Genomic DNA, 106,481 nt, shown 5'->3' with positions numbered 1-106,481 from the left:
GTTTTGGAGATGAAAATGGAGGCGCCTAACCCAGCGGTGAGATTTTTCACTTAAAATATAAACACTTCACTTAAAATACTTCACTTAAAATATACACAATTATATTTTACATTTTATTAAGTAGTACATAGTGTAGTTGCAATGCAATACTTATTCTGACAGCATACACTTTTCTGTGTATAGTAAACATAGGTATTCTTTATATGTATTGGGAAAGTTAATCATTTTCATTGTGAGCCAAATATACTAACGTATAGGCCAGTCATTCCTAATAAGATAAGTTACTTTATATTTTATTTAGTATCTTTATATTTAATCTTTAAAAATACACTTGTGACAAATTGACTGTGGCATTGGTTTAAATCACTCCTTGAGACAGTTATAACTGCGATGATGTGAATATTTATTTGTCGATAAACAGCAACAGACGTCTCACAATAAAATTCTGGAGCAACGATGGAAGAAAGTGCAACAACAGCGACTCCATTTACCAATGTATGTTTTCACCTCAACAGTCGGTATTGAGTCATATCAATAACAATCCCAAGCATATACTCAGACTTTTGATCATTGTGCAGGCCAATTGGTTTCCTGCAAAGTGGCAGCGCCATGGCTGTCTCCCAAGCAGTCGAGGCTTACAGGCAGAACAAAGAGAAGGGCAGAGTTGTGCGCAGCCCGTCACCGGAGCCTCAGTTCCCTTCTACTGTAGGGCATGTCTCCCATTTAATAACTATGAGAGCTCATTCATGCAAATGTGTTTCAGCAACATAATGTAATACGTGCCAATACGTGCCTTACAGATGCAAAGTGAGGATAGGAAACAAAGGGTGAGTTTACTGTTTTAAGTGAATTTGTTTAGTTCAAAAATAGAACTACCCTATTTTATTAGGACCACTTTTGCAGATGAACTACACATTCCTGAAGCAGTGTGTAGAAAGCCGGCCAGTCATTCCAATCCCTCAGCAGTGGTTGAAGTCCATTGATTCCAAAATCCCTCCCGAACTTAAAGACAGCACTCAGAAAAACAAAATCCTGCAGGAGCTCCTCAACGAAGTCACTGACAACTTTCATGACGTAATCGTCAAGCACACAGGTATTGACAATGATCTGAGTGTGTACTGTACATCATCTACAAGTATATATATGTATGATTACATTTTATGTATTTGTTTAAGTGGAGACATTCCTAAAGGATCCAGAGTGTGAAGAAACTACCTCAGAAACACATACACCTCTTCCACGAGAGTGAGTTTAATCACACATATGATTCACCCTCTGTACATTGACCCAAATATAAAATTATATTTTGTAGCATTCTTGAATTTTCCCAAACACGAAATGAGAGCTTTATCACAAACCGGAACCTGATGAAGGAAAATTTGCACGTTCTACATCCCATTATGCAAACTATTTGGGATATTGGCTACACAACCTTTTCATCAATGGTTTTGGTGGATCTTTCAGGATATAGGTATGTAGAAAAAACTCTCAATGCAAAAAAACATAAATGATCAAGTACCTGTGGCCATGTCTCTTGTCAAGATTGAACAAAGTTGTGTATCATCATGGTTCAGGGCTTTGGGACCTGTTGATTCCAAGGTGTTGCAGAAAGACCTGGCAATAGAATGTGAGACAACAGAACAGAGCATCATGAATACTTGGTTCCCTAAAGTCATCAATTTATTAACAAGTCCGAAAACATTGGGGTCAGTTAAAGAAGAATCCCTGGATTCCTTCTTTGACTGCGCATGCACCCTCATCTCCAATCAGGTGGAGTTGTCTTACATATATAATCCAGTACTCTTTAGTGTTGGTTTGGTTTGTTATTTTCCTCACTTACATGGTCTCTTTGCTGTTTGGTTTTTCTAAATTCCTAGTTGAAATCCCTCCTCCAGAGGAGTGTAGAGGAGTTTGTCTACCCATTTGAGCCAAGCAACCACCACTTCTTGCCCATTTTTCGAATGGCACTGACGTTAAATGAAGAAAAGATGGAAATAAGCCCCACCTTACAGCAACTAGAAGCAGATGTTTTTGAAATCCTTAATGCCATCACAAATACACTGCAGGTAAGATCACGTAACATCTTACATCTTATGCCCATTCTTTTCAAGCAAGTTCTTTTCATAATCTTAAAGTGCATTTAGAGATGAATTAGAAATATGTGGATTTGATCCACAGAAAGTGCAGACAGTCCATTCCTGGCTGGCAGAATCCACATCTGCATTTGTGGATGCTAAGACCCCTGATCACACGCTTGCTTGGGCTCATTTCACTGTGAAAGCAACTGTGCGTGACAATCTAAAAGGACCAGATAAATATTTCCAGAATTATGGTAATGTAAGAATGTTATCATCCAACCGATTATTTTAGAGCATGTTTTTGTAATACACTATTATACTGTAGTTGACAGCTATGACTGGTTAGTCAATGGAACTGCTCAGACTCGAGTTGAGACGTTTGTAGAAGAAACCCATTCATTTGCTGAATATATTCAGGTCAGTAATGACATTTTTACTGTGTGATTTAAAACGTTTCTCATCCACTTTTTTGTGATGACTGTCAGTGTGTGATCTGATTGTTGTTTACAGCAAGTGGATGAGTTCCGTGACTTGTCAAGGAAGATTGGCAACCTCCCAACAAAAGCTCACTTTGCAATGGTCCAATTAGATTGTGAGGAGCTAAATCAGGGACTGGCTCATAAATCTAACGCCTGGGCTAAAATACTTATCAACAAAATGAAAATCAAACACACTGAGCAAAATCTACAGTGAGTGTCGTTTTTATATTTTAAAACAATGTTGGAAAAGACCCTGTTATTGCATTTTGAATGTTTTGTGTCTATTGAAAGGATCTGCTGTGATTTTGAAACCATCCGAGAAAATGCCTTGAAAGTACCAGAGACTACAGACGACATGGCCAACATGATTGAATACATTGAATTAACTAAGACAAAGGGTATCGCACTTCTTAAGGACAGAATAATGGTAGTGTTTTTGCTTAAACTGTACATATTACTGTCACACATACTGTGTAATTGTTTTTGCACTCACAAAAGCACCATCAACATCAGTTGCTCTCGTGCTGTGACAGAAAGCCTACAGCCGACTTAGTTACCTCCTAGATGTCCACATATTTGAACCTGAAGATCTAGAACTCAATTCAACTGTCTTTCTGTGGCCATTGAAAATTGGAGAGGTTTTTGAACTCAGCGATGAGGTAACGCGCGCATCTGAACCTACATGTTTATCATGGTTGTGTTGTTTTCAAGTATGATCAAGACTTGGATATTTTTGTTAGGTTTTTCAAGATGCCAAGAAGAAAGGGGAAAAGGAGATGCTTGCTAAAAGAGAAAGAGTATCGGTACATCTCGTCAAGCTGCAACGTAGGGTTGATGAGTTCCCCCACTGCTCTGAGCTTAATATGATGCAGCAGGTATATTGCATCATTTGTGCTCACAGGAAAACATTACTCTTGTTATTATGTTAATTAACCCCTAAAAGAACAATGTAGGAAATGTTCATTAATACAACAAAGAAGGATGCAAACAAAAGCTTTTTCTGCTGTTAAAGAAATGGAAAACAGCTAACTCATGAATTATGAACTGGTAGCCAGATTGGACCTCAGTTGAGATGTTGGCTGCACCAGTGTCTCACAGCATGAAGACCTGGCCTGGGATTTGGGGTCTTTTTGTGTATGAGTTTTGTCCAACTTCCTCCTGCAGTCCTAAAACAATTGCAAGTTGCTTTTGCAACTGCTTAGTGAATTTCTCGTAACACTTTACAATAAGGTACACAAAATTGCAGTAGTTAATGAAGAACGAACCTACCTAACCTTAACCCTAACCACTACTCATTAGTTACTCATTAGTTCTTCATTAGTTCATCAGTAATTACTCTAAATGTATGTGCCTTAGTTCCTCAGTAACTACTCTACTCATTAGTTCCTCATTAGTTCTACTAATTACTCTTAAATTTATGTGCCTTAGTCCTTTCATTTGTCCTTCATTAGTTCCTCAGTAACTACTGTATTTTTGTGTACTCTTTTGTAAAGTGTGACCGAATTTCTAAATTTCCGTAGTTGTTAGCGTGTGTGTGTTTGGCGCAATGTTGTAGTAGTGCAATGATAAAGCATTTTAGCTCTTTAAGATATAATAGCTCTTGAATACTTATAGCATTACATGTGAGGAGAAGGACTTTAAATTCAGCATTTTACCAGGAGCCAAGGTGTTGAAGCTAGTACACGAGAAGAACAATCTAATCTTAGTTCTAGATTATATTTAGACATTGCTGCTGTAGCATTACAGCAGAGTTAATAACTTGCACTAAAATAATGAATTTTAATTTCTGCACTGACTGTTATTTTGGGCTGTACTATACTAGTGTAATATTTAATGTTGTTTTTTTGTTGGACAGTATATGGGCGACGTCAAAACAGTTCAGACCCTTCTCCAAGAGGCCGAGGAGTCAATTGAAGACATTCACAAAGATGAAGTTTTTCATGAATGGGATCAGTCATATTACCCAGAAGTTGAGCTCATCAGACAGAATATTGAGCCATACCAGAAGTTGTTTGGGTTCATACTGAAGTGGCAACGCACAGAGAGCAGGTCTGATATTAGATGTATTAATTTTGTGATGTATTTATATCAGTTGCACTTAAGACTTACATTATCTTCTCTGTGAACAGCTGGATGGATGGTTCTTTTCTGGGACTGGATGGTGAGGGAATGGAGGTAAAAGTGGATGAGTTCTACAGGGAGATCTTCAAGATGCTGAAGTATTTCCTACAGAAAAAGAGCAAGGCTGAACAGGAAAAAAAGAAGCCAACCGGGTCAGCTAGACGACGACGTGGTGAAGAAGAAGTCAAAGAAGAGAGTCCTACAGTTGTCTTGTGTTCCACTGTACTAGAGCAGGTCAAAGAGTTTAAGGTATCAAATGTTGGCTAGCCTTAAAAAAATGTGCCCATGAGTATGATTCCATGTTTTTGTTTGCTCACTCTAAATCATTGTGCTTTTGTTGATAGGAGTATATTCCTTTATTAATAGTCCTGTGTAATCCGGGAATCAGAGATCGCCACTGGAAGCAAATGTCAGACATAGTTGGATATGACATCACTCCTGATGCGGGTACAACACTACGCAAAATTCTCAAACAAAACTTGAACCCTTATGTGGAACAGTTTGAGTCAATCAGTGCCGCTGCTAGTAAGGTAATAATTTACATTCCTGGGGTTTTGGTTTCTATCACTGGTGATGAAAATAAATACCTTAAATGATAAATATAATTTAATAAAACAAATCCTTTTATGCATCTTATAGGAATTTTCCATGGAGAAGGCCATGCAAACCATGGTCACTGTTTGGGATGGTGTTTCTCTCCAGCATCAGCTATACAGAGACACTGGTGTGTCCATCCTGACTTCTTTGGATGAAATTCAGGCAATGCTTGATGATCAGATTGTGAAAACCCAGACAATGAGGAATTCACCATTCATCAAGCCTCTTGAAAATGAGATCAGGGTTAGTTTGAAGTTGGTATTGGTATCAAGACTAGATGTGCAATGATGTAAAATTATTGTGAATGGCTTTCACCAAAAATGTTACACTGCTTTGTGATTTAGGTTTGGGAGGAGCGTCTTCTTCGCATTCAGGAAACCATTGATGAGTGGCTAAAGGTGCAGGCTCAGTGGCTCTACCTTGAGCCCATCTTTTCTTCTCAGGACATTATGCAGCAAATTCCAGAAGAAGGAAGACTCTTCCAAATGGTTGACAAAACTTGGAAGGATGTCATGCGGCACTGTGTTAAGGACTCAAAGGTGGCTTTCAACATCATTTGTGATAAGCCTGTGATCTGTCTCTTCTGTGTGGTCTATTGATGACAACAAGTTTGAAATTCTCTGCCTTGTAATCCTACTACCAGATTCTTCAGGCGACGTCAATGCCTAACCTACTAGAGAAACTAATAGAGTCCAACTGCCACTTGGAGACCATCATGAAGGGACTAAATGACTATCTGGAGAAAAAGCGTCTCTTTTTTCCAAGGTGAACAAGAGAATTTCATTTCTATTTGTCGTTCTACATATGTTTTATCCCAGATGTTAATAATTGTTGCTTTGCTTCCAGGTTCTTCTTTCTGTCCAATGATGAAATGCTGGAAATTCTTTCTGAGACCAAGGATCCACTGCGTGTACAACCCCATCTGAGGAAGTGCTTTGAGGGTATTGCCAAACTAGACTTCCTACCAAATCTTGATATCCAGGTAGGCATTCACGCAGTGCAGTTGTCACATAGCAGCAGCATACAGCCGGTTGATAAATACTGACTGTTTTTATCCAGGCCATGTACAGCAGTGAAGGAGAGCGTGTTGCGCTAATTCAACTCATCTCCACAGCTGAGGCCAAAGGATCAGTGGAGAAGTGGCTGGTGCAAGTGGAAGAATGGATGATTCGCAGTGTCAGGGATGTAGTGGACCGCTCCAGGACGGTGAGATCACTTCTCTGGTCAGAGATTTGTTTAAAAACTACACAAGGAAGTTCCTTGTATGCATGGATGTACATTGGCCAAGTTTATAATAAATTGGATACTTTTCATAAACGGAACTGAACACACAATTAAGATTTCTAATATAACAATTATTTAATAACATTGTTAAGAGGGAATTATTGTACGGGTGTGCTGTGGACTGGTCAAAATTAAAGCCTCTGCTAAAATGTATGCAATCCCACTGATGCCAGAAGTGTTAATCTGGTCATTTTATCAACTTTAACTTTCTAAAATGCATTTAGTATAGGGCAGTGGTGTCCAAACTACTTCATTTTAACTGGCCATATCAAAGTTTAAAAACATAATTGACTATGGCCCACGCACAATATGTGCTTAAATGTTTTATACTTCTTAGTTGAAACACTAGGTGGAGGTACTACATATGGAGGAACCAAAGAGACCCTGTGTGTCCTCAAGGCTGAATATGTAGATGACATTACTCCCCTTCCTCTGGCCGATGGCTCAAGTCGGGGGAAGGTGTGCCGAGTTTGGACGAAGGCTGATACGTACCGCGATATTCTTAGTCTCAAGAGAGGGGCTTGGTTTGGAGCTAGTTAGCCGAGCTAATGCTTTGCACCCCAGGCTACGTTCACGCGGCAGGCCAAGTCCGATTTTTTTGTTGTTGTTTGTGTGAACAGTACAATTCCGACTTTTTCAAATGCCTTCGTATTCGTTTGTCGAGGCATGGAGAAAGGTACTCACAGATGGAGACAAAAGTTCTTCTTGTCATGTTTTTTTATTGGGTGCAGCACCTAGTAGAAATATAATTAAACAAAAAAAACTCCCTCAGAGCTAAAGGCACTAGCTTTAATATTGACACTGTTAACAAATAAAGCTTTGCCTGTAATACTGTACCTTTTACTGTACCTTTTCTAAATCAAAAAAATATACACACGATTATCAAAGTGAACCCCGCAACCTTTGACTTTTCAGTATGCGGCCCTCGGTGGAAAATGTTTGGACATCCCTTGTGTAGGGTGTGTTTATTGTGGGCACTCCAAGGACCACATATGCCACATTAATCTGAATATTGATACAGTAATCTGGAATATTGATATGTCTCTTATGGATTTGCAAGTCACACTTTTTGTTTGCCTACTACATAGGGTATTCTTACACAGTTTACTTCTATTCATGAAAAGTTGGAGCAAAAAAGTGCTGCTTTTGTGTTTATATTGAGTATAGGTAGGAAATAATGGAAATTAGCTGTTTTGACAGGCCTATGCTGAAACGCCACGCAACCAGTGGGTCAAAGAGTGGCCCGGTCAGGTGGTGATTTGTACCTCACAAATGTTCTGGACCTTGGAAGTGCATGAAGCTATCAGGGGAGGAGCTCAGGTAAGGTTTTAAAGGAAAACTGCACTTAAAAAAAAGCCTATCCACAATCCTTATGTGAAACTTGAACATGTCTTTTTTCTTTGCATTCTAAAGCTATAAAACGGTTTATAAGACACGGTTAAGAATGCACTTAATGGGATGCAACTATTCCACCTATAAAGCCTTCTGAAAAAAAATTTGACCTGCATATTAACCAAGCTACAGCGACATTGTTATTATTAACATTGTTACACTGAAGAACTACATCACTGGTGTAGTGCCACACCACGCGTGCTAGTTACTAGGCGGCTAGCAACAAGCTTCACCACACACTTGCCCACAGCGTGTCGGATCCGCGCTCACAACGCATCAGGTCACCACCGAAAGATAACGCTACATATTGGAGATTCTGCCACTACTGCTATGTTTTTCTTTTTGAGTTTGGAAAAGTTAACACTCGTTGTAGGGTTTGTTTCTTTGTTGCAATGTGAAATCAATGAGCCCAGGAAGGAAGTTCCGGGAATGCTTAAAACGACCAATGTACGGCAAACTGTAAGTATTACATGTTATCATTTATCATTTATGAACATTTATCATTGTTATCATTACATGTTATTACATGTTATCATGAATGTGCCTGTTGCTCACTCACCTCACTTTCACCAGAGTGATCACCTTGAAATACCATAATTTCCGATGTGTAAGACACACGGTTGTTTAAGCCGCACCAACAAAATTTAGAGAGAAAAACAGATTTGTACATACAGTAAATAAGCTGCACTAGACTATAAGCCGCACACGTCCACGTCATGTCATGAAATGGCATATAGTGATATAGTGGCGTGCACAAGTCTGTGAGGACCAGGCAGGAGCCAATCATGAGCAATGAGAAAACTAACAACGAGCTTATCAATACCAGTACAAGTTAGAAAAAAAATTGTATTGGTACTGTATATTTCTTTCTTTTTGAGTGTTAAATTGCTGTGTGATGATTTTAGCCTTCTATCTAAGACGACACCGGGAGTCAGACTGTTATATTGAGTAATGACCTCCTGTGATTTCCAATCGGTTGCTCATTATGAGTTCCCTTATAGCTTGTGATTGGCTCTTGCCAAAGACGATTTCCTCACTGGCTCGTGAGCGGCACAGTATTTAAATGATTCTGTATGATGATTGTAGTTCTGAAGTAAAGGAGCTGTCACGAGATTAGAACATGTTCACTGCTGTATAAGCCGCAGGGTTCAAAGTTTTAAGAAAAACGTATCGGCTTATATACCGGATATTACAGTAGTGCTACAGTAGCAGCAAGTGTGACTTTGATGCCCTCTACAGGGTGTGAAAAACTACTACCAGCAACTCCAGAAACAGCTGAATGACATTGTGGGGCTGGTGAGAGGAAAACTGCCCAAACAAACACGTATTACTTTGGGAGCATTGGTGACAATTGATGTCCATGCCAGGGATGTAGTCATGGAGCTCATTGAACACGGTACCTCATGGCACAAAGTACAAAGTTTACTGTAAAATAGTTTATTTATCAACTACTCAATAAAATAGTATTTACATGCTTTCTTGACAGGTGTGATAAATGAAAGCGATTTCCGATGGCTTGCCCAGCTTCGTTACTACTGGAACAACGACAATGTTCGAGTTCGTATTATAAACTGTGATGTTAAGTATGCATACGAGTACCTGGGGAACTCTTTTCGTCTGGTCATCACTCCGCTGACTGACAGATGCTACAGAACTCTGGTAAAATAACAAAGTGACTTGATTGGCAAGAGTGCTTTGATATTCTGATAAATGTTTCTGTTCATGTCTTCCCAGATCGGTGCTTTTTTCCTCCACTTGGGTGGTGCACCCGAGGGTCCAGCTGGAACTGGAAAGACTGAAACCACCAAGGATCTAGCCAAAGCCTTAGCTGTGCAATGTGTGGTCTTCAACTGTTCCGATGGACTAGATTATCTTGCTATGGGCAAAGTAACATCACAGGGAAAATGTAACTTTATCCAATTACAATTTGTACATTTAACAAACCTCCTTGTGTTGTGGTGCTATTTATCAGTTTTTCAAAGGTTTGGCTTCATCTGGAGCATGGGCATGCTTTGATGAATTCAACCGCATTGAGCTTGAGGTCCTGTCTGTAGTGGCCCAGCAAGTACTCTGCATCCAGAGGGCCATCGAGATGAAGTTGGAGTACTTTGACTTTGAAGGAACCATGCTCAAACTCAATCCCAACTGTTTTGTGTCCATCACCATGAACCCTGGTTATGCAGGACGCTCTGAACTCCCTGACAACCTCAAGGTCTTTACACAATTAAAATACAGTGGAAACTCGGTTAGTGTATATACTGTATTTTGATCACAAGACATCCTTGTTAGCACCTTCTGAGCTTGCCACTACATGGGAACCGGAACCGAAAGTCAACTTTAAGTCACCGTATATGATGTCATCAGAGGTTGACTGTAGTTCTTCGCTAACAAACACAGTTACGCCACAAGTCTCAAAAATGTCAACATAAATTTTTATAATTGATCAATTATAGTTTTACATGCAATAAACAGTTGTAAATGCATATAAATGATGAATGAAAGGGATAAATGAATACTAAGGTTACTTTTGCCTTCACTGAAGATGTCATTGTTGACAAGGACACAATGTGGCAGCGTGTGTTTCTCACCTTTATCAAATGCTGGCACTTTTGGCTCCATTTTGGGCTATTGAGGTGTGATACACTATTGAATTTATTAAATAACTCATGGCAAAACACAAAGGTGGTGTCCGTGTTGATCTCACTGTCACATTGTGTCTTTTTTCACGACACATCTTCAGTGAAGGAAAAACATTGTCTTTTTTCACGACACATCTTCAGCGAAGGAAAAAGTAACCTTGAATGTTAATTTATCCCTTACATTCAGCACTTATATGTATTTATATGCATTTTGAATTGTTTTCTGCATGTAAAACTGTAAAATTGTGTTTTGTGTTCCAATTTTGGCATTCTGGAACAGTTTAATTATATTTACGCTATTTCTTTGGTGAAACATGAATTTGGCTAGCGTACATTTTGGTTAGCGTTGTAACTTATGTAACAGATTAATGATGCTAACCAAGGTTCCATTGTACACAAGAGCTATTTGATCACGTTTTATAATTTTTATTTTAATCCAAATTACGGACTTAAAAATTTGTTTTTGGCTTTAGAAGGTTATAAGATTATTTGATCGGTATTCCAGTTGTCTTAACTTAAATGTCTTCATTGTTTTGTGATCCTTAGGTGTTGTTTCGAACAGTGACCATGATGGTCCCCAATTATGCACTGATAGCAGAGATCTCTCTGTATTCATATGGATTCCTCAATGCCAAGCCTCTGTCAGTCAAGATTGCAATGACTTACAGGCTCTGTTCAGAGCAGCTCTCCTCACAGTTCCATTATGATTATGGCATGAGAGCTGTCAAAGCTGTACTTGTGGCTGCAGGAAACCTCAAGCTCAAGTATCCAGATGAGAATGAGGACATATTGGTATTTGTGCTAAGCTATGCAAGAAATTCTTCTGAAATGTGGTTTCAAATCCTTTGGTCTGTTTCTTGATGGTTTTTCTTCTGTTGATAACATCTAGCTTCTGAGGTCGATAAAGGATGTTAACGAGCCCAAGTTTCTCTCTCATGATATTCCACTATTCAATGGAATCACCAGCGATTTGTTCCCTGGCATCTCCCTCCCTGAGGCTGACTATGAGGTAAAATATGCCGCACCAAATAAGACACACTGTTCATATTTGTGGGGTTTGTATCCACTGCCGTAGATATTTTTTGTGTGGAGTTGTTGAATATTCAATTGCAAAGCTTTTGAATTTTTGACCTGACCTGGAACTCGTTTGCACAAGTAATTGGTGTTTCGTAGTGATGGAAATTTCGGCGCCTTTTAGACAGACATTTTTCTTTTGGCTCCCAAGTGGCTCCTCACATTTTTTTTGTTGTCTTAAATTATTACCAAATTATGTGTATTGTGTAAAATGAATTACTAATGTAAAAAATACATGGTATTAAATGTTTATTATTTAAAAGGATTTATTAAACTTCAATGAACAGCTACAAAAATACTGTATATTATAATATAATTTTATATTATAATGTTATATTATACAAAAACATAGGCCCAAGTCAATAGGCAAATTAGGTCAAAATAGGACAAATCTCTTCATGCAGATTTCTCACAAATAAATCGGTTCTAAGAGCACCACAGCGTGTTTAACCCCGCCCTTCCACCTGCTCAGTGTGGACACAGAGATGCTGCCACACATCTTGACCAATGATATTCGCCTTTAATAGAAAAAAAGATCAGGAAAAAAATTTGTTGGCTCCCAATTGGCTCCCAAAACGCAAACCGGCTCTTGTAATTTATTTCAAAGTGCCGGCTGTTAGAGCCGATTCGTTCGCGACTGACATATCACTAGTGTTTCATATTTGCAATTTTGTAATGTGCATCTCCAGTAGATGATGAAAGCTAGGCATATTGATTGTGCTATACAACGAGGGAAAGGCTTCTTGAGACGTCATCTGTACTTCTGTGAAGAAGGTGTCGGACGTTTCGCTCCTCATCCGAAGAGCTTCGTCAGCGAACTAACAAGTGCTGGTAGCCTAGGCCTTAAATACAGTAAGAGTGGGCGGAATTGGTGTGCCAATGCCCTCCTCCTATAACAGCAGCAGTAGAATAGTATTCCAATGGTCACCAGGAAATACACTGTCAATGCTAGCGTGCGTCTAATCTTATTCATGTTTGAGATTACTCATTTTCTGTTATTATGTCTGCTACATTGGGTAATACAAGGGTAAATGTGACTATAAGGGTGTTATTTCATGTCTACAGGGCTCTAATAATGGTAAAAAAAATGTTTTCTATGCTCTAACTACAAAAATATTCCATTTATTAATATTGAATCCTATTTCATCGAAATTATGTCTTTGCTTATTATGTCTTTGCCAGTTGTTTTTGGAGGCTGCAACAGAGTGCTGTACAAAACACAATGTACAGTCAACACAGATCTTCATAGAAAAGATGATCCAGACATATGAGATGATGATAGTCCGGCATGGGTATGTTCATTTGCTTGTACTGTAATGTTTAATGTTTTGGACTACAAAGTATTTTGCACAAGTACTTCTCAACACGACCCTGCATCAAGGTACACCTTTTCTGGTTCAGTTTCATGCTGGTGGGAGAGTCATTTTCAGGTAAGACCAAAGTACTTCATGTTCTAGCTGACACACTTATTCTGATGAACGAAAGAGGATACGGAGAGGAAGAAAAGGTCATCTTCAGGACTTTGAACCCAAAGTCCATCACCATGGGTCAGCTCTTTGGACAGTTTGATCTTGTTTCTCACGAGGTGAGCCTGTACCTCCCAACCTAATGTTCTCAAATTGTACCAAAGATCCTCTTTCAGAGGTCTTCTTGTCTGCTTCCCAGTGTTTTCTCATTTTTTGTTCATTGCTAGTGGACAGATGGGATTGTGGCCAACACATTTCGGGAGTATGCATCATCTGAAACGCCAGATCGTAAATGGGTGGTGTTTGATGGTCCCATTGATACACTATGGATTGAGAGTATGAACACTGTACTGGATGACAACAAAAAGGTACATCATACGGCATAAATTATATTTCGTTCTGTTTTGTGGTATTTGTTTTTTTATTGTTACCATCTATGTTATTTATCATCACACTACAGTTATGTCTAATGAGTGGAGAAATTATCCAGATGTCCAATCAGATGAGTCTGATTTTTGAAGCAATGGATCTGTCACAGGCCTCTGTAAGATTTGAGTAAAAATGTTTTTTTGTGGTTTACATTTTTGCTGTTTGTCAGTTTTAGCATTTACAGCAAAACTGAATAACTTACCTTCTTACTCTTTTGATATTGCAGCCGGCCACAGTCAGTCGATGTGGTATGATCTACATGGAACCATCTCAGTTGGGCTGGGAGCCTTTAGTGATCTCCTGGATGAACACACTTCCTGAGGTTCTGCAGAGTCCTAACAATAACAGCCTGCTGCAAGAACTCTTCTACTGGCTGATGCCACCTACCTTCAGGATTCTGCGTAAAAACTGCAGAGTAAGTAACAGTAGATCATGGACTCATTTAGACACAACAACCCAAAGACCAATGGAGTTTGCACCAATGTAAAAGCAAAACATAATTGAATGTTCATGAACATGCTTTTTTAACAGGAAGTTGTCCCAACAACTAACTGGAACACAACAGTATCATTATGTAGACTGTTTGAGATGCTGCTAACTGAACCCCTAGAGACGGAGACGGGAGATAAAATTATTCGCACTTGGATCATGGTACGATTAGGATAAAAATGATTAGTAAATGTTCTTTATACTTTCCCTGAGCATCATATTTGCTTCACACCAATGCCATTTGTCTTTTTTCTGACTGCAGGCAGCCTTTACCTTTTCGTTGGTGTGGTCAGTGGGTGGCAGCTGTGATTCAAACAGCCGGGAGAAGTTTAGCGAGTTCTTCAGGGATATTGTGTCTGGAAAAATAGGGGAACATCCAGTTCCTGATGTTGTGGGGAAATGGGAATGCCCAGTAGATGAGAAAGGCTTGGTGTATGACTATTTCTATGAGGTAGCACTGGCTTACATCAGTCAGAGGTTTTTGTCCTGGGTACAAATATCTCAATGCTAATCCAATATCCTGTTCAGTTTAAAGGAAAAGGAAAATGGGTTCACTGGAATGATGCCATCAAAAATGTCAGCCTGGGAGACAAAAACACCAAAGTGCAGGATATCATTGTTCCCACCATAGACTCAGTTCGCTACACCTACCTAATGGACATTTGCATCACCAATGGCGTGTTAGTATCCTAATGGAGTGACATAAATCGTGGTCTAGCTGAATGAGGTCAGATGTATGAATTTGGAGGAATTCTGTTCTTCTGCCCAGGCCTTTGCTGTTGGCTGGCCCTACTGGCACTGGAAAGTCTGTGTATGTGATGGAGATGTTGATGAACAGTCTGGACAATGACCTATTTTTACCCCTTATAGTCAATTTTTCGGCCCGCACCACTGCCAACCAAACACAGGTCAACATGTGGCATATATATTTTAGGATGTGGAAATCCAAGCATACCAAAATGATCTGTTTTTGTTATTGTACTGTACATTTATCATGCGACCTTGGCATTTTTCAGAACATCATCATGGCCAAATTAGATAAGAGACGGAAGGGTGTGTTTGGCCCCCCCGTGGGAAAAAAATATGTCATATTTATAGATGATGTGAATATGCCAGCACTGGAACAGTTTGGAGCTCAGCCTCCCGTGGAGCTTCTTCGACAGTTTATGGATCACAAAAAGTGGTATGAGCTACACTGTTAGCTGTTGGATATACTGTATATAGAACATTAAATAGAAGATGATAGAATGTAATGCCTGACTAATCCTTTGTCTTCTGGCAGGTATGACCTGAAAGATACTTCTGGCATCAAATTAGTTGACATCCAGCTTATCTCAGCCATGGGTCCTCCTGGTGGAGGAAGGAATGCTGTGACATCCCGTTTCCTGCGTCACTTCAACATTTTTAGCATCAATTCTTTTAGTGATGAGACTATGGTTCGCATCTTTTCCATCATGGTGGCGTTCTATCTCAAAAACAATGACTTTCCGCCGGAATATTTCACTATCGGCAGCCAAATAGTGACAGCCACCATGGAAGTGAGTCCTCCAGATTTGACAAATACTCTCATATTCCCATGTCAATAAAATATTGACTTTGTATAACATGACAAATCCCTTCACAAAGGTTTACAAGAAAGCCATGGAGAACTTGCTTCCGACGCCAGCCAAGTCTCACTACACTTTTAACCTGCGGGACTTCTCTCGTGTTATCCAAGGCTGCCTGCTTTTGAAAAGCAAATCTCTGGAGAACAAACGCACTATGATTCGCTTGTTTGTCCATGAGGTCTTCCGCGTCTTCTATGACCGTCTGGTGGATGATAAGGATCGAGCATGGTTCTATCAGCTGATGAACACCATCCTCAAAGATCACTTCAAGGAAGCCTTTAACCAAGTGTTTGATCACCTGAAACAAGGCAGTAAAGTATGTTGACTCATCTTTTTCCTGTGCTGATTGTAGATATTCTTATGGCCAAGACGCGTGTCTTGTGTCTTGCTGCTTGACGTCAGAATTTGTGATTTTGTTTCACATTATTTCTAAGATACTCTTTACTCTTGAGTTGAAATGAAATATTAATTTGGCATCAACTTATTATCTCAGTTGGTGGAGCAAGACCTGCAGATTCTACTGTTTGGAGACTATATGAACCCTGACATGGAGCCTGAAGAGCGCCTGTATGCTGAAGTGCCTTCCGTAGAGAGCTTTGCTGAGGTGGTGGAGGCATGTCTTGTTGAATATAACCAGATGAACAAGAGCCGCATGAATCTTGTCATTTTCCGGTAAATCACTACTGGAATATAGAGTCAATTACTGTAAACAAAAAATATATGCATTACAGTAAAGTCAAATTGCTGGGTTAATATTGTTCTGAAGAAGTAAAGGATGTTAGAATTAATGCACAACTTGTATTTATGTAGCAATCTGCTAAAAATGAAATAAATTGTGTTCGACGTAGCTATGTCTTGGAGCACCTGTCCCGCATAAGCCGTGTGTTGAAGCAGCCAGGAGGGAACGCTCTGCTCGTAGGAGTGGGAGGCAGTGGACGCCAGTCCATCACTCGATTGGCCACATTCATTGCCCAGATGACGCTCTTCCAGCCTGAGATCTCAAAGTGCTACGGCATGGTTGAGTGGAGAGATGACCTCAAGGTCAGCTTTATGGTTTAGGACACACGTCTGTGTCTCAATACAGTGTTATGTCATTTTGTTATAAGGTGCCTGAGTGTGATGTAATACATTTTCCCCATGTTTTCCTGATAATGCAGAAACTGCTCAAGAATGCTGGGGTGAAAGGTCAAAGAATAGTTTTTTTGCTCACTGATACCCAGATCAAAGACGAAGCTTTTCTAGAAGATATAAACAGTGTCCTGAACACAGGAGAAGTGCCCAATATGTTTGCCATGGATGAGAAACAGGAAATCATTGAGGTATGACACTAATATAATAATGTCTAAATGTATACAACTCAGTTGTTAGACAATCTTGAATCTCCCAGCATGAAACAAATAATCTTGTCCCCATTAAAAATGATATCCTTTTACTCCATCCATCCTAATAGTCCATCACATATATGAAGTCACAGTGTATCCACATGTCATTTCTATTTTTACAATTATATGCTGTAATTAAGTTCTCTCTTCCTCTTTGCAGACAGTACGCCCCATTGCCCAAGCAAAGAATAGGAGTGTAGAATTGAGCTCTTTGACTCTGTTCTCCTTCTTCGTGGCACGCTGCAAGCAGAACCTTCACATCGTAGTGGCCTTCAGTCCGATTGGTGAAGCCTTTCGTAATCGTCTGCGGCAATTTCCTTCTCTTATTAACTGTTGCACCATTAATTGGTTCCAGGTACAAAATATCCACAATCAATTCTACACTCTGCTTAATGTAAAATAACAATATCAAATAAGTCAAAAGACTTTTCCTTGTCAGCAGTATGAAGCTGCATGCTCCTGTTGTAATTTTATCTGTGTCCTTACAGCCATGGCCAGAGGAGGCTCTAGAGCGGGTAGCCAACTCTTTCCTGCAGCCGCTAGGGATGAAAGAGAATGAGCAGAAGGAAGTCGTACCAATCTGCAAAACCTTTCACACCTCTGCCAGCCAGCTTTCACAGAGGTATGGTTGATACAAAGTGAAATTTTTTTCCAAAGAAAATCATGGTTTGGTTGGGTTTAGTTTATTTGAACGTGAAGGTTACAATGGAATACATCTCATGAATCATTCTTTCACAGTTCCACATGTCCAAAAGGAGTAGGCAGGGTCGGACTGGGACCAAAAAAAGGCCCTCGACTTTTTCCCCAAATAGGCCCACCCACCAACCGGGGCGCACCGAGGCTTGCCGGGGGGGGGGGGGAATAATTGAAAACCCACACATACTATTTTTTTCAGTATTCCTACATTTTGTAGCTTCATTCTCCAATAACTTTTTTTTCTCTTTTAATTTCTGCCATCCACCTTCTTCTTTGCGTTTTGTGCTCACCATTTCCAAAACACTTGTGTCCTCTTTGTTGGCTTTTTGACAGAATGTAGGCCTATGTTTGATTGACAAATGATCGTTACAGCGCCATCTGCTGGTAGGCCTAGGTGCTCGACTGTTAGACAGTGCCGGTCGACGGAAAAAAAAAAAAAAAAGACCAATTATCGGCCATAGACTGGACGGCCGTTGTGGACTTTTCCAGAACTCACAGATTACCAGTCCGTCGCTGGTAGTAGGAAGAAGCAAAGCTTATTTAATCCTACCCCCCATCTATTCCATATCTTGTACAACACCTGTTGTTCACTTCCTGCATTCCATGTCATGTTTTCTGTGATAATCAGAATAATAATACATAATAACTAACAGTAAGAAGACAAAATAAACTGTATATATATATATATATATATATATATATATATATATATATATATATATATATATATATATATATATATAGTTATTTTATATATATATATATATATATAATAAATATAAATAAAAAAAACTAAACTTAAAAAAAACCCGAACCTGACAGAACATCATTGTGATGATCAAGACTCTTCTGCCTTGTATTTAGTAAACACCAACTGCTTGTATTGTTTTTTGATTTTGCTCATCTCTGTACATTGTTTGAATTCCTTACTCTATCCCAGGGGTCGGGAACCTTTTTGGCTAAGAGAGCCATGAAAGCCACATATTTTAAAATGTATTTCCGTGAGAGCCATATCATATTTTTTAACACCGAATACGACCAAATGTGTGTATACAGTATTTAAGGAATACTAGCAATTTTAGAATATCAGTCTCTGAATGTATTCTTTGTAATAATGTTGTTATATTGAAGCTAACCAATAATAAATAACTTTTTACCATTAATGCAACTTCTGGTGCTGCATGGTTTTGTGACCTACTCCGTATCTTTCTTTCTTTTCCTTTTTCATCAAAAGGGTTGTCTCTTCACAATTAGCTAGCTGACTATTTGATTAAAGAAGGTTTGATTAAAGGAGGGACAACCCCAATAATAATCAAGTTTTGGTGTCTGACACGGAAAACATGGGAAGGACAGCTGGCATTGCGCTAGAAAAAAAAATGGATGGGTTAAAATGCATTACAATGCATATTTTGAATTTTGTAATGTTTCTGTTTCTGTAATGTTTTACTTTAAAATGTCAGGAAAACAAATTAAAATAAACACATTTTATGGTGTTAAGAAATGTCTGAGAGCCAGATGCAGTCATCAAAAGAGCCACAACTGGCTCCCGAGCCATAGGTTCCCTACCCCTGCTCTATCCGTTCCATAATGTAATTCCACACACGGAAATTCTGTGGGTTTTCAGCGTAGTTCTCGCGTATAAATGTTTTAAGTTTAATTTTCCTCTAAGATCATATTTCTCCTCTCTGATTGAAAAATACTGTATCAGGTTTTTGGGTAACGAGTTATTATTAACTTTTGGCATTATTCTGGCGGTTTGAAAGAATACTAAATCTGCAAGTTTTAATATCTGTGATTTTAAAAATAAAGGGTTTGTATGTTGTCTATACTTGGCATTATGAATGATCCTCACCGATCTTTTTTGCAGTACAGTGAGTGTGTGAAGATTGCTTTTGTAATTATTACCCCATATCTCCACACAATACATTAAATATGGTAATACTAAGGAACAGTACAAAGTGTGGAGTGATTTTTGGTCAAGAACATATTTTTCTTTATTCAATATTGAGATATTTCTCGCCACCTTTTTTTGTATATATTTAATATGAGATTTCTAACTAATTTTTTCGTCTAATATGACCCCCAGGAATTTATATTCTTCCACTTTTTCAATGTCCACTCCTTTAATTTGTATTTGGTCGTACATCTCCCTTCTGCTATTTCCAAATAGCATTATTTTAGTTTAACTTAAGTTCAAGGATAATCTGTTCCTGCCAAACCATGATTTTAATATAACCATGTGAATTTAAGTGAGTTAATTTGGTATATCTTAACAACATCAACAATTCTGTAATTTTATTCCACTCTTTGCTCTCCGTTACATGGTGTTTACTTTAGTATTGTATTGGGAAAAATTATTTGTGTATGCAGCTTGTACTTAGTTCATTGTAACTTAGTTTATTGTATTAGTTTATTGTATTGCTCACATTGTACCGAGTAACCTGAACCTGGGTTCTGTGGTCATCATGACACTTTTTTTCTTTGTCATCTATAGTACCATTGTAAAGTGTCCAAAATCCATGAAATTCACCCACATCTCATGTGTCCTTACAAATTATTTGTTTGAACATCGATGGCATACTGTAGATCGTGTGGGACTTGTTCACTGTTTCAGAGGAAGACATTTAATGTGCCAGTTGCACCAAATATTCTGCAAACATACCACAATGAAGAAAAAAAACATTGAGCTTAAACACATGAATCCTTGTCAGTTCCCTGGAATGCCAGCGTTGGCTACGACGCCTGGGGCTTGTTCCTATCGCCGCTGCATTTGAAAAGTGCAAAAGGTTTGCCAGAGACAACCCGAGGGTTACAGCGAAAGCTGTGATTTCATCATGGAAATGATGGCGCTGGATGACCAGCCCTTTATCATCATTGAAGATAGTGTTTTGTCGGCTAGTAAACCACTTGGATCCACGGTTTGTACTTCCGAGCTGCCGCTGATTTAAAAAAAATATTTCCTATACTAGTGATGTCATGATATTTGGTTAGGAAAAAAATCTACAGGTACAGTTTCTCAAATCCCTCTTTGTTTGAGTTGTTCTTACCCCCAGGTGTGTACAAACTATAGTTAAATCAAAATTAAAAAATAATAGATATAAATACTATAGGTTATCCGCATCTGTCTTGAGAGGCAGGATGCAATCAGCATCGGTATCGGCCTCAAAAAAATATTTATCATGCATCTCTAACACACTGTTTATTTTTCTGCAGATTTCTCACTGAGCTTGGTCGGCATAATTATGTTACTCCGACATCCTATCTGGAGCTGATGGCAGCTTTCAGTCAGCTCCTCACGATGAAAAGAGACGCAGTCATGAAGGCAAAAAGGAGATACACAAACGGTCTAGAAAAACTAGCTTTTGCTGAATCTCAGGTATATACAGCACTTTGACGTGATTCTTTTTTGCATCAGAAAATTCCGATGTTCTCAGTTAACAAAACACATTTTCGCATTGTGTCGCTGAAGGTTGGCGAGATGAAAGTGGAGCTGGTGGAATTGCAGCCCAAACTAGAAGAGGCACAGATTGAAAATGACAGAATGATGAAGGTAAATACGGCAAGCGGCCTGACACGTATAACCTTCATTACATTGTAATGAAAAAGTCATCATAAATATACCACGTCCTATGTAATGATCAACAGGTGATAGCAGTGGAGTCTGTTGAGGTGGAAGCTACAAGTAAACTTGTGCGTGTGGAAGAGGAGGCCACAGCTATTCAAGCCGCTGAAGCTCAAGCACTGAAGGATGAGTGTGATAGTGAATTGGCTGAGGCCATCCCTGCCCTGGAGGAGGCAACTGCAGCCTTGAACACCTTAAAGGTGAGAACCATTGAAACATTTGCCTTGCGTGTCTTTGCTTTATAGTCATTTGAGTGAGTTACCTTATTCATTGCAGCCTGCTGACATCACCGTTGTGAAGTCCATGAAAAACCCTCCCTCAGGAGTGAAACTGGTGATGTCAGCTGTGTGCGTCATGATGGGAAAAACACCAGATAAGATTGCAGATCCTGCTGGGTCGGGAAAAAAGGTTTGTCTTGCTAAAAATTTATAATCAGAGAATGTTATTAAAAAAATAAATTTGAAAACAAATAATACAATGGAAAACACAGCAATGTTTTTCTTTCTTGTCTAGATATTTGACTACTGGGGTCCAAGCAAGAAGCTTTTGGGTGATATGAACTTTTTACGGGATCTTAAAGAATATGACAAAGACAATATTGCTGTGAGTGTAGGAAATCATCGTTCTCCCAGCATGAAACATCACAAAAACAAAATTAACATAACTAAAACGTTCCACACCTGTGCCAGTCAACAAAGTGATAGAATGATTAGAGAATTACACATTACAATATATTATGTATTAGAAATATAGCTGGATGACCGTCCTCTCTTCTTTTTACAGGAGGAAGCGATAGCAAAAATTCGTTCTACCTACATGACCGATCCTCAATTCAGCCCTGCTGCGGTGGCAAAAGCCTCCTCAGCAGCAGAGGGCCTATGCAAGTGGATCAAAGCAATGGAGTCATACGACAGGGTGGTGAAGGTATGGTATTGATATCATTTTGCTTTGTTCAAAAATGTACTTTATGTATAGCTCCACATTTATTAAAATCCTGGTAAACCTTCAAACAGCTAAAATTATGTATGAAGCAAAAAATAGCCTGCTACCCAAAAACGTAATACAATTCTTCTCATCAGAGAGGAAAAATATGACCTTAGAAAAAATTTTACATTTACACACTCGCACAACGCAAAAAAATTTTGCATATCGGTATGTGAAATCTTTGGTGGCCGAGAAGTGCAAAACATGTTAACAAAAAGCAAACCAAATTACAATTGCACCAGCTGGAAAGGGAATGTACCAAATGCCAAAGTAATAGGAAGTGATAACGTTTGGACCAATCAGCTCCGGTGAGTTGGTACATTCCTTTTCCGGTTTATCTTTGTAGCCGAAAAGTGCATAACACAAACCCAAAAAGAAAAACAAATTACAATTACACCACCCGTAAGGGGATTGTACCCCTGTTATGACCTCATTAAAATATTTAATGGACTCCTGTATTATTTATCCCATCTACTCTTCAATGGTATGGTCACGGCTCCCGAGTCTCATTTGTTGTGCAGTAATAGTGTGCCACTTGCTGACCATAGGCTGAACAGGTGAACCTAACTTGCACATACAGTATTATGAACCACAGTGGTCACAGTGATTTGTTATACAAAAACAAAGAAATATGAGTACAAATATTTGTCAGTGTCCCACAAATACTGTACATTGTGAATTTCTAACCTGCTCCTCTCACTGTATTTCTGGATAGGTATGCCTGAACCAAATTCTTTAACATAACAAATTTTAAAACAAAGAAGTCCAAGCTTTCAATACTGTACACTTTGGGTGTTTTATAGTTACTGATAAAGTCAAATATTTTAATGAGAGTATAACAGGGGTACAATCCTCTTCCGGCTGTTATAATTTGTTTGGCTTTTTGTTTTGTGTTTTGCACTTCTCGGCTACAAAGATAAACTGGAAAAGGAACGTATCAACTCCCTCCGTTATCACTTCCTATAACTCTGGGATTTGGTACATTCCCTTTCCGGCTGGTTTAATTTTAACTTGGTTTGCTTTCTGTTAACGTGTTTTGCACTTCTCGGCCACCGTAAGAATCAAATTGTGGAACGGTTTGAGTAAATAACTCAAACAATGCTCTAATATGACCCATTTCAAGAAACAGTACAAACAGTTGATGTTTACAAAGTATAAGGAAGAAGAATCCTGAACCACAGGGAAATACTATGCTATGCCATATGACAACTGCATTTTATGCATTTTACAGCAATTTGTTCATACAGATTTACAAACCTCAACTTCATTTACAGATTTACAAACCACAACTTCATTGTAAAACATTGTTGTATTGCTTTATCATTTTCTCGTGTTATTCAGAACTGGCAAAGGAACATTTTGAGTAGGAAATGATGTGATAGCAATTGATGTGAAACGAAAAGGGATAGGATTAAAAAGCTTTGCTTCTTCCTACTCCTTTTGGACATGTGGAATTGTGAATTGTGTATACCAAAGTAAAACCCTTAATGAATGATGAAATAAATAAAACCATTACCATTACCATAGCTCCACTTATACTCACCTGCGTGCTTTTAGATCGTGGCTCCCAAAAAGGCCAAACAGGCTGAGGCCCAGGAGACCCTGGCTTCTGCCATGGCTGAGCTAGCAGAGAAGAGAGCCAAGCTGAAGGAGGTTGAGGACCGTTTGGCTGACCTGAAAAGAACGTCTGAGGAAAAGACAGCAGAGAAAGCCAAACTGGAAGCTCAAAGAGATTTGTGTCAAAGAAAGTTGGAGCGAGCTGAGAAACTCATTGGTGGTCTCGGTGGAGAGAAAACTCGGTAATGAATAGCACCATTTTTTTTCTTTTACAAGAATCACAAGGATTGCCACTGAGTAAAAATCTTATTCTCAGATGGTCCAAAGCTGCTGATGATCTACAAAACACATATGACAACCTGACTGGAGATGTCCTTATCTCTGCTGGTGTTATGGCCTATCTGGGCGCTTTTACGGCCAGCTTTAGACAGGACTGCACCAGCCAGTGGATCAAGCTATGTCAAGTAAGGCCTTGTCCACACGGGAACATGCCTGTGATTTTTTTCCCTCTGAGACCAGTTGAAAAATTGCTAGAATTAGCATTTTGCACATTTGGATCTTAATGAGTTTTTAAGTAGAGCTACAATATGCAAAAGCAAGAAGGGGGAGTGAGACAAAAAGCTTTGAAAAAATAATTTATTGAAAACAATTAAACTGAAATAGGCTGTTTGTCAGCTGATCAAAAGTTTAAGACCATTGCTCAAAAAATAAAAAAAAACTCTCCAAACCAGAACTAAAAATGTTCTCAGTAGGACTCAGTAATGAGTAGCTCCACCGATCTTGTTAATCACTTCAAAAATTTGTTTGGGCATGCTTGATGCAAGTGTTTCCAGGAGGCTGGTGGGAACATTGCTCCAAGTGGTGAAGATGGCTTCACGAAAAGCATCAACTGTCTGGAACTGATGGCCATTTTTATAAACTTCCCTTGCCATCCATCCCCAAATGTTCGCTATGAGATTTAAATCAGGGGAACATGCAGGATGGTCCAAAAGAGTGATGTTATTCTCCCTGAAGAAGTCCTTGGTCAAGCGAGCATTGTGAACTGCAGCGTTGTCCTGTTGAAAAACCCAGCTGTTACCACACAGACGAGGGCCCTCAGTCAGGAGGGATGCCCGCTGCAACATCTGCACATAAACAGGTGCCGTTTGACGACCCTGCACCACCTGAAGCTCCAGTGTTCCACTGAATGAATAAGCACCCCAGATCATGATGGACCCCCCTCCACTGTGCCGGGTAGAAAACATCTCAGGTGGGATCTTTTTGTCATGCCAGTAACCTTGGAAGTCATCTGGACTGTCAAGGTTACATTTTTTCTCATCCAAGAGTAAAACTTTTTTCCACCTTTCAATGTCCCATGTTTGATGCTCTCTGGCAAAGTCTAAACGGTAAGTTTTGTGGCGTTGAAGGAGACGAGGTCTTTGAATTCGTTTTTTCTTTTTTAAACCCTTTTTCCGCAGACGCCGTCTGTTGGTTATTGCGCTGCAGTCCGCACCAATAAGGGCCTTGATTTGGGTCGAAAACCGCCCTGTGTCTTGATGGACAGCCAATCAGATCCAGGTCAGCGCAGGTGTGATTTTTTTGTCTACCACTTGACTTTTTTGTTCCATAATGCTCAGGATCTTTCAAAAAATTTAGAATGACTGATTGACTGCGCCCAACATCAGCAGCAATGGCACGCTGCGAGAGGCCTTGCTTATGCACCTCGACAATCCGACCACGTTCAAAAAGAGAAAGCTTCTTAGCTTTAGCCATCAGGAGGGCATGACACTTTGAATACCTGTCAGAAAATGAACATTTTGAGCAGATTTTGGCTTTTATAGCCTGTGGTCTTAAACTTTTGATCAGGTGATAAACAACCTATTTTTTGTCTAAATTACAAGTTCCAAATGTTTTTTGTCTCACTCCCCCTTCTTGCTTTTGCATATTGTAGCTCTACTTAAAACCTCATTAAGATCCAAATGTGCAAAATGCAAATTCTAGCAATTTTTCAACTGGTCTTAAGATTTTGATGAGGAGCGTATGTCCGTCGTCTTCTGCTTTTCAAGACTTACGAAAAGTGAAATTACTTCTGCGAGTCTTTACGGAGTATAAGACAACAAAATATGAGAATGTCGACTGGGGTGAGTCATGTCCGTGGTGGCGACGAGGCAGTGGTGAGTCGGTAATGTCATCATTTTTGTATTGGCTGTATACATCGCCACGACAAGCCGGCGTTCTCAGATTTAAAAAAAATACCGTTTGAAGTCACCCAGAACGCCATTCCCATGTGGATGAAAGGCTGAAACAATAAAATGCTTTCCTTTAAAATACTTTCCTTTAAAATACTTTTGACCTGAAAACGTTCCCGTGTGGATAGCCCCTAAGATTCCTTTATAAACATGCAAAATCATTTTTTTTCATATTTGATATTTGTACGATCTCACCTTTTTTTCATCTGCCCTGGCATGTCTAGACTAGGAACATTCCATCATCAGATGACTTCTCTCTCAGTAAGACCCTGGGAGATCCTATTAAGATTAGGGCGTGGAACATTGCTGGCCTCCCAACTGACTCCTTCTCTATAGACAATGGCGTCATTACCAGTCATTCACGTCGATGGTGAGTCCCTTATACAAAACTGTGTGTTTTCTATGCTTGTGTGGGTTTTCCTCTCAGTCTAAAACAGTGGTACCACAGGTAATAACGGCCCACCGATATTATTGGCCTGATATTGGCATAAAAATGTCAATATGGGTATTGGGTTTTTTCCCTATAATGAAAACAGATTTTACAATTTTTTTATACAGGCCCATGGGCTCCTGTATTTTCCGGCGTGCTGATGATGACCTCTTCAAACCACATCTGAAGCATGTAAACAACAGTGCTTGACTGCAGTAACAAGCTAGCGTGCTCCTTACTAGCATTTGGTCTGTGGTGTCTCCTTCGTATATTAAACTTGGGATTTGCAATGACCGCAAAGCGTTATGCGAGGCGGAACCAAGACTTCTTGCTTCAGTACTTCCAATTCCCGGGGCGAAAGCCATCCATCAAGTGTATCGCACTGGATAACCAGCCTTTTTCTATCGCGCAAGACACCGGATCGCTGAGCCACGCCTTGCCATGTCCAATTGCAAGTATTTCTCAAGTGTTTGCTTACAAGGTTGTTTACAGCCACGTCAAGAGGCTAAGTGCTCATGGTTTATAACAGATATGTATTAATTCCACGACAGGAGATATGTGATGCTACACATGTCGGTATCGTTCGATATCGGAATCGGAAGTTAGGAGTTGGACAATATCGGCATATTGGATAGCAGCAAAAAAGCCCATATCGGATATCCCTAATGCCTAGAAAAAAAATATATACAAGATATAAAAGTGCTACATACCTAAAGCTTTGTCTTTTAATACAAAGCTTTGTGTTATTTTTGGTTGTTGGTGTCAACATTTCAGCCTTTTCCATTTTGCCTTTGGCGCTATTTTTACAATTTTCACAGGTTTTTTTTACATTTAATTTTGTTTCTGCAGTGATACAATGTCAAATAAGCCACGAGCCGTGGATGGCCCTTTAGCTGTACTTTGGCCACCCCTACTTTGTTGGAGTCGGGCTTGTTGGCTTCGACTCTACAAGCAAACTACAACTCTGCTTGTTGGCTCAGTGTCGTGGCCGAGCGACAGTGGTGGAGAAGAGAGAGACTGGTCAACACGTTACAATAGTCAGCCCTAATGTGCCACAGCTCGAAGATTTTTTTGGAAGTTACATTTGTGCCTTAATTTTGAGGTAGCAAAGGCAGATTTTGAGCCATATTAACATGCAATAACTACAGTTGTGTGCTCAGGCACATCGCTGCAGGAGGGAACCGCCTGATGCCACCCCAGAGAGCCAACCCTTCAACCTGCGAGGGAGCAAATCAAATGGCCCAAGATGAGCGACAAGGAATGGTACCAACTTGACCAGGATCTCGACAAAATACTAGAAGCAACAGTAGAAAGGAAAACTGAGCAGAAAGTAAACACTCTTGCAACAATAACGTACAACCTGGTAAGGGAGCTTTTTGCAATTGAGGGGAAGAAGGTCAACACCAAGGCTGCTCCACTGTTTGATGGGAGAAATCAAGGCACTCACCAAGCAATTCAGAAGAACCTCATCTGATGAAAAGGAAGGTATTAAGGATCTGACAAGCGAACTCCGGGTACACCTCTGCAGACTCTGAAGAGCTGAAAACACCTGGAAGAAGAGGAAGGAAAGGGAGAACAAAAAAATCACATGTCATCAATGACCCCTTCCAATTCACTAGATTTCTGCTGGGTGAAGCAACACCTGGAAGGCTGACTAACCACAGAGAAAATCTGGAGACCTTTCTGAGGGAGACCCACAATGACTGCTCCAGAACCCAGGCCTTGAATGCCAACCCAAACATCAACAACACAACCCCCCCGTAAAAAGAGCTCAACATCAGTGAACCCTGATGGAAGGAAGTCGATGAGGTAGTGAAGAAGACCAGAAAAGGATCTGCCCTCAGCCCAAGCCATGTATCCTAATAATAATAATACATTTTATTTGTTAGCGCCTTTCAAAACAACCAAAGTCACCTTAATAATCACAATAGAGCATAGAGAGGAATAAGCAGTTTTCAACAGGTGTGTTTTAAGTTGTGATTTAAAAATATTAACAGAGTCCAGTAGACAAATGTCTAGTGGCAGAGTGTTCCAAAGTCTTGAGTGCTGAGCAGCTGAAAGCCCGAGCACCAAATGTAGTCATCTTGAAAGGAGTAGTCCCTGGGGGTGCCAGATTATGGAGTGTTGGTAATAATTCTGGCAGTGCAGTTTTGAATAAGCTGAAGTTGATGGGTGAGTTTCAGTGAAAGACCTGTGAGAAGGTCATGACAGTAATAAAGGCGAGAGGTGACCAAAGCATTAATGAGAATTTCTGCAGAGTGCTGGGAAAGAGAGGGTCAAAGTTGGGAGATGTTGCAAAGATGGAAAAACGCTGTATGTGAAATATTATTAATGTGGGATTTGAATGATAGTGTGCTGTCAAGGATGACTCTGAGGCTCTTGACTTGAGAAACAGTCGGAACTAAACAGCTATTGATTTCAATATTGAGGGAATGGGCCTCTGAGAGCATTGACGAGCCTACAAGAAGAACTTCACTTTTATTGCCATTGTGTTGAAGAATATTCGTGTACATCCAGTTAGTAATGGCCTGGAGACAGTCTGTAAGGGCAGCAGGAGGTGAAGTTGAGGGCTTGGTTGCAAGATAGATTTGAGTGTCATCAGCGTAACAATGAAAACAAATGCCAAAACAACTAAAAATACTGCCAAGGGGAAGAAGATAAATTATAAAAAGTAGGGGACCACGGACTGAACCTTGAGGGACACCGTAAATGTTTGGTGAGCATGAAGATTTAACATTATGACTTTGAATAAATAGCTAACAGTTGAACATGTAAGAATTGAACAACTGTAGAGCTGTGCCAGAGACCTCAATGCAGGCTAAACGATCCAGGAGGACAGTGTGAGATATTGTGTCAAAAGCTGCGCTAAGGCTGAGGAGCATGAGAATGGAGAGAAGGCCAGAGTCTGCCGCAAGGAGGTGGTCATTGGTGATATGGATGAGAGCGGTTTCAGTACTGTGCTTGGGCCGAAAACCTGATTGGAAGGGCTCAAACAGATTGTTTATCAGTAGATTATCCTGCAGTTGTGCGGCTACTATATGCTGAAGTATCTTAGAAATGAACGGAAGGTTTGAGATGGGTCGGTCGTTATTAAGAACAAGGGGATCCAGATCAGGTTTTTTGAGTATTGAAACTGAGACGGTTTTGAGAGGAGAAGGAATAGTGCCAGTTGACAACGTGGTGGGAACAATTTTTCAGCGACTGCTGTGGCCTGCAGGAGTAGCTGTGAGAGATACTGTCAATGGATATGGGAGAGGAAGAAGGGGAAGGTGGCAGGCAGGATGTAAACAGTCAGCCATGTGGTTGAGTGAGTGTAGCAAGTTTACTGTTAAAATTTGGCCTCCCAAAGTCTTGGGATGGAGGCCGTCAGATTTAATAATGGATTTTCTGGCCCAAAAAAGTAAAAATTGTCAATGTAGTTAAAGGAGAAAGTGTTAGTGGTGGACTGGAGCCACATGTGAAGGATATGCCTGAATATACCTTAACCGCAGTTATGAGGTGAGAGAGGGCCTTTGGTGAAGATGGATTTGCCGGTAATGCAAAGGAACTGAAAGAGTTTATTCAACTGTGCTGTGATTTCCGACTGTTGATGGAAGACGTCCATGCAGACTACGTGTATAACTATTCTGCGGCTGGAGGGTAGGAGAGATTGATTGAGAATGTCAGAAAGCTTTGAGTGGCTCCTGGAATGCAGTACGTTATGGCCTTAAAGAAGCAGATGTTCTGAACATGGAGTCCCCAACTATCAGAGTGGTTGGAGGAAAGAGAGGACGAGAAGATGTAGCTGAAGATGGGATAGAGGGCGATGACGGAGTTATGAGGAGTGGCGAAACAGCAACTGGAGGGGCAGAAGCGGAGGAAGCAGGGCAGCGCCGCAAGGCCAGAGTGACGTTCGGGATAGAGAGGCGGCGAGAAGCTTGGGCCCAGGTTAGCTGGAGTGGAGGTGGACTTGGGTTTACCCCCCTTCTTGATCTGGACGCAGGCGGTGCCGGGAAGGACAGCAGGAGTAGGATCTGCCAGATCAGAAATGGCGTCCAGCATTGGCGGAGATGCACTTTTGATGGAGAAAGCGGGAGAGGCTTGATGAGTGGTTGCTTCGGACTGTGGAGATGGAGGACAGAAGGTGATTGTGTCCATTTGAAGTTCAGCCTCACCGATACTGGACAGTGTGGAAATATATTGCTTCATGTTCATGGATTTTTTTCTAAGAGGATTGAACAGGTGGCGCAGCTGGAAGGAGAGGTGAGTGTGGCCATGGTGGCTGTAGTGGCTGAAAAACAGAGTGGGCAGAGGGCCAGTACAGTGCTAAAAGTGCACGGTTCAGTTTATTGCATGCAGCGGTGGAGTAATTATGATGAGGAACTGGGACTTACACACAGGCGCCCCAATACGGACTCCACAGTGGTCAAAAGGCATAGCGTTAGCAACCAGAAGTAGCGACAGAGCAAAAAAAAAAGCAGCGAGACATACAGACAGGGGCCCAGAAAAAGGGCTCACTGAAGAGAATACTCTTGTGTGATTAGGGCAAGAAAAAAACGTTGAATCCCAGGAGATGGGCTAGCCAGCCACAGCATCGGCACTTTCTTGCCGTATGCCGTAAATTATGCTGATTGTCATACAACGTATATAAGAAATTCCCAAAATTCATTTGGAGACCGTGGAAACTGTTTCTGAGAATCTGGAGACAGGGCACCATTCAGTCATGCTGGAAGAAGGCAGAGGGCTATTTTGTGCCAAAAGAAGATAACTCCTCAACCACTGACCAATTCAGAACTATCTCACTGCAAAGTTAGAACGTAAAATCTTCTTTTCTGTGTTGGCCAAGAGGATGACCTCCTACATGACAGAGAATAAATCGGCATTGACGCCACTGTCCAGAAAGATGGAATCCCAGTATTCTCTGGATGCCAGGAAAACACTGTACTTCTCAGTCAGATGATCCGAAACACCAAGCCCAATAAGGGCAACTTGGCTGTTGTCTTGGTGGACTTGGCCAATGCCAACGGATTAATCCCTCACGCCCTCACCATGCAGCATTGGACCACTACCACGTCCCTCAGCACATCAAAGAACTCATCACCAGCTACTTTGGCAGAATCCAGCTTAAATTCCAGACACGCAATTTTAAAGCTCAGTGGAAAGGGCTGGAAAAGGGTATCATAACTGGCTGCACAATCTCCCCCATCCTCGTCATCATGGGAATGAACCTCCTGATAACAGTTGTGGAGAAAGAAGCTCAGGATCCAAAAATGTTGTCAGGCAGCCCCAATAAGAGAATACATGGACACCCTCACCGTGATAATTACAACCCATGTGGAGGTGAGGTGCGTGCTAATTGTTCTGGACCACATGGAATCATGGGCCAGAATGAAGTTTAAGTCAAAGAAATCCAGGGGTATGGTCATTAGAAATGGGAAACTAACCAACAGGTTCAAGCAAAGTGATTCCATCGAAAGAGGAGAATCCAATAAAGTGCCTCAGAGTGATTTGATGATTCACTTTCTGACAGGAACAACATTGCCAGCGCAGAAAAGCAAACAGAGGAATGGCTCTGGAGGATGGAAAAACCAGGGCTCGCAGCAAAGTTTAATGCATGGCTTACCAACATGGACTGCTGCCAAGACTCATGTGGATGCTGATCATGTATGAAGTTCCAAAACAAGCGTAGAAGGAATGGAGAGGAAGATCAGTAAGTACCTCTGGAAGTGGTTGGGAATTGCTCCAAGCTTACCACAGTAGGACTCTACATAAGATCATGGCAGCTACAACTTTCCACTTCTGTCTGTGGTGCAAGAATTTAAGGTAGCAAAGTGTAGAGTTGTAATGACATACAGAGACTCCCAACATGAGAAAGTCAGACATGCAGGTGTCATTACAAGAGCAGGACGCAAGTGGGCAGCTTGCTCATCTATTGTACAAGCTGGAAGTGTACGGAAGCTTCGTGGAACAGTGGAGGAAGGTAGGAACCAGTGGCAGAAAAGCCATGATACAGGAAGAGGTACGGAACCTGGAGGAGGAAAGACAGAGGACAAGGGCTGTGGAGCTAGCTTCCCAAGGGGCCTCCACCAGAGGAAGATCATCTGGGCAGAGACTGGAACCGTTCCGCATGTCTTTTATGCTGAGATCAGTGTATTATACACTCCCAACTCCAGCAAACCTGTATACTGTAAGTGGGGCATGAGAGAGGACCCACTGTGCAGACTTTGTAGGGAGTGGGGCACCATCGCAAACATCATGTCTGGATGTAAATCAGAAATCAGAAAAATAAGAAAATTGGTCTAACAAAGAGATTGCCTGGTAACAAAAGAGACTTTTATTAAAAAAAGAATTGCAGTTTTTGTTTTGATTTCAGGTATTTAATCTAGTTTAGTTTTGCACAATTTCGAGTGTGATTGACTGATGAAGAGTCCAGGGTGTACCGTGCTGGAGATAGACTCCAACTTTCTTGTACCCCCAAACAATAAAAGCAATATGGAAAATGGATTTATGAAAAATTGTTCAGAAGACAGCTCTGTTCAAAATAAATTGAAATATGATTAGAGTAACATCAAAACAATAACAACAACAAAACAAAGCTAGTCGGAAGGAAGGAAGCGTAAAAGTGTTTTCTTAGATGTCATTAATGCCATTTAAAATCAAATTAATTTACAACACCAGTCATTTAAAATCATCCCAAGATTGTCTTTGTTTATTCCTGCCCTTTCAGGCCCCTGATGATTGACCCTCAGGGTCAGGCCAACAAATGGGTGAAGAATTCAGAGAAACAGAACAATTTAAATATTATCAAATTAACAGATGATGACTACATGAGAACTTTGGAAAACTGTATTCAGTTTGGAAGCCCTTTGCTGCTAGAAAATGTACTAGAGGAGTTGGACCCATCACTGGAACCTCTACTCCTCAAGCAAACCTTCAAACAAGGTGCCTAGAATTGGACATAACTTCCAAAAGATTCCAAACTTACGATGTAAACATTAACATGCTTGTTTTCAACTAGGTGGAGTGGAATGCATCAAACTGGGGGACAGCGTGATCGAGTACTCCCCCGATTTCCGCTTCTACGTCACCACCAAGCTGAGGAACCCTCATTATCTACCTGAACTGGCCACCAAGGTGTCTCTGCTCAATTTTATGATCACCCCAGAGGGCTTAGAGGACCAACTGCTGGGAATTGTGGTTGCCAAGGAAAGGTACTGTAGCTGATAGTCCACTGACTTTTCTTACCGCACTCCAGCTTTTCTTCTGCTTCATATGCTTTGCAGGCCCGAGTTGGAAGAGGAGAGAAATGCACTAATTCTGCAGTCAGCTGAAAATAACAGGCAACTCAAGGAAACGGAGGACAAGATCCTTGAGACACTCGCGACCTCAGAGGGAAATATTCTGGAAGATGAGAGTGCTATTCAGATTCTAGACTCAGCAAAGATAATGTCCAATGAGATTTCAAAGAAACAAAAGGCATGTGCTATGTGCTCAACAGACAGGATCTGGGATGCATCTGGGATTTCTTATTCCATAACATTCTTATTAATTAATTTCCCAGATTGCAGAGGAGACTGAGATCAAGATAGCAGAGTCGAGAGAGTGTTACAGAGCCATTGCCAAGCACTCCTCCGTCTTGTTCTTCACGATTGCTGACCTGACCAACATCGACCCAATGTATCAATACTCTCTCAGTTGGTTTGTCAACCTCTATACAAACTCCATCCAAGATAGGTGAGTGAAGTTTACGGTGTAACTCACTAAAGGATGTGCCAGAAGATCGCATTGTGACGATGTGAAATTTCAAAATGTGAATTCTAAAGTATCATTTACTGCTGTATGCCTTTGGTTCCTGATGTCATAACAACGTTTAGTAAATGTTATGCTGTTGCCTTGCATTAACTGCAAAATTAAAAAACTACAATTTATATTTTACTTTTGATTTGACGTAAAGCTTTTGGTATTTATTTGATTGTTGAATGTTTATTGTGAGGCTGAAGGAACATTGAACTGGTCTGTATTGTATTGAGACCCTTTCCCTGTTTCCATTTAGTAAAAAGTCCAAGATCCTGGAAAAGAGGGTCATGTACCTGATAGATTACTTCACTTATAACTTGTTCTGCAACGTGTGTCGGTCACTGTTTGAGAAGGATAAACTTCTCTTCTCCTTTCTCCTGTGCTGCAATCTACTTCTGTGAGTGCCATTTGTGGAATAGCAACTGGCTACCTTTGGATCAGTGTACTAATACGAATAAAATAAATACTTCCATCAGGGCAAAAGAGGAGATTGAGTACAATGACTTAATCTTTTTGATGACTGGAGGCGTGGGTCTGCACAACACCATTGCTAATCCCGATCCAAGCTGGTTGCAGGACAAGAGCTGGGATGAGATTTGCAGAGCAAATGAGCTTCCTGGTTTAAAAGGAATAAAGTAAGAACTTTACTCAGTGGTTTATTGGTTGCTCGTTCCTACTGCACAACCATTCAACTTGCAGTGTGGACTTAAATGTGTTTATTCCGCAGAGACGCTTTCATTGGGGATCCAGAACTTTTCAAGCCTATTTTTGACAGCAAAGAGCCGAGCAACACCCCTGTGCCCTCACCTTGGTGTGATCAACTCAATGAACTGCAGAAGATGATCATCATCCGCTGTCTCAGGCCTGATAAGATTGTGCCGGCCGTAAACAAATATGTCATAAGTAAATTGGGGAAAAATTTTGTTCAGCCCCCGCCCTTTGACTTAAGTAAGAGCTACCTGGACTCCAACTCCACCATCCCACTGGTGTTTGTGCTTTCTCCTGGTGCTGACCCCATGGCTAGTAAGTTCTGCAGGTCTGTTCTGAAACCTCATGTCATGCTGACACTGATATTCATGAGACACTAACCCTTCACAGGCTTACTGAAGTTTGCAGGTGACAAGGACATGGGTGGTAGCAAGTTCCAGTCTATTTCTCTGGGACAGGGCCAAGGACCCATTGCTTCCAAAATGATATCCACGGCCATGCAGGATGGGACATGGGTGTGTTTGCAGAATTGTCACCTGGCAGTTTCCTGGATGTCCACCCTGGAGAAGATCTGTGAGGAGTTTAGTCCCGCAATATGCCACCAAGACTTCCGACTTTGGCTCACAAGCTACCCTTCGCCCAAGGTAAAGTGCAGCGTAATGTTTTCGAGCATGCACGACAGCTAGAGTTTTAAGGTTCTGGCCCACAAATTGCTCTGTCTTGCTCCCCCTTTTACCAGTTTCCAGTGACCCTATTGCAGAATGGGGTGAAAATGACAAATGAACCCCCAACAGGACTTCGACTAAACATACTGCAGTCGTACATGTCAGATCCTGTTTGTGACCAAAACTTCTTCAATAACTGTCCTAATAAAGAACTGGTGAGTTCGGGGCATTGGTAGAATGATTGTCACACACTCCGTCCCTGCCCTTTTCTTGAAATACCTCTATATTTTTCTGTAGATTTGGGAAAAGCTCCTGTATGGCCTGTGCTTCTTCCATGCGCTTGTTCAGGAGAGGAGGAAGTTTGGTCCACTGGGCTGGAATATTCCTTATGGCTTCAATGAAACTGACCTTCACATTAGTATCAGACAGCTCCAGGTAATCATTCAAAGGCTCAGTGGTAAGATTGCTACTATCACACACATCTAAATGCATGTCATGTATCTCCCTGTGTAGTTGTTTATCAACGAATATGATGAGGTGCCCTTCGAGGCCATAACTTATCTGACCGGAGAGTGCAACTATGGAGGCCGCGTGACAGACAACTGGGATCGGCGCCTCCTGAACACCATGTTAGCTGACTTCTACAACAAGGATGTTGTGGAGAAACCTTCTTATCCTTTCTCACCGAGTGGTGATTATGTTGCACCTCCCAAATCGGCCTATGGAGACTATCTCCGATTTATCAAGGTAACATTTATCATGACATCACACATGTTCATTAGCTTATTAGATGAGTAAGAATACCTTGTCTGCCTACCAGGAGCTTCCAGTCAGCCAGCACCCAGAAATATTTGGGATGAATGAAAATGTGGACATTTCTAAGGACCTGCAGCAGACCAAGCTCCTGTTTGATTCATTGCTGCTCACCCAGGGAGGCGGCTCTAAGGGAGGGGGTAGCTCTGGGAGTGACAACACGCTGTATGACATAGCAAATGATATCCTCTCTAAGGTATGAGCTAGTATAGCTCTTCGTTGGTTTCATTTCACTTTACAAGAGCGTTAACAGTAATAAGAGTTAGCTAACTTCTTCCTCTGTTAGCCTTATGTGAAGAGTGTTGTTGCATCTGTTTCTTTTTACCAGATTCCAAGTAATTTTGACATTGAAGCAGCTCTCATGAAGTACCCAGTTCTCTACAAGGAGAGTATGAACACTGTGCTTGTCCAAGAAATGGAGCGCTACAACACGTATGAACATACACACTCTGTACAGAATTACTTGAGGTAAGTCATTCTACTATGACTGTATTTCTTTTGTCCTGTCCAGGCTGTGTACCACCATCCGTGTCAGTCTTCAGAACTTGCTGAAGGCCCTCAAGGGTTTAGTGGTGATGGATGCAGAGCTGGAGGGAATTGCAGGGAGTTTAATAGTGGGCAAGGTCCCAGAGAAATGGGCCAAACGCTCGTACCCGAGCCTCAAGCCCGTGGGGAGCTACATCACTGACTTTCTGTCAAGGCTCAAATTTTTGCAGGTGAGTCACAATTAACTGACACTAAGATGCCCTGTCCATTTGTCCAGATTTTCACTCTAACTTTATGTATCTATAGGATTGGTACGACTCTGGTAAGCCCAGTGTGTTCTGGCTGTCAGGCTTCTTCTTCACCCAGGCCTTCCTAACGGGGGCTACACAGAACTATGCCAGAAAATATAACATTCCAATTGACCTGCTTGGCTTTGACTTTGAGGTCAGTACACATTTTTTAATCTTTAGCACAATCGGTTAGTTAGTTGTCAATTTTATGGCTCTTAGATTTCCTCGACCTGACAGGACTTGTTTTAGCCATTCCATGTGTGATGTTGTCATTTGATCATACAGGTTCTTCCCATTGATGAGTCAGAATCGCCTCCTGAAGATGGTGTCTACATTAATGGATTGTTTCTTGATGGAGCCCGATGGGACAAACAAAGGTACTATTGCCCCCGCCTGGGTGTCATTCTTCCTTGATGTGCAAGATGACCTCATGCAAATTCTCACAAAATGATACTTTTTTTGTTTCTATCATCAGTGGAGTTTTAGTTGAGCAGTATCCCAAAATTCTATTTGTTTCGATGCCCATTATCTGGATAAAACCCAGTAAGTATGCAAATGAAAGATCACTGGCATGACATTGATTTTTTTAGGCTGCCAAAGTATAAAACATTCAGTTTTCATTTCACTCCCAAGATCTTAACTTAATGCTAATTCTCCCTCATACAAATGTTGTCTGACCTCATTATATATATATTGCCTCCCTTTCTCCACCATGCAGCTAAAGACATCCCAGATGAGTCTGACAGCCGGTATGTTAGTCCTCTTTATAAGACCAGCGAAAGGAGGGGAACCCTCTCCACGACAGGACATTCCACCAATTTTGTCATTCCTATGATGCTGCCCACCACCAAACGCGCTCAACACTGGATCAAGCGTGGTGTGGCACTACTCTGTCAGCTTGATGATTGACATCATCACTGGTCAATAATTATGTTAGGCATTCTACTTGTACTTGTAATTCTGTAGACCAGCAATGTCATACTCATTTGCATGTTGGACCATTTTCAAAGACAAATGTACACAGGTTCAATCAAATATGTCCTGCTACTGACTTGTGACCAGTCCAGGGTGTACCCGTCTTCTCACCCAAAGCCAACTGGGATAGGCTCAAACTCACCTGAACAGGATAAGCAGTCATGAATGGATGAGCCATTAAATGCCCAATTGTACTATATACTACATAATTGATTTCTTGCAGGTCTCAATGATACTGTTTTAAGCAGTGGATGTCTCCTAACTTCCTTTAGCTTAATGAGAAAAAAAACATAAATTCTTATTTTTGGCAATCCAACTCTTTTAGATGGTGCGGACAGTGTATTCAGCACATTGTCATCATACCTCCAACCATATGTAAAAAACCTTGGTGTACTTTTAGATGGTTCTTTTAAACTTTGTAAAGAAGTGAGGGCTGTGGTCCAATCTTGTTTTTGCCACCTGACACAGTTAGCTGAGGTCAATGGCAGAGCTACGGGGTGGTCACTCTCCGGCCACCCCAGTGGCCACCCCCACGGCTGGGGAACAATTTTGACAAATGCGGCTCTATGGTGCAGAACATTAGTTCAGCCTAACAGCCATTTCCGCTTGGATGCATTTCACTGCAGCACACCACTTTCCGTGTGGAGGAGCTGTCAATAAAACCGCGTCTTGCATGAACTGCAAGCGGTAAGTTTTCCATGATTAGTTTGGTCGGTTCCGGTCAAGTTTTCTCACTAAATGTACTGTATGTTGACTTAAATTCTGAAGCGTGATTCAGCACATAAATCTCTTAATAATGGAAGCTCTCTGTAGCAGTATGAGTGGGCATGTAAACCAAGGAGTCTAGACTTCCGTATTAATCCTTACGCGGGTTTGGCCGCCATGATGGGGTGCAGAATCCAGAAACTATGCATTGAAAACATGTCCTCGGCACACTGCTTAGCTATTAATTGCTCTAATAGACGGTCCAAAAGCAGTTGCGGGGTGGCCAGCCTGGCCGAGTAATTGTCTCTCCTTGGCCACCTGAAGCGTGGAGTTCTATAGAGGGATGATGGAGACGACGGCAGTTCATTTCCAATTCAGAAGTTTTATTCTTAACAAAACTACTACAGATACAGTATCTGGGCTCCGTAGTTGTATCTGCTGCCAACAGAAGTACGCAGGCCTTAGCACAGGCACCGCGAAGAGCATCCTTCTCTCTTTGGTCATGCGTCTTATAGCGTCCGTGAAGAGTGACAGTGGGGGTGGTGATTTTCTGAAGTTCTCAAGTCCGCCAGATGCTCGATAAACTTGTCCATTGGAGTGAAACTGTCATCTGTGTGCACTCAACCGGTGGGTTTGCTGGAACTTCCTCCTGGTTAGTGTTGCCCTTCATCTGAACCCTGTAGGCTCAGGAGAACAACACAGCATATAACATAACTGCTGACCTAGCACGTCTGCTCTGGCCAAAGGTTAAACCCAAGTCAGGATGTGTGTGCGTGAATATCTTAACTATGGTGCCCAACTAACTACTAAGTGATGTGAATATGTTAATATAAACTATAATGCATACCAATGTAAATCAACTGAGTAATATAGATATATGTTAATTATGATGCATAATAATGTAAGTCACCTAAATAATGTAAATATATGTGAATTAGGCATAATAAAAATCTACTTCTTCACACCCCAATGAAAAATTCCGCCACTGGCTAAAGTAAAAGCACCTGGTTGAAAATACAGCTGCTCGCCTGTTAACTGGCATAACTCCAGTCCTGGCCTCCTTACACTGGTTACCTGTTACAGGATCCAGTTCAAAATTCTCGGTTTTTAAATTGCTGAATGGTCTGGCTCCTTCATACTTACCTGACTTACTGTATGTTTATGTTTCCATAGAACAATGAGGTCCCACTCACAGATCCTTTTAACCACTCAAGATCTCATCTTAAATCTCAGGGCGATAGGGCCTTCTCTGTCACAGGTCCGAGGCTTTGGAATGGCCTGCCCCTAAACATTAGATTTGCGCAAACACTGGAGCATTGACCTGGGAATTGTTTTTCGTTTTAATTTTTATTAGTGTAATTATTTTTGTGTATTGTTTTTACCATATTTTAAATTGTACATTTTATTATTGAGTATGTTTGTGTAGCTTTGTGTTGCATTGGCTGCTGTACAGCACTTTGGGGTGAACTGTTGGAAATGTGCTATATAAATAAATTTGACCTTTACCTAATTCCAACTACAGAGCAATTGTAGACTTTTGACCATGTTGTTTAGATGTAAAGATAGAATGCCATCCTCTCTTGTAGAAAACACTTTATCCAAGGGTGGTTGATAGTGTGGTTCACACAGCTTACTAACTGGCCCAAACTGCATTTGCATTCAGTGCTCCATTAACTCAGCCTAACTGGCAATTGGGCCAGGGTGTAGTTAACCTGGCCCAATTCAGCCTAATTCACCTCTGCACTGGCAAGACTTTAAAACAGCTCTGCCTGTGTACAAGCTTTTTCATGGTCTTGCGCCAAAGTACATCTCTGACATGTTAGAGCCACACAAACCATCTCGGGATTCTAGAAGCTCAGGAAGTGGTCTCCTGCGCTTGTCCAGAGTCATGACTAAACACTGTCAGGCTGCATTTCAGTTTTATGCTGCCAAAATCTGGAACAATTGTCCAAAAGGTGTGTGACGATCCTCAACTTTGGCACTGTTCATATTCAAGCTGAAAACAGCTTTGATTGAACTGTGCATATGACAACAAAGTATTTTATCTGGTTATCTGGTCCCAACCCCCTATCGTAACATTGAACACGGTAAGAAAACGGAGTGGCTGGATGTAGATACTTTATTGGTTTTGATTTGATTTTGATTTGAAACATTTATTTCATTCAAGAAAGAAGAAAACAAACAAACAGTATTAAAACAAAATGACATTAAAATAAACACTCTTCAAACCAGAATGAAAGGGAGCAGAAGACAAGTCTTATAATCTCTGCCCCTTTTTCAATCACAAACAAGGTCGTACTTAAAAACAATATAAACAAAAAATATACATATAGCAGCCAGCCACGCAGATGGTTACATATGTCCTCAATTACAACTCAACCAATGCCATTTCCCACAGTAAAAATAACCATAGTATGACAGTCGATCATAACATAAATATTTCATATTTCATCAACAGACTCATTTTAACCATTTTTTTAAATATGACATCTGACTTGCATTCTTTAGTCTCTTTATTTAGATTGTTCCATAAATTGACTCCTTTTACAGAAACACAACGTTCCATCATTTTAGTCCTGAATTTTGTTTTTTTGAAAATCACTGTACCTTTTAACAAATACTTGCTTTCTCTTTTTCAAATCTTTTCTGAATATTAATTGGCAAAGTTTTTTTTATAAGCTTTCAGCATAATTTGCAATATATTATAATCTACTAATTCATGAAATTTCAATAGTTTTAACTGAAGAAATAATGGATTTGTTGGGTCTCTGTATCGTTTTCTACTAATTATCCTTATTGCTCTTTTTTGCAAAATAAATATTGACTGAGTATATGTTTTACAAGCATTTCCCCATACTTCAATGCAATAGGTCAGATATGGAACGATCATGGTATTGTACAACATATACATTGCTTTGTTATCCAGTGAATCCTTTACTTTATGTAACAATGCTATTATTTTGGATATTTTTACCTTCGTATACTGTATATGTGATTTCCAACACAACCTCTCATCCAGAATTACACCCAAAAACTTGGTTTCCATTACTCTATTAATTTCAATACCAATACCAATAATTGATCACAACCCGTTGGAGGCCCATTCCACTGGAGGAGCCACAATGACATGCAATGTTTTACTATCACTGGAAATGATAAGGCCTCCAACTAAGATTGTATAATGTAACTGAAACAACATGATTTGATACTGTATATAGTATGCTATAAAATAGCTAGGCTGCCCCTGTTGTACACATCAAACTCCTTGTAACGTAGGTAGTCTTTCAGTCTGGATGGAAGAGGGAGGTAGTTGATGAAAACAGAAGCTCTCAAGCGTAGGCAATTAAGATGCTCTCGAATCTGCAGCCGGCACAGATGCTTTAAGCTCCGTGCGTTCTCTGAAAGACAATAGACAAGTCCACAATGTATATATGCCAACACACTCAAAATACAGAGAAGGAGGAATCAAAGTTCAAACTTTGAATGTGGCAAATCTCCAGCCATTGCTTCTGTTCCTGTAAGGCTTCTCTCAGCTTGGCGCAAAAGGGGACATGGTCGGTGTAGTCCAGCATGATCCGAACCACCTGAGCAGATAAGTGCCTAAGCCAGGACACTGTTATCACCTCACAGAACTAAGAGAAGAGAGACGACGTCACATAACTTGAAGTGAGACATCTCGAAAGTATGTTTCATGACTATTTTTGACCCATCTCACCACCATATCTTTGATGACTGATGTCGTCCAGGGAGCAAAGTCGTGGCAACTGTCGCCATATGGACAGTCAAAGCAACGCCTCACATCGTAACCATGATTCAAAATCATTCTCAACATGACTTCATCTTTTAATGCATACTGCAGTGCTGAGGGAAAATGGGTGATGTTGACACGGGAGTAGTAGTTCACATTTGCCCCAAACTTCAGCAAGGTGTTGATGAGTTCATAGTTGCCCTGTCTCAGAGCCACCTGCAAACAACTGATAGGGTCCTGGTTCACCATTGCCCCGGCCTCTAAAAGCAAGCGGGTGCACGGAAGATCATTGTTGGAAACAGCAAAAAAAAGTGCAGACTTGCGTTCATCATCGTAGTTGCGTCGCACTCTTGGGTGGAGCATTAAGTTTGGGTCAAAGCCAGCTTTGAGCAGCAATTCCACACAGTGGGCGTGTCCTCCAGCGGCTGCAGAGTGAAGCGGACTCATGCCACTTTCCTTTACAGCGCATAGTTTTGTCACTGGAATGAGGCGCTGCAGTGCCCTATGAAAGAACAGGTCTAATATCACAACAAAGCACTGGTCTCCACTACAAATAGATATGCACAGTGTATCATGGTGGAGATTTCTCACAGTATGTGTCCGTGATATGCCACACGATGGATGGGCAGGTGACCACTGTACAAAGGCAAGTTAGCATCTGCTCCATGGTCCAGCAGCAAAGAGATTATGTCAGGGTTTCCTGATGCTGCTGCGTCGAACAAGACAGTGCCAGACTCTGATTCACATTCAACGTTTGCTCCTATCAAACAAACATTTCCATTACAAAATAACAAACTCAAATCATTTCAAAGAGAAGGCACCGGGTCATATTGCTTCATGTTGTATACCTTTCTGCAACAAAAGCTCAACCACACTGAGATGTCCATTTTGTGCAGCCAGAGCCAGCGGAGTTTTCTCTTTAGTGTCACAAACATTTGGGTTGGCACCAGACTCAAGGAGCAGATAGACAAAATTCTCCAGGCCTAGAAAGGCAGCCTCGTGTAGTGCTGTCCTGTTTAAGGGGCCTATCTGATCCACTTGAGCACTGTGGCGAAGCAGCAGTGTTGCCAGGTCATATTGGTCATTGAGAATAGCTGCGATATAAGGAGGATGAGAGAGAGAAAAGCAAGAGAAATGTTGAACATTTGTTGTTGCATGGAATACCTGCCACTAAAGGAGAATCCTGCTCATCATCCTGGAGATTAGGATTACATCCATTCTGTAACAGAAATGTGGCATTCTGTCTGCGGCCGTAAACTACAGCTAGAAACAACGGTGTCTCCCCCTTTAGTGTGCGGCACTGGGCTGTCCCCGAGGGAGAGGCTGGAACACAAACAGCTGATATCACAAGCACACTTTCATGTGGTCAAAACGTCACACATACCTGAAAATATCATTTCAAGTATGTCTTTACTCTCCTGCACTGCAGCTTCATGCAAAGGAATCCATCCTTGTTCATTAACTCTGGACAGAACCTCTGGTTGGGCCGTGAGTCGCTGAAGTGCATCCTCATCACCTGCATGAAGGTAACAGTTACACATGCATATCTCCTAAATGTTGGAATTCTCCTTTAGAAGGGAAACGGACTGTTTTAACGTTTACACCAGCATCTGTTTTACGGCAGATTTTGGCAAACTCTAGGTAAAACAATCTATCCAGATTTAGACAAATAAGCTTGTCGTTACACACCTTAAAAGTAATACTTTTTGAGTAATATATTATGAAGCTGGGAGAAGGAATGATGATGATATTAAAATATGTGAATTGATGCTTTTAATGGTCTCCCAATACCTGAATCCAACCTAGCCCCACTGGTATAGTTGCATTAACTGCCACTGTGTCCAGGAGCTGATTGATGCCTCATGAACTGTATGTCTGGGAGGGGATCCCCTAAGATGCCATCTGTCACCTCAGCAAAGCGGCAAGTAGGGAGTGCATACAGACACAGGGAGGCCACACACACAACAGAACCACATTATGAGTTGGGGAAATTCATGGAAGTTGTATTGGCCTGTCATTTTTCCACTTTATGATTTGGGCTTCAGTTGATCATTTTATTTTTGTAGTATTTTGTTCCCAACAATCAAACTATGTAATAGAGGTGTCTGACAATAATCGACTATTCGTCGATTCAATTTGGAGGAATCTGATTCGACAATCAACCTCTCCGTGTATGGTATGAAAATGTCACGTGATCAAGATTGTACCATTCTGACGACATGGGGGTGCCTAGGGCTGCTGCTGAGCGTAGATTTTTACATAGAATGTCTGTTTTTGTTACAAAATAGACTATTTTGACGCAAAATCAGCCCAACTTGTGTAAATCAAGAACTGAAAATGACGTGTGTTTAACTTCAAAAAGAAGATCTTATACTTTTTAAAAACGCAAAGAAGCTTTACATGGTAAACACAAACAAATACAAGTGTACAAAATAGCAAACTTAACAGTACAAAGTCAAAACCAAAAAGCAGAGTTGAGAACAAACAGTTAAAAGTACATACAAAAGACCAGATTGAGAGATTGCAATGTGATGTAATTACTCAATACTGTATGTACGTTTTAAAGAGTTACCTCTTAAAAGCAGTGCAGAACAAGCGTGTTTTTAAGTTAGTCTTGAAAGTGGTAAGGTCAGCAGTGTCATGGATGTGTGGCGGAAGTGAGAGCCAAAGGGAGGGGGTGGCAACAGACAAGGGTCTGTTCCCCAGGTTCAGCACTTGTTCTAGGGACAGTCAGGGGCTTTGTATCTGAGGAGCGGAGGGTATGGGAAGGGGTGTAGGGGTGGAGCAAGTCTTTAAGGTAAGAGAGGGCCTGGTTGTGGAGTGCTTTATGGGTGAGTAAAAAGATTTTTAACTGGATACATTAATGGATATGGAGCCAGTGGGGGTTGTGAAGGACAGGGGGGATGTGGTCTCATGAACGGGTACGGGTGAGGAGGTGGGCGGCAGAGTTTTGAATGTATTGGAGTTTGTTAAGGAGATTGGTGGGTGTGCCATAAAGAATACTTACTAAAATCACCCACTGCAGTTGAGCAATCCAAAGGAGCTGAGATGACCGCTGACAATCTTCAGCACTGACAGACTTATTGGCTCATAATAGCTACTAAAAGTCATCCAAAGTGTTGAAGTATTTTGAAACGGTTAAAGATGGCTCTAAGAAAGTGAAGCGCAACTTGTTTCAGCAGGTTCTGTTTCAGGTTCAACTTAATTTTATATCCCAACTGTGGATTTTAATCCACTAAATTAGGCTGCTGAGTTTTGGCAAGTTGTTGTTTCTATTTTATATCCACTTTTCTGATGTGTGATACGACCACTTGCCGACAGCGACCTTGTGCCGGTTTTGTTCATCTTGCTTTCTGTGTGACTAAATAAATGATGGTACCGTTGTTGCTCACCTACCATGTTTATTTGTTTATCTGAGTGTTTTAGCCTTTTTCTTTGAAGTGGAAAAAGATGCAAATGGAATGACGTTTATTTGTTGTAGCTACCCACTAGCTGTGCTCTTCAAAAACAAAACAACATTCGCCCATTAGTCGACTATGGAGAAAAACCTAATGAATCAGATTTGACCATGCAAATCTTTAGTTGTAGCCCTACTGTGTTATCAATAAAGCGTGGTCCCTCTATTTTTTTAGCAGCACCATCAATTTGTAATACCCATTTTTGGAGGACAATAAAAACGTTATTTTACCATATTGGATATTTCTTCTACTAAGTACATATCAAACTTGCAGATATTAGTAAAAACAATGGAGATTGTCAATCAATCACAGTGTGCATGAGGAATATCATCTTACCGTCTTTGATTGCTTTGAAAATCTCATCAGGGTCTTCACTTACTTTCAGATCACTACAGCAAGAAAATAAGTAGTGAGCCAGTTCAAATAATAAAAGAGAGTACAAGATTTATAAAAATAACCTTGGATTCAGGTCCTTGAGCTTTCGGTATTCAAGTAAACTTTGCTCTATTATGTATTGGGTTGCTTCGTCTTCATCCAAGTCATCATCAGATGACTGAAACACGTTGTCTTTTTTTTCTGTGGTCATCTGTTTGTCCATGAAGAGTAAGTGTTTAATTGTTTGTTAGGCGAAAATACATAGTATAGACATAGTATAGACATAGTATAGACATAGTATAGACGTATCGCTTACTTGCAGCAAAAATATGAGCAGGCAAATGAGGAAAAACAGCTCAACCAAATAGACAACTACAGCACACAATCTGGATCCTGTTGTTGGAATACAGTACATGTCTATGGAAATGGAATTTAATCCAGTCCAATGCTTCAAACCTTAGGCCACATGCAAGGGAAGCCTGCAAGCCTCTCCCCATGGAGAAACTCATGCATTTCTTTAGAGATAATGCTGGTAATAAAAGAAAAACATAAAAGCTAAAGAACATTAACTTAACTTATATCCATAGTGATTACATTAGCAACACAACATGAACATTCCTTATCCAACAAAAGGGGTCCAATAATAAGGCCTTTCTCTCAACACGTTTAGTTTGCGGTGTTTACCTTCAGAGAAAAGACAGAATGGCTGTGCTTCTCTTCTGGGACTTTCACAGCAGTGCACCAACACACACACTGTAGCTATTTTTATCTCTTCTACTATAAATAACTGATCATGGGGCAAACCCAGCTTGCACTTAAGCTCCCTTTTTTTTCTGCAACTGCAGAAAATCGATCTATATATGATACTGCAAATCAGTGATCATTTGGTAAATAATGTTTTCTATGATCTTAGTGTCTGATGCTTAGTTGAACACAACAAAGTTGGCAGCATCCTCAAAAAAGCTATTTTTAAAAATATATATTTTTACATTAAAAAAAATATTTCTATTGTCATGTTATAGAAACAATCATTAATAGTGATGTCGTAGAGGTTAGCAGGTCTAGATCAGGAGATCAGGGTTTGAATCTCTGATGGAACATCTTTGTGTGGAACTTGCATATTCTCTCTTGCATGGGTTTAGTCCGGGCACCTTGGCTTCCAAAAACTGCATGTTAGGTTAATTGGAGACACCAAATTGTCCACAGATGAATGTGAGTGCAAATGGTTGTTTGTCTATATGTGTCCTGCGATTTACTGGTGACCAGTCCAGAGTGTACAACCCAAAATCAACTGGGTTAGGCTCCAGCTCACTAGTGACCAGGATGATGAAATGGATGGATGGATGGCCAGTTGTGGTCTCAGTCATCAAGCTGACAGAGCAGCGCCACACCACGCTTGATCCAGTGTTGAGGGCGTTTGGTGGTGGGCAGCATCATAGGAATGACAAAATTAGTGGAATGTCCTGTTGTAGAGAGGGTTCCCCTCCTCTCGCTGGTCTTATAAAGAGGACAAACATAGCGACTATCAGACTCATCTGGGATGTCTTTAGCTGCATGGTGGAGAAAAGGAGGGAAAGTAAATAATATGAGGACAGACAACACTTGTATTAGTAAAATTTAGTATTAAAGAAAAAAAAGTTTTCTTTATATTACCCATCATCCACTATCCTCATGTGAGACATGAACACATGTTGTCCCTTTTTTGTGCATTCTAAATAATGAAAAACTGTGCATGAGGCAGCTAATAATGTAGGTCATAGGATTCACCTATTTCGCCTTAAAAGCCTTCTAAAACAAACCCTCCAAAAACTGCCAAGAGCACTCCAGTTAGTTACAAACCGGGACCTGCATATTAATCAAACTATAGCAACATTGTTATTGTAGGAGCCGACACCGAAAATCAGCTTTTCTGGCGTAGTGACACAGCGCCTTACTCACAGCGCCTCAGGCCACCACCAAGAGGTAATGCTAGCTATTGGAGCTGTTGCTGCATCGACTTTGAGTTTGGAAAAGTTAATGCTAGGTTATAAATCATGCCTTGCAAGTGTATAGTACAAGGTTGTGGTAATAACAACTTTGAAATTCCACATGCTACCAACTAAAAATCCGGACAGACGGAAGCAGTGGATACTGGCTCTCAACTTCCAGTCATGACCAAAGGTTTTGAGGATGACACATGTATTGGTTTTCACAAAATTTGCTGCTTCAATGTATTCAGATAGTTTTGTCAAATGTTACTACGGTATCATGAAGTGTAATTACAAGCATTTCATAAGCTTTTATTGACAGTTGCATTAAGTTTATGTAAAGAGTCAATATTTGCACTGGTGACCCTTATTTTTCAATTCACCATAGCCTGCCGTCAATTCACTTCTGGGCCAGATGCTGACGTATGGCAGCCAATTACTGCATAATCAATGCTTGGAGTTTGTCAGAATTTGTAGTTTTTGTTTGTCCACCCGCCTCTAATGACCACAAGTTCTCAAAGGGATTAACGTCTGGGGCTCTGTGAAATCAGTGCGTCAACAAAAGAAGCTCTGGTAATGCTTAAGATGACCAAAATATGGCAAAATAGTCTTAAGTATTACATGTTATCATGAAAAAAACGTTGTAGAACGTTTTTTTTAGAGGGCTTTATAGGTGGAATATGTAAGTGCCATTACATGCATAATTAGCAGCCTTGTGGCAGCAGTTTTTCACTATTTACAACAGAAAAGGGAAAGAAGTGTGTTCAAGATCGTGGATGATGGGCAGAATTAATTTCGTGGCAGTGAAATGAAAATGAATATGATGTACTTTGGCTGCCTAAGAAAAAAAATCACTGTGATGCCAGTGAACATTGACATGCATACTTACTGGGTTTTATCCAGATAATGGGCATCGACACAAATAGGATTTTGGGATACTGCTCAACTAAACCTCCACTAATGACAGAAACAAAAAAGTATTATTTTTGAGGATTTGCATGAGGCCATCTTGCACATCAAAGAAGAATGACACCCGGGTGGTGGTAATAGTACCTTTGTTTGTCCCATCGGGCTCCATCAAGAAACAATCCATTAATGTAGACACCATCTTCAGGAGGCGATTCTGACTCATCAATGGGAAGAACCTGTATGATCAAATGACAACATCACACATGGAATGGCTAAAACAAGTCCTGTCAGGTCGAGGAAATCTAAGAGCCATAAAATTGACAACTAACTAACCGATTGTGCTAAAGATTAAAAAATGTGTACTGACCTCAAAGTCAAAGCCAAGCAGGTCAATTGGAATGTTATATTTTCTGGCATAGTTCTGTGTAGCCCCCGTTAGGAAGGCCTGGGTGAAGAAGAAGCCTGACAGCCAGAACACACTGGGCTTACCAGAGTCGTACCAATCCTATAGATACATAAAGTTAGAGTGAAAATCTGGACAAATGGACAGGGCATCTTAGTGTCAGTTAATTGTGACTCACCTGCAAAAACTTGAGCCTTGACAGAAAGTCAGTGATGTAGCTCCCCACGGGCTTGAGGCTCGGGTACGAGCGTTTGGCCCATTTCTCTGGGACCTTGCCCACTATTAAACTCCCTGCAATTCCCTCCAGCTCTGCATCCATCACCACTAAACCCTTGAGGGCCTTCAGCAAGTTCTGAAGACTGACACGGATGGTGGTACACAGCCTGGACAGGACAAAAGAAATACAGTCATAGTAGAATGACTGACCTCAAGTAATTCTGTACAGAGTGTGTATGTTCATACGTGTTGTAGCGCTCCATTTCTTGGACAAGCACAGTGTTCATACTCTCCTTGTAGAGAACTGGGTACTTCATGAGAGCTGCTTCAATGTCAAAATTACTTGGAATCTGGTAAAAAGAAACAGATGCAACAACACTCTTCACGTAAGGCTAACAGAGGAAGAAGTTAGCTAACTCTTATTACTGTTAACGCTCTTGTAAAGTGAAATGAAACCAACGAAGAGCTATACTAGCTCATACCTTAGAGAGGATATCATTTGCTATGTCATACAGCGTGTTGTCACTCCCAGAGCTACCCCCTCCCTTAGAGCCGCCTCCCTGGGTGAGCAGCAATGAATCAAACAGGAGCTTGGTCTGCTGCAGGTCCTTAGAAATGTCCACATTTTCATTCATCCCAAATATTTCTGGGTGCTGGCTGACTGGAAGCTCCTGGTAGGCAGACAAGGTATTCTTACTCATCTAATAAGCTAATGAACATGTGTGATGTCATGATAAATGTTACCTTGATAAATCGGAGATAGTCTCCATAGGCCGATTTGGGAGGTGCAACATAATCACCACTCGGTGAGAAAGGATAAGAAGGTTTCTCCACGACATCCTTGTTGTAGAAGTCAGCTAACATGGTGTTCAGGAGGCGCCGATCCCAGTTGTCTGTCACGCGGCCTCCATAGTTGCACTCTCCGGTCAGATAAGTTATGGCCTCGAAGGGCACCTCATCATATTCGTTGATAAACAACTACACAGGGAGATACATGACATGCATTTAGATGTGTGTGATAGTAGCAATCTTACCACTGAGCCTTTGAATGATTACCTGGAGCTGTCTGATACTAATGTGAAGGTCAGTTTCATTGAAGCCATAAGGAATATTCCAGCCCAGTGGACCAAACTTCCTCCTCTCCTGAACAAGCGCATGGAAGAAGCACAGGCCATACAGGAGCTTTTCCCAAATCTACAGAAAAATATAGAGGTATTTCAAGAAAAGGGCAGGGACGGAGTGTGTGACAATCATTCTACCAATGCCCCGAACTCACCAGTTCTTTATTAGGACAGTTATTGAAGAAGTTTTGGTCACAAACAGGATCTGACATGTACGACTGCAGTATGTTTAGTCGAAGTCCTGTTGGGGGTTCATTTGTCATTTTCACCCCATTCTGCAATAGGGTCACTGGAAACTGGTAAAAGGGGGAGCAAGACAGAGCAATTTGTGGGCCAGAACCTTAAAACTCTAGCTGTCGTGCATGCTCGAAAACATTACGCTGCACTTTACCTTGGGCGAAGGGTAGCTTGTGAGCCAAAGTCGGAAGTCTTGGTGGCATATTGCGGGACTAAACTCCTCACAGATCTTCTCCAGGGTGGACATCCAGGAAACTGCCAGGTGACAATTCTGCAAACACACCCATGTCCCATCCTGCATGGCCGTGGATATCATTTTGGAAGCAATGGGTCCTTGGCCCTGTCCCAGAGAAATAGACTGGAACTTGCTACCACCCATGTCCTTGTCACCTGCAAACTTCAGTAAGCCTGTGGAGGGTTAGTGTCTCATGAATATCAGTGTCAGCATGACATGAGGTTTCAGAACAGACCTGCAGAACTTACTAGCCATGGGGTCAGCACCAGGAGAAAGCACAAACACCAGTGGGATGGTGGAGTTGGAGTCCAGGTAGCTCTTACTTAAGTCAAAGGGCGGGGGCTGAACAAAATTTTTCCCCAATTTACTTATGACATATTTGTTTACGGCCAGCACAATCTTATCAGGCCTGAGACAGCGGATGATGATCATCTTCTGCAGTTCATTGAGTTGATCACACCAAGGTGAGGGCACAGGGGTGTTGCTCGGCTCTTTGCTGTCAAAAATAGGCTTGAAAAGTTCTGGATCCCCAATGAAAGCGTCTCTGCGGAATAAACACATTTAAGTCCACACTGCAAGTTGAATAGTTGTGCAGTAGGAACGAGCAACCAATAAACCACTGAGTAAAGTTCTTACTTTATTCCTTTTAAACCAGGAAGCTCGTTTGCTCTGCAAATCTCATCCCAGCTCTTGTCCTGCAACCAGCTTGGATCGGGATTAGCAATGGTGTTGTGCAGACCCACGCCTCCAGTCATCAAAAAGATTAAGTCATTGTACTCAATCTCCTCTTTTGCCCTGATGGAAGTATTTATTTTATTCGTATTAGTACACTGATCCAAAGGTAGCCAGTTGCTATTCCACAAATGGCACTCACAGAAGTAGATTGCAGCACAGGAGAAAGGAGAAGAGAAGTTTATCCTTCTCAAACAGTGACCGACACACGTTGCAGAACAAGTTATAAGTGAAGTAATCTATCAGGTACATCACCCTCTTTTCGAGGATCTTGGACTTTTTACTAAATGGAAACAGGGAAAGGGTCTCAATACAATACAGTCCAGTTCAATGTTTCTTCAGCCTCACAATAAACATTCAACAATCAAATAAATACCAAAAGCTTTACGTAATATCAAAAGTATAATATCACTTGTTGTTTGCATTTTGCAGTTAATGCAAGGCAACAGCATAACATTTACTAAAAGTTGTGATGACATCAGGAACCAAAGGCATACAGCAGTAAATGATACTGTAGAATTTACGTCACCATGTGATCTTCTGGCACATCCTTTAGTGAGTTACACCGTAAACTTCACTCACCTATCTTGGATGGAGTTTGTATAGAGGTTGACAAACCAACTGAGAGAGTATTGATACATTGGGTCGATGTTGGTCAGGTCAGCAATCGTGAAGAACAAGACGGAGGAGTGCTTGGCAATGGCTCTGTAACACTCTCTCGACTCTGCTATCTTTATCTCAGTCTCCTCTGCAATCTGGGAAATTAATTAATAAGAATGTTATGGAATAAGAAATCCTAGATGCATCCCAGATCCTGTCTGTTGAGCACATAGCACATGCCTTTTGTTTCTTTGAAATCTCATTGGACATTATCTTTGCTGAGTCTAGAATCTGAATAGCACTCTCATCTTCCAGAATATTTCCCTCTGAGGACGCTAGTGTCTCAAGGATCTTGTCCTCCGTTTCCTTGAGTTGCCTGTTATTTTCAGCTGACTGCAGAATTAGTGCATTTCTCTCCTCTTCCAACTCGGGCCTGCAAAGCATATGAAGCAGAAGAAAAGCTGGATTGCGGTAAGAAAAGTCAGTGGACTATCAGCTACAGTACCTTTCCTTGGCAACCACAATTCCCAGCAGTTGGTCCTCTAAGCCCTCTGGGGTGATCATAAAATTGAGCAGAGACACCTTGGTGGCCAGTTCAGGTAGATAATGAGGGTTCCTCAGCTTGGTGGTGATGTAGAAGCGGAAATCGGAGGAGTACTCGATCACGCTGTCCCCCAGTTTGATGCATTCCACGCCACCTAGTTGAAAACAAGCATGTTAAAAATGTTTACATCTTAAGTCTGGAATCTGTGTCTTTTGGAAGTTGTGTCCCATTCTAGGCACCTTGTTTGAAGGTTTGCTTGAGGAGTAGAGGTTCCAGTGATGGGTCCAACTCTTCTAGTACATTTTCTAGCAGCAAAGGGCTTCCAAACTGAATACAGTTTTCCAAAGTTCTTATGTAGTCATCATCTGTTAATTTGATTACATTTAAACTGTTCTCTTTCTCTGAATTCTTCACCCATTTGTTGGCCTGACCTTGAGGGTCAATCATCAGGGGCCTGAAAGGGCAGGGATAAACAAAGAAAATCTTGGGATGATTTTAAATGACATAATGAAACAAAGAAAGCATTTTTCTTCTTCCTTCCGACTGGCTTTGGCAAGAGATATTGAGAGACCTTTTGGCCTTTTGTCCACACGCAAACATAGGTTTTTGTCCTTAAACTGAGATTTTGGAAAACTCCGGCCAGGGTGAAGATTTTGGTCAACTCGGGCTTCAGCGTACTTGTGTAGATGTCGAAGACGGAGCTTTTGGCTTGTTGCTGACAGATATGTGCCATCATTTTCACACTAGATAACATAACATTCTACTTTCACTTTACATTGACGAACAAAAGGCACCATTATGGGCTTCTAAGGATGCTGCCACTGCTGTTTTGCCCTCTAAAACTAAAATGGCTACGACGTTCCCGCCAACAACGACCATTCGGAACAAGACCTGATCCGACCGCTAACTAGTGTGACAACTTTTCACAAGTATCTTGTTATTTTGGAAGAATGGCATGTGAATGTTCGCATGGCAAGGACTTTGTGATTGTGTTTGACGGAGTTGAGTCTTCAACAACAGGGGTGCCCAACCATCGGGCCATGGCTGCGTACCAGTCCTTGCTTTCAGAAGCAATATTTTTTTAAAAGACACTTTAAAAAAATGTTTTGTTAGTATCTACATAACATTTAATGTAAATACATAGCAATTTTGGAAATAAGGGTGTTTATGTTAAAATAACATTATGTGTTCACTACTGTTGTGAAAATGAAACTAAGTTACCAAGCTTTCTCACTGGGGATGCTGAAAAAACCTCACAGGCAGTGACGTGCAGTGAGGTTCATGGCTGGTGAGGTACTGCCTCCTTTGGATTTTTTTTTGTTAATACAGTTTGTTCATTAAGAGGATAACGAATAAAAAAGAAGAAAATAATCCACTATGGTTAAAAAAACTTTTTCAGATTTTTTTCTATTTATTGAAACATATTTGTGTTCTTACCTTTTATCTGTATATGAAGTACATGCAACCTATGCTTCTCCAGGAACATTTCTGATACATTTTTGTAAAGGTCTGATCACCTCCTAGTGATCTTGGGTATATAATCCTCTATCTTGGCAATCATATTAATTCATTCATTCAGCAGAGCATAAAAATATGTTGCATTTCACTTGTTTGTAAATATAGCTCTAGCGGGCACTGCTGTTTGTGTATTTCAATAAAGTAAGAGCTTTTCTTCCACTAAACTCATCACACAGGAACTTAACACTCAAAAGGTATACCTGAGAAATATAGTACCAATATGAGTTTAAAGTGGAAAAAAAAATCCCATAATGCATTTCGTCTGAGCAAAGCATTCATTGGTGCCTGCCGGGGCGCTGCAATGACATCAGCCTTCTTCTGGGCTCTGGGCTCATATTAAAATAAATACCAATAGATTACTGTAAAATCCGTAACACTGCCCCAAGTGGTTGGAGACCACAGTTCTTGAAAACTAACACATTTTTAGACTCTGAGAAGAAAACCCACACAAGCAAACTTTACATAGACAACACACTGAGTTTGTGTAGGAGTCTCACCATCGACGTGAATAACTGGTAATGACGCCATTGTCAATAGAGAAGGAGTCAGTGGGCAGACCAGCAATGTTCCACGCCCGAATCTTAATAGGATCTCCCAGGGTCTTACTGAGAGAGAAGTCATCTGATGATGGAATGTTCCTCGTCTAGACATGCCAGCATAGGTGAAAAGAAAGGTGAGGAGAGCAGACATATATCAGATATGAAAGATCATGATTTTTGCATGTTGATAAAGGAATCTTACTTGACACAGCATGATCCATTGACTGATGCAGTCCTGCCTGAAGCTGGCTGTGAAAGCGCCCAGATAGGCCATAACACCAGCAGAGATAAGGACATCTCCAGTCAGGTTGTCATATGTGTTTTGTAGATCATCAGCAGCTTTGGACCATCTGAGAATAAGATTTTTACTCAGTGGCACATTGCAGTCGTTGTGATTCTTGTAAAAGAAAAAAAACTATTGCGCTATTGATTACCTAGTTTTTTCTCCACCGAGACCACCAATGAGTTTCTCAGCTCGCTCCAACTTTCTTTGACACAAATCTCTTTGAGCTTCCAGTTTGGCTTTCTCTGCTGTCTTTTCCTCAGATGTTCTTTTCAGGTCAGCCAAACGGTCCTCAACCTCCTTCAGCTTGGCTCTCTTCTCTGCTAGCTCAGCCATGGCAGAAGCCAGTGTCTTCTGAGCCTCAGCTTGTTTGGCCTTTTTGGGAGCCACGATCTAAAAGCACGCAAGTGATTATAACTGGAGCTACACATACAGTACATTTATACAAAATTATATCAATATCGTACCTTCACCACCCTGTCATATGACTCCATTGCTTTGATCCACTTGCATAGGCCCTCTGCTGCTGAGGAGGCTTTTGCCACCTGAGCAGGGTTGAAGTCAGGATTGGTCATGTAGGTAGAACGAATTTTTTGTATCGCGTCCTCCTGTAAAAAAAGAGAGAAAAGGAATATACATATATAATTATATCACTTTGTTCACTGGCAGAGGTGTGGAACATTTTACATATGTTAATGTTTTTGCTTAATGCTAGGAAAATGATGATTTCCTGTCACTCACAGCAATATTGTCCTTGTCATATTCTTTAAGATCCCGTAGAAAGTTCATATCCCCCAACAGCTTCTTGCTCGGACCCCAGTAGTCCAATACCTAGGCAAGAAAGAAAACCATTGCTGTGTTTTCCTTTGTATTATTTGTTTTGTTTTCAATTTTATTATAACATTCTTTGATTATGTATTTTTAGCAAGACAAACCTTTTTTCCCGACCCAGCTGGATCCGCAATCTTATCTGGTGTTTTTCCCATCATGACGCACACAGCTGACATCACCAGTTTCACTGCTGAGGGAGGGTTTTTCATGGACTTCACAACAGTGATGTCAGCAGGCTGCAATGAAGAAGGTAACTCACTCAAATGACTATAAAGCAAAGACACGCAAGGCAAATGTTTCAATGGTTCTCACCTTTAAGGTGTTCAAGGCTGCAGTTGCCTCCTCCAGGGCAGGGATGGCCTCAGCCAATTCACTATCACACTCATCCTTCAGTGCTTGAGCTTCAGCGGCTTGAATAGCTGTGGCCTCCTCTTCCACACGCACAAGTTTACTTGTAGCTTCCACTTCAACAGACTCCACTGCTATCACCTGTTATTACATTGTCATTACATGGGACGTGGTATATCTATGACTTTTTCACTCCAATGTACCGTAGGTTATATGTGCCACTCTAACTCAGTGTCACTTGCTGTATTTACCTTCATCATTCTGTCATTTTCAATCTGTGCATCTTCTAGTTTGGGCTGCAATTCCACCAGCTCCACTTTCATCTCACCAACCTTCATCGGGACAATGTGAAAATATGTTTTGTTAAGTGTAAGCATCAGACTTTTTTGATGGAAAAAAGAATCATGTCAAAGTGCTGTATATACCTGAGATTCAGCAAAGGCTAATTTTTCCAGACCGTTGGTGTATCTCTTTTTGGCCTTCATGACTGTGTCTCTTTTCATCGTGAGGAGCTGACTGAATGCTGCCATCAGCTCCAGATAAGATGTCGGAGTAACATAATTATGCCGACCAAGCTCAGTGAGAAATCTGCAGAAAAAAAACATTTTCAGTATATGTGAATTATAAGCTGTTAGAGGGACAGTTGAATCAAATTTTTTATAATTTGGAGTTAAGTCAAACACAACTTGTTCAAACAATATCATTTGTTAGGACACATGGGTGAATCTCATGGGACTCCATAAGCATTTAAATGGTTAACTCCACAAGCATGTTTTGTTTGGTTTTGTTGATGTGATGCCACTTTAGAAGGGTGCCATTGATGACAAAGAGGAAAAGTATGATGATTACCACAGAACCTGGGTTCAGGTTGGTCAGTACAATACAATTTGGCAAAAAATTATGCTGAAGTGAACAACATGTAACTGAAAGCATAAAGTATCATAAAATATTGCTATATTGAATGAATTCACTTAAATTCATATTATTTTCTTTGGATAAAAATGCTATGTATCACTTTGTATCAGTCACACCTCTGTGAAAGCTGGATGGCAGAGGTATGGAATGTTATGCAGGTTGGTACGACTTCCTTCTGCTCATCCTCTTTCATCTCCAGCGGCTTCAGGAAAGAGTTGGCTACCCGCTCTAGAGCCTCCTCTGGCCATGGCTGTCAGGATGCAGACATAAATGAACATGTTAGTGTTAGTGAGTAGAATACAACATTAGCATGCAACTCCATACTGCTTGCTGATAAAGTGTCTCTTGGCTGACTATAATTGACTTATATGATATTTTGCTATTTTACATTTAGCAAAAAATAGAACTGATCGTGGATATTTTGTACCTGGAACCAATTAATGGTGCAACAGTTAATAAGAGAAGGAAACTGCCGCAGACGATTACGAAAGGCTTCACCAATCGGACTGAAGGCCACAACGATGTGAAGATTCTCCTTGCAACGAGCCACGAAGAAGGAGTACAGAGTCAAAGGGCTCAAATCCACACTCCTATTCCTCCCTAGGGCAATGGGGCGTACTGTCTGAAAAGGGGAAGAGAGAACTTAATTAGATCATATTGTAAAAATAGAAATGGAATGTGGATACACTCTGTGACTTCATACATGTGATGAATGAAATAATAACGTTATTTTTAATGGGGAAAAGATGGATTTTCCAACGAGTTGTAGATAATATAATCATTTTAGTGTCATACCTCAATGATTTCCTGTTTCTCATCCATTGCAAACATATTGGGCACTTCTCCTGTGTTCAGGACACTGTTTATATCTTCTAGAAAAGCTTCGTCTTTGATCTGAGCATCAGTGAGCAAAAAAACTGTTCTTTGGCCTTTCACCCCAGCATTCTTCAGCAGTTTCTGCATTATCAGGAAAACGTGGGGAGGGGGGCTTTGTATAAATGTATTACACTCAGACACCATGCAGCAAAATGACACAACACTTACTTGTAATGTGCGCTTTAACACTTACTAACGCTAATAATTTCCAAGACACAAAGGTATGTTTTAAACTAGGGATTTTCAAAGTGTGAGGTCGGAGGCACCAGAAGACTGTCATCTTTCAATCTGTAAAGATGTTGAATTGGCCTTTGTGACATGTATTTTGTCACAGGCAATTCGTCAAACGTTTGGAGCATTTCTTGAAATGCTGGCTTTTGAACAGTTTTAAAGAGCAACATTTCTTTTGCGATGTAGCAAACACTCCCTGTGAATGCACACCATTTTGCGTTGTTCCGTTTGCCGATCAAACGTCTCAGTGATTGCAGAGTGTTGGAACGAAGGGTTTGCATCTCGATGTGCAGTTTTTTCCCAGATGGGAAAACTGGGTCGGGTGGATATGTTTGAGATTAGTTCGTCAGCCTGTCCTTGCCCAATTGGTTTGAAGCCAAATGGGAATTTTGCTTTGCCATAATCAACAAATTTCTGGGGGTCATAAAAGATGAAACGATGAGCTGGAAATCTCACATCAAAGATATACAACATAAAGCGGCGAAAAAGACATCAATAATGAATAAAGCAAAATTCGACCTCGATCAAAAATCACTCCATACTCTTTCTTGCTCCCTGGTGTTACCATGTCTAACTTATTGCGTGGAGATATGGGGAAATAACTATAAAAGTACACTTCACTCGCTAAAGATACTGCAAAAAAGATCAGTTAGGATAATCCATAATGCTGTGTAGAGAGAACATACAAATCCTCTATTTCTAAAATCACAATTATTAAAATTTGATGTTCTGGTTGATTTTCATCCATCCATCCATCCATTTTCTATACCGCTTCTCCTCATTAGGGCCGCGGGGGTATGCTAGGGCCTATTGCAGCTAATTTCGGGTGACAGACGGGGTACACCCTGGACTGGTCACCAGCCAATCGCAGGGCACATAAAGACAAACAACCATTCATACCTATGGACAATTTAGAGTCACCAATTAACCTAACATGCATGTTTTTATAATATGGGAGGAAACCGGAATACCCGGAGAAAACCCACACACGGGGTGAACATGCAAACTCCACACAGAAATGCCCAAGGGAGAATCGAACCCAGGTCTTCCCGATCTCCAGACTGTGACTGTGTAGGCAACATGCTAACCACTAGACCACCATGCAGCTGATTTTCAAACAGCTAAAATTATGCATAAAGCAAACAGTAATCTGCTACCTAAAATGTCATACAATTCTTCTCGACGAGAGGACAAATATGACCTCAGGGAAAATTTTAATTATGGAACAGATTGAGCAAGGAACTCAAGCAATGCACGAAGATGCGCGATTTCAAGAAACAATACAAGTAGGTAATGTTTGCAAAACACAGAAACACTGTGTACATACAATACTAGCCTCACTAATAACGCTTCCTTCTTGTCACTTATTACTCTTTATTCTTTTTTTGAGTACATTATCAGTACTCACCTATTATCAAACTATGTTTTGTTATGTCTATTTCATATTATTTATTAGGATTGTCAAATCAAGCAGTTACGGTGACAAGAAATCTGACTAAATTTGAAACTTGATGACTATTTTTTCTACTACTTATCACATTATTACTTTATGCCATTATTTTCCGATTTATTCAACTAGAAGAGGGCGTATTTGGAATACAGGAAGTAAACAAATGTATTGTAATTGTATTTGGAATACAGGAAGTGGACAAATGTATTGCAATTGATGTCAAACGGATGGGGCGTAGGATTAAATAAGCTTTGCTTCTTCCTACTCTTTTTGGACATGTGGAACTGTGAATTGTAAAATGTGATGTAATCCAATGTAACTTGTATTCATGTTCAAATAAATTAAACCATTACCATTACCATCTTTCTGAGTTTAAGCACATAAGAAGTGAACCATTAGCTTTCTTAAAAAAAAGCAAATTTTAAACTGTTAAAGATAATCATGATCAGGATGGTCCTCCATGGAACACTCCAAACTTTCTCCTCCTTTGGCTTCCTACACCTCATCTCTGCCATCATTATTTACCTGCCCCCCGGGTTGATACTGTGCAGGATGCTATGATGTTTTATGACATAAAGTCATCTATGCGATACAGTAAAACTTAAATACTATGCAAGTATGGCGTAGTTATTGAAATGATCCTTAAATGTTCATATCTATATGTAAACACACTTTTAACAATAATGTGTTGTTGATCAAAGTGCTGTACAAATGAACAAAGTAGCATAAACGTAATAAATAAACTAGCTGTTAATATTACTGTTTTCTTAATACCAATTAAAACCAATGCAGAGTGAATACTTTTCCTGGCTGTTTGGAGGCGAGAGACAATGAATACAGACCTGCATGCACATGCCAATATATGGAGGCAAAATTATGAAGTTCATTTTCATTTATTGTGTGATTAATTAATTATTTTATTATCTTTTATTTTATTTATGATATTTACAAACTGTTTTTTTTCTGAACGTGAAATCTTGTCACATTTTAATCTTGCAAGAGCTTGTGAAACCCCTACCCTGTTATCATGAACTAGCATATAGTATATTTTGTTGTCTGAGGGCAGGCTCACTGTGTCACACTTTGAAAACCCCTGTCTTAAACCATAAAGCTGACCTTGAGGTCATCTCTCCACTCAACCATGCCATAGCTCTTTGAGATCTCTGGCTGAAAGAGAGTCATCTGGGCGATGAATGTGGCCAATCGAGTGATGGACTGGCGTCCACTGCCTCCCACTCCTATGAGCAGGGCATTCCCTCCTGGATACTTCAACACACGGCTTATACGGGACAGGTGCTCCAAGACATAGCTAAATCAAACACAACTTTCATTTTCAACATACTGCATATATTTTTTACTCTGCATTTCAACAGTGATTTACCGGAAAATGACGAGATTCATTCGGCTCTTGTTCATCTGGTTGTATTCAACAAGACATGCCTCTACCACCTCAGCAAAGCTCTCTATGGAGGGCACCTCAGCATACAGGCGATCATCAGGCGCCACATCAGGGTTCATATAGTCTCCAAACAGTAGAATCTGCAGGTCTTGCTCCACCAACTGACACACATGATGAAAAATGTAAATTTCATTTCAACTCAAGAATGAAAAACAATAGATCTTAGAAATATTGATGAAAACAACATTTCAGGCAGAAGGAAATAAGGCCTGAACTTCTCCAACTTTAACAAAAACACATCAGCACAAATTATCTACAATCAGCACAGCAAAGAGATGAGTCAACATACTTTACTGCCTTGTTTCAGGTGATCAAACACTTGGTTAAAGGCTTCCTTGAAGTGATCTTTGAGGATGATGTTCATCAGCTGATAGAACCATGCTCGATCCTTATCATCCACCAGACGGTCATAGAAGACGCGGAAGACCTCATGGACAAACAAGCGAATCATAGTGCGTTTGTTCTCCAGAGATTTGCTTTTCAATAACAGGCAGCCTTGGATAACACGAGAGAAGTCCCGCAGGTTAAAAGTGTAGTGAGACTTGGCTGGCGTCGGAAGCAAGTTCTCCATGGCTTTCTTGTAAACCTTTGTGAAGAGATTTGTCATGTTATACAAAGTCAATATTTTATTGACAGGAGAATATGAGAGTATTTGTCAAATCTGGAGGACTCACTTCCATGGTGGCTGTCACTATTTGGCTGCCAATGGTGAAATATTCCGGCGGAAAGTCATTGTTTTTGAGATAGAACGCCACCATGATGGAAAAGATGCGAACCATAGTCTCATCACTAAAAGAATTGATGCTAAAAATGTTGAAGTGACGCAGGAAACGGGATGTCACAGCATTCCTTCCTCCACCAGGAGGACCCATGGCTGAGATAAGCTGGATGTCAACTAATTTGATGCCGGAAGTATCTTTCAGGTCATACCTGCCAGAAGACAAAGGATTAGTCAGGCATTACATTCTATCCTCTTCTATTTAATGTTCTATATACAGTATATCCAACAGCTAACAGTGTAGCTCATACCACTTTTTGTGATCCATAAACTGTCGAAGAAGCTCCACGGGAGGCTGAGCTCCAAACTGTTCCAGTGCTGGCATATTCACATCATCTATAAATATGACATATTTTTTTCCCACGGGGGGGCCAAACACACCCTTCCGTCTCTTATCTAATTTGGCCATGATGATGTTCTGAAAAATGCCAAAGAGTGCACAATACATTTACAATAACAGAAACATATCATTTTGGTATATTTTGGGATACTTGGATATATGTAAAATATATATGCCACATGTTGACCTGTGTTTGGTTGGCAGTGGTGCGGGCAGAAAAATTGATCAAGAGGGGTAAAAATAGGTCATTGTCCAGGCTGTTCATCAACATCTCCTTCACATACACAGACTTTCCAGTGCCAGTAGGGCCAGCCAACAGCAAAGGCCTGGGCAGAAGAACAGAATTCATACAAAATCATACATCTGACTTGTAGCCTAGCTGTCCAGCCTACAGCCTAGGCAGCTTAGCCCTGATTCATGTCACTCTGACTGTAAGGATACTAACACGCCATTGGTGATGCAAATGTCCATTAGGTAGGTGTAGCGAACTGAGTCTATGGTGGGAACAATGATGTCCTGCACTTTGGTGTTTTTGTCTCCCAGGCTGACATTTTTGATGGCATCATTCCAGTGAATCCATTTTCCTTTTCCTTTAAACTGAACAGGGTATTGGATTATTATTGAGATATTTGTACCCAGGACAAAAACCTCTGACTGATGTAAGCCAGTGGTACCTCATAGAAATAGTCATACACCAAGCCTTTCTCATCTACTGGGCATTCCCATTTCCCCACAACATCAGGAACTGGATGTTCCCCTATTTTTCCAGACACAATATCCCTGAAGAACTCGCTAAACTTCTCCCGGCTGTTTGAATCACAGCTGCCACCCACTGACCACACCAACGAAAAGGTAAAGGCTGCCTGCAGTCAGAAAAAAGACAAATGGCATTGGTGTGAAGCAAATATGATGCTCAGGGAAGGTATAAAGAACATTTACTAATCATTTTTATCCTAATCATACCATGATCCAAGTGCGAATAATTTTATCTCCCGTCTCCGTCTCTAGGGGTTCAGTTAGCAGCATCTCAAACAGTCTACATAATGATACTGTTGTGTTCCAGTTAGTTGTTGGGACAACTTCCTGTTAACAAAGCATGTTCATGAACATTCAATTATGTTTTGCTTTTACATTGGTGCAAACTCCACTGGTCTTTGGGTTGTTGTGTCTAAATGAGTCCATGATCTACTGTTACTTACTCTGCAGTTTTTACGCAGAATCCTGAAGGTAGGTGGCATCAGCCAGTAGAAGAGTTCTTGCAGCAGGCTGTTATTGTTAGGACTCTGCAGAACCTCAGGAAGTGTGTTCATCCAGGAGATCACTAAAGGCTCCCAGCCCAACTGAGATGGTTCCATGTAGATCATACCACATCGACTGACTGTGGCCGGCTGCAATATCAAAAGAGTAAGAAGGTAAGTTATTCAGTTTTGCTGTAAATGCTAAAACTGACAAACAGCAAAAATGTAAACCACAAAAAAACATTTTTACTCAAATCTTACAGAGGCCTGTGACAGATCCATTGCTTCAAAAATCAGACTCATTTGATTGGACATCTGGATAATTTCTCCACTCATCAGACATAACTGTAGTGTGATGATAAAACAATATAGATGTAACAATAAATACCACAAAACAACAATATAATTTATGCCGTATGATGTACCTTTTTGTTGTCATCCAGTACAGTGTTCATACTCTCAATCCATAGTGTATCAATGGGACCATCAAACACCACCCATTTACGATCTGGCGTTTCAGACGATGCATACTCACGAAATGTGTTGGCCACAATCCCATCTGTCCACTAACAATGAACAAAAAATGAGAAAACACTGGGAAGCAGACAAGAACACCTCTGAAAGAGGATCTTTGGTACAATTTGAGAACATGAGGTTGGGAGGTGCAGGCTCACCTCGTGAGAAACAAGATCAAACTGTCCAAAGAGCTGACCCATGGTGATGGACTTTGGGTTCAAAGTCCTGAAGATGACCTTTTCTTCCTCTCCGTATCCTCTTTCATTCATCAGAATAAGTGTGTCGGCTAGAACATGAAGTACTTTGGTCTTACCTGAAAATGACTCTCCCACCAGCATGAACCTGAACCAGAAAAGGTGTGCCTTGACGCAAGGTTGTGTTGAGCTACAGTAGTTGTGAGAAACACTTTCTACTCCAAATTATTAAGCATTAAAAGCAAATGAACATACCCATGCCGGACTATCATCATCTCATATGTCTGTATCATCTTTTCTATGAAGATCTGTGTTGACTGTACATTGTGTTTTGTACAGCACTCTGTTGCAGCCTCCAAAAACAACTGACAGAAGACAATGTAGTGTACAATACATATGGTGCATACTAACTTAGAATCTGAATTCAAGTGAATATTTAATAAATTAATAAATGCTAAATTGTATGTTTACCTGATAGTCAGCCTTAGGAAGGGAGATGCCAGGGAACAAATCACTGGTGATTCCATTGAATAGCGGAATATCGTGCGAGATAAACTTGGGCTCGTTAACATCTTTTATAGACCTCAAAATCTAAACATCAACAACAGAAGAAAAAAAAATCAATAAACACATTAAAGGAATTGGCACCAATCCCTGAAGATGCATACGCTTCAGTGCAAATACCAATATGTCCTCATTCTCATCTGGATACTTGAGCTTGAGGTTTCCTGCAGCCACAAGTACAGCTTTGACAGCTCTCATGCCATAATCATAATGGAACTGTGAGGAGAGCTGCTCTGAACAGAGCCTGTAAGTCATTGCAATCTTGACTGACAGAGGCTTGGCATTGAGGAATCCATATGAATACAGAGAGATCTCTGCTATCAGTGCATAATTGGGGACCATCATGGTCACTGTTCGAAACAACACCTAAGGATCACAAAACAATGAAGACATTTAAGTTAAGACAACTGGAATACTTATCAAATAATTGCAAAATGCACCATAGAACTTGCTCTGAATTCAAACACGCATTTTCAAGTCCGCAATTTGTGATAAAATAGCTAATTTCTATTTGGTAATTGTGTAAAGACCTTGAGGTTGTCAGGGAGTTCAGAGCGTCCTGCGTAACCAGGGTTCATGGTGATGGACACAAAACAGTTGGGATTGAGTTTGAGCATGGTTCCTTCAAAGTCAAAGTACTCCAACTTCAGCTTGATGGCCCTCTGGATGCAGAGTACTTGCTGGGCCACTACAGACAGGACCTCAAGCTCAATACGGTTGAATTCATCAAAGCATGCCCATGCTCCAGATGAAGCCAAACCTTTGAAAAACTGATAAATAGCACCACAACACAAGGAGGTTTGTTAAATGTACAAATTGTAATTGGATCAAGTTTAACTTTCCGTGTGATGTTACTTTGCCCATAGCAAGATAATCTAGTCCATCGGAACAGTTGAAGACCACACATTGCACAGCTAAGGCTTTGGCTAGATCCTTGGTGGTTTCAGTCTTTCCAGTTCCAGCTGGACCCTCGGGTGCACCACCCAGATTTAGAAAAAAAGCCCCAATCTGTAAATGCATGAGCCAAAACATTAACTAAAATGTAAAAGCAACACACATTCGTCTCATGTCAGTCACTTTGTTATTTTACCAGAGTTCTGTAGCATCTGTCAGTCAGCGGGGTGATGACTAGTCGAGGAGAGTTCCCCAGGTACTCGTATGCATACTTAACATCACAGTTCATGATGCGAACTCGAACGTTGTCATTGCTCCAGTAGTAACGAAGCTGGGCAAGCCATCGGAAATCACTTTCATTTGTCACATCTATTCAGATCACAAGTGCTATTTTAGTTCAATGCACATTTTCTCAGTAGTTAAAAAACAATATATTTTACAGTAAACTTTGTGCTTTCTGCCATGAGGTACCGTGTTCAATGAGCTCCATGACTACATCCCTGGCATGGACATCAATTGTCACCAATGCTCCCAAAGTAATCCGTGTTTGTTTGGGGAGTTTCCCTCTCACCAGCTCCACAATTTCATTCAGCTGTTTCTGGAGTTGCTCGTAGTAGTTTTTCACACCCTGTAGATGCCATCAAAGATATTATTAAGATTGAAGATTCAGAGTTTTTATTGTCATATACACAGTAAAACAGGTAGTTCTGCTATGCAATGAAATTCTTGTTCTGTTCATTCTCCCAAAAAAGAAAGAAAACAAGAAAATGAATAAGAACATAAGAAACATTAATACCAATAAATTAAGCAACAACAACAGAAGAGACATGAATACCAATGAATGAATAAAATAAATAAATAAATAAATAAATAAATAGAGTTATGAGTGTGTGCGTGTGTTGCGTGCGGCATGTGTGAGTGCTTCGTTGAGAAGCCTGATGGCCTGTGGGTAAAAGCTGTTCGCCAGTCTTGTGGTCCTGGACTTCAAACTCCTGTAGCGTCTGCCTGACGGTAGGAGTGTGAATAATGAGTGTTGTGGATGTCTGCTGTCCTTGATGAGGTTGTTTGTTCTTCGTATGATGCGAGATTTATAAATGTCTTGCAGTGAGGGGAGGGCTGCCCCAACAATGTGCTGTGAGATCTTAATCACCCGCTGGAGTGCCTTCCTATCACGTGTTGTACAGTTACCCTACCAAACAGTGATGGAGGCGGTAAGGACACTTTTGATAGTGAATCTGTAGAAGCAACTCAGGATTTTGGTGGGCATGCCAAATTTCCTCAGTCTTCTCAGGAAGTACAGTCTCCTTTGGGACTTCTTGATAATTTGTTGGGTGTTGTGAGACCAGGTGAGGTCCTCGCTGATGTGTGTGCCAAGGAACTTGAAGGTTTTCACCCTCTCCACCTCAGTCTCATCAATAAACAGGGGTCTATGTGGCTCCTTTTCCCTTGTTCTTGGGTCAATGATCATCTCTTTAGTCTTATCTGTATTGAGATGGAGATTGTTATCATGACACCAAGCTGTGAGGTCCTCCACCTCTCTTCTGTATGACGTTTCAACACTACCAGTGATCCGGCCGATGACTGCAGTGTCATCCGCAAATTTTAAGATGCTGGTGTTGTTCTGGGAGGCCACGCAATCGTAGGTGAAGAGCGTGTAAAGCAGCGGACTCAGCACATACCCCTGTGGGGTCCCACAATCGCCAGTCCCAGTGCGATTGTGGACTCTGACTGACTGGGACCTGCCTGTGAGAAAGTTAAACACCCAGTTACAGAGGGAGGGTCACAGGCCAAGTGTGATGAACTTATCTGTGAGTTTGTGGGGGCTGACTGTATTAAATGCAGAGCTATAGTCTATAAATAGCATTCTGACATATGTGTCCTGGCCCTGTAGGTGAGAAAGGACTGTGTGGATGGCAGTGTTGACTGCATCTTCAGTGGACCGGTTCTGGCGGTATGCAAACTTTAGAGGGTCCACAGTGGCCGGGACACTCTTTTTGATGTGGGTCATAACTATCCTTTCAAAGCACTTAATTACTATAGGAGTGAGTGCTATAGGGCGATAGTCATTTAAGCAGGTCACTTTGCTCTTCTTGGGTACGGGCACTATGAACTGAAGGTGTCACATTCATTGAAAGGTTAAATAATGTAAATTGAGGAAGAGCTCACATATCACAATTTGTAATCTTGAATCACATTTTGCTTTCATGACAAGTATTAATTCACCCTCAATTTTCATTTCTGGAAACAATAAGGTGAACATTAAACCTTACTTGAGCCCCCGCCCTGATGGCTTCATGCACGTTCAAGGTCCAGAACATTTGTGAGGTACATATCACCACCTGTCCGGGCCACTCCTTCACCCACTTGTTCCGTGGAGTTTCAGCATAAGCCTGTCAATGTAGCCATTCCATTCAAACTGACTTGTACCTAGATTTGATCTAGTTCCTTACATAGTTCATTGTTCATAGATCTTTTTATGACTTCTGTTTAGGTAAAAAGATCTCACCGTCCTGGAGCGGTCCACTACATCCCTGACACTGCGAACCATCCATTCTTCCACTTGTACCAGCCACTTCTCTACTGCACCTTTGGCCTCAGTTGTGGAGATGAGCTGAATTAGCGCAACACGCTCTCCTTCACTGCTGTACATGGCCTGGATAAAACAGTCAGCGTCTATCAACCAGATGTACCGGTACTTGTCACAGCTGCACTGTGTGAATGCCTACCTGGACATCAAGATTTGGTAGAAAGTCTAGTTTGGCAATACCCTCAAAGCACTTCCTGAGATGGGATTGTACACGGAGTGGGTCCTTGGTCTCAGAAAGAATTTCCAGCATTTCATCATTGGACAGAAAGAAGAACCTGGAAGCAAAGCAATAATTAGCGACATTTCAGATTAACAAAATCTAGAAACAATAGAAATGAAATTCTCTTGTTCACCTTGGAAAGAAGAGACGCTTTTTCTCCAGATAGTCATTTAGTCCCTTCATGATGGTCTCCAAGTGGCAGTTGGACTCTATTAGTTTCTCTAGTAGGCTAGGCATTGAGGTTGCCTGAAGAATCTGGTAGAAGGATTACAAGACAGAGAATTTCAAACTTGTTGTCATCAATAGACCACACAGAAGAGACAGATCACAGGGTAATCATAAATTATGTTGAAAGTCACCTTTGAGTCCTTAACACAGTGCCGCATGACCTCCTTCCAGTTTTTGTCAACAATTTGGAAGAGCCTTCCTTCTTCTGGAATTTGCTGCATAATATCCTGAGAAGAGAGGATGGGCTCAAGGTAGAGCCACTGAGCCTGCACCTTCAGCCACTCATCAATGGTTTCCTGAATGCGAAGAAGACGCTCCTCCCAAATCTAAATCACAAATCAAACAAATTAATCTCTTTGGGGAAAGCCATTCACAATAATAGTCATCATACCTACTATGTATCACCAAACTGATAATAACCTTGACCTCTTTTTCAAGGGGCTTGATGAACGGCGAGCTCCTCATTGTCTGAGTTTTCACAATCTGATCATCTAGCATAGCCTGAATTTCATCCAAAGCCGTCAGGATGGACACACCAGTGTCTCTGTATAGCTGATGCTGGAGAGAAACACCATCCCAAGCAGTGACCATGGTTTGCATGGCCTTCTCCATGGAAAATTCCTGTATGATGCATGAAATAGGATGCAAGGTAATTAAAATGTTTACATTTTCAGCTGGCACAAGGAATAAAATACAATGCAAAACTCAGGAGTTCTTACTTTACTAGCTGTAGTACTGACTGACTCAAACTCTTCCAGGTAAGGAGACAAGTCGTTTTGTAGAACTTTTCGTAGTGTTGTACCAGAGTGAGGAGTGAGGTCATACCCAACGATGTCTGACATCTGCTGCCAGTGGCGATCTCTGATACCCGGATTACACAGGACAGACACTAAAGGGATATACTCCTGCACAATGATTTAGAACAAACAAGACAGTTACTTATATATACTTACTTACTTACGTACACACATTTTTAAACGATAGTTACACTGGATACCTTGAACTCTTTGATTTGCTCTAGTACAGTGGAGCACAGGGCTATTGTAGAACTCTCTTCCTTGTTTGTGCTGTCTTCATCACGTCGCCCTCTGGATCCAGTTGACTTCTTTGTTTCCTGTTCAGCCTTGCTCTTTTTCTGTTGGAAATACTTCAGCATCTTGAAGATCTCCCTGTAGAACTCATCCACTTTTATCTCCATTCCCTCACCATGAAGTTCCAGGAAAGAACCATCCATCCAGCTGTTCACAGAGAAGATAATGTAAGTCATAAGTGGAACTGACGTAATTACATCACAAAATGCATCCAATATCAGACCTTTTCTCTGCACGCTGCCATTTGAATATGAACCCAAACACCTTCTGGTACTGTTCAACGCTCTCTCTGATGACCTCAACTTCAGGATAATATGTTTGTTCCCATTGATGAAAAACCTCATCTTTGTGGATGTCAATGATGGTTTCCTCAACCTCGCGAAGAAGGATCTGAACTGTTCTGACCTCTGTCATGTACTGTAAAAGATTCATAGTTCTGTTAGATATGGTTAAATATAGGCCTTTCTTGGCACGTTAGATCTTGTGACCAGTTTCATTTGTCATTGTCCTGTGTCATTACGTCACAGGGGATACGCCCCGATCAGGAAATAACAACAGGAAATTTCAAGTGTTCATCGTTTTTTTAATAAAAACACACAACTCACTATAGTCCTTGACACTGCATATTATTTACAGGTAAAAATATAAATACAAAGGTGCAAAAATGTGAAAATTAAGGTGCAAAATGCAAAGTGCAAAATGGGGAGATCACCAGATGGTCCCAACAACTTGGAAGAAATACGTCTACGTCAGACACTTCGCAGTCATGGAAGTCATGGAAAAGAGTGTGCACTGGCCACCCATCAGGCTTTATAGGTCAGTTTTCATGTTTCCACATGCTTACATGTACATATAAGGGGAAAGCTGTAACTGATGATGTTTAGTTATTTCCACATTGTTACACACACCAGCAGCCACTGACGCGATTGGCCCCACCTGAGAGGGGCCAGGTGACACCAACTTGCGGCTCTGAAGCCGCATGCGGCGCTATTATTCTTCTGCTGTGGCTCCAGCTGGTTTATGCTTCTGTGTAGTCATCTTCTGTGTCTTCAGCTTCTGTGTGATGCCATCATGAACCTTTCAAAGTTCTGCGTCAGAGTTGACCTTGTGCCGTGCAATTCTCCGCCAGTGTTTTCTGATGAGTCAACTTCATGAGAAACAATGATGCTGGTCAGCTGTATTGCTTGTTAGCTTCCTTCACCGTGTATGCACCATGGCAACTAAAGCGACATGGAGAGTGGTCCTGGAACTGGAACTAATCGATGTGTTGCAACACTTTGTTGATCCGAAATCAGTGAAAACTTAAGAAAAGACTTAACAAACATGACAAATTTCCAGTTGGCAACAGGTGTGGCTCGTCACTCCGCAGGAGGAACAGGAAGACAGAAAAGGAACGGGACAATACGCTTAAGGAAACAATACTATATACTGTATGTAGCATTACCTTCAATTTATTGATCAAATAGGTTTTGTGGCTCCAAGTTGGTTTTAATTTGGTGACCCAAATGGCTCTTTTGATGCCAAAGATTGCCAACATCTGGCCTAGTACCTTTCTCATGACCAGTCCCAATTTTGATAGTTGTGTTAGCTCCCATACCAAACCAAGTTCATATCTACTGAGCTACAGAAGGTTATACAGAGTAACTGTTAATTATTGTTCTCTGTGTGCGGTAATGATTCACTGTACCTGCTGCATCATATCAAGCTCAGAACAGTGGGGGAATTCTTCAACCCTACGTTGCAGCTTGGCCAGATGTGCCATTGCGCTTTCTCTTTTAGCAAGCATCTCTCTCTCCCCTGTCTTCTTGGACTTCTGCAAAAGCTGAAAAGCAACAATAGTTTTTGGTTTTATCCAATTCTTGATCATACTTGAAAACTATACAAATTTTTCTTTGTGGGACTAATGAAGGCATATCTTATCTTATCTTATGATAAACATGTATAGGTTCAGAAGAGACCATTACCTCATTGCTGAGTTCAAAGACCTCTTGGATTTTCAATGGCCACATAAACACAGTTGAATTCAGTTCTAGATCTTCAGGTTCAAATATGTGGACATCTAGGAGGTAGCTCAGTCTGCTGTGGGCTTTCTGTCAGATCACGAGAGCAACTGATGTGGATGTGCTTTTGTGTAATTGCGTACATGCAAACAAGAAGTGATATTTACCTTTATTTTTTTATTGAGAAGTGTGATACCCTTTGTCTTAGTTAATTCAATGTATTCAATCATGTTGGCCATGTCGTCTGTCGTGTCGGGTACTTTCAAAGCATTTTCTCGGATGGTTTCAAAATCACGGCAGGTCCTTTCATCAAAGACAAAACATTATACATGCAAAGGTGGGTGATTTGATGCATGCCTTGTTGGCCATGAAGGGACAATTTTGGTTAAAAAAAAAAAAAAAGAGAGACTCACTGTAGATTTTGTTCACAGTGTTTGGTTGTCATTTTTTTAATAAGTGTTTCAGCAAAGGCTTTAGATTTATTAGCCAGTCCGTGATTCAGCTCCTCACAATCCAATTGGACCATTGAAAAGTGAGCTTTGGTTGGGAGGTTTTCAATCTTCCTTGACAAGTCACGAAACTCATCCACTTGCTGTAAAATAAAAGTCAGATCACACACTGACAGTCATCATGGATACGTTGTTGAGATCAATACTTAAATCATGCACCATACAGGTGAAGTCCATTTCTTACCTGAATATATTCAGCAAATGAATGGGTTTCTTCTACAAAGGTCTCAACTCGAGTCTGAGCAGTTCCATTGACTAACCAGTCATAGTTGTCAACTACAGTATAATACTGTGTTAGAAAAACATACTCTACAGTGATTACATTTTTTAAAATTATGTTTACATTACCATAATTCTGGAAATATTTGTCTGGTTCATTTAGATTCTCACGCACAGTTGCTTTCACAGTGAAATGAGCCCAAGCAAGGGTGTGTTCAGGGGTCTTAGCATCCACAAATGCAGATGTGGAATTTGCCAGCCATGAATGGATTGTCTGCACTTTCTGTGGGTGAACACATAATGCAAATGCATTTTAACATTGAAAAATAACTACTTGTTAAAGATATTTAAAAAAAAAACATTTTGGTTCAGGGTTGCTAACACATGACCTAACCTGCAGTGTACTTGTGATTGTATTAAAGATTTCAAAAACATCTGCTTCCAGCTCCTGTAAGGTGGGGCATATTTCCATCTTTTCTTCATTTAACGTCAGTGCCATTCGAAAGATGGGCAAGAGGTGGTTGTTGCTTGGCTCAAATGGGCTGACAAACTCCTCTACACTCCTCTGAAGTAGGGCTTTCAACTGAAAATTTAGAAAAAACAATCAGACTTAATGTGCACTTAAAGAGAATGCAAAGAGACCATGTAAGTGAGGAAAATAACAAACCAAACCAACACTAAAGAGTACTGGCTTATGTATGTAAGACAACTCCACCTGATTGGAGATGAGGGTGCATGCGCAGTCAAAGAAGGAATCCAGGGATTCTTCTTTAACTGACCCCAATGTTTTTGGACTTGTTAATAAATTGATGACTTTAGGGAACCAGGTATTCATGATGCTCTGTTGTGTTGTCTCGCATTCTACAGCCAGGTCTTTCTGCAACACCTTGGAATCAACAGGTCCCAAAGCCCTGAACCATGATGATACACAACTTTGTTCAAGAGGCATGACCACAAGTTGTTGATCATTTAAGTTTCTTTGCATCCACAGTCCTTTTACATACCTATATCCTGAAAGATCCACAAAAACCATCGATGAAAAGGTTGTGTAGCCAATATCCAAAATAGTTTGCATAATGGGATGTAGAACGTGCAAATTTTCCTTTATCTGGTTCCGGTTTGTGATAAAGCTCTCATGTCGTGTTTGGGAAAATTCAAGAATTCTACAAAAGACAATTATTTTATATTTGGGCCAATGTGAATCATATGTGTAATTAAACTCACTCTGGTGGAAGAGGTGTATGTGTTTCTGAGGTAGTTTCTTCACACTCTGGATTCTTTAGGAATGTCTCCACTTAAACAAATACATAAAATGTAATCATACATATATAGATGATGTACAGTACACACACACACACAGATAATTGCCAATACCTGTGAGCTTGACGACAACGTCATGAAAGTTGTCAGTGACTTCGTTGAGGAGCTCCTGCAGGATTTTGTTTTTCTGAGTGCTGTCTTTAAGTTCGGGAGGGATTTTGGAATCAATTGAGTTCAACCACTGCTGAGGGATGGGAATGACTGGCCGGCTTTCTACACACTGCTTCAGGAATATGTAGTTCATCTGCAAAAGTGGTCCTAATAAAATAGGGTAGTTCTATTTTTGAACGAAACAAATTCACTTAAAACAGTAAACTCACCCTTTGTTTCCTATCCTCACTTTGCATCTGTAAAGCAAGTATCAAGACAAATTACATTGTGTTGCTGCTATACATTTGCATGAATGAGCTCTAATAGTTATTTTGGAGATATGTCCTACAGTAGAATGGAAGTGAGGCTCCGGTGACGGGCTGCGCACAACTCTGCCCTGCTCTTTGTTCTGCCTGTAAGCCTCGACTGCTTGGGAGACAGCCATGGCGCTGCCACTTTGCAGGAAACCAATTGGCCTGCACAATGATCAATAGTCTGAGCACATGTTTGGGATGGTTGTCGATATGACACAATACCGACTATTGAGGTGAAAACATACATTGGTAAATTGAGTCGCTGTTGTTGCACTTTCCTCCATCGTTGCTCCAGAAGTGTACTGTGTGTTGTATAGTTGTGCTTGGTCGCCATGTCTGGCGAAAAAATTATATTAAAAAAATTATATATATATATATATATATATATATATATATATATATATATATATATACACACACTCATCTTTTAAGTTAAGTTTACAATTGTATTTACAATTGGCATAACTAAACTCAATATCACAATAAAATTTGTTTCAAAGGGTAATCTTTTTAATTAGTAATGGATATCGCCTACCTTTTCGTTCACACAATAGTTGCGCTGCTCCACTGCTTCACTTACACAATATTCCCATTGACTTCTGCGACATGTTTAGTGGTGTCGTTTCCATAGAGACGTCACTCAGGGAAAGGGCGGGGCTTGTTGCTGTTTCTCTTTTCTTTTCATTGGAGTCCTTGCTAAATTCATCTTCACAAACTCATAGAAATTCATTCACAGATTCATGGGCAAACTACCAATACAAGTATGTTGTACGTTTTAACTGTCAAGATTAATTTCGGCGAGATAGATAGATGCACATCTTCACTATTGAATTATATAAATACTTGGGTGTGAAATAACTGTAATAACTTAAACGCGTTGCTTTTCAGCTGGTCATTTCAGTAAGTAATGTGTGTTTAAAAAAAAAAATCGAGATTTATTTCTACGTTGGACATACCGTTTGATGCATTACATGTTGCTACCAGCAACCAGCAGAGGTCTTCAAACAGGGTTGTCCAAACTATTCCCAGCGAGGTCCGCATACGGTAAAATCAAAGAAAACAGGGGCCACTTTTTTTACATTTTGTAATCCAACCCATGTAGATGTGCTTTGTTTAATATACTAACTTTAATAGTAATTTTGTTTTGTTGTCATAGTATTACGACTTTAAGCTTGTAGAACATTTTTTCTGTTAACATTATGACTTTATTGTAATATTAAAAATGACTGCTCTTTCTTACACCTCTGTTATTGTTTTTGTTAGTTTTCTCGTTTAAGTGTATTTTTAAAATGTGACGAGGGCCGATAAAAAAAACACAGCCGGGGGGCCGCAAAGGTCCCCGTTCCCCCGAAAATACACCCCGAATACATGTATTTATATTTTAAGTGCCATTAAGAAGAGAAGACAAAAAACAGTTCTTTGCACTAATAAGATAAAAGCAGTTCTTGCACTTGTCGCAGTACTGTAGGTTGACTGTAGAGGGGAGTAGTGATGTGTTTAAGCCCATTGTCCCACAAATACGCAAATCGAGTAAAGGAAAAGACGAAGAAGAACCTTTCGCCGCTCAAGCAGTTAGCAAGCTTGCTAATGCTCGGTGGTAGCGACATCATTTTCGGGTATTGTAAATTAGATAATGGTGCTATTTTCACAGAGGTTTAAATTACTAATGAAATAGGGCATGCATGACGAGTTGTTGAAAAGGATTTGAACGATTTAAATCTTCATCAAAGCGGAAGTTGAGTTTGTTTGTGTGGTAGTACCTGTAGTCAGGCTGCATTGTTGTGTTTTTATGGAAGGCCTGAAGCGTCTGAATTTATATTTCCGGTGACATATTGCTGTCAAATGACGACCTTATTATTACTGACGTATCAATAAGGTTAAATACTTCCTACTAGAAAATACTTGGGGCCTCACGGTTATAATGTATTCCTGTCTTTTAAGGATATTCTCATCATGAGCTATACAGAGAAACCAGACGACATAACAAGGGACGAATGGATGGATAAGCTCAACAATGTCCATGTTCAGAGAGCTGATATGAACAGACTTATTATGAACTATTTGGTGACTGGTGAGCTACTCAAAATATATTTTTTGTTTTTCTACATAGATACATACATAGACATTACAACAGCAGTGTTCACATTGGCATTATCCTCTGCTTATTCTAATGATCACTTCGACACAAAATACCGTTTCAATTGTAAGGCATTATTGTGCCTTATGCACATGTTTTAATTCTCAACAACTTTCTGTAATTTGTACATTTGTGTATGAAGCCTGATACTATTTTTAAGAAATGTTTGTTCTGGTATAGTACTCAAGTGACAGATGAATTGAGTTGGTGTTTTTGTTCAACAGAGGGCTTCAAGGAGGCGGCGGAAAAGTTCAGAATGGAGTCTGGGATTGAGCCAAGTGTAGACCTGGAGTCCCTCGATGAAAGAATTAAGATTAGAGAAATGATCTTAAAGGGACAGATCCAGGATGCAATTTCGCTGATCAACAGTCTACATCCAGAACTGCTGGATACTAATCGCTACCTTTACTTTCACTTACAGGTTACACTCTCATTCAGCAGACATCACTTATGTGTCTTCACAATTCAGTTGTTTTGACTCGTGTTTGCATCTGTTTAATTTGTGTTTGTAGCAGCAACATCTCATCGAGCTTATTCGTTTGAGGGAGACGGAAGCTGCACTTGAATTTGCCCAGTCTCAGTTAGCAGAGCAGGGGGAGGAGAGCCGAGAATGTCTGACTGAGATGGAGAGGACACTGGCACTGCTGGCATTCGATAACCCCGAGGAGTCACCTTTTGGAGATCTTCTCAATATGATGCAGAGACAAAAGGTAGCACTGAATTATAACAATAACACATATGCTTGTCTCTTTTCTTCACTAATTTTAGTGTATTATTGAGTGACAGCATAGCATAACCAAGTAGGTACTGAGGTAATAACGTTATTGCCTGTGACCAGTGTGTCTGGAAAAGTTCAATATAAATCCAATTCATCATTTGTCCTTCAGGTATGGAGCGAAGTGAACCAGTCTGTGCTCGACTATGAAAACAGGGAATCAACACCCAAGTTGGCCAAACTCCTAAAGCTGCTGCTCTGGGCTCAAAATGAACTGGACCAAAAGAAAGTGAAGTATCCGAAAATGACAGACCTCAGTAAGGGAACCATCGAAGAGCCAAAATAATACCCAGATTTAAAGCATAAGATGGACACATTTCCTCTATTTATACCCCACACAATGAAAATACATACTTTTTTGAAAAGGTTGCTTTTTCATGCATTAATAATGAAATGGGCAGAATCAACTGAATTGATGCCATTTCAAAATGACCTGTCACTAAATGAACATGCATTGTTTTCCATGGTGTTAACATTTACATATACTGAATGAAAGTAGTTTTTTTGCATATTTAAATGTACACTAGTTTTTTTTTCTGTCAGTTGGCAGGGAAAGTTGGAAATGGAAAGTTTGATTAAAGCCTAAATTAGGCTGTCAGTCTGTGTGTGACCATTTAGGTATGTTTTAAGTGAAAATGATTGGCTCCGTGTCCTCACCACAACCCATGCCAGTAGGACAACTTGAGACAAAACAAGATACTTGCTATATTTCTAACTCCAATGAGCTGGAATTAGAGCAGCTCCCACAGACACAGACATATGGATGTATTATTTACATGAGAGAAATACGCTGCTCTTTTGCTATATCTGGTGTACTTTTATTCGCTTTCATTTTATTTAGCAATAAAAACAAGTTTTACAATTTTACAAAATCTGGGTGTCTTTGATGACCTACAATGGCCATTAGCTCAGATGTGTCGGGTACAAGACCTAATCCATCCATTTTCTATACCACTTGGCCTCATTAGGATTTTGGGAGAGCTGACTTCGGTAAAGAGGCAGGGTACACCCTGGACTAGTCACACAGGGCACATACCGTAAAGACAAACAACCATTCACACCTATGGACAAGTTTATAGTCTCAAAATAACGTTTGGGGGATGTGGGAAGAAGATTGGGTCCCTGGAGAGCACACACACAAGCACATGGAGAGTATGCAAACTACACAACGAAATGAAATGAATGAAAAAGACTCAAGTGCATTAAGACTGTCAAAAAAAAACCTAGTTTACCATTTCTCAGTGTTTGCATTGTTAAATATAATACGTTTTTTTTATCCATTCTAACTTGTAGTATTTGTTTCTTCCATCAGCAGCTGCTAAGTAAAGCTGAGTGCAGCATTTTACATAACCACGGGCTGCTTGTGCTCAGGGGTACAGTGGGCCATATAAACAACCTTGCAGGCACTGCGCACATTCTACCCCTCGGCATCCCCACAGTTACATTCGGATAACACGGCACAATCAATACCGCGATGTCCTCCAAAGACAATAAATCAGGAGGAATGGTGATAGCTCGTTCGATAGTTTGATATCGACGTGCGCTTGAAAATGTGTAGCCGTATTAAGCCTTAGAAACACTTCCTGGTTGACCACCATCTACCGACCCGATTAAGAACTGCAGCGATAAAAACTGACACGTGGAATTGTCCTCCACAGGGCATCAGGAAAAACAGACACCCACTCCTTCGCTCAGTTTCCTCTTGCCTGTTCTTTTAGCTTTTCGAGGCTAGTTATGTTTCTCCAAACACAACAAATAGGACGTGTCTTACTGCCTGCGTTACCGGGAAGAAATTGAAGTAAACAGTGGAAGCTAAGGAGAGGGGCTGCCACTGTCGAGCGTTGAATGGCAGTTACTCAAAAACATGGTAAGAACTATGGTCCAGATTTGGTCTGTCACAAAGAGCATCATCCACCCGACAAGATTGGAGCACCTGGGTGTCACAAGAAGTGGGCCGAACACAACAATAACTGGCCAAGGTAATATTTTAAACCCTTGTTGAGACAGAATGGCAAGCCCGTGCTAATTGTTGACTTCCACGAGCGAGCTCATGTAGCGAGCATCACAGCAAAGCTAGCTCCCCATGTTAACGTGGGAGTTGGATTAAATAAAAAAAATAGCGGCTCTTTTGATAATGAGCACAACTGTACTTACTGTTTTGTTGCTTTGACACAGATTTATAGGTCTTTTTGATTGCACTGGTCACAAAAGTAATACCTGTTCTTAATAACAGCAGTTGTTACTTTTTTATATATATAATTGTATTAGTTATAACAACTAACAGTGGCGGAGCAGCCGTGGGGGTGGCCAGCCACGGCTGAGGGACAATTTTGACAAACGCGGCTCTGGTGCAGAACATTATTTGAGCCTAAAGTCACCCTACTGGCCATCTAGACAATTCAGGTATGAACTTATTGCCATCATTATGTGAGTAATGGTCTCACCTTGGCCACCCCAATGAAAAATGTCTGGCTCCGCCACTGACAACTAATGATGCATTTACTAGATAAGTACATGTTAAGATGTGCATGTCTCCCTGTGCAGGCCGTTGGCAAGGATATGGACAGTGGTGCTCCTGCTTGGGACCTGCCTCCTCTATTGTGCCAGGGTGGCGATGCCCATCTGTGCAGTCAGTATGGCAGAAAAGTTCAACTGGAGCAAGAGAGAGTCGGGGATGGTTCTGGGCAGCTTCTTCTGGGGTTACTGCTTCACCCAAGTGTTTGGAGGCCATGTTAGTGACCGGTAGGTACCCCTTTAAATAATAATAATTAATAGTTAGCATACTTGGAGACTATAAGTACTGTATTGCCTTCTGGCTTTTAGCACCGATTAGCAGAGATGGGGGGAAAAGTCAGTGTTTTAAGAGTCTCAAGTAAATCTCAAGTCTCAAAGCAAAGCCGTGTAAGTCCAAGCCAAGTCTCAAGTAAAGACAAGGTAGTTGAAGTCAAGTTCGAAGTCATAGGCTTGAAATTTTTTGTCATAAGCAATGTTTAGTGTTTACCAAATGAAATGGCATTTTTAATTTTGCGTTTTCACGCTCATGGTTTTAAAAATATCTTAATTAATAAATCGTGCTGTTTCATGGTTGAACACAGCCTATTATTAGCCAAAAAATATACATAGTTCAGCAAATGTTATGTATTTTTTGCCTAAATTAAGCATTTTCAAGCATAAAAATGACTAAATGAACTAAAATACAAATATAACGCAAATAAAGACGCATTCAGTGATGTTGATGAAATTTGGTATTCTACACTGGTCATTTGGTGTAATGTTATTGTAGTGTGTTCGGTGAGACGTACAAAGTTCAGGCTTGATCAAAATAACCCGACATTCATATGTTTTGTAATTTAATATACATGTTTTACACTATAACCCAGGTGTGGGCAAACTACGGCCTGGGGGCCACATTCGTCCTGCCAATCCGGCCCGCCAGTTGCTTCCAAATTATTTAATTTAAACTTTAAACATACAAGCTGGCAACATGACTTGCAAGTAGTCAGTCAGTCAATCTGAGACAACCTTTTGATGGATTAAGTAGCTTTCCACATGGTGCCAAACAAACACAAGTCAACAAATATGTGACACTCAACATAACCTAAAATAAAATCTAAAGTCTAAAATAAAATGCATGCTAAGATAGAGTTACCCAAAGCATTAGCTCACAACACGTATCAGTCCAATTTACCATTCTTTGTACAACTTCAGGTGTTGAACAAAGTTTGAAGTTGTCGCTTCTCCATCTGTTGTTCTCGTACTGCAGATTTTGCACACAGCAATTCATTATTTGTTTATGACCTCATAATTTGCAAATATAAATTAAATTATCTTAGGTAGCATGTTGACATATCCCGGGGTTAATCACTGCCACTGGCCAGAAGCCTGGCGCTCATAGAAATGTAATCCACACTCTCATTGTTTGTTCTTTGACCTGATTGGACTTGAAGAGATGCGATGCGTTCAATGAGGCAGATTCTGTGAGAAAATTTGTTGTCTTGCTGGAAATGACATAATAACGGTCACGTTAGTTGAGTACTTTTAATGGGGACTTATTTTACACAACACACTCATTGAAAATCTCAAATATTTTCAAGTCAACAGGCTAAAATCCGAGTCAGTGATGTCTAAGTCCAAATCAAGTTGCAAGTCTATAATGATATTGTCAAGTCGATCTGAAGTCATCAAAAATGTGTCTCGAGTCTGACTCGAGTCCATGTCACATGACTCGAGTCCACACCTCTACTGATGAGCATTTGTTTCCTGTGTCAACACAGACATAGTTGTAAAATCACGTTACAATAATGACACTTGGAATGATTTACTGAGTTATTAGTTGAGATACGCTATTCAAACAGTCATTATTTGTAGATGATTGGATTCTATTTAAGTGATCACACAAAGTCAATGGTTGAAGCTAATTTCAGTCTTCACTGTGTAGGGTGGGAGGTGAGAAAGTCCTCTTGCTCTCTGCAGCTGCATGGGGAATGATGACGGCCTTCACTCCCATCTTGGCTCATTTCTGCTCCCAGCCAATGTTCTGCATGACGCTGGCCCGCTTCCTCATGGGCCTTTTGCAAGGTAAAGTAGCTTGTTTGCTCGGTATGAAACTTAAAAAGTTATGATTGTGTAAAATGGACCCCTCGTTTGTGAGATTCGTAGGTATCACTATACTGTACTTAAGAGTATATTTATTCCAGTGTGTGGAGAGAACCAATCCTCATAATACAGTGCAGGTTTCACACTTTCTTTTGATTATTTGACTTGTGGAATATCTGTCTAATCAGTTGTGTGCCCCTGAATGTAGGTGTTCATTATCCTTCTTTGGCAAGCCTGTGCTCTCAAAAAGTGGTGGAGAGTGAACGAGGCTTCCTCATGAGCACCGTGAGCAGTGGTTCCTACCTGGGGTGAGTCACGTCTTACATAAGGAGCATGTTTTATGGAGCAGGTCATTATAACTCACGCTTCTCTGACCTTTTTCAGCACCCTTCTGATTGGAGGGGCTGGTTCCGTAATGCTGGACCTGTATGGGTGGGAGAGTGTGTTCTATGTGTCAGGTCTGCTGGCAGTAATGTGGGCATACTGCATGTGGAAGTACTTACTCAAAGGGGAAGGCAAGTGAGGTTTTCAGTATATGTGCAGTGTCTGGTTGCTATTTATCAGTACACGTGAGGTCACTGTCCTCTCGTATGCCCACCCTTCTGTGTTCATATTCTATGTACTCACAGGGCCTATTATCACTCTGGAATCCCTGGGAAATGGTGGTCCACAGTCCAAACTGACCAAAAGGCATTGGTTACGACTCTTCAGACAACCTGCAGTCAGGTGAGACAATAATAATGAGAGCATGGATACAGCATAGATCTGAAAGCTTAATTGCAGAAGCATTGCCTGTATTGAAGACCTCACTGGAACCAATGCCTTCATCTAAAAGCAACATCCATATTCTAAAATACACTACGTGCATCTATAATACCGGTAATATGGATTAGATTTGACGGAGGGCTTTTCAAAGTACCCAAAGCACTTAATTGTGAAGTGAACCCATTATTCATTCACTCCTCAGTCACACACTGATGGTGGTAAACTACATCTGTAAATTACAGCTGCCCGGAGGGACTGACGGAAACGTGGCTGCCAATTCGTAGATTCAGATTCGGATTAGGGATTGTCTGATGTTTCAGAATTTCTGATGTTGAATCCCACCATGTCTCACCTTATGGCCTACACGTTAAGATAATCCAATACATGTGCTACATTTTGTGAACCTCTGTGTGTTAATTTGTTCCATAACATTTATGTGGTTTCTAAAAGCAAACCAGAAGCACAGGCGTCATTGTCATTAATATTGTGTGTCTCTCTGTTTTGATTTATTCCCAAACCAGTGCCGTGATCATTACGCACCTTTGCACAGCGAGCACCTTCTTCACTCTGTTGTCATGGCTGCCGACATTCTTTATAGACACGTTCCCTGATGCTAAGGTAACCTGATCACCTGAAATGTTTGAGGAGGGAAAAAGAATCAAGAAAAACCTGATTGTTTTTTTGAATGGAGGACAAATCAGGAGTGATGTAATAGTGTTTACACTAATGCAATATTGTCCAAGCAACGTCTTGTAATTCTCGACAGAGGCACACAGAGCCCGACATCCCTTTTAAACTTTATTGCTGACCTTAATACACCAAAAGTATTGCTTGGTTTCAACACTGCACACACATTTCGCCATAGTGATGTCCACAACAGCAACACAACACTTCCTCATTATCCACCCATGGCGAGCGAGGTGCATTCACGAACAGCAGAATTCTGAACATCAACACTCAAGCAAGACTTTTTTTGCACATTCACTGTGTTCTGTACTGCTGCTGGTTTTGCCGCAATAATTCTCACAGTTTGTTATGGATTTGACTTAATATTGGTGAAATTATTACACTCTATTTATAATTATTGATGGGGTGTCCCGATACAACTTTTTCACTTTCGATACCGATATAGCTGCCTTAGGGATGCTCCGATCGATTAGCCACGTTTTCCGTGAAAATTTCCTGTTACAGGAATAACGCCGATCACAAAAGCCGATCACCTGTGGCGAGTACTATTGCAGTCCTCAGCGATGCGTGCCTGTAGTGTCTTGCCATTCACTAAGAAATTAGGGGCAATGTATAAAATTCTACAAAGTTAAATAAAAAGTTTCTTCAATGGGTCAAGCCTCACCCTTGCATTGACATTTGTAATAAGTAAAGGGCCCACTTACTAATGTGCAAAGAATTGGAAATGAAAACAAACTGTGTGGTTATGTGACAATATGCAACTATACAGGTACTACCCAAAAAATTAGAATATCAAGTAAAAGTTGTTTTATTTTGGCAATTTAACATAAAAGATGAAACCAACTAATTTTATTGAGCCGTTACATGCAAATTGACATTTCTCAAGCAGTTCCTTGTTGTAACTTTGCTGATTACGATTTTCATCTTCTTAAAACCACAAACCCACAAACTCAGAAAATTAGAATACTGTGAAAAGCTTCAGTTTTGTAGGTTCAAAGAGTCAATTCTAATCAGGCAAGTTATCCAAAACACCTGCAAAAGGGTCTTGAGCCTTTCAAAAGTCTGTCTTAGGTTGGCTCCGAAGAGTTCAGACATGGGGAAGACTGCTGATCTGACAGTTGTGCAGAAAACTCTCATTGACTTGAAAGTCAATGAAAATTGAAAGTGGACAGTCAAGTGGAAGGAAGAAGTGTGGTAGAAAACAGTGTACAAGCAGGAGAGATGACCGCAGGCTGGAGAGGGTGGTCAGGAAAGGGCCATTCAAAAGTGGGGGAATTTCATAAGGAGTGAACCGATGCTGGAGTTGTTGCTTCAAGAGAAACAACACGCAGGCGGATGCTGGACATGGGCTTCAAATGTCGAATTCCTGTTGTCTAACCTCTCCTCAATAGTAATCAACGCCAGAGGCACCTTCCGTGGGCAAGAGAAAAGAAGGACTGGTCTGTTGCCCAGTGGGTAAAAGTCCTCTTTTCTGATTAGAGCAAGTTGTGCACCTCATTTGGCAACAAAGGTCCCAGAGTCTGGAGGAAGACTGGAGAAGAGCACGATAGAAGATGCATGAAGTCCAGTGTTAGGTTTCCCCAGTCTGTGATGACTTGGGCATCCATGTCAGCTGCTGGTGTTGGTACTCTGTGCTTCATGAAGTCAAACATAACCACAGCCGTCTACCAGGACATTTTAGAGCACTTCATGCTGGCTTCAGTAGAACAGCTTTATGGAGATGCAGACTTCATCTTCCAGCAGGACTTGGCACCTGCTCACAGTGGTAAAAGTACAAAGTCCTGGTTCAACGACCATGGGATTACCATGTTTGATTGGCCTGCAAACTCACCTGACTTGAACCCCATAGAAAATCTGTGGGTCATTGTCAAAAGAAAACTGTACGGGAAGAGACCAAACAATAAAGAACAGCTAAAGCCACAATTGAAGCATGCTGGTCTTCCATAATCTCTGAGATATGCCACAAACTGATAGCATCCATGCCACGCCGGATGAAGGCAGTTATTCGGGCAAAAGGGGCCTCAACCAAGTACTAAATACAGGTGCAAGAGTTTAGCTTTGGAGGCCTCACATTTTTGTATTTAAAACCCTTTTTTACATTGACTTTATGTAATATTCTAATTTTGTGAGTTTTTGAATTTGAGTTTTTTTAAGCTGCAAGACCTGATCAGCAAAATCCATAGAAATAAAAACTTGAAATATATTGATTTGCATATTATTTGTTTATATAATATGTCAAATTCACCTTTTAAGTTGAACTGCAGAAATACAACAACCTTTTCAAGATATTCTAATTTTCTGAGTAGTACCTGTATGTTCCTCTAGGGCTGGGTGTTCAATGTCATTCCTTGGTTGGTGGCCATTCCCTCATCTCTCTTCAGTGGTTGCCTGTCGGACCATCTCATTAGTCAAGGTATAAAAGTCAACCCTCAGGACTTTGCCAAATGTGTTCAAATGTTCACTAAAACTGCAGTCGTGATGTCCTACTTGTTTTTTCTCATGTCGCCATCAGGCTTTGACACAGCTTCAGTGAGGAAGTTAATGCAGGTATAGTCATCATTCATCGTCTTATCGAGGACTTTACCTACTTAGTCCACAGCACACAATCATCCTCATCCCTAAAGCGTGGTGGTCTCTAATTTGATGTTTGTGTCTTTGTTTCTGTGAATTCACTCCTCTAGTTTTTTTCCATGGGTGTTTCCAGTGTGTTTACCCTTCTTCTCTGTGGCAACATCACATTCTCCTGGGCCATAGCCTATGTGTCGGTCACTATAGGTCTTACCACCTTTAGTCACAGGTACTGCCACTCACCTTGCACTTGTTTTGTGTGTTTAGCCTATGACAAGCGTCTGGGCTGCAAGACAGTAAATCTATCCATCTGTGAGGGATTTTTTTATATATAGCAGTACTTCTCAAATAGTGGGGATATTTTATCTTTAATAGTTCGTATTGTATATCACACATCCTTTTATTTATGTACATTCACGGTGTTTTATTTATTTAAAAAAAAAAACAACTCTGAAATTCCACTTTATTACTTGATATGGTCAGATGTTTAAAGTGCTCCTGAAAAAATAGCAGATTGTATGACACTTTTACAGATAAAATAAGAAGTAATTCAAGGTGGACTGTTTTTTTTTTACATTTAATTTATATAATTATAGCTGTAAAATTGTGTGTGCGTGTGCGTGTGTGTGTGTGTGTGTGTGTTAGAAAATAATATATATATGTTATATACAGTATATATATTATACACGCTGTGTGTATACACACATACCGGTACTGTGTACATATATGTACAGTATGTGAATGTGGTATGTGTATGTGTATATATTAGGGCTGTCAAATGATTAAAAATTGTAATCAGATTAATCTGTTTTTTTTAATTAATTACTCATGATTAATTACCATTCGCAACTACATCTGAAATATGCACATTTTTACTGTATTTAATTAACAGAAAGATAAATGACAAGAAAGGGTTATACAGTATATATTTGTATGTGTTAACAGCTCCAAATGAACGGGGTATGTCAATCAAGCTAAAAGATACCACACAAGTCTGAAAATCTATTTGCCTAATGCTAGTCTCTTTTTTAATAGTAGCAGAACATTTGAATCACACTTTAAACCGTGTTATGAGCATTGGGGGGGTTCAAAGACATCACATAAAAGGTAAACATGTTTACATGTTGTCAGTGTATTTTCCAGAATACTCTAGCAAATTATACATCTGAATTAAGAGTTGGTAAGTGAGTGACAAGAATATCCACTTCATTTTTTTTCTTTATCTTCCTGTTTCTTAACACACACACACACGCATTATAAAACAGTTTTGTGATGTTCGGGGTGTCCCTGAATGTATCTTGCGTTATTGTAATGACAATGAGGAAGTGTCGTTCCCAGGGTGAATTGGAGAGTATATGGTGTTGGAATTGTATTGCTGTTGATGTGTTCAGGTCAGAATGAAGTTATAAAAGAGCGTCAGACCCTATGTGACTGTGTGGGGGCGCTCCACTGTCCTTCCATCTGCCGTCATAACAGAGAGGCGTGCTTGCTCTGGTGCGCATGCATTAATTACACTAAAACATTTAACACGTTATTTTTGACAGTCCTAGTATATACAGTGGTGTGAAAAAATGTTTGGCCCTTCCTGGTTTCATATTTTTTTGCATGTTTGTCACACTTAAATGTTTCAGATCATCAAATAAATTTAAATATTAGTCAATGACAACAAAACTGAACACAAAGTGCAGTTTTTAAAATGAAAGTTTTTATTATTAAGGGAGGAAAAAAATCCAAATCATGGCCCCTTGTGGAAAAAGTGATTGCCGCCCTTTGTTGCCACTCCCTGAAAAAATAATTGAGATCAGTCTGGAAAAGTTTAAAAAGCCATTTCTAAAGCTTTGGGACTCCAGTGAACCACAGTGAGAGTCATTATCCACAAACATCCAGAACATGAAACAGTGGTGAATCATCTCAGGAGTGGCCTGCCAACCAAAATTACCACAAGAGCACAGCGACGACTCATTCAAGAGGTCACAAAAGAACCCACAACAACAAAGAACTGCAGGCCTCACTTGCCACAGGTAAGGTCAGTGTTCACACTCCACCAAAAGAAAGACACTGGGCAAAAACGGCCTGTATGGCAGAGTTCCAGGACGAAAACCACTGCTGAACAAAAAGAACATTTAGGCTCATTTCAATTTTGCCAGAAAACATCGTGATGATCCCAAAGACCTTTGCGAAAATACTCTGTGGTCTGATGAGACAAAAGGTAACATTTTTGGAAGGTGTGTCTCCCATTACATCTGGCTTACAAGTAATGCTGCATTTCAGAAAAAGAACATCATCCCAACAGTAAAATATGGCGATGGTAGTGTGATGGTCTGGGGCTCTATTGCTGCTTCAGGACTTGGAAGACTTGCTGTGATAAATGGAGCCATGTATTCTGCTGTCTACCAGAAAATCCTGAAGAAGAATGTCCGGCCATCTGTTCGTCACCTCAAGCTGAAACCAACTTGGGTTCTGCAGTTGGACAATGATCCAAAACACACCAGCAAGTGCACCTCTGAATGGCTGAAGAAAAACAAGATGAAGATTTTGGAGTGGCCTAGTTAATCCTATTGAGATGCTGTGGCTTGACTTTTAAAAGGCGGTTCATGGTGGAAACCCATCCAATGTGGCTGAATTGCAACATTTCTGCAAAGATGAGTGGGCCAAAATTCCTCCACAGCGCTGTAAGAGACTCACTGAAAGTTATCACAAACACTAGATTGCAGATGTTGCTGCTAAGGGTGGCCCAACCAGTTATTAGGTTTAGGGGGCAATCACTTTTTCCACACAGGGCCATGTAGTTTTTGAGTTTCATTTAAAAAATGCATTTTGTGTTCAGTTGTGGTATCATTGACTAATATTTAAATGTGTTTGATGATCTGAAACATTTAAGTGTGACAAATATCTGTGCAAAACATCTGCTGTTAATTCGAGAATTAGGTTAAAATATTTAGAGCTGTCAATTAATCAATGATTAAATGTGAATATTTTTTATGTCCTTAGTCATCCATGAAAGCAGACCTATCATCTTTGTGTTTTAGGCAAAACAAGATATTCACACACATTAGCTTTGGCTTTGGGCAAACAGTGATCAATATTTTTGGCTCTTTTCTGATATGTTGTGGACCAAAACCACTAACTTTTTGTGTTTGGTTCATATCGATTATGTCAGTCTAAGGCGTAACGCATTACTTAATTGTCGGAAAAACAACAAGCTTCAGATTAATCGACTAAGAAAATAATCGTTAGTTGCAGCCTTAAAAATAATTTTAGACGCTGAAAGCAGCACAGGATTTTGCCCTGCATGAGTTGGGGAAATCGAACTGGTAACACTTTGGTCTCAAACTGCATTTGTAACCACTTGTCCAGGGATCATCCACTGCAACTTTTTTGATTCTCATTTCATTTTAAATCATTTATCTCCCCCGTTTTTCAGTTTTTTTTAATTTTAATGAGCAGCTCCATAGCTAATCATCTCTTCGTAATTCTAGTCTTGTTCATGTTATGAGTCAGTTGATCAATTGATTTAAAATTAATTTTCATTTTACAGTGGTGTGTCTTTAAACGTTCAAGACCTTGCTCCATCCTGTGCAGGAGCCTTGTTTGGTAAGTTCAAAACTATTTTTTTGACAACCATATCAGGTGATTTTTACCCATAAAATAAATATGTGTGCATCTGCATTTCTTTGACAGGTGTTACAAACACATGCGGTGCGTTCTCAGGTGAGTTTCTTTCACGTCAAGCGGCAGTGGAGGGAAAAAAATACCTTATGAATCTTTCACCTTCTAACAATCTATTAAAGTCAAATAATTAATCCACCTCTCAAAACCTTGACTTTGAGCTCATGTGCCGGCCGTGCTGGCATTTGCTCCCGTGTGTCATATATATTTCATCATGGCATGTCAGATGAATAATGGAGGCCACAGTTGGATAGACAGTTGGTGGTCCTGTGAGGGAGTCGCAATGAACTGTGACATTTTCTCACACATGCACACATCACCTTTCATCTCTTTGTCCTAATCTACTGTTGTACTGTGCTGACATTGTGTGTGTTCCTGTGCAGGGGTCCTCATGGTATATTTCTCGGGGTATCTCATTGAGGCCACAGGCTCGTGGGCGTCCATGTTTAGTCTCATCACCGCTGTCAATCTGCTAGGCCTGTGCATCTTCCTGGCCTTTGCTGAGGCCCGCCGCGTCGACATCGACCCCAGCAGGAACCACCACCACCACATCCACCTCTGAATTCCCAAAGGCCCAGTGGGGGAGCTTTATCCTCAACACGGGAGGTCTGTCTCTCTCTCCTTCTCATTGTTTCATAGACATACACACTTATGTACAATATGTGTCTAAAGCACACAGCTGGTTCTGTTTATTAGTGTCATCAATGCACAACCTTAACTCCAAAGTTGAGGGAGGATGACAGCTGGTGAAAGAGTTCAGGAAAGATAACTAGAAAAGCAGCACATCATGGTTAAATGTGTCTAGCTACACCTTGTAGTGTCTCCCCAAGGAGGTTATGTTTTGTTTGCTTTTGCGCATTTGTTTGCTTGTTTGGAACACCCGAAAACAAGTTTTCAATGAAACTCTGGGAAATGTGGGGCATTGGCCAAGAAAGAATTGCTTCATAATCTGGCAGGAATTTTTCCTCACTTTTGTTAGCATGTTAAGTCTAAATCCCTCAGTATACACGTGTACGATTTGGTAGTGAGGTTGATTAATTGACCATTAAGAAATCTGTCAGTTTTCAATCCATCTGTCAGTCAACTATGGAATGCTAAGGTACAACCATACAGACCTCTGCACAAGATTAGTTTTGCTCAGTGCTCAATTTTCTGCCATCTGAAAATTTTTAAATTACTTTTGAAAATTACAATTGGTCGTACATTTTCTCCATGTTCGATCAAAGAAATTTAACCAAACGTTCATCACTTGTGCTGATCCAAATTGTTCATCCTTGGTGGGGGTCTTCCATCTAAATGACGAAGGGGCTTCACATCAACGTACCCAAAGTGCTTTTACAATGTCACCTCATGACTGAGTGTCATTCCAGATACAAAAAGCATCAAGCATTGCTCTCATTTGCCTGTCCTTTTGTGTTTTTTTGTGTGTGAGGTAGTCGCTATTGTCCCCATCTCCATGGTTACACATGCTTGTTACAGAGAGGTGCAAGGTGAATGAGTGTGTTCTACCTGTTTGTTGTCTCAGCAAATGTTTTAAGCAGAAAGACCAAAGTTACTGAAAATGTGTATTTACTTTTTTATGTCATCGCATGCTGTAGAAATACCTCAGAGTAGGATATTTATATATTTCTATGGTTTAAGTTAGTTTTTTCAATATCACAATATTTTTACATTCTAAATGTATAAATTATGAATATGGGAATATGTATTGTGTATAAACACACATACAGTATATGCACAAAATACAATTTGCTGACGTGATGCAGTATGGATGAGCCTAACCTTGCTAGTCTTGGTTCGAATTATGGTGGAAACAACTATTGCACTTACAACTGTTGAACAAAACAGGAAGTCAAGTTAGTATTTGGCTAAATTGGGAGATGTCTCTCAGCGTTTTTTTTTTTTTTTGTAATCATGCTCTTCTGTAATTTACATTGCCCGTGTTTCACACAGACATAATGAATGTTGCAGGCCTTCAACTTTCTAAAGATCTTTTTTGTTGTATTGTTGCACATTCAGGACAAAAAGTAAATAGGAGATTTCAAATGATTGTAGAATTCATTTCTGTTTGGTGTCTTATCTAATTTAGCCGATAACTTGACTGGAATTGACTATGCATTTAAGGTTTTTGTGCCTGGTGGGAGTCACGGCCGTGATCGTTGTGTCATTTTAGCTGTTCTTTGTTTTCACGTATACAACGGCACAACCTTTGTTTCGGATCAGGAATGGGTGTTTGTGAAAATCGCACCATGTTCTTTGTCATTATTAGTTGTTGCAAAAATGGGAGTTTTGGAAAGTCATTTGCTGTTAGTTACTGTACATACAGTCTCTGTGTAGGGTTACCAATAGAATACATGATATGGCTATTTACAATGATACATTTTGACATAATAAAGGGTGTCCCAAAAATTGGGCATGAATGCAACTATACAATATAGTGTATTATGATGATAATAATAATAATAATAATGATTGTTGTTATTATTATAATATAAGAAATATAACAATATGAATATCTGAGTAACTATGTGTGTCCTAGGTAAGCGAAATGAAATAGGCTCCATGTTGAAAAATAAAGTATTTATTTATTCAAATGCCAAAAAACGGAAACGGATATAGATCTTAAAATAAGTTTTACAAAGCTTCACAAATTGTTCAATATGTGCAAAATTGCCTTTTCATTTCTAGTGAATGTCATTATTTATTCCTGCAAAAAAAAGAAAAATCTGAGCTCATTTGAGTGAGAATTGTGTGTTATAAGACTACAAAACGATGTCCAATTTTTAAAAAATGATTTACTGCATTGCTTGTCCCTTTTTGTTCATTCTCTTTCTGTTGCTATCCTGCCAAATGTTTTGTTTATACAATAAGTCTCTCAATGCGGGTTTTTCTGAGAGTTTTGATTTATAACATAAATCGAAAATAAAATGCATTACTGCAAGAAAAGGCAGTATTGTAACGATTTGAATTATGCTGTTACCTAAAAGCATGTCTTAACTTTGAATAAAAATGTATTTTGTCAACACTTGCGAGTTGCATTTGCATGTTCTTTTCGTGCATTGCCACAGGGAGGCAGTAAAGCTTTGATAATAAGAAGAGTCCACGGTGCCCAGCTCTTTTCAGCAGCCACTCTCTGCTCAACACTAGTGACTTGACCTGACCTCACAATGAATCATCGCATCGCGCGGTCGGTCCTGGTCCCACTAGTGGTCCACCCAAGCCCAACATCCCAAGTCCGGCCCAGCAGGACGTACTGTATGTGTTTGCACCATATGGCAGGACACTACATGCCATGTTGGCTAGCTGGCACTGCCCATGTGTGAATGGCCAGACGCTTGTCAAACCTTCCCACTCCTTGTCATGGGACCCAACAGCTAAGGTTGCCATAGAAACAGGTGGCTTGTGACCATACTGCATGGCAAAGAAAAGAAAGGGAGGGGTCACCAAAAGTAACAACAAGTTACAGTAGAAGTCTGTGGGTGTTTGGTGTACAGAACTTGGGGGGAAAAAACAACAACTCACCCTTATGAGAGGTGACGGGCCACTTATTGGAGTGGTCCTCCTGGCAGAAAATTGCACTGTAAAAGCAGACATAACGGTGAGCCGACCACTATTTAATTAGCAGAGATGAAGTGGTGTAAGCGGAGTGCATAGAAAAGAGATGACAAACCCTCCCCCCAACTTGTCAGCCAGTCAGAGTAACCCACTAAAGGCAGACCCCATCATAGAGCCAGAGATACATGTAAATGAAATAGCCCCATTAATTAGTAATTAACATCAAGTTAATGACATTTCACTGTGTCGCCATCTCATCCTATGTCCTTTCTCCTGGTGGAGGGGCTGTCTCTCGGCTTCCTGAGATGAATGCTAATTAGTGCAAAACTCAACTGCCATATAGGGCCACCTGATAATGTAGAGGCCCAGTTTAAGAGTGGTCATTGTGTAGGAAGGATTAATCACTTTGTAGTAGTAATAGATCAGGAGGCATTATAAGTCTGCCGGCCCTTAGAGGGTTGTGATATTGGGCGGCATTGATGGGATTTATGTGCTAATTGCGCTGCGCCTGTTACCTCAGTGTTAGAGTATCCCTTATGACTTATATACTACTTTTAACCATTCTTACAAGACAGCATTCAGAACCTTGCAATCTTTATCTTTTTTTCCTATAAAGTCACCAAGCCCAGACTATATGGACAAAACTTGTGTGTGTCCATTACACCAACAGGAGAGAAAACTACAGTATATGAGAAATAACAGCTTCCACTCTTGTTAGCAGCTTTTTACAGTTTTTGGAGGGAATTTTTGTCAGGTCAGAGGTCACTGATTCAACATAGTTCACAAGAAAAAGTCTTCAGACAAACTAGTATAGTTTGTTACACTAATAATTAAAATTATTAATCTCCTACTCTCGCAATAAATATAATTCTGTTCATAACTATATGCCAATTTGATCAAATAAAAACGTGTATAGGGTATATATGACACGCTATCCGACCCTGCACGGATCTTTACAAGGATCTTCTAGTCTATGTATATTTTCAAATTCATTATTAGTTGTTGGTGTTGTTGTAACTGTTACATTATTGAGTTATTGTGATGATGGTCTTTTCTCAATTGATGATTTAATCCTGGATATTGGATGAAAAAAACAACAAAAACCTGACACGAAAATCATGGTTTTATAAAGTGGCTCTGATATTAACTGTAATTGCATCCTGTATCAACCATGATTTATAGGGGAAGTGATTATTGATGTGGTATTTGCAAAATGGCACACACAATTTCTGCTCCACAGATAACATCAACGAAGTACAGGAACTGTGAAAATCCAGTAACAATAGTTACCTTTCGTGTCAGCCACGTCACGCCCGTTAATTAACATGGGAAGTGCCTTGAACGCCTTGTGTTTCGCTTCTAACACACACCAGCTACATAGCAAGAAGCTAGGCTATAGTTACGGCTTCAAATCACGCCACATACTGTAAATAAAAAGTGATTGTTAATGATGTATTGATATCTAAAAATCATGTGGTGTCCAAGTCATCACAATTGTTATCACTGACATATATTTCAGTGGGTGCAAGGATTTATTTGCCACTATATTTCATGAACTCAACATTGTACCCTTATCTTTTTACATGTTTTTTATGAAGTGGCGGTGATTGAACGCTGCCAAAAATAAGCTTCGAGTGCACCTCAACTCTAAATTTTGACTCCCTTGTCAGGTTTTTAGTTAGCAGGTTCAGGGAACATGTCATATACACGTGTTTGATGTTGCAAAAGCTTAATTTTGTAACTTATATACAGGCGCATCTCAATAAATGAGAATATGCAAACGTTATTTGATTTCAGGAGTTGAATTCAGACTAAAAGAACAGTTAAAGCCACAGGACGTTTTTGCAGTTCATTTGCTGGTTTGCATGAACCATCAGTTCACAATATTGAACTTTTTGACAATGTCTCTAATTGTAAGACATACTGAATTAGAGGGTTTTATTAGCTGTAAGATATCCAAAATATTCATAAATTAAGCAAATACTGTTCACGTTTTCAATTGAACACTCATTTATTGTGATCACCTGTAATATATAAATATATAAAGTGCCTACCAATTACTGATTAACTAACAGACTCACATGTTTCTTTTTTGTATCACACCATGCAGATAATTATCCTGTGTGCACAAGGTATGTACAGTATTTTATCCATTGTGGCTTCTGTTCGCTCCTCGCTCTCGTCCAACATCTCTCTGTTCTGATCCATATTTGACCCATTCAAACAATCCCCTGACGCCCGAGCCGACTGACGAACACACTAGCTCACACACAGACACACAAGCAAATATGTTGATTTCTGTCAATTAAACCCCATCAGCTGTTTGCCTCCTGCCAGACATATGGCTTGTGTTAAATCTAAAAAAGCAAGTGGAGTCGGCCTTGGGAGGGGCATCGTTTTAATGGAACCCTAAGGGACGAGACCCACACCTGCGCAATAATAGCATAAACCACGCTCAGCCCACTGGCCAGATGAGGACAACACTGAACTATGTGTGTGTGTGTGTGTGTGTGTGTGTGTGTGTGTGTGTATATATGTCTGATATTGTGTTGTACTGTCCTTTTCAGGCTTTTATTTTTGCATATTGTTCTATTATATAAGCCAGTAAAAAGACTTTCTTATTACCGAAAGAATTTACAGGTCCTCTGTTGGAATATGAGTCATGTAATATTTAGGAATATCATTTTTTTGAGAACAATACGATGCTGAACGTCAGATGGGGTAAACTCAACTTGAAATACTCGTCACAACTGTGTAAATACAGGCAAATCTTTTCCTCCCCAACTCAACAAATTAATTGTGTTTCTATCTTTGTAAACACACGGATGGTGCATACTATATCCTGGTAGATTAGTTTTAATCATCGGAGCAAATCTACATTATCTTTATTTATGAATAAATTGTGAATGATCCTGCACTGAAGGGGAAAAAAATAGCACCCAAAGAATGTTTTGTTAATGTGCAGGTTTATTTAAACGAGAAGAATTAAACAAAGCAACACTTGTTAAAATAAATAGAGAAACGTAGTAAAATATTTGTTATTAGCCGACAATATCGGAACCACCACTAGCATTTGTTTTTTGCATGCATGCAGGGAGGTTAAATATGCCCTCCCCTGATGGCCATCCCCCTCCACTCATCTGTTCCAGCATCACATCACTCACACCACCAGAGCTCCCCCTTTTTTTCCTGCTTGCTCTTTACAAAAGTTCGGCTGTCACTCAGCAGTGGCCTCAGGCAACAGGCACTGATGAAAAGACCCCTGAGACAAGGAGACCCAAATTAGATTTCAATAAGGATGTTGAATATTCATATCAGGAAACATCTAAAGGTAAATGCTTTTTGATCTCGGCACACAAATATCACTTGTGTGCATTCCCGGGTCCTGGCGCTCTGGTTCTACACCGTCCCCCCCACCCCCCATCAGCGTAGTCCGGCCCCAGCGCCTGGCCTCGGCTTGGGCTGCCTCCTCGGGGCCTTTGGCGGAATAATGATGACGCTGTTACAAAAAGAGCTATAATGAATGTTTATACTAAAGGGACCCAAATAGAAAGGGCATCCACACTAAGCATTCAGTAATTAGTATTTAGCAGAAGTTGGTTGCCTAGTGCACGCACATACACACAAGGCATCGTTTTCCCTTTCAGCTTTAGACACGAGAACCCCTTGACAGTAGCAGGCACAACACAGGCCCATTTCTGCAGTCAACAAGTTTGTTTCTGTAATCAGTTCCACTTTGGGTTCACTAAATATTCAGCAATTGTAGTGTGTGTTCATTTTTCCAAACATACCACATTTCCTCAAATACTAGTCTCCACTATAACAAGCATTGTGTCTACATTCATTGGCAGGTGCATCATCCACTTCAACCAGAGGTTTCCAAATTGCGGCCCGGGGCCCATTTACGGCCCGCAGCAACTTTTTTATTGGCTCCCGGCGCATTATAAAAATACAATTAAACATGGAAACAGAAAAAAACAATAGCAAAAAATAAAAAGTTGGAATGTTAATACTAATAATCATCACATTTGATCAGAGCGTTTGAGCTTGTCTCTTTCATTCTCGTTAAGGCGGATGCAAGAATACGTCAAGCCATTTGACGTAAGGAGGAAACACTTTATTCCTGCTCTACTGCATGACTGATGAATAAGACGCCACGCAATCATCCGCTAATGAAAGACAATTACACATTTAAGTCCCATTGTGACACAGAAGTAACTATTTTCTGTTGACAAGTCAGCAGACATCAGGCAATACTTCAAATAGATGCCTGCCACTCTCTGCCGTTGAGCAGAAAAACACCCACCATTTGGGGAACTGCAGTAACTAAGGGTGCGTCAAAATAGTCAACTATTGGATGATTCGATTCGGAGGAGTCATCTAAAAATGTCATGTAATCGAGATCGTGCCATTCTGACTACATGGGGGCTGCTGAACACACGTCTTTGTGTTTTGTAATAAATAGGCTATTTTGATACAAAAACACACAAATTTGTGCTAATAAAGAATTGAAAATGACGTGTGTGTTTAACAGAAAACCTATACTTGCCACGCATTCATATAATCACCAGCTTCAGCGGCACCTTAGAAAGGAGCGGAGGTGAGCGCTAGCCTTGAATACTAGGAAGTGTCGGACTTACTGGCTCATAATGGCTACTAAAAAAAAGTCATCCCAAAGTGTGGAAGCATTTTGAAAAGGTTAAACATGACTCCAGAAAGTGAAATGCAACTTGTGTCAGCAGCTTCTTACACGTGACGCCACAACAACCAACAGCGTATCATTTAAAACAGGTGAGGCTGTTACACCAACTGAATTTTATTTCCTGACGGTGAATTTCACTGCAAGAAATTAGGCTCCTAACTGAGAGTTTTGGCAAGTTGTTGCTTTTCAAGCCATGTTGTTCCTGTTCTATGTGCACTTTTCTGATGTGTGCCAACAGCGACTGTGTTTGGGTTATGTTGTTCCTGCTTTCAGGGGCTATCCACACGGAAACATTTTCAAAACGGCAAAATATGTTATCGTTTCAGCCTCTCATCCGCATGGAAAAAGCGGTCTGGGTGCCCTGAAACTGTATTTTTTGAAAACTGCTTCCAGAGTGGAAAAATCTGAAAATGCCAGCTTGTCATTTCCATGTAGATAGCGGAATTGCTGTGTTACAGAAAGGATGATGTCACCGTCACGTGACCAGAAGCGAGCTTTGACAACAAGCCAACATAATATCTGAATATTTTGACGGACGTGACTCACCCCGGTCGACGTTCTCCTGATATTTTGTTGTCTCATTCTCCAAAATGAAGTAAGTCCAGTTCGTCATAAGTCTAGATGAGCCTTGGAAACCGGAAGACACCGCATGTGTTCTTTCGTCTTCTATAGTTTGGTGTGTCAGGTGGTTCCGTCTGCATGTCTGTTTACAGTACCACATGTAGGTGTGCCTTGTGTATTACATAGTTTTCACACAGTGATCCGTTCCCATCTGGATGCAACTATTTACTAAACCAGCACAGGGTGGCTGCAAATTTTTTTCAATGAGCCAAAACAAATAAAAAATTAAATCCCTTGTGGACGTTCCTGTGTGGACAGGGTCTCAGTGTCACTAAGTAAATTAAGCTACCGTTGTTGCTCACCTACCTAAATGTTTGTTTATCAGAGTGTTTTAGTTTCTTTGGGGTGAAAAAAGTCACAAATGAAATCTGGTTATTTGTTGGGATGGCCATTCGCGCTGACATTTGAATATTAGTCAACTATGGACAAAAGCTAACAAATCAGATTTGACTATGAAAATCCTTAGTCGAAGAAGACAGCCCTAATAGTAACTAATTTTGTTGCTCTAATTTTGTTGGCTCTCTATAGAAACCACGTCACCAGGAATCGGTGTCTCCCAACTCGCCTTGTCTTACCTTGATGCGTATTTTGCATGTTAACTGTGCTTATTAAATTATATCTTAAAAAAAGGCCATCATCCGCTGGATAGCCTGAAGAAACAGCCATCACTTCCATTGTAGCAGAGATGGAAATGTGTAGGGATGGTGAGGCAGGGGAGTGATGAAGAGTGGGGTGGGGTGTATAGGCCTGGCTTGCCTGAGGCTCTTCTCTCCTCAGAGAGTCCACTCCACTGAGGGACTCGCCATGAAACGAGTGGTGAAATGAGACCAAAGGACGGGGACAGTGTCTCCTCATACATGCAAGAAGGGGCCATGCAGCTAATAGTCTACGTCAACCTCCATCATGGATTGCGCGTCAAGCCCGGCCATGATAGTGCGGGTCTCGAGGCGTGATGATGCAGGGAGACAAGGCACCCTGCAACCTCTTCTTTCAGTAAAGTTCATCCAGGAAAAAAAATCTTACATTACTTTTGTCTTGTTTTTCTCCCACTCTGTGTCTCTGTTCTTCCACCTCCCCCCACCCCCTTCCTTACAACATGATGGTCAGTCCATTGCCAGGCAATCTGGTCTGCGATGTTTTTCACACCTCTAGTGAGCCAAAAAGAGAAAAAAAAATCTTTGAAAAGATATGATGACTTGCCCGAGTGGTTTCACTGTTCTGTGGTCTTATGGAGGAGAACGGCCGAACAAGGTGTGTGTATATGATGGTGTGTTCACCCCAGGCCCTGTGTGGTGGTGCTGTGATGCTGAGTGTCACCGTGGTCCAGCCTGAGCCCTGCAGCCAGGGTAACCAGCTGTGAAACTGACAGGTTTGTCTCCTGCACTCACCTACACTCTTTCTTCCCCCGCACGTGCACACACGCACACACATACACACACTATTGTGGCCTGAGGTTTAAGCACACATACACATACACCCCCTTCCCAAAAAAAACACACACATATCCACAGACTACCACACAAGCTGCAGGCAGTCCCTCTCATGCCAGCAACAAACACAGTGCAAAATTAATATGCTCACAGAGTTCTCATAGAAAGTGGCCACTCATAAGCGAAACAATGAAAATACTTTAATTATTTTTTTAAACACATTTTCTATGCTACAATCATATTTTGCTGTGACAGTCTTTAGTTAAGGTGCGATTAAAAATGTATTCAACATAGAAAACAATGGCAAAGCGTAAATACTGTTTTCCGAAAAGATAAAGACTAGTCTCCTTATTGCTTTGAATGCAAGCCACCAAGGATTTTTAATATAATAAATAATACATCAATAAATATAAAATAATATAGTTCAAGACTGAAATAAAATAAAGCCAAGAATCCAAATTGGAGAATATTTAAGAAAGATAAATGATAAATAATATGTGCAAAATAGGTACGAGCTTTTTAGTTGTGCAAAAAATACAATGCAAATATTAATGTAATCAAAGACAATTGCTGCAGCCACATAAACAATTAGCATTTATTGAAATTGGTTTAGACACTCTTAAATTGCATTGCACGTTATCTCAGTTCTGATAATTGTTTTATTGGAAAATGAACCCAATAAAGTGCATGTAGCAATATGCCATTTGTGTACACGTGTGTGAAGGCATGTTGTGCATATGTGCGTGTGAGTGTTTTGTGTATCATGTAGGTCAGCGAAGACAAGCAACATTGCCAACAGCATTCGAACTTGTGTCCCATCCAGGAAAAGCAACCCTGAGGAGAAGCTGCCTTCAATGGCGCCCTCCCCCCAGACCTACACACCTTACACACGCACACAACCGTTGGACTTTGACATGCTGTGGTGAAGGTTGCCATGAGTATCCAGGTGTCTGGCGGCGCTGTGGTGCCCTTCAGATGTCACAACGACGGAAATCAGTGCTTTGACCAGAAGGTGTGCAGGCACCACATTTGTGTAAATGAATGTGAGTGTTAGTGTGTTAGTACATCTGTGCATGTCCCACTATGTGTGTGCGTGTGTTCTGTGTGGTTGCTTATTCCTAGAGGGTGGGGGTGAGAAAAACAAGTGAGAAAACAGCAAAGCAAGTTAAGAGAAACTGAAGAAAGCAACCCTGGCACCTGTTCTCTCACTGGTGTAGAGGGTGTACCCCCAACACTCTTTTATCAACTGGATGCATCTCTGAGCATCCCAGACCAGCAACATGCACCCAGTCACCTCAGCCATCCCTTCTACATAAACCTGTTCCCTTCCAAAACACACATGCCCACTTTTTTGGGTTCAGTCATGTGGCCAGATGTCCAAGTTGACACAGCGCTTAAGGCGTTTGACTGGATGAAACAGTGCATTGGCTGCGGGTAAAGAGGGATTAAAACAGGGCCTGAGGCACTTGTGTTATATTGAAAACATCCTGGGCTACTTTGTATGGAGCTTTGCATACACCGGAGTGTCTGCAGTGATGGCCCATCTGCTGAGGTGCACCGTCCCAAACAACAAAGTCTGTTTAAATATTTCACATCTCCATCTATTGGGACAAGAGGTACATCAAAATGTGTGGTGACTGTGAGTGAAATAAATAAATCGTGATGGAAGGGGGTACAAACAAAAAAAGGGAGATTGGAACAGCTTTGAATTTGAACTGCTCCCAAAAGTGCCTCAGTCAGAGCCTCAGTAAATAACACCGCTTCGGGCCAGAATCCTGGAATATGATGTGAATGTAAATATAATATGTAGTCAATTCCCTTGAAAAACATAGTTGAAAAACGCCTGTGACACATTAAGCTTTTTATATCTACAGTTTGTATACATTTATTCCATTTAATATTATTGGAAAAAAACACCATTAATTTAGTTTAAAAATGCAGGCAAACATAGACGGGTTTAATCTTAACTTCTCCTTGTGCCTTGAACCCCTTTTATTCTATTAATGCCATAACTCTGGATTACTGTGAGATTTAATGGCACTGTAAAATTAGATAATTACTGTAATATATCTGTGTACTCATGTCCGTTTGGGAGGTCAGAAACATAAAAATTAATAAGTGGCAAAATGAGTACAGGGAAGAAAGATTAAATGAGAAGTGAGTTTGTGCGCAAAGTAAGACTAGCGTGACTAACATGGTAAAGTTTTATTAATGCAAAGAAAGAACACTGAGGCTACTTTCTGTGTTTGCACATACACTTTCATACAGTACATATACTTGCATTTGTATTTTCATAATTCTCCTTTCCCCGTGTGTCTTTCAAATCGAGCAAAACAGACATGAAACAAAAAACATGCTCAGGGCAGCTGATGGAAGACGGAACAGTAAGGTGATTTAACGATGGGACGGTTTGTGTGTAGGCTGGACAGCCGGGTGCAGCCTTCCGTCCTCAAGCCGCACACACAGGAAGCTTTGCACACATTTGCATGAACACACATACACACACTGACACCAAATATAAAAAAACACAGCCAAGATGGACGTGAGGAACATGTTGCCTGCACGGGGGAGGATTTTGGAAAGAAGAATGTGGTCAATCTGTTTGTTTCACTGCCACATCCAAGACGAGTGATAATTTCATTTGCATTCATTATTTTCACTCTTTTATTCCGATGCTCGGATACCCAAAGGCATGCTGGTTTATGGTAATGGAAATTATTTTATTTGTTTTGAACATGTTAACTAAGCAAGTGAAGAAACACAATTTAACATGTCCGAAAAGGAGTAGAAAGAAGCACTCACTGCTCACAGTGCACTTCCTGTGTTTAAACTGTTCACGTCACCATTTTATGATCAAGCAAAGCAGAAGTACCCCTCCCTACACGCAGAACACACAGATCCATGGGAGGCCCCATGGTGTGCAAGGGGGCACATTCTCTACAAATGTGCAAAGGATGCGCATAAAGCATTGAGTACCAAGTCAGCCCGAGGCAGGAGAGGAGTATTCTGACACCGTTCTTGTTGCCACAATGATTGACAACATGCAGCAGAACAACAGAATAAAATGGCAGAATTCATCTATTCACCTGTCAGTCCCTGGTGGTGTAACGGTCCAGCTGCTGGCTTTTAAGGCAGTGGGCATAGGTTTGATCCCAGCCCCGAACAGACTTAACAATTCTGTTGATTTGTAATTTTGCACAAAAAATAATGTATGGAACAATTTGTTTCTCAAGCATTTGTATTACAGTCATCCCTCATTTATCGCGGTGAATTGGTACCAGACCTGCAATAATTGAATTTCCCAGAAGTAGTATTCAATATTAATAAATGGAATATTTTCGTATTGTAACCTGATATGTCTGTTTGGTCTTCTTACATCTTTGTCATCATGCATAATCTATGCCAGAGGTCACCAACCCAACGATCGCGAGCTACTGGTCGATCTTTGGGACTTTACCGGTCGATTGCGAGAATACTGAAGAAAAAATGTGGTATTTCATCAGTGCCCTCCCGGAGAGCGACCAACAGGCACGCATTCTGACCACTGAACACGCCCGTACGCCTCGCCGCCCTCCATGCACACAATCCCCAAGCTCCAGCCAGGAGCCCGTTTCCCAAAACCCAACCGGAGAAATCAGTGCACGTACACCGGATCGCCTCTCGGTGAGGTTAAGCGAGGGAGAGAGAGTGAGTGACAGAGCGCAGCGATGTGGCTGAGCACACAACAGCAGTTATTGCATGTTAATATGGCTCCAAATCGGCCTTTACTACCTCAAAATTAAGGCACAAATATAACTGCATAGATCACCAAAAAAACCTTGCTGCATTGACCAGTCTCTCTCTTCACCATCTCTCGCCCGTGACACTGAGCCAACAAGCCGAGGTGTAATTTGCTCACAGAGCCGACGCCACAAGCCCGACCCCGACGAAGATTCACAAAAGTAGCCGTGGTCAAAGTGCGGCTCGGGGGCCATCTGCGACACGTGGGTCATTCATCCGATAGGGTGTCCACCAACCCCCATTCAGGTCACCGGCGGCCGTTCCCCTCGGTGATAACAGTGGTCCATTCTTTTGTTCACTACCCTAAGGGGTAGCCTGCTGTGCTTCGCGACATAACAGGTAATTTCTGCATCACTGCAGAAACAAAATAAAATGTAAAAACAGCAAAAATGGTAAAAAAATAGAGCAAAAGGCACAATGAGAAAAAGCTTAAATGTGGGGGCGGGGGATCTTCTGCATATTCATGGCCGAGACCTGGGATCTTGGTCTCAAAAAGGTTGGTGACCACTGATCAAACATTCACGCTCATTTTCACAACTACGGACAATTTAGAGTCCTCAGTGAATATAACTTGTTCAGGCACCTGAAGCACCTGAAGAGAATCCACACAAGGACAGGAAGAACATGCAAACTCCACACAGAAAACCCGTCTTGCTGCGAGGCAACTGTGAGAACCACGGGTCCACTGGAAACAGACACACATTAACCCTTATTTAATCAGGATTACAGAGAACAAGCAAGCATTATTTAACAGACATCACAGAGCACAACAGCGGTCAGGAAAATATGGGACACACACACATACTTTCATGCACACAAAGTACAAACACAAATCCAGCACAATCAGTCTAATGGCGCGCATTAGTTAACTGCCAAATGGTGGGCTTTTTATGGCAGGATCACTGGGCCCTTGAAAAGATAAATACGGTGCACAGATCCCAGTAATTACTGCAATCCCCTTACAGCACACAGACACTGGCCCAGCTCACAAACCTCTCTGGAGGACTGTCGCCTTGTAGATTAAGTCATTTTGGACAGTTTTAGGGCACGGGGGGTGAATGAGAGCCGAGGACCTGGATGGGGTGGAGACAAAAGCAGGGTGATGGGTGTGTTAATGTTTCAAGCCATTTAAGGGGAGGGGTTGTACTGTGGGCAAACTGTGGGCATGTCAGTAAGATTGTAAGATGTATTTGGATTTTTTTCATGATGTCGAGGCTTTCCATGGAAATCCTCGATATTCTCCATACAAATGAACTTTCTCTCTGCAAACATACTTGAACTGACTGAAGACCAATTCCTCTACTGGCCAGTTCTTTTAATAATCACCACTTTCTATTTAGTGGACAGTATAGCTTAGGTTAATTATGTGTATTGTGCATATCTATCATGCCGTGGCCACAAACACCTCAAGCATCTGTAGGATATCATGCTAAAGCAATAGGTCTGTTGCGCCGGCAAAAATAAATAATATCATGCAAATATAGCTTCGAGACAGTCATGTGAGATAAATATAAATTTATGATGGATAAACATAAAGTATTGAGCTGACCTTTGTTAAAACCCTTGTTACCAGGTGGTGCAAGACCCTTACTCCCTCGTGTGTGAAGCGGCGCACCTACCTTCCTGACTTCTCCGCAATAATATAGTAATAATAGCTTTTAATAATATATAGGAAGCCAAGCAAGCTTAAAATATATCCCTCCTGTGAGCATAACCGTCTTTCAAAAACTATTGCTTATACATATATGTACATATTAGTACATACATATCCTCCTTGTACAAGGCAATGTCAACCTAACAATATTAAATTGCATAGCCATCAGCACAATTGTTATAATCAATAATTAGAGTGTCTAAGTGTGTCTTAGTGTGTATGCGCCTCTAACTCAGCTTCTGTTCGATCCCAAAGAGCTTCCAAGTTTCTACTCTTCCAAACACCTGCACCAACCCAGACTTTGCCTTTAGTGTATGCGACAATAATAACCAAATACCAGAGAGATGGGTAACCGACAGGTTTCCCCGACCACACCATCAACCATCGGTCATCAAAATCCTCTCCCTAGGGGCTAACCCTGACCGTAGGTGGAACTTCTGGAAGGCCGACTAACAGGCATTTACCACACAGAC

The 106,481-nt window shown here is 40.7% G+C and overlaps 5 protein-coding genes across 16 annotated transcripts; 3 read left to right on the top strand and 2 right to left on the bottom strand.

The window, feature by feature from the left end:
* The first annotated feature begins 5,447 nt into the window (after window positions 1–5,447).
* Window positions 5,448–38,225, top strand: LOC129180446 (dynein axonemal heavy chain 7-like). Its single transcript, XM_054774938.1, has 56 exons — window positions 5,448–5,518; window positions 5,620–5,814; window positions 5,919–6,040; window positions 6,122–6,257; window positions 6,335–6,481; window positions 7,760–7,879; window positions 9,191–9,347; window positions 9,438–9,610; window positions 9,686–9,838; window positions 9,924–10,163; window positions 11,137–11,382; window positions 11,480–11,599; window positions 12,847–12,956; window positions 13,066–13,249; window positions 13,358–13,498; window positions 13,591–13,674; window positions 13,786–13,974; window positions 14,091–14,210; window positions 14,311–14,499; window positions 14,577–14,728; window positions 14,818–14,956; window positions 15,065–15,231; window positions 15,331–15,586; window positions 15,675–15,941; window positions 16,149–16,327; window positions 16,504–16,696; window positions 16,813–16,974; window positions 17,198–17,392; window positions 17,526–17,659; window positions 20,947–21,109; window positions 21,203–21,283; window positions 21,379–21,555; window positions 21,632–21,763; window positions 21,869–21,958; window positions 22,139–22,279; window positions 23,897–24,138; window positions 24,213–24,360; window positions 26,349–26,494; window positions 33,261–33,475; window positions 33,552–33,744; window positions 33,817–34,009; window positions 34,095–34,267; window positions 34,587–34,727; window positions 34,807–34,965; window positions 35,058–35,353; window positions 35,429–35,682; window positions 35,778–35,918; window positions 36,001–36,138; window positions 36,217–36,450; window positions 36,524–36,712; window positions 36,845–36,948; window positions 37,028–37,232; window positions 37,309–37,446; window positions 37,578–37,669; window positions 37,768–37,835; window positions 38,011–38,225. The coding sequence occupies exons 1-56, from the start codon at window positions 5,474–5,476 to the stop codon at window positions 38,199–38,201; spliced, it is 9,159 nt and encodes a 3,052-aa protein (XP_054630913.1). The 5' UTR covers window positions 5,448–5,473; the 3' UTR covers window positions 38,202–38,225.
* A 2,870-nt stretch (window positions 38,226–41,095) lies between these two features.
* asb14b (ankyrin repeat and SOCS box containing 14b) lies at window positions 41,096–47,277 on the bottom strand. 2 transcript variants are annotated; one of them, XM_054786969.1, is made up of 10 exons: window positions 47,238–47,277; window positions 46,637–46,764; window positions 46,515–46,567; window positions 44,105–44,236; window positions 43,885–44,043; window positions 43,569–43,814; window positions 43,312–43,480; window positions 42,688–43,222; window positions 42,451–42,604; window positions 41,096–42,370 (listed from the first exon to the last, which is right to left on the bottom strand). In XM_054786969.1, exons 2-10 carry the CDS (start codon window positions 46,762–46,764, stop codon window positions 42,195–42,197), a joined length of 1,752 nt encoding a protein of 583 aa, XP_054642944.1. In that variant the 5' UTR covers window positions 47,238–47,277; the 3' UTR covers window positions 41,096–42,194. The 2 variants fall into 2 exon arrangements, with proteins under 2 accessions (XP_054642944.1, XP_054642935.1); XM_054786960.1 differs by lacking the exon at window positions 47,238–47,277 and having other exon boundaries at window positions 46,637–46,847.
* Window positions 47,278–47,911: 634 nt separating this feature from the next.
* dnah12 (dynein, axonemal, heavy chain 12) lies at window positions 47,912–75,708 on the bottom strand. The gene is made up of 74 exons (XM_054787002.1): window positions 75,605–75,708; window positions 75,315–75,405; window positions 75,105–75,231; window positions 74,986–75,012; window positions 74,720–74,909; window positions 74,570–74,639; window positions 74,350–74,508; window positions 74,061–74,256; window positions 73,740–73,928; window positions 73,475–73,628; window positions 73,311–73,402; window positions 73,031–73,209; window positions 72,785–72,920; window positions 72,582–72,707; window positions 72,305–72,439; window positions 70,841–71,034; window positions 70,524–70,764; window positions 70,246–70,431; window positions 69,947–70,147; window positions 69,658–69,852; window positions 69,432–69,553; window positions 69,218–69,353; window positions 68,998–69,144; window positions 68,762–68,881; window positions 66,963–67,119; window positions 66,688–66,860; window positions 66,453–66,605; window positions 66,128–66,367; window positions 65,718–65,963; window positions 65,505–65,624; window positions 65,289–65,398; window positions 64,998–65,181; window positions 64,749–64,889; window positions 64,585–64,668; window positions 64,285–64,473; window positions 64,049–64,168; window positions 63,760–63,948; window positions 63,531–63,682; window positions 63,273–63,411; window positions 62,997–63,163; window positions 62,642–62,897; window positions 62,257–62,553; window positions 61,890–62,068; window positions 61,625–61,817; window positions 58,747–58,908; window positions 58,379–58,573; window positions 58,068–58,201; window positions 57,462–57,624; window positions 57,288–57,368; window positions 57,001–57,177; window positions 56,793–56,924; window positions 56,599–56,688; window positions 56,325–56,465; window positions 56,009–56,250; window positions 55,777–55,924; window positions 55,533–55,678; window positions 53,757–53,971; window positions 53,479–53,671; window positions 53,214–53,406; window positions 52,956–53,128; window positions 52,516–52,656; window positions 52,278–52,436; window positions 51,890–52,185; window positions 51,561–51,814; window positions 51,325–51,465; window positions 51,105–51,242; window positions 50,793–51,026; window positions 50,531–50,719; window positions 50,295–50,398; window positions 50,011–50,215; window positions 49,797–49,934; window positions 49,574–49,665; window positions 49,410–49,477; window positions 47,912–48,103 (listed from the first exon to the last, which is right to left on the bottom strand). Exons 2-74 carry the CDS (start codon window positions 75,401–75,403, stop codon window positions 47,913–47,915), a joined length of 11,835 nt encoding a protein of 3,944 aa, XP_054642977.1. The 5' UTR covers window positions 75,404–75,405; window positions 75,605–75,708; the 3' UTR covers window position 47,912.
* Window positions 75,709–76,551: 843 nt separating this feature from the next.
* LOC129187539 (glucose-induced degradation protein 8-B homolog) lies at window positions 76,552–78,598 on the top strand. Of its 2 annotated transcripts, XM_054786989.1 has the most exons (5): window positions 76,552–76,685; window positions 77,011–77,140; window positions 77,431–77,627; window positions 77,719–77,916; window positions 78,094–78,598. In XM_054786989.1, the coding sequence occupies exons 2-5, from the start codon at window positions 77,023–77,025 to the stop codon at window positions 78,265–78,267; spliced, it is 687 nt and encodes a 228-aa protein (XP_054642964.1). In that variant the 5' UTR covers window positions 76,552–76,685; window positions 77,011–77,022; the 3' UTR covers window positions 78,268–78,598. The 2 variants fall into 2 exon arrangements, with proteins under 2 accessions (XP_054642964.1, XP_054642955.1); XM_054786980.1 differs by having other exon boundaries at window positions 76,623–77,140.
* Window positions 78,599–79,619: 1,021 nt separating this feature from the next.
* On the top strand, window positions 79,620–102,830 carry slc17a9b (solute carrier family 17 member 9b). 10 transcript variants are annotated; one of them, XR_008573249.1, is made up of 16 exons: window positions 79,620–79,960; window positions 80,526–80,723; window positions 82,420–82,559; window positions 82,786–82,885; window positions 82,962–83,092; window positions 83,207–83,303; window positions 83,864–83,960; window positions 86,355–86,442; window positions 86,542–86,576; window positions 86,711–86,826; window positions 90,136–90,191; window positions 90,279–90,308; window positions 90,650–90,872; window positions 95,932–95,953; window positions 100,427–100,513; window positions 101,398–102,830. XR_008573249.1 is itself a non-coding variant. In XM_054795289.1 (14 exons), exons 1-13 carry the CDS (start codon window positions 79,827–79,829, stop codon window positions 90,826–90,828), a joined length of 1,401 nt encoding a protein of 466 aa, XP_054651264.1. In that variant the 5' UTR covers window positions 79,620–79,826; the 3' UTR covers window positions 90,829–90,872; window positions 100,427–100,440. The 10 variants fall into 10 exon arrangements, 8 of the variants coding, with proteins under 8 accessions (XP_054651264.1, XP_054651254.1, XP_054651280.1 ...); XM_054795289.1 differs by lacking the exons at window positions 95,932–95,953; window positions 101,398–102,830 and having other exon boundaries at window positions 100,427–100,440; XM_054795279.1 differs by lacking the exons at window positions 100,427–100,513; window positions 101,398–102,830 and having other exon boundaries at window positions 95,932–96,130.
* The last annotated feature ends 3,651 nt before the right edge of the window (window positions 102,831–106,481 follow it).

The sequence above is a fragment of the Dunckerocampus dactyliophorus genome, chromosome 1 (genome assembly GCF_027744805.1).
Source record: "Dunckerocampus dactyliophorus isolate RoL2022-P2 chromosome 1, RoL_Ddac_1.1, whole genome shotgun sequence".
NCBI classification, from domain to species: Eukaryota; Metazoa; Chordata; class Actinopteri; order Syngnathiformes; family Syngnathidae; genus Dunckerocampus; species Dunckerocampus dactyliophorus.
This window is presented reverse-complemented; position numbering and strand designations above follow the sequence as displayed.

What these genes read in the sequence shown, in the direction of transcription:
- LOC129180446 (XM_054774938.1), top strand. Translation starts at nt 5,474, where the DNA reads ATGAGGAATTCACCATTCATCAAGCCTCTTGAAAATGAGATCAGG. An exon ending in ACAGATGCTACAGAACTCTG is followed by an intron (nt 9,611 to 9,685) that starts GTAAAATAACAA and finishes ATGTCTTCCCAG; the next exon opens with ATCGGTGCTTTTTTCCTCCA. An exon ending in ATGACAAAGACAATATTGCT is followed by an intron (nt 21,959 to 22,138) that starts GTGAGTGTAGGA and finishes TTCTTTTTACAG; the next exon opens with GAGGAAGCGATAGCAAAAAT.
- asb14b (XM_054786960.1), bottom strand. Translation starts at nt 46,776, where the DNA reads ATGGACAAACAGATGACCACAGAAAAAAAAGACAACGTGTTTCAGTCA. An exon ending in TGAGCTTTTGTTGCAGAAAG is followed by an intron (nt 43,481 to 43,568) that starts GTATACAACATG and finishes TTTGTTTGATAG; the next exon opens with GAGCAAACGTTGAATGTGAA. An exon ending in CAGTCATCAAAGATATGGTG is followed by an intron (nt 42,605 to 42,687) that starts GTGAGATGGGTC and finishes CTCTTCTCTTAG; the next exon opens with TTCTGTGAGGTGATAACAGT.
- dnah12 (XM_054787002.1), bottom strand. Translation starts at nt 75,403, where the DNA reads ATGGCGACCAAGCACAACTATACAACACACAGTACACTTCTGGAGCAA. An exon ending in TTCTCAATAAAAAAATAAAG is followed by an intron (nt 72,708 to 72,784) that starts GTAAATATCACT and finishes GTGATCTGACAG; the next exon opens with AAAGCCCACAGCAGACTGAG. An exon ending in ACTGTGTTAAGGACTCAAAG is followed by an intron (nt 69,554 to 69,657) that starts GTGACTTTCAAC and finishes TCCTTCTACCAG; the next exon opens with ATTCTTCAGGCAACCTCAAT.
- LOC129187539 (XM_054786989.1), top strand. Translation starts at nt 77,023, where the DNA reads ATGAGCTATACAGAGAAACCAGACGACATAACAAGGGACGAATGGATG. An exon ending in TATGAACTATTTGGTGACTG is followed by an intron (nt 77,141 to 77,430) that starts GTGAGCTACTCA and finishes TTTGTTCAACAG; the next exon opens with AGGGCTTCAAGGAGGCGGCG. An exon ending in ACCTTTACTTTCACTTACAG is followed by an intron (nt 77,628 to 77,718) that starts GTTACACTCTCA and finishes TTGTGTTTGTAG; the next exon opens with CAGCAACATCTCATCGAGCT.
- slc17a9b (XM_054795289.1), top strand. Translation starts at nt 79,827, where the DNA reads ATGGCAGTTACTCAAAAACATGGTAAGAACTATGGTCCAGATTTGGTC. An exon ending in ACACGTTCCCTGATGCTAAG is followed by an intron (nt 83,961 to 86,354) that starts GTAACCTGATCA and finishes ATGTTCCTCTAG; the next exon opens with GGCTGGGTGTTCAATGTCAT. An exon ending in CTTACCACCTTTAGTCACAG is followed by an intron (nt 86,827 to 90,135) that starts GTACTGCCACTC and finishes TTCATTTTACAG; the next exon opens with TGGTGTGTCTTTAAACGTTC.